General features: G+C 44.0%; 1 protein-coding gene and 1 long non-coding RNA gene across 2 annotated transcripts; one reads left to right on the top strand and one right to left on the bottom strand.

Moving 5' to 3' along the window:
* Window positions 1-419: 419 nt before the first annotated feature.
* On the bottom strand, window positions 420-53,619 carry LOC144685989 (microtubule-associated tumor suppressor 1 homolog). The gene is made up of 9 exons (XM_078551086.1): window positions 53,374-53,619; window positions 30,109-30,175; window positions 20,323-20,534; window positions 17,966-18,065; window positions 15,965-16,038; window positions 13,942-14,043; window positions 12,464-12,583; window positions 12,253-12,350; window positions 420-2,550 (listed from the first exon to the last, which is right to left on the bottom strand). Exons 1-9 carry the CDS (start codon window positions 53,419-53,421, stop codon window positions 2,367-2,369), a joined length of 1,005 nt encoding a protein of 334 aa, XP_078407212.1. The 5' UTR covers window positions 53,422-53,619; the 3' UTR covers window positions 420-2,366.
* Window positions 42,220-57,712, top strand: LOC144685990 (uncharacterized). Its single transcript, XR_013577830.1, has 3 exons — window positions 42,220-42,320; window positions 46,656-46,827; window positions 56,652-57,712. It is a non-coding gene; the product is annotated as an uncharacterized LOC144685990 (long non-coding RNA).
* Window positions 57,713-121,896: the final 64,184 nt, after the last annotated feature.

Below are 121,896 nucleotides of genomic sequence, written 5' to 3'. Positions count from 1 at the left end.
ATAGAAGAGGAGGCCATTCAGCCTCTCGAACCTGTTCCAGCACTCATTTAGATCTTGGCTGCTCTGTATCTTCACTCCAACTACTCATCTTAGAAAATAGGAATCGCTAGATGAAAAAAGACAGAAATAGTTTGTCTTCTACCACCTTGGTAGTCGCACGAGACAAGATAAAGAAGCTGTTGATTAATCATAACAATCAATCTCTATCAATTAGTCGACAACAAACCCCAAGTAATTTTTTTTGGAAAACTGGGTCTATGGATCAGTTACAAGTGTATCATTGTAAAGCTAGAAGTCTGCTCATTTGCACTGGCACTGCTGACTTTTTCCATATCTAGCCATCGTACAATTTCTGGCTTCAAGAGTTTTAAAATATAACTTTTCATTTTAAAGTGCCCGAGAAAATGAGACACATCAACTTTAAAAAAATGTTTATTTGTGTGCTGTTACCAAAATTCAGATCAGTAAATATTCCCACTGTCACACCTGCCCAGTGTGTTCCCAGGGGATGATACTGATTGCACCACTGTTACTGTGGGGGGTAGAGGAGGAAGCTTCTATACAAAACATACACCGAATACATTTCCCTCTTTCTGCTAATCTGCCAAGTAAACTGATCTCTGGTCATTCCCAAGATCTCTGAGTTCCCACAACTAACTTTGGTATGAGTGGCATTACGCATGGCTAGAAAAAATGGGGTTTAAGGGCTTAAATGCTGCACTAACCTAAAGGAAATAGAACTGCAGCAGCCAATTTATCATTGAACTTTATCATTGAATCTTTTGGCATTCATTTATTTTAAATACAAATCGCTGGCAATCAAAATCCAACACAATATTCTCTATAAGGCAATAAAGTGCTTAATTTACATAGTTACCTGCATCATATAACTTTTACTATTTTTCTGATTGCCTGTCTTTTTTTTAAACACTCTGTTCATTTATCTTACTGAATGGCACTATGTACATTACAATTCAGAGGATTGCATGATCTTATTCTAATCCTGTTTGAGTAGTATTGTGTGTGTAATTTACAGAACCATTTGCACTATCCTGAGTTTGTTTATCGTAAAGCTCCTTTGGAAGTTTTTTATGCTAAATTGTGCAATAGCCAATGGAAATATGGACTTCACGGTTTGCATGGAGGTTACAGGCTGTCTAGAGTTTCATTGGGGATTGAAAGCTTCCCTCTGAAGTTCCCACAGAGACTATGAGGATGTCTGTAATTTCCATAAATATCACAGGCTGTCTTCTACAGTTCCCAGGGATAATGCAGGCAGTCTAACACATGTGAGGCTGTGGGCTGTCCTCTGTAATACCCATGCACGGTGCAGGCTCTCAATGATTATTGTGGACCCGATGAACTCCAACAGTTTAACTGAAGATACTCTTTGTGGAAAATCTGAAGACTACAGATGGCATTTTGCAGTAGCAATGGGATGCTTCTTGAGATTCAAAACTAACTGATCAAACTGTTCATGGTAAATGCAATTGTAATTGTTTTTTTGAGATATAAGTAGAAGTTGTAATCTGTAGCTAATGCATCAAGCTTTGGTACAATGGCTTATTCTGTATATTTACAAGCCCTGATTTACTTACAAATAAAATCTTGAGATTAATTCCTAATTTTATTTGTGCATAATGCCAGTTTCCATTTTATAATTAAGAAATTCACATATGGCTATCATATTTCTTGCCTTATAGATAATTAAACAACCTTTCTCCTATTTAAGCTGACTAGGTTTTCTAATGGTCATTGCTTTCAGACTCTACTTGGGTGAATTGCATAACTAGGGTCATGGTCTACATGACTGCTGTTGATTGCAGGGCTTAATTGTAACATACTTAAAATAAACTCAGGTTTGTTTTTCTTAAATGGAAGGAAGAGTTTGTGTCAAGGAAAACTAATTTCACTAAGCAGCACACAATGGTGCCATTTTGATAAAGTCAAGAACACTTTTACATATCTGAAATTGTGAAGAAACAAAACAAACAATAAATGCCCTTTAATAAAGTGTCTCAGAGCTAAGCTCTGTACTGCTTTCACTTCACAAACACGGTTTCATAAATGTACAGGATGGACCCTATAAAACCAAGTTCAATTATCCTTTCATCCAAGTTGTCGTTGGTTCTACTGACGTTTCATTTGGACAATGGTAACATTGCAGTGACGCACCCTTTAAAAATGCAATGCAGCTTTACTTTTAAAAATCAGCTGATGTCCCGAATCAGCTCAGGGCCCAAATCCATTGAGACAACCAAAACCAAGCATGCTGAGGTAGATGCTTCCCACTTGTCTCAGAGGAGGACAATATCAAGGTTGTTGATCTTTTATTGTGAAATTCCTGTTCTTCCAATACTTTACTGTCACCTTAATGATAATTCTAATGACTCTGAGTGAAGTGGTTTCCATGAAGTCTCTACAGTAGGTGACACATTTCCATTTTGCAGTTTCCAGATCAATTCGTCTTTCTCCTGACAAAGTCTCTCTTTGACCATAGCTTCTTTCTCCAAAGCCTGTTGCAGGACCTCGTGCTCTATGGATAATTGTCTGAAATAAAATGATATACAATAAGTTTAGCACTGGTGCATATTTTTAAATGTGCGTTCCAAATACTTATTGGGCAGAATTTTTCCGTCAGCGGGCTGGGGGCGGGGCCCGCTCGCCGACGCGAAAATGATGTGGGATGACATCGGGAGGAACCCCCGACATCATCCCGCCCCATTTAAATCTTCAGGAAGGCGGGGGGGACAGCGCAATCAGCTGTCTGCCCGCTGACCTGTCAATGGCCAATTGAGGCCATTGACAGGGTAGTTAAATCAATTAAAGGCCCTGCCCATCCAACCTTAAGGTTGGTGGGCAGGCCAGGAGCCCCAGCGGGCTTCTGATAATACAAGAAACCTCATCCACTGGCGGGATGAGGTTTCATGTCGGTTTTAAAAAACTTCAATAAAGTTTCTGTGAAATTTATTAGCATGTCCCATCTTGTGTGACAGTGTCACCTGAGGGGGACATGTTAATAATTTTTTTATTTTTCTGTTTTTAAACTTTCAAAAACTTTCAGTGCTCTTCCTGAGGCAGCACTTAGCCTCAGGAGATGTGTGCTCTTTCACGTGCATGCGCGAAAGAGTGCACTCTGGCAGTTGGGGAATCACCTCCTGCCCGCACAGGAAGCGCATAGCTCTTCCCATCGGGTGGCCCGCCCACTCAAAAGGGCGGTGGGGCCGTTTCGGTGGTGGCGATCGGCTGCCCACCCTCCGCCGAGTTGGTGGGGCCCACCCGCCCATCAAGGGCAAAATTCTGCCCAATGTGTCTGTACTTCTTTCCATCTGCAAATTAAACACCTTATTGTTCCTTTATTCTTTAGCTTCTCCTCTTTCCTCCTTACCTTCCCTGAATACAGTTCTATTAGTGCCAGCAGTTGTCCAGTACCTCAAATAACCAATCTTTATATTTGATCCTGGACACTGAATATTGACAGGCTATCAATCGAGAAGGGAAGAAAAGAAGAAGAAAGTTCCATCCTACCCTCATCTGATGTCCACACATTAATGGGCTCAATTTAAACTCACTCAAAACCCATTCGCTTAAAATCAGGCCCAATATTTACTTTGTAACTAGAGTAAATGGAATGCAATTAAGAGAGGGGAATTCTTCTCTCTTGGGAACCAATGCCCATCCTGCAACACTATCTGTGACCAGTTAATTCAAGCCTGTGACTGTCTTCCCAATAGCAGTGTCCTGCTTCCACCCACTCCTCCATTACCAGCAGAAGCTCAAACCATTTTCCCAGGCCCAGGTTCCCTATGTATGCTGAGCTTCTAGCAAAATTCCCACAAGTAAGAATGAGCCCTCTAGAATCTGGTCAAGAAACCCTGGATGCTGCAATACCCACAAGAAGTGATTAGACAATGGTGGCTAAAGACAATTCATAGAATTACATAGAAATCTAAAGCACAGAAAGAGGCCATTTGGTCCAACAGATCCATGTTGGGTTTTAAGCTCCGCACTCTTACCTTCAACTCAGTTTATCAACATATCCTTCTATCCCACTATACCTCATGTACACATCTAGCTTTCCCTTAAATGCATCTATTTGAATTGCTTCAACCACTCCATGTGGCAGTGAGTTCCACATTCTCGCCACTCATTAAGTAGAGAAATTTCTCCTCAGCTTTTGTTAGATGTTTTTGTGATTATATTGGCCTAAATCTTCTCGTCTCTGGATCTTCAGAGGCCAGACGAATGACCCAAGATACGCGTCAGGACCCCATGGAAGTCCTGATGTGTTGACCTGCATGGGAATATTCCGAGAAGTTTGAAAGTCTGATGGGTAATTCCCTGCTGTCTGGGACCATCCAATAAAGTCTCCAACTCTGAGCGAGAGTTAGAGACTTTGGACAGTTCCATTATACTTACCTGGATTAGCTACCCAGGAAATGTTAGACTGATGGTATGGTTGCTAAATTTGCTGATGGCACAAAGATAGGTGGGAAAGTAAGTTGTGAAGAGGACATAAGGAGACGGCAAAAGGATATAGATATCTAGGTGAGTGGGCAAAGATCTGGAAAGCAGAGTATAATGAGGGAAATGACCCCCCTGACAACCCCACATGACAACCTGACTACCCCCCTCCCCCTGACCCCCTTACTAATCCCCTAGCTGCCTGATTACCCCCTGGACACCCCTCCTGATGATCCGACAGCCCTGAACCCCTGACTACCCCTCTGACCAATTACATGCTCACCCCACCACCCTGGACCACCCCTCCTGACCTCCTGACTATCCCTCTGACATCTGACTACCCCTAACCCAAGCACCCTATCCCCCCAACCATCCAACTACCCCTCTGGCAGGATGAATAAAAAAGAGGCATATTATCTAAATGGTGCGAGATTGCAAAGCCCTGAGATACAGAAGGATCTGGGTGTCCTAGTGCGTGAATTGCAAAACGTGAGTATGCTAATAGAATGTTATCGTTTATTGCGAGGGGAATTGAATACAAAAGTAGGGAGATTATGCTTCAGTTATACAGGGCATTGGTAAGACCATATCTAGGCCGGGATTTTGCGACCCCATCGTGGGCGGGACCCAGAGTGAGGCAGCACCCCAGCCAGAGATCCATTGACTTGCAGCCGGACCGGAAGATTCCGGTGGTGGGCGGGTGTGGAAAATCCCACTTGTAAGAGTACGATGTACAGTATTGGCCTCCTTATTTAAGGGAAGATGTAAATGTGCTGGAAGCAGTTCAGAGAAGGTTTACTAGACTAATACCTTGAATGGGTGGATTGTCTTATGAGGAAAGGTTGGACAGGCTGGCCTTGTATCCACTGGAGTTTAGAAGAGTAAGAGGTGACTTGATTGAAACATATAGGATCCTGAGGGAACTTGACAGGATCGGTGTGGAAAGGATATTTCCTCTTGTGGGAGAATCTAGAACTTGGGGTCATTGTCTCAAAATAAGGGGTCACCCATTTAGGAACATTTTTCTCTTAGGGTTGAGAGACTTTGGAATTCCCTTCCACAAAACGTGGTTGAAGCAGAGTCCTTGAACATCTTTAAGGCAGAGATAGATTCTTGATAAGCAAGGGAGTGAAAGGTTATCGAGGGTAGGCAGCAATGTGAAGTTAAGGTTAAAATCAGATCAGCCATGATCTTATTGAATGGTGGAGCAGGCTGGAAGGGCAGAGTGGCCTACTCCTGCTCCTAATTCGTATATTTGTTTCTATGTACAGAAAAAGCTTACTCTAAGTCCTGGGTAACTCCACTGCTGACCCTCCCCTCTCATCATTCACACTGATCCCCCCTCTCCTGACCACTCCCCTGACCCCCTAGCAACGCCTCCTGACAATCCGACTACCCCCGACCCCCTTGTTAATCCCTTGACTGCCTGACTACCCCATGAACACCCCTCCTGATGACACAACACCCCCGACCCCTAACCACCCCATGACCTCCCAATTACAGCCTGACCGACCTCCACTGACCATCCCTCCTGACCTCTTGACTACCCCTCTGACATCCTAACTACCCCTTACCCAAGCACCCTATCCCCCCAACCATCCAACTACTCCTCTAATGAACCTGGCTAACCCTGACCTGACTACCCCTCCTGACCTGGCCCGACAATCCCCCAACTCACCTGCCAATTCACCTACCAGATGTCACCCACCTACCACCTTGTCCACCTACTACCTCACCAGCCTGCCACCCTATTGATTCACTCATTCACCCCTCACCAATTCACCATTTACTAACATTCACCCATTCACTAACATTTAGACTTGGACCTTTAAACTTACCATATGGCAGCTAGTGATGTAAAAATAGGTGTTTCTTGTCTCCCTGCCCACCTCCCCCCGCCCACCCCCAGCGCCTGACTCTACAGAACTGCGATGGAGTTCTTCAAGGGACGCCGTGCTCCGTATTTCTGGGAAAGCCGAGCTCAGAAGACCTGGCAGGAAATGTGGAGCAGTGTCAAGCCAGGGGATGTTCAAGTGGAGCGGCGATCTGACGATGATCGCCGCTCCTCAGAAGATCCAGGCCATTATATTTATGACGTCAAGTTTTGGACTCTGGACAAGTGGAAATATCTTCTCTATGTCTGTCAAAAAAAATCCCTTCAAGGTTTTAAATGGCTCCATCAGGTCACCTTTCAATCTTTTCTCAGGGGAAAAGAGCCCCAGCCTGTTCAAACATTCCAGACAGTTGTACCCTCTCAGTACTGGTATCATCCATCTAAATCTTTTATGCATTTGTTGTTTTGCACAATTCTAGCAAAATATTTCTGTATTTTTCTTTGTTCTTTCCTGGGATGTGGGCATCTAGCCAGCAATTGGTGCCCATCCCTAATTGCCCTTGAGAGTTGTGAGCTGTGGTGAGTTGTCTTCTTGAACCGCTACAGTCCATGTGTTGTAGGAACACCCACAATGCTGTTAGGGAGGGAGTTCCAGGTTCTGGCCCTGCAACAATGGAGGAACAGCGATATATTTGGTGTGTGGCTTAAAGGGGAACTTGCAGGTAGAGGTGTTCCCATGCGTTTTGAGCCCTAGTTCTTCCCATGGCAAAGGTCAGGGGTTTGGAAGATGCTGTTGAGATATTTGGAGAATTGCTGAAGTGCATCTTGTACACATTGTAGCCACTGTGTGTCGGTGGAGGAGAAAGTGAATAGTTAAGATGTTGCGTGCGGTGCCAAGCTATTTGTCCTGCATGATGTTGAGCTTCTTGAGTGTTGCTGGAGCTGCACACATCCAGGCAATTGGAGAGTATTTCATCACACTCCTGACTTAAGCCTTGTAGATGATGGACAGGCTTTGAGGAGTCAGGAGTTGAGTTACTCATTGCAGTATTTCCAGCCTCTGACCTGCTCATAGTATTATATAGCTGCTCTGGTCAATGGTAATCTCCAGGATGTTTGTGGGGAGGATCCAGCAATGGTAACACCATTGAATGTCAGTGGTTAGATTCTCCCTTGTTGTATTACTTGGCACTTGTGCAATGTGAATGTTACTTGCCTCTGGTGAGAGGAGGACTCTGGGACATGTGGTCAGCAGCACCTAGAGGAGAGTGCAAGAGGAGAACCCTGGGACAGGCAATCAGCAACACCTAGAAAAGAGTGCAAGAGGAGGGCCCTGGGACAGGTGGTCAGCAGCACCTAGCACCTAACATTACAGTAGAAACATAAATTCATTGGTTGGTAAGAAAATGCTTTTAGGGAGTCATCAAGTAGCTGAGAATTGGGAAAACATTCTTTTTAAAAGAAGGAGCCACTTACATTTAAGTAAGAAACGCAAGCAATAGGGAAATAAAGTTGAGTCGAGGCCAGGTAAAATAAAGTTGCATAACTAAACCAAAGTAAAATAACGTTAACGCAAAGGAAGTAAATTGAAGCCATGGCAAGACAGCTCGGTCGTGTGGAATGCGTGTCTTGTAATATGTTGGAAGTTGTGATGCTGCCAGTGCCTTAGGGGACCATGTGTGCAGGAAGTGCCACCAGCTGCAGAACCTTGAGCTCTGGGTTTCGGAGCTCAGACGGTGGCTGGAGTCACTGTGGTGCATCCATGAGGCTGGGGTCTATGTGGATAACACATTCAGAGAGGTGGTCACACTGCAGCTTAGAAGCCTAGAGCCTGGAGGCAGTAAGGGAATGGGTGACCACCAGGCAGTCAAAGAAAATTAGACAGGTAGTGCAGGAGTCCCCTGGGGTCCTGATCACCAATTGGTTTTCCATTTTGGATACCGGTGAGAGCGTTGGTTCCTCAGAGGTGTACAGTCAGAGCCAAGTTTGTGACACCACAAGCAGCTCTGCTGTACAGGAGGGAAGAAAGAAGAGGGGAAGAGCAGTAGTAATAGGGGATTTGTTAGTTAGGGGAACAGACAGGTGTTTCTGTGGCCTAGACGTGATGATATGTTGCCTCCCTGGTGCCAGGGTCAAGGATGTCACAGATATGCAGGATATTCTTCTGGGAGAGTGTTATCAGCAGAGGTAGTGGTTCACAATAGTACCAATGACTTAGGTAGGAAAGGGCCCTGAAAGCAGACTTTGATAAAGTGCCACATCAAAGGTTATTGCAGAAAATAAAAGCTCATGGGGTAGGGGGTAACATATTGGCATGGATAGGAGATTGGCTGGCTAACAGGAAGCAGAGAGTAGGCATACAGTAGGTTGGCAAGATGTAATGAGTGGTGTGCCACAGGGATCAGTGCTGGGACCTCAACTGTTTACAATTTATATAAATGACTTGGACAAAGAGATAGATGGGATGGCTGCCAAATTTGCTGATGACACAAAGATAGGTAAGAAAATAAGTTGTGAAGAGGACATGAGGAGGCTACAAAAAGATATAGTTAGGTTAAGTGAGTGGGCAAAGATCTGGCAAATGGAGCATAATGTCGGAAAATGTGAAATTGTCCATTTGGGCAGGAAGAATAAAAGCGAGGCCTATTGTCTAAATGGTGAGGGATTGCAGAGTTCTGAGATGCAGAGGGATCTGGATGTCTTAGTGCATGAATCACAAAAGGCTAGTATGCAGGTAGAGCAAGTAATTAGGAAATCTAATAGAATATTGTCATTTATTGCGAGGGGAATTGAATACAAAATTGGGAGTTTATGCTTCAGTTATACAGAGGATTGTGAGACCATGCCTGGAGTACTGTGTACAGTATTGGTTACTTTATTTAAGGAAGGATGTAAATGCATTGGAAGCAGTTCAGAAAAGGTTTACCAGGCTAATACTTGGAATGGGCAGGTTGTCTTATGAGGAAAAGTTGGACAGGCTAGGCTTGTATCCGCTGGAGTTTAGAAGATTAAGAGGCAACTTGATTGAAACATACAATATCCTGAGGGGTGTTGACAGACTGGATGTGAAGAGGATGTTTCCTGTTGTGAGAGAATCTAGAACTGTTTAAAAATAAGCTGTCACCCATTTAAAATGGAGATATGGAGAAATATTTTCTCTCAGAGGGTTGTGAGTCTTTGCAACTGTCTTCATGAAAAGGCAGTGGAAGCAGAGTCTGAATATTTTTAAGGCAGAGGTGGATAGATTCTTGGTAAGCAAGGGGGTGATAGGTTATCGGGGGTAGGTGGGATGCAGATTTGAGGTTACTATCAGACCATGATCTTATTAAATGGTGGTGCAGGCTCGAGGGGCCAAATGGCCTACTCTTGCTCCTCGTTCGTTCGTATGTTCATATGACTTTAGGGAGCTAGGAAGATGATTGAAAAGCAGGACCTCTAAAGCAGTAACCTCAGGATTACTTCCAATCCCATGTGCAAGTGAGCATAGAAATAGGAGAATTGAGCGAATAAACACGTGGCTGGAAAGCTGGTGTGGGAGGGAGGGCATCAGATTTATGAGGCATTGGGACTGGTTTTGGGGAAAGTGGGACCTTGTACAAGCTGGACGGTCTACACCTGAACAGGACTGGAAGACAAATATCCTCGCAGGGAGATTTGCTAGTGCTGTTGGGAGGTTTAAACTAGATTGGCAAGGGGATGGGAACCTGAGGGCAAATTCAGCGCAGGGAACGGGAGATGGAAAATTAGTGAGTGACTCTGAAAGACAGAAGCAGCACAGGTTAAAAAGTGTACAGGAATTTGGCCAATGAGCTGAGGGCACAGATAGACACATGGTAGTATGATATCATCGCTATAATGGAAACTTAGCTTGAGGAGGGGCAAAAATGGCAGCTCAACATCCCTGGATATAGAGTTCTCAGGCAGGATAGGGAGGGGGCTAAAAAAGGTGGGGGTGTAGCATTATTGGTTAAAGAATCGATTACAGTTCTGAGGAGAGATGATATACTAAATGAAGCATCACATGAGGCCAAATGAGGTTGAGCTCAGAAATAAAAAAGGGGCATCCACACTGCTAGAAGTGTACTATAGAACCCTAAATAGTGAAAGGGAGTTAGAAGAGCAAATATGTAGGAAGATTTCTGAGTGGAAAAACAGTAATCGTTGAGGGCTTCAACTATCCTAATATTAATCGGGGTACGAACAATGTGAAGGGTACAGAGGGTGCAAAATTCTGGCATTCAAGGGAAATTTTTTAGCCAGCATGTAACAAGCCCAATCAGAGGGGATGCAATTATAGATTTCGTTTTAGGAAATGAAGCTAGGCCAGTGGGTGAAGTAGTAGTGGAGTCCATTTTGGAAATAGTGACCATAATATAGTTTGATTTAACATCATTATGGAAAAGGACAAAAATAGAACAGGAGTTAAAGTTCTAAATTGGGGGAAGATAAATTTTATGAAGGTCCGAGGTGAGCTGGCGAGAGTGGGCTGGATACAGCTATTAGAAGGAAAAACTGTGTCAAATCAGTGAGAGGCATTCGAAGGCGAGATTCCACGGGCATAGTGTAGACATGTCACTACAAAGAAAAAGGTTGGTACTGCCAAATCTAGAGCCCCCTGGTTATCCAGAAGCATACAGATCAAGATAAAATGGAAAAACTTATGACAGTCACAAAAGACTTAATACTGAAGAAAGCAAGAGGAATATAGATAGTACAAGGGTGAAATAAAAATGGAAATTAGGAAAGCAAAGAGAGGATACAAAAAAATATTGGCAGGTAAAATCAAAGAAAATCCTAAGATGTTTCACCAGTAAATTAAGAGCAAGGGTAGGGCCTATCAGAGATGTACATGGTCATTTGTGGGTTGATGCAGAAGGTATGGAAAGGGTTCTCAATGAATACTTTGTCTCTGTTTTCACTAAGGAACTACAGTTCTGGTCACTACATTATAGGTAGGACATAATTGCTCTGGAGAGAGTGCAGAGGAGATTTACAAGAATGTTGTCAGAGCTCGAAAATTGCAGGAGAGATTGGACAGGCTAGGGTTGTTTTCCTTAGAACAGAGGAAGCTAAGGGGTGGCCTAATTGAGGTGCACGAAATTATGAGGGGCCTAGATAGGGTAGACAGAAAAGACTTGTTTCCCTTAGCTGAGGGGTCAATTAGCAGGGGGCATAGATTTAAGGTGGAAGGACTAGAAGGGACATGAGGAAAAACTTTTTCATTTAGAAGGTGTTGGGCATCTGGAATTCACTACCTAAGCTGGTGCTTGAGGCTGAAACACTCAACTCCTTTAAAAGGTATCTGGATCTGCATCTGAGGTGCTGTAACTTCAAGGCTGTGGGCCTGGTGCTGGAAAGCAGAATTAAAATGAACAGCTAGTTTCTTTCTTTTCTTTTTGGCTGGCGCAGACATGATGGGCTGAATGGCCTCTTTCTGCACCGTAACGTTTCTATGGTTCTATGGTTTGACTCCAACCAGCAGAGAGTTTTCCCCCTGATTCCCATCAACTTGATACCACAGTTGGTCAAATGCTGTTTTGATGTCAAGGGCAGTCACTCTCACCTTGCCTCTGGCATTCTGCTTGCCATGGAACCCAAACTGAGTATTGGTGAGCAGTTTATTGCTCGATAAGTGCCATTTGATAGCACTGTCAATGACACCTTTCATCATTTTGCTAATGATTGACAGTAAACTGATGGGGCAGATTGGATTTTTCTTGCTTTTTTGGACAGGACATACCTGAGCAATTTTCAGGTAGATGTCAGTGTTGTAGCTGCTTCCTAGTCACCAAACAGAATCAAATGTGATCCAAACACATTCTTTGCCATTGCAAATTTACTAATGTCCTGAGTAATGTCAACAGCATCAAGATAAATATTCCTGGGTATCATCTGAGAATTCACATGCCAACTACAACAGGTACATTATAACACTATTGGATGTATGGAAATACCTTGCAAAGGCCTGTTGATTTGTCAGACGAACCTTCAAGTCCTCATTTTCTTGCTGAAGGAGTTTAACTTTCTCCTCAAGTATGTTACTTATTTCAATCTGATGGCAATAAAATCTTTGCGTTAATAACAAAACCAAACCATAACTGCAACAAAAATCACCCCTTATCTCAAACTGTAGTTATTTCTGTACTGCCAAACAAATAAATGTACCATATTCTTCATCCGTAACACTTCCTTATCCAACTGATGGATTCGTTCGTTCTTCATCTCCACCACAAAATGTAAACTCTCCAGTTCCTGTTCCCAGAATAAGGTTGGTGGACGTGAGTCCTGCAGTTTAAAGTACAGAGTTCTAAAGAGTTAGGTCATCATTTTACGGTTATAAGGAAACATATAGTGAAGTTTTGCTTATTTTAATTTATTCCGAGAAAATTGCAAAGTGGAATTGTTTTTTTGATGCACGTTTTTAGTAAAGTCTAAAAGATCTTAACTGCTCCTATCTGCCTACACCTCCCTGTGCCTGTAGCACTGAGCCTCTGCTCATTTGTCAGTCTGCATATGACTGATATGATATAAGGGCAAATTCACCAAGACTATTGCTGACTTATCACCAAAACCATACTTCCTTAGAGTGGGACTCCTAAGGGACATCATGAGATTGATAAATTTACTAATGCATTTGCAACAGTGATAGGTACATAGATTATATAGGAATTGCTAGATTGAAAAGGAGCAAAATCCACCTGGTTCATCTTCTATCAGACTGATAGTCGCATAGTACAATGATAATGTAGTCATTGACTAACCATGGCAATCAGACTCTTATCAATTAGTCCACAACAGACCCAGGCATGAAGCAAGGAGAACCTGCGGTGTGACATATTTTTGGACTATAGATACCTGTTTCTCCCAAGCATGCTACATTTAGCACATGCCATGCTAGAAGGACAAGGGCAGCAGATAGGTGGGAACACCACCACCTGGAAGTTCCCCTTCAAGTCACTCACCATCCTGACTTGGAAATATATTGCCGTTCCTTCACTGTAGCTGGGTCAAAATTCTGGAACTCCCCTCCTAATAGCACTGTGGGTGTACCTACACCACATGGACTGGAGCGGTTCATGAAGGCAGCTGACCACCACCTTCTCAAGGGACTAATGTTGACCATGACAGTTTATTTCCCTTTGTCCAGAACTGTAGAACTAGAGGTAAAAACAAAAAAATGCTGGACAGCACATGTGGAGAGAGAAACAGAGTTAACGTTTCGAGTCCATATGGCTCTTTTTCAGCTCTGAAGAAGAGTCATACATACTCATAATGCTAACCCTTTGTTCCACAAATGCTGCCAAACCTGCTGACTTTTTCCAGCATTTTTTGTTTTTACCTCTAGTTCTACAGTTCTGGACAAAGGGAAATAAATTGTCATGGTCAACATTAGTCCCTTTAGAATTCTAAAAACAGTGACCAACCTTCTATTTTCCATTGAGAACATGCTAAAGAAGTATCCTCAAAGTGTGGCAGACATACAATAAAATAAACAGATATGCCAGCCAAAATTACTACACAAAGGAAGATAATTTATTGTTAAGTGTTTGTGCAAGAAGTTTGCTGATCAGAAATTATACCCTGTGATGTGTGACTAGATCTTGTCAGATTTGTTGAATTCTCATGGCTAAAGCTGTAAATACCTGATTGTCTTTGCTGAGATCTCTTCTTAATATTGCATCCTCGATTTTCTTTGTCTTCTTTTGAAATGAGTTGATTTGGGCTGTAAGCTCTTGTATTCTTTCCTTTATTGGAACATCAATAGTGAACTGGATCAGAATTATGTCGTTATTGAGACCAAATAATCAGCATACGAATATTTAAGAAGTTCAGGTTAGAATGAACGGGATACTTTGGGCTGAATTGTCCCGGGTTTGCTGTAGCGGGTGGGTAAAGCAGCATTTTACCTGCTGGCCGCGATGGCGGGTTTTCACGCCGTTTCATCCCAAACCCGTCACATTATTTATGCATTCCCAGGATACACGCCATTTCCATGGTGGGCGGGCTCTGATTCGTCTGCCACGCAGTCACCTCGCCGCTTCACCACGCCAGGCACCACATTTAAAGTTAAGCCGCACTCAGTGCTTCCAGCCCAGGACTGCAGCAAACAAGACATGGCCCTGAAAGGCAAGAAGACTGCAGCCCTTGAGCATCCTTTGGCTGCCATGGAGGCCCGCTGTGATGTCCTCTACCCCTCCTCTGGCTGCAGGAGCGGCAGCTACATTACCACTATGGCTTGATAGGTGATGGCAGTGATCAGTGCCAATGTTGCACAGAAGAGGTTGGCCATCCAATGCAGATAGAGGATGAATGATCTCATCTGTGCAGCCATGGTACGGCAACAATCTCATCACTCTAAACTCACACTCAAGCCCATCACACATTCACTGGCATCTCACTCACTGCCAGCCTAAGGGACATCACTACCCATTCTCAACGCATACCCTCACATGTCCATCTGGCCTCATCTCCTCTGGAGACTGCCTCCTCAGCCCTCACCATCTTGAGCCCCACGCACAGATCAACATTTGCCCCCACACACACCGTGAGTTACCCTCCTTCCCCAATAGCCCTCGTCCTGCAGCCTCTTCCCCTGCCTGAGGCCACTTCTCCCCTTTCCCAAAGCCAGTCCTAGCCCTGCAGCCGTTGAAAAGCCACCCCCATTTGGCTGCTCTGGTAGGTGGGGACCTGCCCTAAGCCCCCCTAAAAGTGATGTTGTGCTGTCTGTGAAGCCTGGCGCTGATGACTGCGAGTGCTGCCTGAAGCAAGGGAGGCAAACAAACCTTGAAGTCCCGAAAGAAGTGCAGCCTGCCAAGTGTATGTCGCTTATGTGCTGTTGTGAAACACGTCAGCGTGTTTTCCCACTGACGCGGACAAATGATCCAGTTGGGGTGGGGTGGGGGGGATGATTCCGGTGGGCTGGCCTAATAATGATATGTTGGTGTATTACAATGAATTCCTGACGTCCAACGGCAGAGAATGCAGCCTGCCATTGGCGGGCTGAGCGGACAATCACGAACTGGTTTCACGCCATTGTGAAACCGATCGCCCCATATTGTCCGCTTACGCCACTGAACACGCCCGACGCTGGTGGGCACGGAGAATCCCGGCCTTTGTGTATTCTTTTCTGATTTGAAATAAATCAGAAATATTTCCCGATTTGACTGCTTGTTTTTTCTCTACCAATGGGGAACCAAACTGAGACACCCACCACTATCTCTCCCAACAATGCAGCAAATTCCCACACTGATTAAGTGAGCCATACAAATTAGGGAGGTTCCTGCTTTGATCCCCTTTTGTTCCGAATTAGCCGATTTCTTCTGGTCAGTGGTAGGGATATTATAATTGGGCTTAATGTCCTTATATTGAGGAGGGAATATCATCCAGGGTTTTCACATCTGATCATTACCTTCAATCCCTGTCAATAGTGTGTATGCATGCATACATAGTGAGTGTGGACAGGATCTTGATTTTGATTCCTGCATAAACGCATTAACTTCCAGCATTCACTCTCTAAACTCACGTGTAAAGAATGGGAAATTGGACAAGGTTCATGACGGCATCCTGGACTCATGGAATGGTAATCTAGCAAGAAACCAGCTTCTCCAGGAGAGGAGGGCAGAGCAGAAAAATGGTGAGAAAATAGATAAATTTTAAAAAACTAACCTGAAGGCATGCGTTAGTTTTCGTAAAGGATTCGCTCAATGATTTCTGCTCCTGTTTATGTAGTTTGATGAGCCCTAGTAAAAGCAAGGATAGTTGCTCAGATTATAGGACTGCAGCATTGCAAATAAAATATTTAATTTTAACCATAATGATTCAATCTATTAAATTATTGCCTAATATAAACAACATTTTTGATCAAGTTCTGAATCAAACAATTTGTGGATGGGACTACAAGTTACAATGCCGAGTTTATGGTTCAATCTCCGCTCAAACAGGGGAATGCCAACTAGCTCCCCCTTCTCTTCTGTATGGTTTAAAATTGAACCCGCATGTCCCAGACCTAGCAGGTCAGTGTTGAGCTCACTTTATTCTCCAATTTCCAAAGGAGGATGAAGAGCTTTGTCTCATTTAGGTGCAGATTTAGAGCTGGCAGGTTAAAACTGAGGACAAAACTAAGTCCCATTACAGGGAAGTGACATTCATCCCTTCCATCTGGGATAAATTGTCATCCATGTTCAAGAGTGAGATGCAAGACAAGAATCAGTCCTTTTGAATATTATTCATATTACCCCGCAGCAGGTTTAGTTAAACGCTACGTCCCCATCTTTAAATTACCACAAGTGTTTAATAGCACACCAACCTCTTGCTGAGAAGGCAAATCAATAACTCCATCAGATACTAGGGGGCAGTAATCAACGTGTTGCTAAGGTATTCTAATTGATCAGAAGGGGCAGTCTGTAACATTGGAATTTTCATCTGTTGAGTTCAGCTCTGCATTCAAATGACCCTTAGGTGATTATCCACACTTATTTGGTAAAGAAACAAGCCACCAAGTTGTAAAACTGACATAACAGAAACTGCCCTATTTTCACTTCCGTTATTGGGCAGTTCCTATAACAAGTGGCCAAGATCACAAAGTTTACGGTTCACAAAAACCAGTATAAGATCACAGAAGCTTGTCGTTGTCAGAAGATGCAAATTGGGAAAATATTTCCTTTTGGGGGATCCTGGTGTTTTTATGTGGGATGCGGAGGGTAATGGTCGAGATAGGGTTGGGGTGTCAGCACAATATGTGGCCTCAATGCACTATTAGTGATCGCCTTTTAGAAAAGGGAAAATAATCACCAAAATAGTATGGCTTTTTCTGAAGTATTAGAATCAGTAATCATAAAGTTAAGTACCACTTTTGGTTCTATTAAAATGAAATCTAATACACCATAGTTTCTAGACTCGAACAGCTTCTGTTATGAAGACAGACTTGGAAAGCAAATTCAATTATGTTAAAGGGAATGCTAACAGGGAAGATTAATGGTAGTTCGATCACAAAGAGGGTTGATAATGTTGAGAGGTATATTCCTTTACTTTAACTCTAGAAACATGAAAGAGTGCCAGAATATTTAAAAGCGATGCAGGGATAAGAAGGGTTCCTTTATACCTCAGCCATGGAAGGGGACTGGTGTGACAGGATCCACGTGGCAAGGAATCTGGGTGAAAGACAATGAGTGAAGGACTGCCAGTGAGTACAACTGGTGCAGGCAATCAAGGCAGTAAATATAAATGTGCCAACTTAGCCCAGGGCAATAAGCTTCCTTAAAAAAAACTGTGACCTGTTTCAGGTAAGTGTAGGGTAAACTCATATTGTGAACCGACAGATTGCTATTGCTATGGAAACTGTTGCCAAAGCAGCTTTTATTAGTCAGGATTACATAAATAGGCTTTTCGCTTTCCAAAGCTAGTAGTCAGATCGCTTTTCAGTTTATTCCGCAAGCAACGTGCATTTTGTTCTTCTTTTTAAACAGACGTTAGGTATATTTTTCTTATCTTTTGTGTTTGTCTTAGTTTGAATTATCTGTGATCAAAAGTGCAAATACTTACTTTGGATTGCAAAGTTATTCTTTTTGATTAGTTAGAAACCAACTAAGAGTATCATTCCTATGCAGAATAAACCTCACCTTGCCCTCATTCAGAGGAGCATGAATGCACTTCTGATAGAATCATTACCTGCTATTGCAGCCTCACATTCCTCCCTGAGGACCTTGACATATTCAGAATGACTGGTTTTCAGTTCCTCTATTCTGGAGTCTGACTGCGCTGCTTCTTTCTAAAGAATATACAAAACAAGTTGTTAATCATTAACTTTTAAATAAATACTGCCCCGTTGCCAAGGTACAAATAGGACATAAGTGCTATCCAAATCACCGGCTGACAGATCAGAACTTGGATTTCTCAAGTGAGACGAGTTTTGGACACCTGTTGTTTAAATCCTTGAACAATGGAAGACAGCATGAAATGGTAATCGCTTTCTCCAAGAATTTTAGCATTGGTGAAACCCTGCGATTAAAGGATTTATACCTAAAGCATTTTTTGATGGATCTGTGCACTTCTAGCATTTATTATTTCAAGCTCCTGCTGTGGAGTTTTTAAAAATTTGTTCATGTGATGCGGGCATTGCTGTTAAATTCAGCATTTGTTGCCCATCCTTAATTGCCCTTGAGAAGGTGGTGGTGAATAAAGTTCAGCCCAACAAATCAGTAAAGCTCAACATTTGGGGCAGAATTTTACATCCCGCGGGTGGGCGCATGCCTGACCCGAACGGGCGTAAAATCGCCCGAGAAGGTGCTGGGTGAGCGTCCTGATGTCATCCTGCGCTCGGGCGATATTTCGCTTGGCGGGCGCATGCAAAAGTCGGAAGCGCCCCCACCGACAATTAAAAATGCAATTAAGCCCATTAACATCGCAACTGTCTCTGATTTTCTGTGGTCCGCCCAACCTTACCGTTCGTGGATGGGCGAATCGGCCAGGCGGACTTTGCATTTTTCATCAAACCTCATCCAAGAGCGAGATGAGGTTTCCGTTATTAAATAAAATAAAAATAATAAAAACAAAAGTCTGTGGACAGCATTTTTAGCATCTATATGTTCAGGTGCTTGATTGTGATGCTTGGACATTTTTTTCCTGATTTTCAAAACTTTACTTCACGGTTTTTGGGTCTGCAGCTCCCTGAGGCAACTCTCTGCCTTCAGGGAGCTTTCTTTCAGTGCTCGCCCGCACCTGTGGAAACACCATCACCCGCCCTCCTCCCACTCCCACCCTGGCAGCGCTGAGCTTTTCAGCGGTGTTTCATGCTGGCTGGCCGTTAATTGGCCAGCCCAGGCGTGAAATCGCGGTCAGGGCCCAATCGCGGTCGGCAGTCCATTTCCCGACTGTTCCCAGGCCCGCCCGCCGAGCTGAAAATTCAGCCCTGGAGCTGCACTGAGAATTGATATATAGAACACATGGATTCATGATAAATATTAATGTAACCGTGACCATGGCACATTACTTTTCCTTGGTCCTCCTCAACTTCATTGCAGCCTTTGACATGGTCAACTATATCACCCTCCTCCAATGCCTTTCTTCCATTGTTCAGGTAACTGTGCTATTGGCTTCTCTTTCTTCTTCCCTGAGCTATCTGATCATCGCCAGTGGCATCTCTATCTCCAAGTCCCCGTTGGATCTGAACCATTGATCTGATTTACAGCAATGTTAAACAGAGAACTTGTCTGCCTTCTTAGTTGGATATAAAAGATCCCAAGGCATTATTTTGAAGAATCAGAGATTGCACTGGTGTCCTGGCCAACTTTCACCTCTAAGGTTATCCTCAGGTTGTGAAAGGCACTATATAAATGCAAGTTTTATTCTTGCCTGGTGGTACAGCTTTCACATGCATCCTGTCAACACCTAGCTCTACCCCTAAACCTCCTCCCTCTCCAACTCTGTATTGTCAAATCACTTGCCTGACATCCAGTTTTGGATAAGTCATTATTTCCTCCAGCTAAACATTTGGGAAAACTGAGTATAAGAAGTCAGCAAGCTCAGTTGGCATGGCACCAAAATTCCTGCTCATGACAAAACAACGAACAACAGTTTATATTTATATAGTGCTTTTAACGTAATAAAATCTCCCAAGGTGCTTCACAGGAGCATTATAAACAAAGTGTGATATTGGCCACATAAGGAGACATTAGGTCAGCATGGCCAAAAGCTTGGTCAAAGAGGAAGATTTAAGGAATGTCTTAAAGGAGGAAAATGAGATAGAGAGGCAGGGGTGTGTAGGGAGGATATCCCAGAGCTTGGGGCCTAGGCAACTGAATATACTACCACCAATGATGGAACAATTAAAATTGGGGATGCACAAAAGGCCAGATTTAGAGGAGCACAGATACATTAATTAAAATTTACCTCTTAGAAGTTATACAGTTGGGCAGAAGCTACAAACTTGCATGTGCCCCATAAGCGATTTGCATGTCAAATATAATCTACTGGTAAAATAAACTGAAACTATTCACCAGTGTTTGGCTTTTATTTATAACTCAAACCTTTTGCAGTTCCTGTTTCAGTCTTTGGATGTCCTCTGCATGTATCTGCTGAAGTTGTTTTTTCTCTGCGCTATGAGTTGAACATAGATCTTCCCTAAATCGCTCAAGCTCCCTCTCGTGCTCCTCTTTGATCCCTTGAAGCTCTTTTGCGTGCCTTCCAAGAAGGAGAGCTTCTGTCTTCTGCAGCTGATCAGAAACATTTCCAGGTATATCTGAAGAGGGAGAAAAATATAAAACAAGCTGATTATTGAATGTTAAAGCTGCTGGAGAAGAGATTTTAATGGATGACAAATCATGGGCTGTGTCTTTTCACAATATGCACTCCAAGCATAAAATTTCCCCTTGCATCTCAAGTGATAACAGTAAGGTTGCAGACCTTTCTGTTAGACGGGAGAAGATGGAAAATTAATCAGTAATAATAATCAATTGCTAAATATTCAGCACAGTTTCCCTGGTACTACAGTCAGAGCTAAATGGTTGAGGATATTTGGATTATGTGAACACTACATTGTTATCTGAGAAATTTAATGCCAGTCATTTCCTTCTTTCTGTGGGATTAGGGAGGTGTCATTTTAACCAATTATTTATGAAGAAACTGACAGGGTCGGTTGCAGAGCTGGTTTTACACCTCGTCTGTTTCTAATCTCCATTGAAGTTCATGGGGTCAAGGGGAGGGATGGGACTTAAAGCTGGCATTCCATCCAAACAAGCTAGGCTAAAATTACCCTCGATCTCAGTTACTGTTGGGCAAAAATGACTCCTATTTTGATCAGGCTTTCTAAAGCATTTTCATTAGGCTACATTCTCTGCTCAGCATGAAATGGCTGATGCTCTTCCTAGGACTGGAGCATAGAATCATGAGTGCAAATAAGGAATTTGAGCCTCCACACCACATGATGCTGCTGTACTGAACTGGCTGTGTTAAATGCAGCAGAGTTTTACTGTAAGGTCAGGGGAGATTCCTATATCTTGAGTACTTTTGCCTTTACTAGAAGTACTGCTCATTACTTGTAGGGCAGAAATTTCTGCTTTCTGGGTGGGCGGGCCTGACCCAATCTCCAGCGGGCGGGGAGCCAATCCCCGCCGGATAAGCGGGCCCCGCCGCCATTTTACGTGGGTGGGCCAATTAAGGCTCGCCCAGTGTGACGTCTGGCGGGAATGCGCTTCCTGTGCGGGCGGGGGAGGATTCCCCAAAAGCGAGAGTGTGCTCTTTCGTACATGCGCACAAAAGAGCGCACATCTCCCTGAGGCTGCACTTACCCTCAGGGAGATCGCTGACACTTTTAAAAATAGAAAAAAATAGAAAAAAAAATTCCTTAACATGTCCCCCTCATGTGACAATGTCCGCCAGGGCTCCTGGCCTGCCCGCCAACCTTAAGGTTGGACGAGCAGGTCCTTTAATTGTTTTAATGATCCTGTCAATGGCCTCAGTTGGCCATTGACAGGTCGGCGGGCCCACAGCTGATTTTGCTGCGCCCCCGCCTTCCTGAAAATTTAAATGGGGCGGGATGACATCGGGGGTTCCGCCCGATGTCATCCCGCGTCATTTTACGCATTGGCGAGTGGGCCCGCCCCCTGCTTGCCAACGGCAAAATTCAGCCCATAGTCTTGATGTGGTTTAACATCATTTCAATTAGATTGTTAAACACCATTCAGCATTAAACTTTGTCATTCTACCCTGTCCTTTCAAAACATGTCAATAATCTAAGTGGAGAACAGAAGTTCAGATAAAAGCAAAATACTGGGGATGCTCGAAATCTTAAAACAAAAACAGGAAATTCTGGAAAACCTCAGCAGGTCAAACAGCATCTGTGGAGAGAAAAACAGAGTTAACGTTTCGAGTCCGTATGACTCTCTTCTTCAGAGCTAAAGAGAAGTAAAAATGTGATGAAATATATACTGTGGGGTGGAGCAGGTGAAGTTTAGATGTTGATTGATGATAAACTGGATCTGTTAGCAACTGAGGAATAAGCTCTAAGCATGTTGATAGGTGCATTTTGTAATAATTAAAAACAGCATCAATCATGTGCCAATATGTCAAGGATTGATCGTTACACATGGACTTAAATATTTCCACTAAAGAACATGCTCACAATCAACATTAAGATTACAAAGGATGCTTTGCTGCAGAAAATGCATGTGGGGTGTGCTCAATGCTCCAGATGTCTCCATTCTTCAGCTCCCAAACTATGGCTATAATTTTACCTCATTCACAGTGGTTCTCGCTGTACTGCTCCACAAAGAACTGCATTATGTAAATGGTTTCCCCACTTTTGTTAGCAGCCCCTATCTAATTGGCCCTAGGCCTGCTAAATGTGTTTGGATTACCCAGGCACAAAAAGAGAACTGAGTCTCCAGTTGTTGTGATAAAGCTGGTCCAAATGTAAACATGTGTCAGCTGGCCCAGAAAGCAGGCTGCACATGACCTCTGTACGCATTTTCAGAATTTTGGCATTGTTTCAATTTTGGTGTTTTTCAATACGGTGCAAGTAGTCTGAAAATATAGAATATAGTGTAGAATAGAAGTAATTTGTGTAAGGTGGATATATTGGCTATTTCTCAAGGGACGAATCTTGTGCAAGGCAATGGGGACTCGGCTGCTGGCTCTCCAGTCAATGGCCAAGACCCCCGTGTCGCCTCTTTTCAGGAAGGTTTGCTGCATCTTCTGCCACTCAGGCACTTGACAGGCCAGCTGCAGGCATTGACCAGGGATGAAGGACCTGGGGGCGTAGAAGACTCACCCGCCAAGAGCTGCTGGCCAATCAGAGGCAGGCAGCTCTTCTGTAGCTGCACCACCTGGGAGGCCTTTGCCGCTGCTGGTACTACACTCGCCCAAGATCTCAGATCAAAGAGGGACCCAGGCACAGGCGAGTGATGGGATTTAGCAGGGTGGGGTGGGTGGGGTGGGTGGGGTGGGGGGGTGGTCACGGGCAGGGTGACCAGCCATCCTGGATTTTCAGGGACCGTCCTGTAATTTGGCCTTTCATCCTATGCCCCCCTCGGTGGAGGGTGTTTTGTCCTGGATTCCTGTTGTCTCAGCAGGCACTTTGTTTTTTGCTCATGTGTCAGACGAGGTAGGTTCCCACCTTGTGCCTGGGGATGCCACGCGGGTGTCCTGGGCGGGGGTCAATCTGGCTGGTGTCTGCATCAGAACACAGGCAGGGGGAGGTGCCTCTCAGTGGGCCCCCCCCTTCCTGATACTGGATCCCTCGAGCAGACATTGAGTGCCTTTGAACAAAACCACAGAATTTTAACAGTACAGAAGGAGGCCATTCGGCCCACTGTGTCTGCACCGGCTCTCCAAATGAGCATTATGACCTAGTGCCATTGCCCTGCCTTTCCCCCGTACCCCTGCACATTGTTTCTATTCAAATAATCATCTAATGCCCTCCTGAATGTCTCGATTGAACTTGCTTCCACCACACTTCCAGGCAACGCATTCCAGACCTGAACCACTCGTCAAGTGAAAATGTCTTTCCTCACGTCACACTTGCTTCTTTTGCAAACCATTTTAAATCTGTGCCCTCTCATTCTTGATTCTTTTACGAGCGGGAACAGCTTCTCCCTATCTACTCTGTTCAGCCCCCGCATTATTTTGAACATCTCTATCAAATCTCCTCTCAGCCTTTTTCTCTCCAAGGAGAACAGTCCCAACCCCCTCTCCAATCTACCCTCTTGGCTGAAGTTTCTCATCCCTGGAACCATTCTTGTGAATGAAGAACCACCACCGCACCCCCACCACACCTCCCCCCCCCACCCCCACCCCTGCTCCCACCCCCGCAGGAGCCTACAAGAAAACTCGATAGGGTTATATGGTGAACCACTCCCCCCAGTCTGGGTTAATATGAGCGGAGGGATGGGGATCTTAAGTGGCCAATGCCCACTTAAGGGCCTCAGTTGGCAGCAGGGCAAGAAGTCCATCCTCGCATCTTCCCATACAGGCTTAATCGCGGACAGGAAGGCGGTGGGTCCCGAACCGCCACCCTCCCATCAATTAAATGCCCCCGCCATCAAAGTCACCATGGGGGAGGGCATTGAATACTGCCCTAACTCTGACAGCTGTGGAGTTGAAGTGAGAGGCTAGAGCAGAAAGCTGAGGAAGTGAAGACAAGCCTTTAGGAGTGAAGGATCAAGCAGCAGAAGAATAATAATAAGGAAATAGAAAGAAGCTTCAGCACTAGAAAATTGTGAAAGGCAAAATGAGTGAATACAGCCATGAAATAGGAACTTGAAGCAGCACTTAAGCAGAAAAGTGAACTATTACTCAGAAAACGAGTAAATTCTCTTGTGCAAGAGTATCAGGGGCAATAAAGGAACTGTATGTTACAAGCGCAATCATTAAAACTGATACTTTGCTTTAACAGACTATGCTAAAAAAGAGTTTGACCTACAGTGCTTTTATTTTATTGACTGACCTTTTTCTGGAATTTCGGGATTCCAACCAACTAGATTGCCAGGTCATGCATTTAATACAGAGCTATAGATTTTAAGCTTGCCTTCTATAATAGGGTAAGCATTCACATGGTTCAAATAAGAACCTTAGTTGAGTTAAGGGATGGCTTGTGGTTCAGTGGTAGTGTCCCTACCTCTAGGCCAGAAGTTCTGGGTTCAAGTTCCACTTCAAAACTTGATGGCCATGGAAGATGCATTCATAATGTGACCAAACAGGTTCATTATTAGCCTGTAAATCTTTCTAATATGCCTGATGGCAGGTGGTAAGAGAGTTTCCTGGTCAGCCAGACTACAGAAGGCAACAGCAAACCACTGTAGCCTAACCAAGCATAATCATGGGCCAATCCAATGAAAGTCCATGTGGTCACCAACACCCTCTCAAGGCATGGTACCAAAGGAGGAATTGGGTCAAAACTTAGGCTTATGCTTTCTTGACCCAGCAAACAATTTTACTTAGGCTAATGCAGAAGGAGAAAAAATTGGGACAGTAGATGACAAAAAGAATAAGCTGAAGCAAACTGATAATTAAAGGAATAATCTGTTATGCACCCAAGAGATAATGAGAACTAACATTGAAAACTGCAGTCTCTCCTTTGTGACTAATCAAGGCAATTTAGTAAACAGTTTTTTCAGCAATGTTGTAACACTATTGCTTGTGAATATTCTCATCAATGTGACCAAGTCAAATCAGAAAGTGAGAATGAAGAATGTCTAAGATGCTAATTGTGAATGCAGTCAGCTTAAGTTTAATTTTGCTTGTTTATATAGTTTATTGGTGCAAAAATCATAAGAAACACCTGCTAAACCCAACTGAAAGCAAACTGCGAGCATATGTTTTGAATGCTACATCTTGGAAGCACCATTCCCTTCCAGCTGCTGTCATGAGGAAGCTCTCAATGACTACTTCCTTTCCCTGCTGGCACACTTAACATGACCTGTCAGTCCAAATGCAAATGCTGCCAAGTTCCAACATTTCATCAAGCAATATATTAGTTTTACGCTTTCTTTTAGTGCTCACAGTTCACGGATTTGTGAGGAGACAGAGATATCAGTCTATTTAATTGATTGATGCTTTAAAACACTGGCGCAAAACCAATAAATGAATTTGTAAGCTTTGCCGTTTGGCTAATCTAAGGCAGTAAGAGGGGTGGGGGAGTGGGAAGCTGCTCTGGTCACCATCTGCACTCATTTTGAATGCATTTATGATTTTTGCTAGCCATGTTGATCTGAGTAATTTTTCTATTAAATGTTAATTCCTGTACAGGCATGGGTTGATTGACTTAAAGTTGGCCGTCAGCCAATTTCACACCTATAATTCCTGTACTTACTTAATTCAAAGTATGATAGGCGCGGTGTTGATATCTTTCTTAACATTGAATATTGAGCATTGCTGAAAAAAGAGACATGCTGTCAAAGCTTTTCATCTTGCACTCACAAGGACAGATGCAAGAATCCCAAATCTCAAAGGGAGCAACAAGTTATGCTGCATGGGAAGGGGGTGCTGATTGGTTGGCAAGTGGATGCTGATTGGTAGAGATGTTTCTATGGAGAATGCACCAGGGAACAGTTAACTGCCAAGCTTTTATTTAAATTCAAACCAGCCAAGTTGACTCTGAATGGTTAAGGCATTGCCATGGGGAATGAACCAGTGAATGGCTGTCTCCCAAGCTTTTGTTTAGTTCAGAAAGGTGCAATAGCAGACATGTTCGTATTATTTGCAAAGGACAGTGCCCTATGTGTAAATATAAGTAGCTTCTAGCATGCATAAGTGAGCCACACTGTGAACCTGAATGATAATCTTAAATTGGCTGTTAGTATAATTCTTAGCACAATCCAGATTGTATAATAAATGTTGTCCAATCACAGAATCACATGTTCTGAGCTTTTCAGGTACAGACTGTTTGAGTATGATCAGTACTTTTCCTGATGCGAACAGCTGAAGGGATGTGCTATTTGATAACACCCGTCAGTCATTGGGACATACAGTCTACGTAGCTGGTGTCACACCGGCACTAATGGCAATTTTTGAACTCTCCAATAATTCACTACTTGAAGCAATAAACCTCCACAGCCAGGATTTTACCAGTCCTTTGGAGACCGGCTAGGAGGTGGGAGGGGTGGTAAAATGGAGGGCATTGAGAGAGAAGCCTGATGTGTTTTCACCTACATGGAATGTTACTAAAGGCAGGAATAGCAATGACCCTCTGATTGGACCACTAGTTTTGAAAGAGAGGGCACCACCCTTAATAGGACAGTGGTCCCAGCAGCAGCCTGTTAATTGGCTGCCATCAGTAGAATCCCCTGGCTCCATGGGTTTGGAACCTGCATTTGATCCTGGTGGTGCAACCAACAGCATTCTCGTGAAATTTTGGCCGACACTTTTAATTGTTCACTTCCTGGGCCCGAGTGCTTGATTAACAACAATTAATGATGTTGTGAAAAGGGTAATTAATAACAGACTTCATTTTCGGTGGTGAGTTTATGAGTAATTATAGTGCAAATGCATCTACTTGACAATTAGTATAACAGCAGTAAACCAAGGGCATGAGCCCGAAGATGGAATATACACAGTTAGTTCACAAAGACCAAATAAAAACTTGCATCCTGTCACACAATAGTATAGACTACTCAAATACTAAAGCACTTTTACAAAGAAACAGAGCCATATAGCTTTGCTGTTCCATCAGAGTTGATTATTTTTCTCTGCTACCACACACCTCTTCCTACATTTTCTCACTTCACTTGTTTCTATTGCTGTGCACTTACTGAATCTAAGATCTTGGAGACAGTGACCTACCCCACTGGCACCACAAATGCCATTCTTGGCCAACAGGGGGAGTGGTGTGGTGAAAATTTTCCATTCCAACCTGCTTACCCTTCACTCTCCTCTTACTATCAAAACTGTCAAGATTACCTTCAGTATCACTTTCAAATGTTCAAACTTTCATCCATCCATTTATTCCACTTGCTACCACTTGCCATCAAATCTCCTAACATTCACTCGTGTGATGGGTCTCATGCCAAGTCATGTCATGTCATAACAGCCATGATTTTTCCTAATGTTCATTCAAGTGCACATTTAAAAGTAAATTTAAGCTGATCGCTGCACGTTGTTCCATGGCCATTTTGCCACTTTATTGAAATGACCGCTTAGGGAGTTAATAACTGGAAGCATTAAAGTAGCATAATTTACACATGCTGTGGATATAGTGAGATGTAACTGTCCTCTGTGGTAGGAAGAAGACAAATAAACAAATTACACTGTTACACGAAATATTAAATTTCCCTTTGTATGTGCGCGACTGCAGGTTCAATGTTAACCTTCTGTACGTAAGAATTACTTGTTGCTGCAATCATTTAACCGTTGAACATTTCAGTTTAACTAGGTCAATGAGTGATTTGCCAATAATCTCACCTGCTTTGTTTATCTGTGAATAATTATTCCCTTGAAGAAATCTGATGCTCTTTTCCCTATGCTGTCATTTTATACGTTATTTTGTGCAGATAATCCATCTTCACAAAATGATTTTTGTACAGCTCCTGCATTGGTCTCCTATTCTGCCCCAAGGAGGACTCCATGCGCCTGTATTGTAACAATGGTTGGCCAGGCTCTTAGTCAATAAGGTGGAATGGCCAGAGCCCCTGTTACTAGAAAAAGGAATACCGTGTGCTTCTTTTTTTATTATTCTTTCAAGAGATGAGAGCATTGCTGGCATTGTTGCCCATCTCTAATTGCCCTTGAGAACGTGGTGGTGTGCTTGCTTCCTTGAACTGCTGCAGTCCATCTGGTGTAAGTGCACCCAAAATGTGGAAGGGAGGTAGGAAGGGAGTTCCAGGTTTTTGCCCCAGTGACAGTGAAGGAACAGTAATGTATTTCCAAGTCAGGCTGGTGTATGAATTGAATGGGAACTTGCAGGTGATGGTGTTCCCATGCATTTTCTGCCCATGTCCTTCTAGGTGGCAGAGATCGCAGGTTTGGAAGGTGCTATCGAAGGAACATTGGTTAATTGCTGCAGTCATCTTCTATATGGTATACACTGCTGCCACTGAGTGCTGGTGGTGGAGCAAATGAATGTTTAAGGTGGTGGATGGGATGCCAATCAAATGGGCCGCTTTATCCTGGATGGTGTTGAGCTTCTTGAATGTTGTTGGAGCTGCACTCATCCAGGCAAGTGGAGAGCATTCCATCACAATCCTGATTTGTGTCTTGTAGATAGTTATCATGCTTTGGGGAGTGAGGAGGTAAATTACTCACCACACAATTCTTAGCCTGTGACCTGCTCTTGTAGCCACAGTATTTATATGGTTGCTCCAGTTAAGGTTCTGGTCAATGGTAATCCCCAGGATGTTAATGGTGAGTTGATTCAGTGATGCTAATACCATTGAACGTCAAGGAGAGACGGTTAGATTCTCTTGTTGGAGATGTTCGTTGCCTGGCATTTGTGTGATGCAAGTGCCCTGCAGCCATACAATCCAAAATTACGGAGAAAACGCCTGTAATCCAGCACTGTGGGCGAATGCGAAGAGAAACACGTGGACAAAGTATGTAGGATGAAGGGCGACCATCTTGGTATCATCCATGAGTGTGGGAGGTAACATTATTCAACAGCTTTGGAAGGGGGCAAATATAATACAGTATAATATATCAAAGTTCAATCACAATCCAACCGTACTGGGATGAGCAAATGGAATGCAACAATTGAAGGCCAGTTCTATCCAATGCAGACCGGTCCGATTCCATTACAGTGAGTAATATTTACAATATACAACATCACAATCTCTTGGAAATATCACAATTGAATCAGTTTTAAGCAGAAATTGGAAGATGGAACAAAGTACAAGGTTATTATCAAAAGACAATTTGAAAGAATCTGAGCAAATTAACCTCAAATCTACTTAAATTCCCGGTGGTGCCTTTTCAATAAGTATTAAAACATAAGCTTTTTCATCATCAGAGGGAGGCCACAGCCTATCTATTATATTCAAGACAGAGGGTGATAGATTTTTGGGTACTAAAGGATTAAAGGAGATGGGGATAGTCTGGGAAGGTAGGTTGAGGTACAATATCAGCCATGATCTTGTTGAATGGCACAGCAGACACGAAGGGCCAAATGGCCTACTCCTGCTCCTATTTCTTATGCTTTTAAGTTTAAACCTATCTCTCCATATTACAGCAACATAGACCCAAGTTAAATTATGTGCTCTAAAGTTTAAACCTATCCCTCCATATTAAAGCAATATAGCCCCAAGTTAAATTATGTGCTCTTAAGTTTAAACCTATCCCTCCATATTACAGCAATATAGCCCCAAGTTAAATTACTGGCAGTATCTTACCACCATCTCCGTGAAGTGCTGCTAATTCTTGAGAAAATTCCTTGTGTTGTTTTGATGGAGTTTCTTTCTGTTTAAATCAAAAATGAGTTATTTACTCATTCCATCTACTTTGCAAGTTATAAGCAGAATACTGACTGCAATTCATTCAGAATTATTCAAAATGGGCTGCAAGATTCAGCAATGAACAACAATCAGATATGGTTATCTGTCCTTGAAATTACTGTTCTACTATCCTATATACATTTTAACTTGCCACACTCTCACTGTCTTCTGATTTAATATGCACCATCCCTCTGCCTGTCTGCCTGGGCAGAATTCAGCAGCAGTGCGCAGGTGTCAAAGAGGCGTTAGCAGGGAGGGTGCCAAAAAGCCTAACCTTACTACCAGAAAATGCAGTGTGACAGCCAAAATACACATCAACCATCAGACTCAGCACCATCTTCTGAGTCTTTCCCATGGACCCCAATATAGATATTTCCAATGGTTAAGTCAAGTGAAATGCTTTGAAATTTGAACCTGTTTCTTGGTGCGTTGCCAAAGGACTGCAGCCCCTATGTACCGTACAACTGCAGCATGCTTCATCTAACATGACAAGGATAACTGCCAAGCCCATGGTAGTCAACTTCAGATACGGACACTGTGATCAAGCCTAATATTGCCATGACTGGCAAACTGTCCCCGTAGTCATTCACAATCCCAGCCACTCAGTAAAATTCACTCACTATTACATTGTACCAAACAAATCCATTATGAATGCTTCGTATTCAATTTTAACACCTATCACCCAGCAGAAACCAAGAAGGGCGACAATGAAAAATGGGCATCTTTCTTGCCAATTTGAAACTTGATCCTTTCCCATCTTTCCGATATTGATCAGCAGGGTGGATGAGGCACCTCCTGCAGCAGACGGGATGCAAATGAATTTATGCACCTCAGGGTCTTATTACATCAACAGGATCCCAATGGTATTTTCAGGAAGGCCTGAGGGGGCAGCAGCTGTGGTTTTCCTGCCAGGCTGACAGCTGGTGGGTAGTTTGAAGTGGCCCTCCATGCAATTCAGGTTTTTAAAAAGCCTTTATGGGGTCAGGAAGAGCAAGTATGCTCCTATGGACCCCAAAAGGAAAGTTGAGGCATCCTTTGTTATTGTTCACACCATCCCCACCCCCACCCACCCCCCCACTTTGTTCTTGGACTCTGCACCCTTTTCCCACCCATTCAATCTGTTTTTGGTAATGTTGGTTAAGGGATAAATGTTGGCCAGGACACGAGGGACAATTTCCCTATACTATTTTTGAACAGTGCCATGGCAGCTTTTACATCCATCTGAGAGGACAGGCGTCTGAAAAAGGCACCTCTGACACTGCAGCACTCTCTCAGTACTGCACTGAAGTGGCAACTAGATTATGTGCTCAAGTTCCTTGAGTAGGAATTGAACCAACAACCTTTGGGCCCAAAAGAAAACCTGATACTTCCATCCAAATTCTGTCCTATAAATTCTCTGAAATATGATATATCGAAATAACAATAATGGCTTGTGTTCATATGGTGTCTTTTTAACAGAATGAAATGTCCCAAGGCGCTTCACAGGGGCATTATAAAACAAAGTATGACACTAAGCTGCACGTGGAGATGTTAGGGCAGATGACCAATAGCTTGGTCAAAGAGGTAGATGTTGTTACGAGGATGCACTTTTTTTAAAAAAAAAGGGACTATTTCTGATTTTTCTTTTCCTGGCTGGATTTTTAAAAATAATCTGAAATCCTCTTAAGACAATGGAGGATTACCAGTCAGCTACAATATACAAGCTTGCATTCCACCAAGTGGGATGCAACAGGACAGACACTCAGTTCCCTGGGGAGCGTGAAAGATTCCCGTCTCCTGTTGGCTTTTACGTGATCCTGAAACTTTTCAAGTTTCTGAGATGAGACATGAAAATTCAATTACCTGTCCAAAAAAAAAATTAACTGAATTCTTCTGGAATATACAGCCAGCAGCGCACTTTAAGAGAAAAGCAAAATACTGTAGATGCTGGAAGAAGGGTCATAACGGAGTCGAAACGTTAACTCTGTTTCTCTCTCCACAAATGCCGCTAGACCTGCTGAGTTTTCCCAGCATTTTCTGTTTTTGTTAAACAGATTGTGTTACCAAACAAGAGTAGAATTCTGTATTGAAACAGGCTGCATAAAGCTGTTAGCTCTCTCTCTCTCTCTCTCAAAAGTATTGTGCCTGGATTTGCAAATAAGCCATTCTAAGAAGAGATATCTACAGCAAATTGAGATATTTTGGCAGTAAAATATGGAAATATGCTCCATACAACTACACCCAGGAAGACAACTAAACAAACAGCTGCAACTTGGAAACACTACATCGAGACCAGCCAAAGAACAGCTAACTGTATACTCCTTTGTTTTAGCTTTTTCACGAACTGTAAAAACATTCCTGACTATCCTCTTTTTATGCCATCTGTACTGGTGTGTGTGTGCGAGCCCAGGGAGTGTGTGAGACATATGAATGGTGGTTGCGATTTACCTAGTCTAGCTTCAATAGATTTATCTTGTTCTTTGTTTAGCCTAAGAAACCCCATCTGACTAATTCTTTAAAATCTGTAAGTGTAGATAGTGGGACTCCTGCATTATTGGCAAAGCATATCCTCTCTAAATTCACAAAAACAAACCATGTTACAGTCAAACCTGGAATGGTCGAATGGGGGTGTCATTTTACCCCTCCTCACATGTTCTGTAACGCAGTAACAGAAATTTGGGGGCTAACCCAGGATAGATCCCATAGACATATGAGTGAATTGGAGTGGGGAAAGTAAATTGTTCCCTAGAAGCACTTTAGAAAGTAAACTGCTATACAGGTTTTCTTGGGGTTTACGATGCTGAAGTATAAAAATGTCCACATTCGAAGCCAGTGTTTTTCTAGGACAGATGGAAATTATTTCAGATAATTTAAAGATTCTGTCCCTCAAGAAGTTAAGAAGTGTGGCTAAGGAGTTGGAATTAGAGTTTTGCCCAAAAGCCAGGAACCCTGAACTGATAAAACTCGTGGCCAGACAATTGGATTGAGAACCTGGAGAAATTGTAACACCCTAGGTTTAGTGTAATTACAGCTAGAACAAGGGAGGTTGGAGCTACAATTCCAAAGGAAGAGAGGGAGAGAGGGGTGAGAAGAGGGAGAGAGAAGGAGAGGGAGAGAGGGGAGAGAGAGAGAGGGGAAAGGGAGAAAGGGAGAGAGGAAGAGAGGGGAGAGGGAGAGAGAGGGGAGAGGGAGAGAGGGTAAGGGAGAAAGGGAGAGAGGGAGAGAGAGGGGAGAGGGAGAGAGGGTAAGGGAGAGAGGGAGAGAGAGGGGAGAGGGAGAGAGGGTAAGGGAGAGAGGGAGAGAGAGGGGAGAGGGAGAGAGGGCAAGCTTTCCAAAGGGGGATGAGAATGCTCAAGCTGGATAGGGGCAGTTCCCCTGTGCCCACTGAAGGCACCCTTAGCTCAGATCCGAGCATCAAGCTATTCAAGTTTGCCCATTTAATCCCTAAGTTTGATGAAAAAGAGGTAGAAGCCTTCTTCATCTCTTTTGAGAGGGAGGCTCAGCAAGTAAGCTGGCCAGTGGAATGTTGGACCCTGCTGTTGCAGACCAAGCTATCAGGCAAGGTCCATGAAGGTCGCCCTGTTGCCTAATGAGAGTGCGGCAGATTATGAGGTGGCAAAGGATGATATTTTAAGTGCGTACGAACTGGTGCCAGGGGCATACTGTCAGAAATTCCCTGCCCTCTGAAAATGGCAGGACCAAACTTACATTGAACTTCAAAGGCTTAGGCAGCTCGCGTTTGGTGGATGGAGAAGAGGGCTTAAGGTCAAGGCCACGTATGAAAACTTTCGAGAAATAATGCTCCTCGAACAGTTCAAAAACTCACTCCGTCTCTCTATAAAAACGCACATAGAGGCACAGAAAGTGTCAGCGGACTGGCAGACAGTAACTCTGGCTGACAATTATGAGCTTGTCCACAAGTCCTCATCCCATCCTCATCCTCTTCCCCAAACACCCCTAGCAACCTGAAAAGGATAGGAGGTGAGAAAGTGATAGGAAACCAAGCACCCATGGGGGAGAAGAGGTGGCTGGAAACACAGGGACCCAAGCTGAGACCAGAATGGATGGTGCTGAGTAAAGGTGTGAGCCTCGGAGGCCTGAGTGGTTCAATTGCCATAAGGCCAGACAGCTTGGCGCCGCTTGCTGAAGGTTATGGGGAAAGCTCGTAGGATTTATTGGGGCATGTAGGCCCTGTGCAGAGAAAGGGAGACAGGCAGAAAGCATAGCAGACCAGGCTTGGGTTCTGGCCACAGCAGCAAGTCCATGTAAGCACATCCCTGAGAGTCTGGGTGAGAATAACAAGGTCCCTGAAATTTACAAGGATTTTGTGTCAGAAGGAAAGGTGTCCCCATTTTCCCAGAGGTGAGTAAGCCCATAGTCATAGTGAGGGATACTGGGTTCAGCCAATCTGTACTGCTGGGAAGAGGCATGACCTTTCCCCCTGAGAGCGCAGTATAGGCCAAAGTGCTAGTAAAGGATATCAAGGGAGAGTACATGCTCATAACTTTATACAGGGTGCACCTGGACTGTGGCCTTAGTTCTGGACCAGTGGCCATGAGAGTCGTTCAAAGTTTATCTGTGGACCGGGTCGACTTGCTCCTCGGCAATGGCCTGGTGGGGTCAAAGGTGGTGGCATCCCGATAGTTTTAGGGAAGCCAAGTGAGGTCAGGGAGACAGAGCAGCTGGAGGAGAAAGTCCCTGCCATTTTTCCTGACTGTATAGCAACCTGGTCAATGGCCAAAAGGTCAGGGGAGGCCAAACCGGCACTGCAGAAAGATGCCCCGGCCATCTGGTTATCTTTATCAGGGGTTTAGAGGACTCCAAGGGTGTAATGAGTAAGTCTTCCTCAGTTGTGGCTCAGCAAGCCTGATAGCTTGGTCTGCAACAGCAGGGTCCACTTTCCACTGGCCAGCTTACTTGCTGAGCCTCCCTCAGCAAGTGCTAGGGAAGTTAACATGGACTGTCCAAACCAAAGCTGAAGCAGATGGAGTTGGGGAGTGCTATTGTTTTAAAAATGAGGTGCGGATGAGGAAGTGGAGACCCCCCACAGACCCGTAGATGAGGAGCAGAAATTAATCCACCGGATAGCGGTGCTGCCAAGGTACTGAGGGGAAATAATGAGGCTAGCCCACAAAATCCTGACGGCTGGACATGAAAAACCCAAGCCCACATAAGCCAGCATTTTTACTGGCCTCACCCCCACAAAGAGGTGGTGTAGTTCTGTAAAACCTGGCACAACTGTTAGGTAGTGGGGAAAACCGCAGCCCGCAATTAAACCTGCGCCTGTGATTTTCACGCCTACCTTTGGAGAAACCTTCAGCAAGGTGCTCGTGGATTGTGTGGGGCCCCTGCCGAAAACAAAAGTATATTCTTACTGATATAGATGTGGCTACCCAATTCCCAGAGGCCATTCTCCTGAGAACTATCTCTGCCAAGGCAGCGGTGGAGGGATTAACACAATTCTTTACTCAGTGTGGGCTGCCCACTGAGATCCAGTCGGATCAGGGCTCAAATTTCATGTCCAAAATATCCCAGGAAGTCATGAGTGTAATCCAGCTAAAGTCTTCAGCATATCACCCACAATCACAAGGAGCTTGGGAATGGTACCGCAAGACCCTAAAAGCAATGACCAGGGTATACTGTCACGGATATTCCCATGACTGGGGCGAAAGACTGGGTTTTCTTTGGTTCACTACCAGGGACTGACCCAATGAATCCACCGCGATTATACCTTTTGAATTATTTTACGGACACCAAGTGAGGGGGTGCCCTGAAACTAATCAGGGGGCAGTTTTTAGAACAGTAGGGAGAGGTCTCCATGTTAGATTATATACCTGTGTTTCGTGAATGGCTCAAGAAAGCCTATGACGTAGACCAGAAGCACTTAAAAACTTCCCAGACAGCTATGATAAAGCAGGCAGACAAACATGCCAAGGCCTGAACCTTTCTGCCAGGAGACTATGTGCTAGTGCTCCTACTGATGCAGGGTGAACGCCTGAAAGCCTGGTTCAGTGGACCATACAGGGGAGCAAAGAGAATTGGAAAAGTAAACTATTTAATCCACACCCCAGACCATAGGAAAAAACAGAGGCCATGTCATACCAACATGAGAAAACAGTACCACAGCCAGGAAAGGGGCAAACAGGTAACAGTCTGTCAGATAGCAAAAGAACTGGAGGATGAAAGGGACAGTGAGGACGAATTAGAGAGAGGCCTGGGCGAGGCCCAAATTGAACCCCCTACCATCCGGTTAGCAAACACTGAACTTTTAGAGAAATTCGACACCGTGTTCACCCGTTTAAATGCGGGACAAAGAGGCGATCTGGCAAGGCAGCTCATCGCATTTAACAGCATCTGTAGAGGTGAGCCAGGTTGCACTACTTTATCTCTAAACCATGTGGATGTGCAGTAGATACCTCCCATTAAACAGAATCCATGCCACCTAGGCCCAGAGAAACTGACCCAGATCCAGGAGATCAAATATATGACCTTCCTTCCATCATAAAGTCAATAGTGGGGATGTTCGCTGATGATTGCACAATGTTCAGCACCATTCATGACTCCTCAGATACTGAAGCAGTCCATGTCCAAATGCAGCAAGGCCCGGACAATATTCAGGCTTGAGCTCACAAGTGGCAAGAAACATTTGTGCCATGCAAGTGCCAGGCAATGACCATCTCCAACAAGAGAGAATCTAACTATCGCCCTTTGACATTCCATGGCATTATCATTGCAGAGCCCCCCAGTATAAACATCCTGGGGGTTACCATTGACCAGAAACTGAACTGGACCAGCATATAAGTAATTTGTCTAGAACAGCAGGTTAGAGACTAAGATTCCTGCAGCGAGTAACCTAACCTCCTGACTCCCCAAAACCTGTCCACCAATACAAGGCACAAGTCAGGAGTGTGATGGAATACTCCCCGCTTGCCTGGATGAGTGCAGCTCCCACAACACTCAAGAAGCTCGACACCATCCAGGACAAAGCAGCTGCTTGATCGGCATCCCATCCACAAACATTTGCTCCCTCCACCATCGATGTACAGTGGCAGCAGTGTGTGCCATCTTTAAGATGCACTGCAGCAACTCACCAAGCCTCCTTAGATAGCACCTTACAAACCCATGACTGCTACTATCTAGAAGGACAAGGGCACCAGGCACATAGGGACACCACCACCTGTAAGTTCCCCTCCAAGCCACACAACATCCTGTCTTGAAAATTTCTCACTATTCCTTCAGTGTTGCTGGATCAAAATCCTGGAACTCCCTCCCTAACAGGTGGGTGTACCTACACCAAATGGACTGCAGCAGTTCAAGAAGGCAGCTCACCACCACCTTCTCAAGGGCAATAAATGCTGGCCTAGCCAGCGACACCCACATCCCATGAATGAGTAATGAAAAAAAATACATGCTGGAGCACAAACTAATCAAGCCCAGTGACAGCAGCTAGAGTTCCCCAGTTGTGCTGGTGCCTAAGCTGGATGTCTGCATAAGGCATTGATTATTGAAAGATTAATGCAGCATCCAAAGCCGACTCCTGCCTTAGGAGATTTACCAGGATGTTGCCTGGGCTGGAGAGTTTTAGTTATGAAGAGAGGTTGGATAGACTGGGGTTATTTTCCGTGCAGCAGAGACGATTGAGGGGGGGACATGATTGAGGTGTATAAAATTAAGAGGGGCATAGCTAGGGTAGACAGGAAGGAACTTTTCCCCTTGGTGGAGGGATCAATAACCAGGGGGCATAGATTTAAGATAAGGGGGCAGGAGGCTTAGAGGGGATTTGAGGAAGAATTTTTTCACCCAGAGGGTGGTGGGAATCTGGAACTCACTGACTGAAAGGGTGGGAGAGGCAAAAACCCTCATAACATTTAAGAAGTATTTGGATGTGCACTTGCGATGCCATGGCATACAAGGCTATGGGCCTAGTGCTGGAAAATGGGATTGTTTGACTGGCACAGGATCGATGGGCTGAAGGGCCTTTTTCTGTGCTGTAGACCTCTATTACTCTGTGACTGATCCCCTGCCTGGAAGGCTGTATAGACAGAGTAAGTAACGCAGCCTACATCACTAATATAGATTTATTAAAGGGATCCTGGCCTTTGAATACTCAAGTGAAGGAGATCTCTGCCTTCGTAATTCCAGGTGGGTTATACAAGTGTCGGGTCATGCCCATTGAACTCAGGAGTGTCCAACCACCTTCCAAAGGCTGATAAACCAGGTAGTGATGGGCCTACCTAACTGTGTAGTGTACCTAGATGACATATAGTGTACAGTGACACCTAGGAAAACCACCTAGAACCATTGGGAGCCCTCTTCGAAAGGTTACAGTCAGCTGACCTAGTCATGAATCTCGCAACAAGCGAGTTCGTTAAGGCTGAGGTAGCTTACCTAGGACATGTGGTGGGTTGAGGGCAAGTGCTGTCCAGAGTTGCGAAGGCACAGACAGTCGCAAATTTTCCCATCCCCAAAACAGAACATGAAATAATAAGATCCCTAGCCATGTGCGGTGTCTACTACAATTTCATCCCTAACTTCAGTATCATATCTGCTCCACTAACAGACCTATTATAGATAAAAGCAAAGGTAGCGTGGAAAGAAAGATGCCAAACAGCTTTTGAGAAGCTGAAAACTGTTCTAGTAAGCAAACCGGGTCTTAGCAGCTCCAGGCTTCATTTAAAGTAGCCATTGATGCAAATGACCTTGGGTAGGGGCTGTCTGACTCCAGGGGGGATGAATCAGGCATAGAGAAACCAATTGGGTATTTTTCCAAGAAAATGAACAGACACCAGAAATGCTATTCCACTGTGAAGAAAGGAACCTTAGGATTATTATTAGCTCTCAAACACTTTGAGATATTTGTGCGAAATGGCTACATTTGACCTTTGTGGAAAAATTCAGAAACAAAAATGGGAGATTAATTCATTGGAGTTTGCTCTTTCAACCATATCACTTAAACATTACCCACGTTGCAAGAAAAATAATGTGTTTGAGGGTACTGTGTCCAGAGTTTAAAATCTGCATAACAACCACCTGAACCTCAACAGAGCAGAACCAACAGAATAAAAGGGAATATGTGAGAGTGTGGATGAATGTATATGTATGGGCTTTTTAAAATTATTTGTGTTTTTCCCAGTCTTGTAATGAAACGAGAGTGAATCTCATTTTATCCTATGTGGTGCGGAGGTGTTACGAGGATGTGCTTTTTGAAAAAAGTTACAATTTCTAATTTTTCTTTTGCTGGCTGGATTTTAAAAATAAACTGAAATCCCCTTAAGACAATGGAGAACTGCCATTTGGCTACAATATACAAGCATGCCCCCAAGTAGGATGAAACAGAACAGACACTTAATCCCCTGGGGAGCATGAAAGACCCCATCTCCTGTTGGCTTTACACTAACCTGAAACTTTTCGAAATTTTCTGAGATGAGATATCAAAATGCCTTTTCTAAAAGCAATTACTGCAGCAGACATGGATTAACCAAATTCCTCTGGAATATACAGCCAGCAGGGATCGTTACCAAGCAAGAGAGATCAGAGATCAGAATGCTGTACTGAAACAGGCTACAAAAAACCGTTTGCTCTCTCTCTCTCTCTCTCTCGAAAGTATTGTGCCCGGATTTGCAAAGTAACGATCCTGAGAAGAGAAATCCACTGCAGACCGAGATCTTTTGGGAACAAAACATGGAAATCTGCTCCATACAACTACACCCAGGAAGACAATTGAACAATATGGCTGCAACATGGAATTATCGCATTGAGAGCAGCTAAAGAGCAGCTAACCAGATACTCCTTTGTTTTATCTCTTTCACGAACTATAAAAGCTCCTGAAGCCTATCCTCTTATTCTGCCATCCGTACTAGTGTGTGTGTGTGTGTGTGTGTGTGGCCCAGGAGAGTGTATGTGATGCATGAATGGTGGTTGCAATTTAACAAGTTTTTTTAAATTCAGGAAATAGATTCAATAAACTTATCTTGTTCTTTGTTGTCTGACTAATTCTTTACAACCTGAAAACCCGAGTTTAAAATCTGCATAAGATCTACTCCGAAAGCATAGATAGTGGTACTCCTGCAGTGTTGCCAAAGCACAGCCTCTCTGAATTTACAAATAAAGCCCTGTTGCAGTCAGAACAGAGGAGTCATTTTACCCCTCCTCACGTGGTCGTAACAATATTAAGGAATGCCTTAAGAGAGTAAGAGAGGTGGAAAGGTTTAGGGAGGGAATTCCAGAGCCTAGAGACAGGGCAGCCGAAGACATGGCCACCAATGGTGGGATGATAAAAATTGGGCATGCTCTCAAGAGATAAAGGAAGCCTGTACATAAACTCCAAAATGCCCAAATCCTCACTACAACCTTTGTAAAATATTCAGAGCTCTCCTATAAACTCAGATATGATTACACATTTACCACAATCCATTTTACTCCACAGAATTAATTTGCACGAACATATTTAATTCACCTGGGCTCCAAAGAAATTTCAGCGAATTCGATGATAATTGGCTTGATTCGGAAGACAGGTGGGTTTCTGACATTTGGCCCTGCTCACCTTCCATTACACTGGAACCTGACATAATGGCTCTGGGGACCTGACCTGAGGTCATCACGCCCAATCTTACATCCGATCAGGAGGGACATCAGCCCGCTATGTAAACATAAACTTCTGTCACTGAGCCATTTAGCTAACATTTGTGGCCCCGTATAGTTCAGTCAATTTTGCTATGGAACACGATAGATGAAATGAGTGTGCCACCTAAAACTTGGGTGCATTTGGACCAGTGTTAAAGTGGTAATGTAAACTTGCCCTTTGCCTGATTACAGTCAGTAGAAACCCAGATGCCACTTTAACGTTACACCGCCTCCTCCTCCACTGTGCCCTATAAACTTCACGTCCCTCAAACTTCATGCCATAAAAATCTGCTGCACCATAGAATAAGCGGCAAATGGCTCAGGGCAAAGAAGATAGAACTTTTCCCCTCGTCTAGCAACAGCTGCATGCACAGGTGCAACCTACTTTGGAGGCAAGATATTATATCCAAGGTTTTATTTGCATGCAACATCTACTTTTGCACAAGGAGCTATAAGTTCTTATACGTTAACCATCTATAAAAGATGCTTATTTAGATGGTGGATGATCAGGAGGCTTCCAGCAAAAAAATTCAGTTGCTTCTGGACTGTTTGAAAATCAAAGCAACAGCATTGCAACTCGAGTCAGCAATTTATCAGTGTCGCATTGTCCCAGTCATCCTTTATAGGCAGTGACGCACAAGCATTAAAAGTGGAACGCAGACAAAAGATGCTCAGTCTCGTGATTTTCTGCTTCTGGAAGATATTAGCCTTGATTTTCCGATTCCCAACAACATCTGCATTATCAATAACATGCAGCCAGTTCAGTTGTTGTGAGCTGGCAAACCAGCTCATAACGCTGGGAGCTGATTGCGCACAATTCTAGGTGATCGGGTTATTTGGATTATTTGTTTAAGCTTTTTTGGCCTTGTGTCAGTGGTTAGTTCACTGGGGTAGGCAAATATCACTATCAGCTTGAATTTAAAGGGATATGGCTGCCTGTGTGGACACATATTAAGGTCAATGTTGCACCACATGACTAAGGTTAAGATTAGGCTGTTTATCCAATTTCTGGCACAAAGCTAGCCAATGGCCAAAAGCATGCAATTTTACCTCCTCATTAGAATAATTATTCGAAGCTGGCTGCATGCCTTTGACCACGTGCAGGGAGCTAGCTAGCTTAGGTGCAAAAGAATCTGGCCAACAGTTTTGATTTAAAGGGGTGTGCACACTTAAAGGTAAGTGGCAATATATGGGACAACTATTGTCAGCATTGTCAAATGTTTCAGCATTTACAAAGGTGTGCACCAAGCTTTACCAAAACAAAAATCAGCCCCAAAAAGACAAAAAATAATTCATCAATAAAAATGTAGGTAAAACAATGTAGTCAAAAAGAAAAACTCTCCTGCCAAGCAAAATCTAAATCACTTTTAACAAGCCTACTCCTGCAGACCAGGCCGTCCACATACGGCTGAACAAGTTTAAAATGGAATTGTTGCTCTGGTGAGATCGTGTGAGAAAGCTACAAGATCCAGAAAAGGATCAATTGACATTAAGCCTACAGGTATAAAGTAAGCACCTGTTTTTACGTTTTGAGTGACTGATGCAGACACCAAAATCCAGGCATTCTTCTTCATAATGAAACATGGCATGTTGATCATGCCACGATCTCATTGAATGGTTCAAAGGACTGAATGGCCTACCCCTGCTCCTATTTCTTACGCTCTTCTGTTGTAAACCTCTGACCATTTTGTGGCCCAGGTTTGGCTCAGTGCGCCTGATTTGCAAACTGTAATTGTTCCAGAATGTCCATATATTTTGTGAACTGTTACTTGTGCCCATCAAGGCTCTGCACTGCCAGCTGTAGTCTCGCAATGTCAGTTGTGTGTAAGCCAGCTGCAACAATAGTGGAATGAGGAGATCAGATGACAAAAATATATATAGAAACTAGGCTGGTTGACAGAACAGAGACGAGATATCTACAATGCTTTAGCCACATTCAGCAAATGGCCATAGGTAGATTGTATATACACCCAATGGTAAATTACATCAATGGCATCAAAAGAGAAAATCAATTTATTGCTTGTTTCATCAAAGAAACAGTCAGCGGGAGACAGCTGAGACTGCAGATCATATAGGAGGGAGATAAGTGGTATGGGCTATCTTGAGACTTCCAGGTCAATGGCCTTAGACCAAAGATAGAAAGAGATGCTGACATCAATTACACATTTGCACAATTTGCCATGGGCATAGTTTCACACATATACAAGATGATATATGTAGGGCTATTACATGCCTTGCATGCTGTGTGCGGTTGAGTGCATGTATAGGAGTTATGAGCATGTGCTAGATTTTATGCTCCCCCCTGTCCTGGTGGAGGGTTTGCATGCCATTGGCACTATGCCCACCACCTGCACATGAGCCTCTGCTTCTGCCACAAATTTAACAGCAGTGGGGAAGGCTTTGGGCTGTCCACCGGCCCATGGGCCACGCCAATTGAGGCCCTTAAGTAGCCAATTTATGCCCACTTAAGGGCCTCCTCCCACTAGAGCTGGGATTTAACTCATGGTGGGAGAGGCCCACCTCAAGCATCCAACCCTGAAGCTTTCACTATGTGGGCTAGTGGCAGGCGAGGGAGCTGCCTTCTTAATAGCACCCACCCACCGGTCTGTCCACCCCAGCCCTCCGCCATCTCACTCCCTTTGCTGGAGCCTGCCAGTCTGACCCTGGAAATACACTCTGCATTTAACTTTCACTTCAGTACTTCATGGTTGGAAACTAGTAGCAATCCTGCTACTGCTCCTGGTGGCGCTGCTGGGACCAGAGAGTTGCCAGCCTCTGATTAGCTGGCAGCTCTCTGAGGTCATTATGAAGACAAATTGCCACTGGGTGAGATCTACCTATAACTTCACCAGCTTCCCAAAAGCACATTGAATTGTTTAAGAAGTACCCGTTTTTAAAAAAATACAAGAAAAGACACTGACCAAAAATGAGTCACCTGCTGTCAGGGATTGTAAGTTAACATTTTCCGGAAAGTTATTATGTGGGTTGCACTGCAGAGCTGCTGACATGTTGCTAATAGAATTCCACACCTCGGGGTATCAAAATCCACTTCAAAAAGCGACTCTTGAAAGGAAGGCATTAAAAATGCAAAGTACTGGACTTTAATCAATTGTAATTCCATCAAGTCAATGGGAACTGCTAATGAGCCAGATACCCAACAGACATTCAAAACTCTCTGTGGAGGACAAAATAACCCCATCTCTTGTTGGTTTCTACTATCTTGAAATGTGTCAAAAGTTTGAGATAAAAGACCAAAAATGTGTTACTTGTTCTGCAACAATGATTGCAAGGCATGTTAATTGAATTCCTCCTTGGAATATACGGACAGGAGGTTTGAAAATGCTTTTGCCAAGTCAGAAACAGAGAAAGTTATCTGGAAAAACTGCTGAACAGAGCAGTAAAGAATCTTTCTCTCCATCTCTTCTCCCTGAAGCTAAGGTTGACTCCAGCAAGATGCAGTTACCTGAACTTTAATTCAACTCCAGGATTTTAAAGGAAACCAGCTAACTTCAAACAGCCACAACGATCAACAATCTTCGCTTCAAGGACAAGCAAAAAACTTAATTGTATATTTTTTTAACTGTTATTTGGAACCTAACTTTTATTACTTCTGAGACCGGTGTGTGTGTGTCATTGAGTCTTTTATTATTTTTTCTCAGGTTTAGTAACTAAAAAACTTACTCTTTCTTTGACTCAAGAAAACCTGGTTTGATTGGCTCCTTATTAAAAAGTAAAGACTTTTGGATTGGAAAAGACATTTACAGGGAAAATAAATTTTAAAAATCCTTTGTGGCGACTAACTGAGGGAGCTGAATAAAGGAGAACCAGTTCACTCCTCCTCACTTGGTCACAGCAGTTGGGACTTCCTCCGAGCTGGAGGCATAAATCTCAACTTAAAGCAATCAATGCCCCTCCAAGTGTTAAGTGCCTATGGGGTGAGTCGACAGAGCAGGGGTGAGCTTGTCCCTGACTTTTTCACAAGTGGGGAGGGAGTGAGGGCCCTGTCACCCCATTAAATGCAGCCACTTATTTGTATGAGTTTATAAGCTTGTTACATGGGTGCACAAGATGCTATATGCCTGTTTTTAAGGACATATAAGGCACTGTGCACATGGTAGCATAGGTGTATATGAGCATTGATTTAGCATTCTGGGAAAGATTGGGCTACATATGGCCTTGTTGTGAATGCAATCATAATAGTAGAATTGGGGAGAAGACTAGAATATGGTGAATTTTACTATCTAGAATCCACCCCTTTTTTGCCTAGGCTGTCAAATATTCAGCCCTGCTGGTTGAAGATGCTGGATGATATTTCCAAAATTGCCCAACTCCTCATTGAAGCCGAGCTGACAGTCTTCTGGACCCCACGAGAGCTGAACCAAAACAAAAGTTCTTCAAAATCTACCACAATTTTTGATCTGTTGCCAGTAGCTAGCCGGCCAGTCTTAAGTAGCTGACATGGAAGTTGTCATAGTGCTCTTGGAGCGTGAGCCATGCCACCCGCTCAGCCTAACTGACCCCTTGTGGCCCAACTGAAATCCACCAGGCACTGATACTGCGGACAAGCACAACACTACCACTACTTAGAAACAAGGCCCAAGTCTGTCCCCAGTCACCCAAACAAGCTAATTTACTACCACAATCTATCATATATTGGATGCTATACTTTGCCTGCAATGTATATCAAGATTTGAAATCAAAGTCTGCCTAAGCTAGAGGTACCCATCCCTTCCAGTTGGTGTCTTCTTTTAACTGGAAATTGATAGAGAATTAGTCATTTTCTTTATGCAGGAAGGAACTGCAGCTGTCCCTTGAAATGACCCGAGGGGTATGTTTGCACTGAAGCTTAGTGACCTTGACAACATGGAAGAACTGTCCCCGTTCTTGACATGTTTTGCAGTCAGGCTGCAACAGGTTGCATAGTTTGTGAGATCTGATTGCACCAATTTACTTATGGTAGCAAAGACCAAAAGGTCCATCATGCCCAAGTTCCAGCACCAGAGTTTAATGATCCATACCCATCGCCTCTGAGGCCACAAAATATCAGCCTGCTGGTATATAAAGTGCTTGTTTGTATGATGTAGGTAATTACGTGTGTATGTTAGTATGGGTATATAAGATGGCATGTGCTTGTCTGCATGGGACATCTGCAGTTCATCCCTACAAAAAAACCAATGCTCTATTTGTAAGGGGAAGACTTCTCACTTTGAAGAAGAGAAGAGATGCCGTGTACACAGGTTAGCCTGAAATGGGACAGTATAACTGAAGAAAAGTGAAGTAAAACTTGGGAGTTCAAGAGGAATGTGGGATGGGACAGCCAGGAAAGAGGAGGTTGAGGTTAAAGAGCAAATGGTAGCCCAAAGATCAGAAAACTTAGCTGAGGCACTAACCTTTTTGGGTCTGAAGAGAGGGATCATTGGCCACTGTGTCCCTCTAAAAGGGACATTATTGGTCTGCATCCTTATCCCAACCTAGATTTTCATCCATACATTCCAACAGGGGAGGACATCGGTCTTACCTTCACCCACTGCCCCACACCTTGCAAATGATAGCAAGGAGATGGAGATTGCAACCTGCATGATTTCCTGGCCTTCCACTTTGGATACTGCTGACCCCAGGGACTGCGAGAATAGAGGTGGCAGTATTCATTGAGGCAGTGGTGAAGGGCCCAAGGCTGCTCTTTTTGGAGGGGTACAGTAAAGTAATAGCCACCTCTTCCTCTGCTTAGGCCCCACATGGATACCATGGGCCTCAACTCAGATATCTGATTTTTTGAGCACTTCTTTCACTTTAACTGACATTCTCGCTTCTGGTATCTTGCATATCCACAATTTTTTCTTCAGCTCTCTCTTGGTGTTGGAGGTTCTGCTGAGAGCCTTCTCTATATGGATGATTACCTCTGACCCAGGAAAATAGACCAAGGTCTCAACGGAGTCAAGTCAGCAGAGAGAAGCACTGCTCTGTCCTTCGGACGGAGGGAAATCCAGGCAGTATGAAAATGCAATTTTCCAACATGTAAGACCATTTTCTCTCCGGGTCTCCAAATGTAATTCCATTGCGGTGACACAATTGCATAAAAGTGCATAAACATGCTTTCAACTCAATAGAAGCAATTGAAAAGTCATTGCTTGGAAACAAAAAAATATTTACATTTGTGGTTACTTGGAGTGTGGTGCTGCTTCATATGCATTTTTAGCGCAACTCTAGATTTAAAACAAGTGTGGCACAAAATTATTCGCTGTGCTTTCCAATCTTCACCACAGTTGCTGTAATATGTGCATTGTACCCTTTTTAGTTATTTCCACAATGTGATGCCTGAGGTAATGCTGCTGTAAACTAGCTTTCCTACACTTCCTGCATCATTCCTTTAACATTGCTGCAAGTTGGTTAGGTAATGGTTTGTTTGTTACATATCTTTACACATACTTTCTACTCTTTTGAGGAATAGTGGGGAAGTGTTGGAAGGATTAGCAGGCTGATTATCAACTTAGTGAACTGCCTCATGAGCTCTCCCTCCGTGGCCAACAAGTCCTGGAATGGATTTTGAACCCAGAGCTTCTGCCTTGGAGGCAGAGACGCTACTTACTGAGCCACAAGCCCTCCAGCTCAGTCAAGTAATGAGGGAACATTGACAGGACTGTCTCATTCCTTTGTGCCACACAAGTATTGGGCAACGACCATCTCCAACAATGCTAGGGAACACCATCGCCAGCAAGTTCCCCTCCAAGCCACACAGATCATCCTGACTTGGAAATATAATGCTGTTCATTCACTGTCACCGGGTCAATATCTTGGAACTCAATCTCTAACAGCACTGTAGGTGTGCCCACAACACATGGACTACAACTGTTGAAGAAGTTGACTCGCCACCACTTTCTTGAGGACAAGTAAGGATGGGCAATAAACGCTAGCATTGCCAGCGACGCTCACATCTGACAACAAATTGGAAAAAAAATCAGCTCTTGAATGTGTATGTCTTTCTTTGATGCGACAATAGATTGTACAATCCTTCATTGAGATCAATGGCCCAGTGTATGGCCCTTCTGGTTTTCCGGTTTCCTAAATTTGATCACGGAAGAATTGCAAAGGAATCGACTGACCTACATTCCTGATTAGACAACTGATTATAAATCAGCCATGATCTAATTGAATGGCAGAACAGACTTAAGGGGCTGAATGGCCTACTGTTCCTATAACTGAGCATGGCCTGGACTAATGAGTTTACCATGCCAGCTGGGGGAATCTAATTTCAATTAATAAACCTGGAATAAAAAATGACCATGAAACTATCGGATTGTTGTAAAATAAACCATCTTATTCAGTAATATCCTTTAGGGAAGGAAATAGGCTGCCTTTAACTGGTCTGACTAACTTATGACTCTGGAACCACAATGTGGCTGACTCTTAACTGCCCTCTGAAATAGTCTAGCAAGCTACTCTGCTGCATCAAACTGCTAGAGAAAACATGAATAAGAATAAAACTGGACTGACAACCTTAGATGGATCTAGGCACTGGAAACAACAAAGGTACACCTGCCCAGTGGACCCTGCAAAGTCCTCATCAACAACATATGTGGATGTGAGCCAAAATTGAGAGAGTCCCACAGGCCAGCCAAGCAGCAGCCAGACATACTCATACCCACCGAATTGTACCTTATGTACTCAGCAGAAGTGATGGCAAAGTTATACACAGTCAGGAGGGAGTGGCCCTGGGAGTCCACAACATTGACCCCAGATCCCATGAAGGCTCAAGGCACTAGGTCATACAAACATATAAATTAGGAGGAGCAGGCCGCTCGGCCCTTCGAGCCTGCTCCGCCATTCAATAAGATCATGGCTGATCTGAATGTAACCTCAACCCCACATTCCTGCCTACCCCCAATAGCCTTTCAACCCCTTGTTAATCAAGAATCTATCTAGCTTTGCTTTAAAGACTCTGCTTCCACCACCTTTTGAGGAAGAGAGTTCCAAAGACTCATGATACTCTGAGAGAAAAAAATTCTCCTCATCTCTGTATTAAATGAGCAATCCCTTATTTTTAAACAGTGACCCCCTAGTTCTAGATTTTCCTGCAAGAGGAAACATCCCCTCCACATCCAGCCTGTTAAGAACCCCTCAGGATCTTAAAGTTGCCTCTTACTCTTCTAAACTGCAGGTCAAAAATGAGCAAGATATCCTCCTGCTGAATACCATCTACTGCCCTCCCTCAACCAATGAATCAGTACTCCTCCATGTTGAATACCACATGGAAGGGGCAATGAGGGTATCAAGGACACAGGGTGTAGACTGGGTGAGAGACTTCAATGTCCATCGGAAGGGTGGTTCAGCAGCACCACTGCTGACAGAGCTGGCTGAGTTCTGAAGGACATATCTGCCAATGGGTCCTGGGCAAGTAGTGAGGGAACCTAGTACCTCTTGTTAACTTACCTGTCGCAAATGCCTCCGTCCATGACAGTGTTGATAGGTGTGACTACTGCACAGTCCCTGTGGAGACCGAGTTTCCACCCTCCATCATGTAGTGAGGCACTACCGCCATGATAAATGGGTTAGATTCAGAGCAGATCTAGCATCTCAAATCTGGGCCTCATCAGCAGCAGAACTGCATTTAACAACAATCTGTAACCACATGGCCTGGCAGATCCTGCAGACTATCATTCCCATCACAATGGGAGACCAACACTGGTTCAATGAAGAACGCAGGAGGGCCACCAAAAGCAGCACCAGGTGTGCCTAAAAATTAGGTGCCAACCTGTTGAAGCTACAACACGGGATCACATGTATGTCAAACAATGGAAATGGCATGTGATAGATGGAGCTAAGCAATCCCACAACCAATGGATCAGATCAAAGCTCTGCTGTTCTGCTGCATCCAGTTGTGAATGGTGGTGGACAATTAAACAGCCAACTGCAGGGTGAGACTTCACAAACATTCCCATCCTCAATAATGGGGGACCCCATCATATCAAGGCTGAAGTATTTGCAACCACCTTCAGCCAGACATGCCAAGTGGATGATCCCTTTCGGCCTCCTCCTAAGTCCCCCAGCATCATGAATGCCAGCATTTAGCCATTTGATTCACTTCACATAATATTAAGAAATGGCTGAAAGTATTGGATTTGAAAGGCTACTGGCTCTGATAACATCCCATCTGTAGTGCTGTAGACTTGTGCTCCAGAACTAGCCATGCCACTAGCCAAGCTGTTCCAGTACAGATACAACACTAGCATCTATCCGACAACGTGGAAAATTACTCAGGTATGTCCTGTCTACAAAAAGCAGGACACCAAACCATCCCCCCACCTCTCCTTGCACCCCCCCACCACCACCTCAGTCTACTCTCAATGATCAACAAAGTGATGGAAGGTGTCGTTGATCATGCACTTACTCAGCAATACCCTGCTTAATGATGCTCAGTTTGGGTTCTGCCAGTGTCACTCAGCTCCAGACCTCATTACATTCTTGGGCCAAATATGGATGAAAGAGCTAAATTCCTGAGAGTAACTGCCCTTCACATCAGGGCATCATTCGACCGAATGTGGCATCAAGGAGCCCCAGCAAAATTAAAGTCAATGGGAATTGGGAGAAAGCTCTCCAAAGGTCAGAGTCATGCTTAGCACAAAGGAAGATGGTTGTGGCTGTTGGAAGCCAATCATTTCAATCCCAGGACATCACTGCAGGAGTTTCTCATGGTAGCGTCCCAGAGCTTTCCTTTAACATAATGTCAGAAGTGGGGATATTCACTGATGGGTGCACAGTGTTCAGTTCCATTCACACTTCACAACTCCACAGATGTTGAAGCAGCCTGGGCCCACATGCAGCCAGACCCAGACAAAATCCAGAATTGGGCTGATAAGTGGCAAGTAACATTCATGCCATAAAAATGGCTATCTCCAAAAATAGAGAATCTAACCATCTCCCCTTGATGTTCAAGAGCATTACCATCGCTGAATCCCCCGCGATCAACATCCTTGGGATTACCATTGACCAGAAACTGAACTGGACTAGCCATGTAAATACTGTAGCTACAAGAGCAGGTCAAAGGCTGGGAAGTCTGCAGCGTGTAACTCACCTCCTGACTCCTCAAAGTCTGTTTACCACCTACAAGTCTTAAGTCAGGGTTGTGATGGAATATTCTCCACTTGTCCGAATGATTGCAGCTCCAACAACACTCAGGAACTTCAACATCATCCAAGCTGAAGCAGCCCACTTAATTGGGACCCCCATCCACCACTTTAAACATTCCCTTTCTCCAGGACTGATGCTCTGTGGCAGCAGTGTGTACCATCTACAAGGTGCACTGCAACTTGCCAAGGCTTCTTCAACAACACATTCCAAACCCGCTGCCTCTACCACCTAGAAGGACAAGGGCAGAGGAACACCATCACTTGCAATTTTCCCTCCAAGTCACACACTATCCTGGCTTGGAACTAACTCACCATTCCTTCACCGTCGCTGGATCAAAATCCTGGACTTCCCTCCATAACAGCGCTGTAGATGTATCTGCACCACATGGACTGCAGAGGTTCAAGAAGTTGGCTCACCACCACCATCTCAAGGGCAATTAGGGATGGGCAATGAATGCTGGTCTCGCCAGCGATGCTCGCATCCCAAGAGCAAATAAAAATAACTCAGGCAGCTGAGTGTCTAATGCAAAGTTGTTAACACTAAAATGGACCCGTCATTTGGTTGCCAGCGAGTGGTACTGTCTGCAAGCAGGTTCCTCATCAATGGTCACAAGCCACTACTTGCAGTACAATCATGCTCTTGGATAAGGGTGTCTTGTTTCTTATGGCCACATTTATTCTTCTCTCAGCTTAAGAAAGTCACATTATTCAGCTACCATCTGTGCACACAATTATTAGGAAGGGTGTAGTGCCAAGCTTATCAGTATCAAAACAGTTTCCATTTAAAACTGCATTCTATTTTTTAGTCACAGCCTACTTCTTTATTAATAGAATAGCTAGATTGTTACAAACATCACGGGGTTACCAAGACATTGGTTGAGGCCAATAGGTGAATATATTTAAGGGTAAGACAGTGAAAGGAATAGAAGGATATATCAATAGGAAGGGATGAAGTAAATAGAGCCTTGAACTAATAATCTAAAAGAAAAATTACGCGAGCATTATCAAAGAAATCTTTAGGCCAAACCATATAAGGAGATATTAGCACAAAAATAAAATATTGCAGATGCTGGAAATCTGAGATAAAAACAGAAATGCTAGAAATATCAACAGGACAGGCAGCATCTGACCTGAAGGGTCATCGACCAGAAACATTAACTTTGTTTCTCTCCACAGGTGCTTCCTCACCTGTTGAGCATTTCCAGCATTTTCCATTTTAATTAAAGAGATATTCAGACAGGTGACCAAAGGGCTAGATTTTAAAGTGTTTTTTTTTAAAGAAGGAGAGGAAGTAGAGAAGTTTAGGTAGGAAATTACAGAGCTTAGGGCCTCAGCAGTTGAAGGTATGGCTGCCAATGGTGGAGCAAAGAAAATCAGGGGTGAGCAAAAGGATAGAATTGGAGGAACACAGAGATCTCGGAGCATACGGATGGAGGAGATTAGAGATTGGGGGCTGAAATTGGGTTCTGCATCTCCCATTTTCTGGGCCCAATGAGGCCTCCGTGTTGCATGTACGTATTGTTGACAAGAAGTTACTGGCTACCATATTTACAAAGGGGTATGCGTGAGCACCTAGCCTGTAGAGCAGCCAGATCATTTCTCCAATCAGCATGTAATGTTGATTTAATAGCAGCACTTCCAGTTTGAAAGTCCATGGCTTCACTTAAGCTCACACAGCTGAACACAGTTCAATGGCATGAGGGACATACCTGCCCATGAGCCTCCCTAGTGATTGTGGGGCTGTTTGTGAAGCCTGGCACTGATAACCACGAGTGCTGCCCGAAGCAAGGTAGATAAACAAACCTCGAAGTCTCAAGCGAAGTGCATGTCACTTATTTACAGTTGTGAAACACGATGGCGTGATGCCTGGATGATCCAGCGTGGGGAGATGATTCTGGTGAGCAAGGCTTATATTGAGATGGTAAAGTATTGAAATTAGGCTCCTGACACGCAGCGATGAGAAACGCGTCCCGGCATTGACGAGTCGAGCAGATGATGGCAAACTGGTTTCACAACGGCACGAAACATATTTTTTGACCTTCTCACAATATTGTTCCAGCAGCCCCCCACCCCCCGCCTGCCAACAGGGCCGGAAAATTCCGGCTTTAATGTAATTGAAAATCATTTGTCAGGTTACTACCTTTTAGTACACCTTGTGGTGTTCAACTTGCTGCCTAGTAAGAAAAAGCTAGCATGTTCCTTCCTATCGTATATGGCTCTCAAAGTACTACATAGGGTCTATTTACATAGGCAAACAGATAACAGCCAGACAGATGCGTGAACATTTAACACAACGCTGGTCATAGATTTTCCACTCATTGGTAACTGAAATCAGAGAAGTGTAACGGGACGCGTTCAACTGATCAGCAGCACATGCTTTGCTTGCTCTGCTTCCTCAATTGACAAAGTTCCCGGAATAAAGGAATCTGAGGCTTACCTTCTTTCTAGATTTACAGCAGCACAACTTGCTGCTGCTGCTGCCCATTCTCCAGACCTACTGCCTGTGAAAAGCCTGCTGTCTGTAACACTGGCGGCGAAACATTAAACCTCCAGCACTTTGTAACCCAATTGGTTTGAACTGAGCCCGGGTCTGCTTTTGGAACTTGTGGTGAGCAGTTAAGAGTTACCGTATTTCCTGTAGTGAACACGCCTTCAGAAAGGTATAAAATTACTGAACTCCCATCTCTCCAGCCTTTAACAGACATGCAGCTTTAAACAAAACAATTAAGAGTCACGGAAGTGAAATGTTATTTTCATCCTTTTGGGAGCAGAAATGTTTTTGAATAAATGTTAAAACTGTGGTTTATTTATTATACGACTCCAATTACAGGAAATGATAGTGGGGCGTGTCCTTTAGACCTCAGAAGGTGTCTGTGGCTGAAGATTAAGTCTGATGAACAATATGAAGGGTGTAGGGGATGTACTTCACTTTTACTGTTAAGAGCATGTGGTCAACGTCAATGCATACAGATCCAAAGGCTTAGTAAGGATTAGGAATTTATGGGTTAATATCAGATCAACAATGATGTAACATTTAGAATAATGCAAATTGTCCTCTTACTGGAAAAGTACATAATCCAACAGTGGCCATGGAAAGGTTAAAGTTCAAATGATCTGGAATAAGGTCAGAAGTGGAGATGTTTGCTGATGATTGCACAATGTTCAGCACCATTTGCGACTCCTCAGGTAGTGAAGCAGTCCATGTCCAAATGCAGCAAGACCTGGACAATATCCAGGCTTGGGCTCACAAGTGGCAAGTAACATTCGCGCCACACAAGTGCCAGGCAATGACCATATCCAACAAGAGTGAGAATCTAACCATCACTCCTTGGCATTCAATGGCATTACCATCGCTGAATCCTCCACTCTCAACATCCAGGGGGTTAGCATGGATAGAAGATTGGCTGTCTGGCTGGAGGCAGAGAGTGGGGATAAGGGGGTCCTTCTCAGGATGGCGGCCGGTGACTAGTGGAGTTCCGCAGGGGTCAGTGTTGGGACCACAACTTTTCACTTTATACATTAATGATCTAGATGAATGAACTGAGGGCATCCTGGCTAAGTTTGCAGATGATACAAAGATAGATGGAGGGACAGGTAGTATTGAGGAGGCGGGGAGGCTGCAGAAGGATTTGGACAGGTTAGGAGAATGGGCAAAGAAGTGGCAGATGGAATACAACGTGGGGAAGTGTGAGGTCATGCACTTTGGTAGGAAGAATAGAGGCATAGACTATTTTCTAAATGGGGAGAGAATTCAGAAATCTGGAGTGCAAAGGGACTTGGGAGCCCTAGTCTAGGATTCTCTTAAGGTTAACTTGCAGGTTGAGTCGGTAGTTAGGAAGGCAAATGCAATGTTGGCATTTATTTCGAGAGGACTGGAATATAAAAGCAGGGATGTGCTGCTGAGGCTTTATAAGGCTCTGGTCAGACCACATTTAGAATATTGTGAGCAATTTTGGGCCCCATATCTCAGGAAGGATGTGCTAGCCCTGGAGAGGATCCAGAGGAGGTTCACGAGAATGATCCCAGGAATGAAAGGCTTAACATATGAGGAACGTTTGAGGACTCTGGGTCTATACTCGATGTAGTTTAGAAGGATGAGAGGGGATCTGATTGAAACTTACAGAATACTGAAAGGCCTGGATAGAGTGGACGTGGGGAAGATGTTTCCATTAGTAGGAGAGACTAGGACCCGAGGGCACAGCCTCAGAGTAAAGGGAAGACCTTTTAGAACAGAGATGAGAAGAAACTTCTTTAGCCAGAGAGTGGTGAATCTATGGAATTCATTGCCACAGAAGGCTGTGGAGGCCAGGTCATTGAGTGTATTTAAGACCGAGATAGATAGGTTCTTGATTGGTAAGGGGATCAAAGGTTACGGGTAGAAGGCGGGAGAATGGGGTTGAGAAACTTATCAGCCATGATTGAATGGCAGAGCAGACTCGATGGGCCAAATGGCCTAATTTCTGCTCCTTATGGTCTTATGGTTACCATTGACCAGAAACTGAACTGGGCTAGCCATATAATTACTGGCCCGTAACATCCGAGCTCCCTAGCATCGGATTTGGAGGGTACCCCAAAGATGTGCTGGGGAATCCCTCTGGGAAGTTCCCAGGTAAGGGTTTGCACGGCAATTGCCCAGAAGCGCACACTTCCTCTGGACAATTGCACTGCGCTGGGAACCCTCCGAAAATATGGTTTAAATGGCTAACTTCGGATGATTCCGCTGGGGTTATGCCAATAGTTACTCACAAAGTTAGAAGAATTAAAACCTCTTCTCGCTTCTGAGCAACTATTGTAAAGACCCAGACCGACCCCACAGGACTCCCCCACACCCCCGACAGCCCCCCCCCACATGGTATTCTCCCCACCCCCACCGACCTCTGACGCCCCCAACCCCCACCCCCCTAACCTCTAACACCCCCCAACCCCCCCCGACCTCTGACATCCCCCCACCCCTCACCCCCCTCCGACCTCTGCCCGATTCGTCCCAACCTCCTCCCCGCCACAGACCTCCAACCAACCCCCTCCCTGACCACCTCGGTTTTCAGGTAGGACGATGCTGTTGGAATTGGACTCCCAGGAGCTACAGTGAAGGTGCATGGAGTGGTGGTGGGTGAGAGGTTGGTAGAGCGGGTGGTGGTGAGCGGAACGGGGGGGTGAATGGGCGTGGTGATAAAAACACAGCAGCCTGAAAAGAGATCTCTGGGAACAAATACCACTGCAAGTAAGAAGGGAGTGAGCCTGAAAGAGAAGCTGCAGGTGAAGGGGAAATGGTGCAAGAAATTTACAGGAAGTTGGAGGTGAACGGAAGAAAAGAGACTTCCTGTGGTATGAAGTTGATATGTGAGTTGGGTTGGGGGGAGGGGCAGTTGCCATCAGAATATCGTGGAAAGTGAAGGAATTTGAAAAAGATATAAGAAATAACTGAAGAAAGTTGAAAACATATAAAATGTTAGCTACTAATAAGGAAAGGGATCCAAGCATTTACCTCCTCAGGCCACTAGAGTGGCAGGTTGTTAATGCAGCGATGATTCCATGGTATTGTTGGACTCTTCCATGTTCTTGGAGTGGAGAGATAAACTCATTTTAAATGAAAATACACAGGCACAGTTCTGCCCTCCATACAAAAGATACCATTATTTCAATACGCAGCTAGTTTAAAGTGTCAAATATGAACTCCAGCATGTGACTGCGATTTTGTCTTTCTGTGATCCACAGATGATTGGTTTTATGAAAGCTCTTTTGACTAAAGAGACTGCATGAATAAAACACTTCTTTGGGAGGCAATGGCTACATCTGAGGAAACACAAGAATAAAAAGGCACATTGAGCAAAGTGAAAAACATTCTGAAGAAAAGTTCCACGATTTTAATCACTCTGATGGTGATCTCCTTCATGCATCTCAAAAGTTGTGTAAAATATTTATAATGCTTAGAATACTCTAAATGCTAGCCCCGCAAAAGCCATACAAATATTTTGAAGGAGAATTTTTTTTTTTATGTTTTGGCATCTTGGCCCATTGTGCAGCAACATAGAACTTGAGGCAAATTAGAGAATGCTGTTGAAGTATTATCAAACTTGGCTTTTAAAGAGGAAAGATCCCGAGCAATTGAAGTTCTGCAGTTTTGATCAATGAGCAATACATTTTGATTTCAATGCAATGAAAATGTTGGGAGAAGGAAGAGCATTCCCAAAGTTTTCAGCTAGTCCATTAAAGGCCTATCCTTAATTATAAGATCAGAATTGGGGCTGCCTGATGATGATTCTACAGTGTCCTGCGCCATTCCCAATTCCTCTAGTTGTGAAACATCCCATGTCAGCTGTCAGCAAGACCTGGCCAACATTCATGCTTGGGGTGAAAAGCAGCAAGTATCATTTGAGCCACAGAAGTGACAGGTAATGAACATAACCTACAAGAATAGCCCCAACCACCTCCCTCTGACCTTCAACAACAACACCTATGCTGTGTAACTGCCATTAACATTCTTGAGGAAGGGAGTTTGGGGGGGTGGGTGTAATGGGGTCACTATTGACTAGAAGATTAACCAGCTATGTCAGCAACAAATCTACTTAATCAGGGAAGAGGAATGAGTGACTCACCTCCTGACCCCTCAAGGTCTTTCCATCATCTACAAGGATCAAGTTAGAACTGCAAATGGAACAAGAGAAGAGAGCACTCAATAGAATGCATATATCTGCCACACTGTGTTAACTCAATGTTATTACAATTATGCATTTCTTCCTTGATCTTTTACCTGCCTAGGTGATGCTCTATAACCACAAAGCTGAAGAAAGAAATATTTTTATTAAGGGCTTCCAGCTCAGTGAGGAGGCTTCAGACAAATCCATGTGCAACAACCTGCTCTGAAAGCTCTGCTCACATACTGACAGCTATGAAAATTCACCACAGCAGCTGAGACAATTCAAAATATTCTAAAATAATCAACAACATTCTAAATAAAACAACCCACAACATTCTTTAAAAAAAAATCCATCAATGCACCCTATCTCCCAATGCTAACGGATCCTTTATAATATTCCGGATCCAGATTCATACCTTCGCCAATAGCTTGTCAGTTCTACCTTGTGCCATACCCTATCGATTTACCGAGTTTCAGTAGAAATTCGTTCATTAGTTTTTGAGATATATTGTTAACAAACATACAAACAAACTAACAAACAGTGGCGAAAATATTACCTCTGCCCATCTTCAGCGGCAGAGGTAATAATCACCAAATATTTGATTGGATGCAACTGAAACAACACACAAGAAGCTTAACCCCATCTAGGACAAAGCGGTGTCCCTAACTGGCTCTCCTGCCACTGGACTCAATATTCAATTTCTTCATCAATGGTGTACTGTGGCTGCAGTGTGTATTAACTCGAGTATTACAATGAATTTGCAGCACAGAAACAGGCCATTCAGCTCAACAGGACCATGCAGTGCTTCTGCTCCACATGAACCTTTATGGCAACCAGAGACCTTGTCCCTTCTTTGTGGCCAATCTGCCCGGTATCAGTGCTGAACACCCTTCTGTTCCAATTTGAGCCATCTCTAAACAAGATGTATATTCTGTAAGTAGGCCCTTTCCCCCTTTAACTTACTGTACGTAGTGAGAAATATGGAGTATGCATCAGGTCTGAAAATCCATTATGTGCAGTTGGGTTGCACTAGAAGTATCTCCACATATCTCTCTGTGGTAGGTGGAGGAACACCACACTGATTGATTTTGGGCGGAATTTTATGCCTGTGGGATTTTACAGTCCCGTCGGAGTCAATTGGACTTTTGAATAGCTCGCTACATTTTATGGCTCCACCACCACTGTGACAGCACCATAAATTTCCGCCCTATGTATTTCAGAATAGGTTATATATTGTTTGTTATCAAAAAGAAATTTACACAGAAGCCAAATAAACTAGCAGATACTGTAAGAAAATCATGTTTTTATTTTCACTTTATTTGTTTCCAGACAATATAAGTTACGAAGATTTAACATTAACTTATGAACATGAGACTGTCTTAAAAGGTTTTATTTGATGGGCCAAATGGCTTGCTTTTATGCCCTGTATCTTTCTATGATTCTCATGGGGCTGAATTTCACAGATGGAGGGTGTGTATTGCTCAGCCCCACACAACCCCCATTACAAGAAACGGCTGGTAACCAACGGATCAAAAAAAAAGCCCACCTCACAGTGATAATACGCTGCTGGCAAGCCAAGCAGGCTGAGGGTGGGGCTTCCACCGCTCAGTGGGAGGAGGTCCCGCCCTCAAGGGCTGCCAGCCAATCAGATTGGTCAGCAGCTCTAGCAGTCCCAGTATTGCCAAAACCAAGTAGTGGGCACTGCTGGGCATGCAAGAATCTCCACAAAGAAGAGAGGACAGTCACTGGAGCCAGTTATGCCAGGCTTTTTCAAGCAGGAAGGGTTCAGGCATCCTAAGGAGGCGTGTGGGGTGTGTGGGAAGCATGTTTTGCAGGCAAGGCGGAATAAAAGTAGGGTGGGGGGTAACATCTTGGCGGGGGGGGGTGTGTACAGATGTCAACCTCAGAATGCTGTGACCCCCCCCCCCACCCCACTTCCTTTCCACCATTACAAAAATTATTTTCAAAAGCGGGCTCCTCACTCCCACCTGCCTGTCCATGCCAACCACTTTATGGCATGGGCAGCATGAAATATGAGCCAATTGGCTTGCTACCAAGCTCAGTTTCCCGTTAATTAGTTATTTAAAATGGTGGGTGGGCTGCCGATTTCAGCGCCTGCCCACCCACTGTATTCTGGAGATTGGGTTGGGGGTGGGCGAGAAATGGGCTAATGGGCTTGGCACCCTTCATATTTTATGTGCCCCCTGCCAAAAGCACGCCCGACAGTGGGCCATAAAATCCACCCCCCTGTGCATACTAACCCCACTATGTATTGAACATTACAAAATAGGAAGCTGAAGAATATTCAGTGCCTTCAGCTCTGAAGAAGAGCCATATGGACTCGAAACGTTAATTGTTTCTCTCTCCACAGATGCTGCCAGGTCAGCAGAGTTTTTCCAGCATTTTCTGTTTTTATTTCAGTGCCTGTCTAGATTATTTGCCTTTCTTTTCCTTGACGTCCAAGCTGACATAATGGAAGATAATATTAATCAAAACTGCCCGACCTTGAATGACTTCCTGCAGCAATAGATCAGAGACAAAAGGAACTTGCAGATCTCAATAACTTCAACAAAACAATGATCCTAGCCAAATAACACTTGATATAATTAGATTCAGATCCCAGACAGTTTTTTTTCTATTCTCCCCATTTCATTCAGAAACCAACTACTTCTCTTTTTAAAAACACACTAATTAGCTGATATATAGCCTGATTTTAAATCCTAATGCCCTAGCCTGACTTAAAACAATATGAGAAGGCAAAGCACAGCAATATTTTATGATCTGATTCAGGTCAGAGTCTTCTATCTGTCACTGCCTCAAGTTTCCATAAAAACATCAGCTGATCGATGTGGATGACATCCTTATTTTCCAAAGAGGATCCATCTGGAGTACAGAGCACAATCTTTGTTTCCTGTTTTCTATGCCTGTGTGCTGAGCTTATCAGAGTCTGTCGCTGGCAAACACATTGAGACAATTTCGCCCTCCAGCTCCAATTCATGGAGAATTACGCATCAACGCAGTCCGCAAACCCTTACCTAAAATCTCTGAGGACGAGATTATAATTTCATAATGAACTGTTCAAGCGGGGCTGATCTTCTTAAAGGAGGAAAGGTGGAGAGGAGATTTGGTAGATGTGTTCAAAATCCTGAGGAGTCTAGGCAGAGTAGATAAGGAGTACCTGTCCCCATTGGTGGAAGGTTCAAGAATCAGTCGACGCCAATTTAAGGTTAATGGCAAAAGAATCAAAGCGGCAACATGAGGAAACAAGTTTTCATGCAGTATAATGGCCAGCATTCGGAGTGCTCAGCCTGAGATTGTGATGGAAGCTGATTCAGTTCTGACTTTCAAAAGGGAATTGGATAGTTTTCTGAAGAGAAAACAATTGCAGGCTGTGGGGAAAGGGCAGGGGAGTGAGGCTAACTGAGTTGTTCTTGCAGAGAGCTGGAATGAACATGATGGAGCAAATGGCCTATTTCTGCACTGTAACCATTCCATGATTCTAAACATGATCTTCATTAGACTGTACTTTCTGCACACATTTTGATCCATTGTAAGATTTGTATACCTGCACCATGTCATCTCCTGGTGCTCTGCATCCTTTGTAAAAGTGTGGCACTATTCTCTTTCTGTGCATCACTCATTCTCAATTAACATCCTGTACCTCTTCATCCTTTATTTGAGGTTCAACGTCTTCAGTGAATTGAGAATGCTCATAATGTGATGGTAAAGATGTTGTTGGTTGACCTGATGCACACTTTACTAGTGACGACTATATTGACATGACATTTTACAGTGTCTTGCAACTCCAGGACTAGAGGATGACATACTACTGGAAACAGTAACTTACAGCTCTGTGAAGAAAGATTATGAGATTTTCAGGCCATGTGAGCAGGCATATTACTGCCACATGAAAATTGAAATTACTTTTTCAGCAAAAATCAATATGAACCATTCAATGTTTTCTGGTAAATTAAAGGGAAACAACAGGATAACTGAGAAGGTCAATGATTTGGGTAATGATAACGAGAGTGTAGCAGGAAGGGGCAGAGTGCACTAGCAGATAAGGCTAGGATCAGAAAGATGTTGTAAAGGTAGAGTTAAAGACACTGTACCTGAATGCGCACAGCATACATAACAAAATGGATGAATTGCTAGCACAAATGGAAATAAGTATGTATGACCTGATAGTCATCACGGAGACATGGCTGCAAGGTGACCAAGGCTGGGACCTGAGTATTGAGGGGTATTTGACATTTTGGAGAGGCAGGAAGCAAGGAAAAGGCTCTGGAAAAGGGTCATACGGACTCGAAACGTTAACTCTGTTTCTCTCTCCACAGATGCTGCTAGACCTGCTGAGTTTTTCCAGCATTTTCTGTTTTTGTTTCAGATTTCCAGCATCCGCAGTATTTTGCTTTTAGCTAGGAAAAGGTGGTGGGGTAGCTCTGTTAATTAAAGATGTCATTTGTACACTAGTGAGAGATGACTTTAGCTCGGAAGAGCAAGATATAGAATTATTTTGGGTAAGAGATAAGAAACAGGAAAGGTAAGAGTTCACTTGTGGGACTAACAGTAGTTCCTAACAGTAGTTACACTGTATGGCAGAGGATATAGGAATAAATGAATGTGATGTGTAAGAAAGGAGCTGCAATAATCATGGGTGATTTTAATCTACATGCAGATTGGGTGAATAAAATTGGCAAAAATAGCCTGGAAACTGAGTTCATAGGGTGTATTTAGGACAATTTTTTAGGGCAGTATGTTCTAGCACCAATCAGGGAACAGCTATTCTAGACCTGGTAATGTGCATTGAAACAGGATAATCAATAACCTCTTGGTAAAGTAGCCTCAAGGTGACAACGATCATAACATGATAGAATTTCACATTCAGCTTGAAGGTGAGAAATGCTGGTCTGAGACTAGTGTTTAAACTTAGATAAATGTAATTATAAGGGTGTGAAGGCAGAGTTGGCTAAAGTGAACTAGGAAGCTAGGCTAACAGGCAATACAGTAGAGATGCAGTGGAAAACTTTTAATGAGATAATTAATAACTCTCAGCAAAGATTTATCCTAGCGAGAAAGAAAGTCTCTTTGAGAAGGATCCATCACCCTTGGCTAAATAAGAAAGTTAAGGATAGTATCAAATTAAAGGGAACACTGAGCAATTCTGTGAAGGTTAGTGGTTGGTCAGAAGATTGGACAGGTTCTAAGACCCAGTAGAGAATGATTTTAAAAAATGATAAAGAGGGAGTAAGTAGAGTATGAGAGAAAGCTAGCGCAAAACATAAAAACAGTAAGTGTTTCTACAAGTATTTAAAAAGGAAAAGATTAACTAAAGTGAGTATTGATCCTCTAGAGAGTGAGTCTAAGGAATTAACAGTGGAACACAAGGAGATGGCAGAAGTGTTGAACAGGTATTTTGTGTCTGTCTTCACTGTAGAAGACTTAGAAAACTCAAGAGGTGAACAGAAGGGTGGAGCTTAAGGCAATCACCATCACCAGGGAAAAGGTATGGGAAAACTAGTAGACCTAAAGGCTGACAAGTCCCCAGGACCTGATGGCCTGCATCCTAGGGTCTTTAAAGAAGAGAGTAGGTGCATTGATTATAATCTTCCAAAATTCCTTAGATTCTGCAAGAGCCCCAGCAGATTGAAAAATAGCACACAAACATATGAACAAGGAACAGGAGTGGGCCATTTGGACCATTGAGCCTGCTCCGCCATTTAATAAGGTCATGCTGACCTGATAGTAGCCACAAATCTGCATTCCTGCCTACCCCCAATAACATTTCACTCCCTTATTAATCAAAAATCTATCCAGCTCTGCCTTAAAAATGTTCAAAGGCTCTGCTTCCACCACCTTTTGAGGAAGAGAGTTCCAAAGACTCACGACCCTCTGGGAGAAAAAGATTTACCTCACCTCCATTTTAAATGGGCAACCCCTTATATTTAAACAGTGACCCCTAGTTCTAGATTCTCCCACAAGAGGAAACACCCTCTCCACATCCACCCTGTAAAGACCCATCAGGATCTTATGGGCAGGATTTTCCCCGTTGGCGAGCAGGGGGCGGGGCCCACTCGCCGACACGTAAAATGACACGCGGTGACGTGAGGCGGAACTCCCGACGTCACCGTGCCTCATTTAAATTTTCCAGTAGGTGGGGACGCGGCAAAATCAGCTGTGTGCCCGCCGACCTGTCAATGGCCAATTGAGGCCATTAACAGAGTAGTTAAACTAAACAATGGACCTGTTGGTCCAACCTTAAGGTTGGCAGGCAGGCCAGGAGCCCCGGCGGGAATTAGAAAAAGCATGAAACCTCATCCACGGGCGGGATGAGGTTTCATGTAGGTTTTTAAAAAATTTTAATAAAGTTTTTGTAAAAATTATGGACATGTCCCAACTCATGTGACAGTGTCACATGAGGGGACAGGTCAGGGGAATTTTATTTTCCTGTTTTTAGCTACAGAGAACTTCGCCTATCCCCCTGACTATACTGTCCCCTACGACCACCATATTGCTATTTACTGCCACCCTATTGAATGACTTCCTGTATCAAGGTGCCATGGTCAGTTTGCTCAGCCACCTTGTAGCCCCAGCTCTCATCCATGTAAGCTGCAAGAGCCTCGAACCTGTTGGACAATTGTAAGAGCTGAGGCTCCACCATTTCTACCTTCTTGACCCCCTTACCTGTCTCACTCATTGTCACACCTTTCCGTCTCTGACCAAATCAGAGGGGTGTATCCTAAGGGGTCTGACTGTCTTTTGAGACAAAGTTTCCAGGTAACTTTCTCCTTCCCTGATGTATCACAGTGTCTGAAGCTCGGCCTCCAGCTCATTGACTCTGAGCTGAAGCTACTCGAGCCACAAACACTTACTGCATATGTGGTTGCCATGGATCACACTGCAATCCACCGGATCTCACATAGTGCAGCCGCAACACTTCACCTGCCCTGCCATCCTTATTATATGTTAACTAATTTATTTTTTGTTAGTTAATTTATAATTAATAAACCCTACCATTACTAATACACTTTACCACTGCTAGTAAACCCTATTACTAATAATAAAACCTTATTAATAAATTCAATTGTTCAGGTTGAAATTCTTCATGTGTGAACCCAGATAATGTGTTGGCGGACTAATTTTACTGCTGAAGGCATCTTGGTCAAATCCAATGTTGTTTTCAGGAAATTCCATCTGTAAGCTGTCAGGTAAACGCCTTAAAATGTATAAGTAGATTAAAAAAACTCAAAGCAAATAGCTGGTGAGAATTTGCAGACTTTGAAAGCAGAAATTTGCCAAATGTATGCGTCACTGGAAAGGGATCAAGAAGGATGACTGAACAATCCTTTGTTCTACTGCTCTTCGGTCCCTGCAGTTATCAGCTAAGTCAGCAGAAATCAGGGTTCAACCTGCAGCTTTCCTGTTATACATGGCTCAATGCTCCAGTTAGCTGACAAATTACTGAGGAGTGTTAGAAAACCTTCAATGCTTTCTATAAAGTATATCAGAAATATGTGCTATCCTTGCATTCGCAGAATTCCAGGGGAGAAGATCTCTGCCACACCTCCTTCTGAGGTGTTCACTTTTCTTGTGTCCCAGGTTTCTGATGTGGGATGCTCTCTTTTCCTTCAATTTTTCACATCGTTGAATGTCCTGCAGCTATTCTTTCAACCCTAGACATAGTACTCAATCTCCTTGCAAAGTTCAATAACCAAGAAAATTGTAAGCGCTGCTATTTGTAAGTAAGAATGAAAAATTGCTGAGAATACAAAGTAGTCAGTGTCTGTAAAGGGAAAGGAAGAACTTTGTAATACTGACTCGATAATCTGTTTTTGTGATGTTGGTTGAGGGATAATCTTTGACCAGGATGCTGCAGTGGTTCAAAATATTAGCATGGGATCTTTTACATCCACTTGCAAGGATAGACAGGGCGTCGGTTCAACATCGCAACTGAAAAATGGCACCTCTGACAGTGCAGCACTCCCTCGGTACTGTACGTGAGTGCTGGCCGTCAATGTGTGCTCACGTCTCTGCAATACTGCAATGGGACTCCTGTACCAGAGGCAGGAATGCTACCACTGAACCATGGCTGACACTGTGAAAGAGAAAGACAGATGCTGGTGTTTGTACCCTTTGACATAATCTGAAAAAGGCCCAGAAGTACAAACTAGCAAAAGACAAACTTAAGACTTAGTTTGGCTTCACCCAGAGTCACCTCAGATGGACTGAACCCCCCTGGTAAAGTAGTGGTGAGGGATGACATGTTCCATTTTAAACTTAAATATATACAGGACAAAAATTTCCATAGTTGTGATAAGCATCAACCTTGCTTTAGTTCAGCAACCACCATAATTGCAATGGATTTAATCTACTTTCTAAGCCAAGTGAAGTCTAAACCATTCAGACTCCTATCTCATGATGAAATCCAATCGACAGCTGGATTTTGAAGAGCCAACCCTTTTAACTCAATTTTTGCTGGACTCTCTTAGTATTGCATATCTTTTATATTTCTCTTTCCCTTCTACATTCCTTAAGGCTGCGCAAGAAAGAGTTAAATATCACATCCACTGTTAGCTGGCTGCAGTATTATGGAGAATATGGGAGTTAGCAATGCATCCTTATTGATAACAGGGTGCAGAGCCAGTATGCCCTGAACTTTAGTTTGTCTTAGTTACCAGGCCTCAAGACAAGTGATGGTTTCTATTACAGAAATCAAGTTTTTGAAACCATGTGAATTGTTTAGTATAACATTACAACCTGGCAAAGTTGAGTAACTCCATGTGCAGGAGACTATTCAAAATAAGTTTATTTGACCTATGCTCTTGTAGAGTGATAATAAAGATAATTACCATTAAGAGGTTGGCATTACCAGAAACATAACTGTAGCTCCCTTGATTAACACAAAATCATAAGGAATAGGAGCAAAAGTGGGCCATTCAGCACCTCGAGCCTGCTCCAGAATTCAGTAAGATAATTATTCAGCAAGTTCATGTAAATGTGGAACAGAAAGATTCCAGGCTTGATTCTCAGTCAATGATGAAATGATCTGATCTCAGTCAGGCCACAGTTGGAGTGACATAATATGGCCGTAACATCATCTTTAGGGTGTTGCTAATGCATTGTGATCAAGCGGCTGCCCTACAGTGCTTCCTTTATTATTTTTCTTGGATTCCTTGCTAGTTTCAAAGGAAATGTTTCTATGTGCAATACTAGTGTGCATCAGTTTTTTTTTGATTGAAGGCCAGAACCATCCACGATGATTCCGGTAATGATGTACTAAGATGATGTCACCTGCTGGAATAACAAGGATAACATTCCCATTTATGGTGGTTGCTGTGATGACACCAGTGCTTAGCGATTCCGTCCTATTTGTAAGTGTATGACATGGGTCTTCCATGGTGAAGTCAATGAAAAGAAAGATCAGACACTGTGTGTAACACACAACTGTTTTGCTACTGCCCATTTTGCACGACTGTCAAGGGTGAATTTCAGTCCCTTATGTCTTTTTAAGGCATCTCACCTCTTAATTGAGGTTGAAAGATGCCTACCAAAATGTTAGGTAACCATCCAAATAGATTGGTTGAAAATTGGTTCCAGGTTGATGAGGTGAAGAAAACTATTTGGCCTATTTCAATTCATCTACCCCAGTGAGACCCAAATATTCCCTCATGTGTCATCCAATTGGTTTGAAAATGATTCCAGGATTTTTACCTCCATTACTGTACCTGAAAGGTTATTCCAAATGTTGCTTACTCTATGTGAAAAAAACTTCCTGACGTTAATCCTAAAATTACCTTTTGCTAAACCTCTGCGCTCATGTTCAAAACCTGCAATTTAATTAGAAGTAATAGTTGGAACTTATGTTTTCATTCCCATGAGAATTGTACATACGACTAGAAGGTTACTTCTCTAATACTTCATTTCCAGGCTGAAAAGCTCAGCTTCTCCAATCTTTCCTCATCACTCAAACACTTGAGATTAGAAACCTGTCTCATGGCTCTTCTCCGCACTGCCTCCAGCACTTTAGGATTTTCCCTATTGCGGGCAGGCTGGGCAGGAGCAGGTGGGGGTGGGCGCGCAGCCAACTCCGGCGTGAGCCAGCCAAGTGAAATATCGCGATGGCACGCGATGATGAGGGGCGCATGCCCACCATCATCGCACGTCATTTTATGCATCAGTGTGTTGAGCCCGCTCCCGGAAAATTCTTTCCCAGAACTTGTACTTAAGATGTGGTCTGAAAAGAACACTATACTATTCAATCATGATATCATATGGCTTTCCATCATGACTTCCTCTAATTTTATATGAAAATAAACAAGTAACCTATGATCATCCATTTCCGGATATTTGCCTTTCTTTCCTTTTCTCTCTCCTCACATTTTAACCAATATATTCTATTTTTCTCTTTTTTCAATGTATTACCTTTTTCTATGAACATGTTCCCACTAACCAATGTGAATAGGACCAACTTTACAAGATTTGCATTTTACCTGGACAATGATATAGAGTCACCTAGATGTGTCATAACTAAGAAAATGGTTGACAAAGATTGCATTGATAGATGGGTCTCACTACCTGGTAATGCCCATCTACATTTTCCACATTTTTTAAGGGCACTTAAAATAAAACCAAAATATGGCCTGGTCTTGACTGGAGTTAGATTCTCAGAAAGAGATATGCTTTTGGAACAAGTGTCTGAAGCTTTAAGACAAATTCTGGGGAAATATTCATTTCCAGCCACTTTCAAGGCACCAATGGGACATTCAGCGGGAACACAGAAGATGGAGGATTCAATGTTGGCAGCATTTCGAGACCATTTAGATATGGGCGCGAGCATCAATACGAAAGAAGAACCATGGACAAAAAAGAAATGAGGATTTTGGTAGCTCTAACAGACGACAGGAATTGGGTAACTATGGCAGGAGAATGAACCCAGGAATAACCAAGGAATAGTAAACAGATGTTTCAGATGTGGCTCAAAATATCACTATGCTATGAAGTATAATGTGGATAAGTGTGAAGTTATCCACTTTGGTAAAAAAAACAGGACGGCAGAGTATTATTTAAATGGTGTTAGGTTGGGAAATGTTGATATACAAAGGGACCTGGGTGTCCTTGTACACCAATCACTGAAAGCAAGCATGCAGGTGCAGCAAGGAGTTGAGAAGGCAAATGGTATGTTGGCCTTCATTACGCGAGGACTTGAGTACAGGAGCAAGGATGTCTTACTGCAGCTGTACAGGGCTTTGGTGAGACCATGCCTGGAGTATTGTGTGCAGCTTTTGGTCTCCTTACCTAAGAAATGATATACTTGCCAAAGAGGGAGTGCAGCAAAGGTTCGCCAGACTGATTCCTGGGATGGCAGGATTATCGTATAAGGAGAGATTGGGCCTACTAGGCCTGTATTCACTGGAGTTTAGAAAACTAAGAGAAGATCTCGTTGAAAAGTATAAAATTCTGACTGGGATGGACAGACTGGATACAGGGATGACGTTTCCTCTTGCTGGAGGAGGGGTGGGGGTGGGGTGGGGGGGTGCCTAGAACAAGGAGCATTTAGGACTGAGATGAGGAGAAACTTCTTCACTCAGAACGTGGTGAACCTATGGAATTCTCTACCACAGAAGGCTGTGGAGGCCGAGTCACTGAATATATTTAAGAAGGAAATATATAGATTTCTGGACTCTAAAGCTATCAAGGGGTATGGGGATAGAGTGGGAGTATGGCATTGAGATAGAGGATCAGCCATGATCATATTGAATGGTGGAGCAGGCTTGAAGGGCTGAATGACCTACTCCTGCTCCTATTTTCTATTTTTCCATGTCCGAAACAGAATAACAGGGCTTTTGAATTGACACATGGCAAGGAAGGATTGGAAGGGGATGATGACGATACTGATCAATCAGAAGGAATTGTACTGGTCACCAGAAGCTTTAGTCCAGTGATGGGTGTTCTAGTTGTGGACTCGTTTAATTGTGCTGTGCTAGACAAGTAGGTGCACATCCACAATATGTGGACTGGATTGGTTACCTAGATTTTATAAATAGTAAAGCCCAAAGAAAGGTTAAGGAATTTGAAAGTTCTACTTACTTCAGGTTTCAGGGACAATAACATGTTAAAATCACTAAAGAGAGTGGTGATTCTGTGTAAGATAGCCAGGGTAAACCATTTTATCAGCATAAATGTAGTATCCAGTGAAATACCCTTACTGTTAAGTAAGCTGTCTATGAAATTAGATAAGGAACAGGATAAGGCTACTGTTTTTGGGAAATCCATAGATTTACAGTTTACACAGTTGAGACATTCTTGTATCCCCTTAACAAGACCTAGCATCTCTAATCACAATGTCAAAGACGTGTTGATGACATCAGGGAGTAGGAGTTTAAAGGAAAAAAGGCAAATTGCTTTCAAACTACATTGGCAGTTTACCCATCCATCTTGTCACAGGTTAAAATTCTCCTAAAGGATGCAGGGGTAATGGATCATGAATATACTAAACTTATAGAAGAGATCAGTTAAAAATGTAATAAATGTAGAAAATATAAGAGGGCACCATCATGGCCTGTAGTGAGTCTCCCATTAGCAAGAGATATTAATGCAATTGTAACACTGGACTCGAAGGTATGGAATAAGGACAAAAACATTTTTCTCTTACACTTCATAGACGTGGCAACTAAATTTAGCCTGTCAACAGTAATATATAGGAAAGACAAAAAGGTAATTGTGGACAGGATATTGGAAAAATGGATAGGAACTGGACTAGGAGCACCAGCTAAATTCCTAACTGACAATCAGAGGTAATTTGCCAACAATGAATTAAAAGCATGTGTGAAAATATGAACATCATAGTAATGAACGCAGTAGCAGAAAGTCCCTTTAGTAATGGGATTTGCAAAAGAAGTCACACACTAATTGATGAGATGCTTCACAAAATCTTAGCTGACCAACCCCGAGCTGTAAACTGAGATCTGCCCTGTCCATGTGAAGAATTCACTTCAAATGGTTGGGGGCCACAGTCCCCATGAATTAGTTTATGGGAGAAATCCAAAAATGCCTTTGGTGATGTGGGATCATTCCCCAGCCTTGGAAGGAGCTATGATTAGTTAAATTTTTTCTAAGCACTTGAATGGCTTGCACACAGGGAGAAAGGCATTTCACAGAATCACAGAATCTTTACAGTGCAGAAGGAGGCCATTCAGCCCATCAAGCCTGCACTGGCTCTCTGAAAGAGCATTCCACCCAGCCCCACTCCCCTGCCTTATCCCAGTAACCTTGCACATTCTCTCTTTTCGGGTAGAAATCCAATTCGCTTCTGAATACCTCAATCGAGCCTGCCTCCATTACCCTTTCAGGAAGTTCGTTCTGACTCCAACCACCCTCTGGGTGAAAGAATTTTTCCTCACATCACATTTACTCCTTTTGCCAATTATTTTGAATCTGTGCCCTCTATCAAGGCTGAAGTTTCAGAGAAAATTCAATGAACCTTATGACACTGCATAAGGCCATCAGAAATACATTTTAATCCAGAGGACATGGTATATTACAGAAAAGAAGGGCAGAAAGAATGGAAAGGCCCCAGTAAGGTTATAGGCAGTGATGGGAAAAACAGTAATTTTACAACATGGCAATCAAACTGTTAGGGTACATTCCTCAAGGCTAATGGCACTGCTTATACATTTACAGAATTTGAACACGGAATAGAAAGTATAGTGGCGCCATGCACTTCACATATGCATATGTTGGACAATTAAGAGGAAAAGATTATGGCAGATAAAGGCCTGACTGAATATGAACAAAGTGATACTGAAGCGCAAGAAGGCTATTTATCCCAAGAGACAACTACCCAAGTTGGCACGAGAGTAACATATATGCCAGTAGGGGCCAGTGAATGGAGTGATGCCACCATTATAGGGAGAGCAGGAAATGGCACTGGCAAATACAGAGATTGGTTGAATGTGCAAGATGAGGGACAGAAGGTAAGGCCCATGGATTGGTAAAATGAGGTAAAGATGCGGAAGGCCAGGAAGTGCAGTGTGAGTTCTGAAAGTGGACCTGGAAGTGATCACAGCCCTAGCAAAAGATTACGAACTTGCACAAGAGGCTCTGATCATAGGAGGGAGAGATCGTGTAGTCCAGAAAGAGGTAGAAGGGTGAGTAGAGGTTGCAGTTTGACAAGAACAAGGACCATAGAACACACTAGGAATGCCACTAGAAGTTGAAGCCCTTACGATCGAGAATTTTTGTGGCTAATAACAAATTAGAAAATGGGTTGATAGAGGATGTCAAACAAAAGGAGTTGGAAGGGATTTAGTGTATAGACTGAAATACCAGACAGGGTTTAGCCAGCCTTATCACACAGGTGGATATGCACAGGAAAAGTACTTCCTGATGGCATGTATAAGGCTAAAGCTAGACTGCTGGCTCAGGGTTTCAAGGAAAGACTTGGGGCAGAAAATTACACTCGGCGGGCGTGCACATGTACGACCCGGCCGAGCATAAAATGACGTGTGATGATGTCGGGTGAGCATCCCGACGTCATCGTGCAGTCCCACGATATTTCATTCGGCAGGCGCGCTGCCAACTACGACGATTAAAAGGCCTATTAAGGCCATTAAAAAGTTAATTAATTAAAAATTTAAAGTTAATTAAATTCAAATTTACTCTGTCTGCCCAACCTAATGGTTGGCGGGCAGGCGAAAAGGCCACACGGCCTTTACATTTTTTAGGAAACCTCATCCACGGGTGGGATGAGGTTTCCTAAAGCAAATAAAAATCACATTAAAATTTTACACTTGAATTAAAAACATATCCTTGCTCATGTGACAGAGTCACATGAGGGGACATGTTTGATGACATTTTATTTTGTGCATTAAGTTTTTCCAAAGAATGCTTCATCTCCCTGAGGCTCTGTGCCTCAGGGAGATTGAAGCGCTCTTACATGCGCATGCACGAAGTTCGCGCTAGGTCCGCCTGCCCTCTGTCCCCCACCCGCACAGGCAATCTTCCAGATGGATATTCTAGCACGACAGGGTTTAACATATTCTTGATGTGGAAGAACAATAAATGTTCACTGGCTTGGGAAAAGGAGAAAATAAAAAGGTTAGTTAAAAATACTTTAGCTGCTGAAACACTGGCATTAGTAGAAACAATTGATATGGGGGTGTACTTATCTAATATACTAAAGGAAATCTTATACAAGGGCAACCTGAGAAATATTTGCCCACAGAATGCTATGTGGATAACCATTCTCTTTGGGACAAATTTCATTCAACAAAGTGTGTCACTGAAAAAAGGTTGAGAATTGATCTTGCTGGCATTATGGACATGTTGGAAAGAAGAGAGATTTCCAAAGTAAAATGGGTGGATGCAAGTCACCAACTGATAGACTGTTTTACGAAGAGAGGTGCTTACTCCAAGGAATTATTAGATGTACTGGGAGAGGGATGCCTTTTGTGACAATGAGAGTATGGAAAACCAGATTCGTTCTGATTGCTTTGTAATTATTTATACATGGTAAAAAAAGAAAAAAAATGGTTTAAAGAAGGGTGGATATGGGGTTTATTAAGTTATTGTACTATAATGTGAGACATAGAAGATAAAAAAATATAGAATTTTGTTTCTTTTTGATTAGTTTTAAAAATTGTTCTTGTGTTTTCAAAAGTTTGATATGAAGATTGGAATCTGTCAATGGCTGCTGGATATGCGGCAGGCTAGCCAAAAGTCCATTGACTTTCAGCAGGACTGGATAATCCCAACAGTGGGTGGGGCTGGAAAACGCTGCCCAATGTCTTGTCAATTACATTATTAAGGTTTGTTAATGCCAATTACATTGTTAAGGGAAACAGATGATTGGTATTTGAACACTTGGAAAGAGTGGATACCTGGGGCACTGGGTGTGTGTGAGGAGTGTTGATGCTGAACAAGTTAATAAACTCTCTCAGCAAGAAAAGGCTCTGTGTCTTAGTTTTGACATCACCAACAGGCATGGATCCTGTTAATAACCTTCCTCAAAGTTCTCACCACCCTGAACCTGCCACATTCTTACTTTCTCTCCTGTCTCTACATACACCTTCTTAAAGCTCTTCTTGTCTCTGAGGCCCACTTCCTGCTCTCTTGACCTCATTTACACTAAATTGATGACTGTCGTGTTTTTCTTCTGGGGCTTCATGCTAATTGTCATGGGAAATTGCTTCTCCCACCACTTCAAAATAATGTTCCCACATTCTGAAAAAAAAAACACCCTTGAGACCCCTATCCTTGTAAACCTCTGCTCCATCCACCTTTCTTCTCAAAAATCCCTAAGCAATTATTGGATCCTAAACCTATGCCCACCTTTCTACAACTCCATGGTTGAATCCCTCCAATCGGGATTTTGCTCCTGCTACAGCATTGAAACAATCCTAATCAAAGTCACAAATTACATCGTCTGCAACTGTGATTGTGCTAGCACTACAACCCATGCTTTTCAATATCTCTGCAGCTTCTGACATAGTCAAGTAGACCATCATTCACACCACAACACCCCTCCTCAATTAATCATCATCATTGCACTCGCCAGAAGATCCAGACCCTCATCACCAATTCCATTCCTCTCCCTGGCTACTGTTTCAGGTAGAGCCAGATGGTTTGCAAGCTAGGCTTCCTGTTTGACCCCAAGATGAGCTTCTGACCCCCAAGTATCCTCCATCATAAAGATCTTGCACCTCTGTAACATCACCGATCCCCACTCTTGCCTTAATGTATTTGCTATTGAAACCCTCAGCTTGAAATAATTGGAAATAAAAATCACAAGGGATGTAATTGTGAGGATTTTGGAGTTGCCACATCTGTTTTACATGATGTACAAGTCAAAATCTACTCCAATAGTCTGAATGTTATAGTTGTAAAGAGTCTTTAGATACTCATAAGGAACAATAACAAACTATAGATATTTTTAAATTAAACACACTTAGGCATTTCAAGGAAAATGTTTTGAGGTTTGCTACAAGTACAGATCACAGAAACCATTCACAATTTTGTTCACAGTGCCACTACTGATACTGAGAAGAGGAATTCTTGCCCCATGATGTCTGTCGTACTCCTACAAACCCAGTTGTTGCTGTCTGTCAGTTTCAGCTCCTGTCTCATTCCCTCCCCATCTGCCTGACATCTGTCTAAAATCTCAGCCACCCCTATCGAGGCCTCAGTCTTTTCTCCTGCACATTTGATGGCTGCTCCTGCCTTTATTTTCAGGCCTTATATGCTACCATTTTCTGTTAGTTTCTCCATTGCTCCTCCTTTTGCTGCAATGAGAGAAAAGTTGGGAGGATGTACCAGCCTGCAGAATGGCTACGTAGGCAGCCAACCACTTTCATTCTCATTCAGAATTCTGCAAATGGTCTAATTAAAATAATGGGTGTTATTGTAAGAATGAGCAGAAGAGGACCTTTAAGCTGCAGTGAAAGGTGGAGCTGGTAATGAAACAGGCAGGAAGGTGTTCCAATGGCTCAGAGGTAAAGAGATGAAATTGGCTGCCTCTATTTTACACTATGCCTGATTATTTTTATCATTGACTTTGGCATATAACAAGCTGCTGATTCGCTGTAAAACAAAAGCAAAAACTTGCATTTATGTATCATTTTTCACAACCTCAAGATGTTCGCAAATTGTTTTACAGTCATTGAAGTAATCTTGCAGTCACTGTTGTTATGTGGAAATGCGGCAGCCAATTTGCACACAGCAAGTTGCCACAAACAGCAATGTAACAATGTTCAGATAATCTATTTTTTTAGCAATGATGATTAAGGGATAAATATTGGTTGGGATACTACGGATAACTGACATGCTCTTCTTCAAAATAGAGCCATTGGTACTTTTACATTCGCCTGTAGCTCAATGTCTCATCCAAAAGATGGTTTTCTGACTGTGTAGCACTGTAGTACTGTACTGACATGTCAGCCTGGATTTTGTGCTTATGGCTATGAACCAGTATCATGTTACTGGCATAGATCAATTTCACCCTCATAGTCTTCCCTTGTGAGCTATAGGAAGGTCCCATGAAGATCCCTAGCCTGTGCTAAGTTAGCTATCTAAGCTAGGTCAAGGCAGCAATAAGGCTACTACAATTTGCAGTGCCCCTGTGATAGAGAAGAGGAAATCATGCTGGATTCCTACTTCTGATCATTATACAGTGGCCACACTACCCCTCCAACTCCAACACTGGAAGTCGGCATATGGGGTGCCGGGTGAAGATAAGATTGTTTTCTTCTCACAATTGGATAATTTCGCACCACTCACTGTCAAGGTTTGCACCCATTTTTGTGAAGTACGAGAGACCTTCATGGAACGGTACCTCAACAAGGGATCGACTTCTTCAGAGAGGAGGTGGGGGGGGGCGGTTGGGGGAGGGTGTGGGGGGGACGGGACCAAAAAAAGTGGTTGGAAGGTTTGAAGCTGAATTACTCAAGTGGAGAGATAGGGTTGCCATTCCATCTATTATCCTGGAATTTCCAGGAATTAAAGGTTAACCCCCTGGACACTGCTGGGAGACACTCAGGAGAAAGATCATTGGGGGGAATGGGGGTGGTGGGGGGGGGGGTGGAATTAAAAGTATAATGGTGGTTTTCCTTGTTTTTTTCAGAGAACATTCATTTATTCAAGGTGATGGGGCAAAAAAGTTGCTTGACTGGATGGGATGATTAGAGGTGGGATGTCATGGAATGTAACCTCCAGGGATACATATGAACATATGAACTAGGAACAGGAGTAGGCCACTCAGCCCTTCAAGCCTGCTCTGCCATTCAATAAGATCATGGCTGATCAGATTGTAACCTCCTGTCTACCCCCCATAACCTTTCACCACCTTATTACTTAAGAATCTACCTAGCTCTGCCTTAAAATTATTCAATGATCATGTTTCTACTGCCTTCTGAGGAAGAGTTCCAAAGACTCACTACCCTCTTTGAGAAAATATTTCTCCTCATCTCTGTCTTAAATGAGCAACCTCTTATTTTGAAACCGTGACCCCTAGTTCCAGGTTCTCCCACAAGAGGAAACTCCCTCTCCACATCCACCCTGTCAAGAACCCTCAGGGCCTTAAAGGTTTTGGTCAAGTCACCTCTTACTCTTCTGACTTCCAGCAGATACAAGCCTAGCCTGTCCAACCTTTCCACATAAGACAACCTGCCCATTTAGTGTCTGGGCAAAATACATGTTTGTTTTTTTCCCTTCCAGGAATACACAAGGAAAGGAGTTAAAAACCAGCTGTCAACTTGATATGTTCCAGTTCTGGTGTGCTAGTGTATGCTGTGTGGGTCACAGCATAAGAACATCAACTAGGCATCTCTGAATCTTTCAGGTAAAAGGCTCTATCTCTCTCTCTTTCTCTCTCTCTCTCTCTGGCTGGAGGCAAGTCAGCAAAGCTACAGTCAAAAAGGGAATAGGACAGATCCTTCAGCTAACCTGAGGAACCAAATGTCTCCAAATCAACTGCTCAGCTGCCAAAGCCAGCTCTACCTGAATCACCCAACATAACAGCCACAATGTTTCACCATCTACTCCTCACAGGCAAGCCAAAGACTGATTCGTAAATCTTTTCTAACTTTTAATTTTGGACTCAACTTCTCATTTCTGATCTGTGTGTATGTGTGTTGTGTTAGCTTTTCTTGGGTTTTTAGTAACTAACAAACTTACTGGTTAAATTGGCTCCTTCTAAAACATAAATATATTTAGAATGAGAAAAGGTATCCACGAGGGAAGGGATCCTTTTTAAATTAACCTTGTTGTGAACAGCCAAAGGGGTTGAATAAAGAAGGGGAGCCAGCTCATTCCTCCTCACCTGGGAGCATAACAAATTTGGGGTCCCATTCAGGAAGTTAACAATTTGGGGTATCTCGTCCTGGATCATAACAAATTGGGGGACCTTGCCCAGGGACTGGTCATAATAGAGGGAGGATACTGAGTCAAAGGGCAAAAGGGAACTTGGACAGATGGGGACAGGGTATAAGACACATGAAGCATCAGGAGATGACCTTGGAAATGTAGGAAAGGCAAATGTAAACCTTGGAACATGGGGCAGATAGGAAAGGGAATTTATGGAGTGAGTGAGGAGGAGGGAAAAATGATTTGTCCCAGTGAATCTTCATGACGTTGAAACCCGTGAAGAATAGATAACTTTCATGCACAACCCATTGAGGAATGTGTGATGATGCTCACACTAAATACTGAGATATGTAAGTGGCATCCTTCTCAAAGCCCTTTTCATTTCAGTTTGTCCCTTACTGAAAAGCCCAACCTGATTGTGCTGGGTGTACAGTGGAGGTACACTGTGTGATTCTATTTTCAGAAAATATCCAATATGTCAACCTATTTGAGTTCAGACTGTTGCCATTAACAACCCTTCTTTGTTTGTTGCAAACTCACTTGTTCCCACGGTCATTGCTATTTCTGCCAACTTGGGTCGGATGCAATGAGCCACAAAGTGAAAGTTATTTTTAGCACAATACCGTGGGGACGTTTAAAAAAAGGATGAAAAAGCCAAAGTATTTGATAATTCTAATTGTTATTTCCAAGCTCCACATTTCCCTATACATCATTAGCTATGGCCGCATCCCCTCAAAGCAACTCTCTGAGAAAGTGCCAGTCATTGCTACCTCAGTCTTATCAAACTTAGGATAGTACAACCTGTTAGATCCTATCCACACCAAACCAACAGCCTAACTATTCAGAAGCTCTCCTCATCCCGATAAATTTTTCAAACAAGTGGTACTACACAAAAAAAAAGTCCATTAGGTCCACAAGATTTTGGCCGTGCAGTTGTGACTATGCTCAGTTTTTCTAGTACCCAAAGCTTGCCTCCATATCAGTACCACACAGCTGTGTTACAGCCTCTGTAATACTGCACCATGGAGCATGCCTCCGAAGTGTACACCCTTCTAGCTAAGCTTGCCTGACAGCTTAGCAGAGCATTACATATACAGGGAAGTCATTCCCTCCCCTGGAAATATACCTCAGGATGACAGATGAAATTCAGGTGCCAGAAACCAAGAGGTAGTCTTTACTGGACAGCTCTTTTGTAATCTGGAGCGCTGCAGTGTTGAGGGCAGGGTTGCGGGGGTGCGGTGCATGGGCTAGGAGGGGGCAGGGTGGGGATGCATGAATGGAGGAAAAATAAAAGCAGTAGAGAAAAAAAACAGAACTTTCCTGCAAGTCTACCACTAACGGGAGCAGACACAAGCAACAGCAACAGCCTGTATTTATATAGCATCTTAAGTGTAGTAAAACCGTCCCAAAATGTTTCACAGGAGTGTTCGTAAACGAAATTTGACACCAAACCACATAAAGAGACACTAGGACTGGCAAACAATAGCTTCACCAAAGAGGTAGGTTTTGAAAAGCATCTTAAAGGAGGAGAGAGAGCTTTAGGGTCCCGAGTTTAAGGTCTACGCAGCTGAAGACATGGTTGCCAATGGTGGAATGATGAAAATCGGGAATGCTATAATTTTATTTTTAGTTCTCGGTATTGTATCATTTTGTCAATAATCTTTACATGTTATTAACTGAAGGTAAGGAAATGCAGCAATAACTAAGGGAGGCCATGTCACTGGCAAGATGGCCACAGGCTAATGTCACTTTCATCTACCACACAGGGGTATCAATTGTTGTCTATTCAGCACAGCTCTTAGCTGCTGGAGCCACTCCAATGTCTCCCCACATTCCAGCCTGCTTTGGGTGTGGCCTCACACACAGGCTGTAAAAGGTAGCAGATCTGCTAATGGCTGTGACTAAGTGACTAATGGCAGACAACATTTACCCTGACTGACTGCAAGGGAGTCTTAGGGCATCTGCTTCCTTTTATCTTAAGTAGGTGGAGCAAAATTGATAGCACAACTGTATCTTAGTCCCTCAGGGAGACAGGCATAAGATTAAATTCTTTCCATAACACTAATAGTAACACAGGACTGTTAGCTCCTTAAACAGAGTCACTGGTCTATTAATGGTCACCCTGCAGACTCATGTGGCCAATAAGTACTGTCTCCACTAACAGGCAGGAGAAACCTTTAATATTTTCCATATGTTACTGATGACAGTTCAAATAGCTGTTATTTAGAAAAAGATTATGAGTCTCTTTAGCACTCAGGATGTTTAACTTTTTGAATGATTTCATAGTCAAATTTATTATCCTGTAAGATTAGAACAATCCATCCTGCAGATTACATTAATACAGCTTTAGTTTAGAATTATTAACTAACAGGTCAAATGTAATGAAACTGCAAGTAGAAATGTCCGTTTTTGGAGTAGAAGATTTATTCAAAGCAAGTTTTTCTATATTCCTGTCTGTAACATCAGTAAATGAATTATTAACACTGAATTGTGAGAAAGCCGCCAAATATTAGCAGTGTTATTTTCCCCAAATTCTCCCCCTCCTCTTGAAGGCATTGCCTTATATTCAGGTACAAAGAGAAAAGAAAGACTTGCATTTATATAACACCTTTCATGGCCACAGGATTTTCCAAAGCGCGTTGCAGCCAATGAGCATTTTTGATGTGTAGTGTGTTGTAATGTAGGAAATGCGGCAGTCAATTTGTGCACAGCAAGATCACACACACAGCAATGTGACATTGACCAGATAACCTGTTTTAGTGATCTTTATTAGGGATAAATATTTCTCAGGATATGGGGGAGAATACCCCTGCTCCTCTTCATATAGTGTCATGGGATCTTGCTTTTCAAAATGCTGACCCTTTATTTTTTTGCTAGCTTTCTCATTTAACTCTTATTGTTATGTAATTGTATTTACACAAAAACCTTCAATCCTCCCTGGATGTGGTTTCATGAACATGATGACAACATTAATTCTGCTGTTCTTACATACCAACAGACATACGAATTGGCACGAGTAGACCACTCGGCCCTTCAAGCGTGCTCTGCCATTCAGTAAGATCATGGCTGATTTGATTTTAACCTCAACCCCACATTTCTGCCAACCCCTGATAATCTTTCACCCCCTTGCTTATCAAGAATCTATCTACTTCTGCTTTAAAATATTCAAAGATTCTGCCTCCACCACTATTTGAGGAAGAGAGTTCCAAAGGCTCACCACCTTCCGACAGAATTTTTTTTTCCTCATCTCTGTCTTAAATGTTATTTTTAAAGATCCCTAATTCTAGATTCTACTGCAAGAGGAAGCATCCTTTCCACATCCACCCTGTCAAGTCCCCTCAGGACCTTACATGTTTCAATCAAGTCACCTCTTACTCTTCTAAACTCCAGCGGATACAAACCTAGCCTGTCTAACTTTTCCTCATAAGACAACCCGCCCATTCCAGGTATTAGTTTAGTGAACCTTCTATGAACTGTTTCCAATGCATTTAAACCCTTCATTAAGTAAGGAGGCCAACACTGTACACAGTACTCTAGATGTAGTCTCACCAATGTCCTGGTCTTGTATTCAATCCCCATTGCAATAAATGATAACATCCTATTTCTTTCCCTAATTTCCTGATGTACCTGCATACAAACATTTTGTGATTCATGCACTAGGACACCCAGATCCCTCTGCAATCCCTCACCATTTGGATAATATGGTTCTGTTTTATTCGTCCTGCCAAAGTGGACAACCTCACATTTTCCCATATTATACTCCATTTGCCAGATCTTTGCCCACTTCCTTAACCTATCTATATCCTTTTGTAATCTCCTTATGTCCTCTTCGTGACTTACTTTCCTACCTATCTTTATGCCAGCAGCAAATTTGGCAACCATACCTTCTGTCCCTTCATCCAAATCATTTTTATAAAGAGTTGAGGCACCAGCACTGATCCATGTGGCACACCACTCATTACATCTTGCCCAGGAAATAACCCATTTATGCCTACTCTCTATTTCCTGTTAGCTTGCAAACCTTCTATCTATGTTAATAAGTTACTCCCTACACCATGAGCTTTCATTTCCACAATAACCTTTGATGTGGCACCTTATCAAATACCTTCTGAAAACCTAAGTAGAGTACATCTACTGGTTCCCCTTTATCCACAGCACATATTACTTCTTCAAAGAACTCCAATGAATTGGTTAAAAATTATTTCTCTTTCACAAAACCATGTTGACTCTGCTTGATTATCTTGAATTTATCTAAGTGTCCTGTTATAACGTCTTTAATAATAGCTTCTGATATTTTCCTTATGACAGATGTTAAGCTAACTGGCCTATAGTTTCCTGCTTTCTGTCTCCTTCCCTTTTTGAATAAAGGAGTTAAATTAGTTACTTCCCAGTCTAATGGAACCTTTCCCAAATCCAGTGAATTTTGGAAGATTAAAACCAATGCATCAACCATCTGACTAACCACTTATTTCAAGACCCTAGGATAAAATTCATCAGGACCCAGGGACTTGTCAACCTGCAACAGTTCCAACAGTTTGCTAAATTCCACTTCCCTGGTGATTGTCATTTTCTTGAGTTCCTCCCTCTCTTCCAATTCCTGATTTGCAGCTATTCCTGGGATGTTATGAGTATTCTCTATAGTGAAGACCATTGCAAAATACCTGTTCAATTCATCTGCCATCTCCTTATTTTCCATTATTAATTCCCCAGATGCACTTTCTATAGCTCACTTTGTTAACTCTCTTCTTTTTTAAATATTTATAGAAACACTTACTATTTGCCTTTATATTTCTAGCTAGCTTTCTCCCATACTGTAATTTTTCCCTCCTTATTAATCTTTTAGTCATTCTTTGCAGCTTTATACTCTATCCAATCTTCTGACCTGCACCTTTGCACAATTGCACACTTTTTCTTTAAGTTTGATACTGTCTTTAACAGAGGCATTGACTAATTTTAAGTACACAGGTAAGACATATGGTTAAAAGCAAACAAAATAATTTTTGAGTAATTAATTCAGCAGTTATGTCCTTTTATCACACACTGCTGTCCCTCAGCTAAAGATACTAAAGCTACAAAATTGCATTACGTTCCTGGCGCAGAATCACGTTCAACTGGAACAAAGATTGGAGAACAGGATACTGAGGTCAGGGCCCCTGGTTTGCACCACTTTCAATTTTCTGGACTGGAGTTTCATAACTTCAGAAAGTAAATAGTAGGTGAATGTTTTAATGTGTTCATAAGATGTACTTCTGTTAAAGTCATGAGCAGAGGAATGCAATTAAATGCACTATTATCAGAAAAAAAAATCATTGTTAGCCTCTAATCACTTAGCAAATTTGGTGAAAGCCAAAAGTCACTGTATTGTTTGAGAAGCTATTGATTACCACCAATTCATAGTGGTTCCAAAACTTTGTTGTATAAATACCTTTTGTTTCAAGACTAATTCAATAAGTAAAACTAATGGTCATATATTGCAGTGCACTCCCCAAGGTTACAATGACCCTTAGCTATTGGGAACTTAATTTGCTATTTGGGAATTGAATGCTCCCAATGTTTAATCAGATTGACAGGACACAGGCTTGCCCCGAGTCATTTAGTAGCTTGGAGAGCTGACACATTTCTTTCAGCTGTAGAATCAAATTGCATATTTAGAATTGCAGTGCACACAGACATGCACTATTTTTCTATAATCCTTCGAAAGAACAAACTGATTCAAAACAACTGCAGATGCTGGCTCTAAACTCTTTACTTGGAACAGATCTTTAAGGAATTCCTTACAGCAGAATGTTCGCACATTACTGGGAAGACTCCTCCAGCCCTTCTCTTAGACATCACACAAGAAAAGGCTTGTCCTTCGATAGGCAAACCTGCCTTCACCTCTGACCTTCAACCTTTCTCTCTCTTATTATCAATGCTATGATAGTCATTAGTCTTTTGAACTATCCTCGTGTGTTCCCCCCAACACACTCTTGATCCTTTCTGTATTGAAATTAAGGCTCATTGCACCATTCCCTACCGTAACTCATCCATTTCCAGGCCTCATCATGAAAGAATTCTTCACATCCCTCAGCCTTTTCTTCATCCTATAATCCACAGCTTTTAAAAGATGAAGCATGGAATAATCTATGGCATATTGACAGTGTCCAACCAAGGTCCAGTACAGCTGTGTTGTTGTTAGCCATGTGTGCAATTGTCTCAGAGATCAGCGAAGTTCAAAAGAGGACAGGGAAATCGATGTTTGACCCGCTATTGGCAATGGTGGCCTTTTGCTGCCATTTCGTGTGCCATTTTGTTGAAAAGATTGAGAAGCACGGGTTTCACATCGGATTGCTGGTGGGTCGGCCTCAAATTCGCCTGCCCTGCTGTCACCTTAGGCCTTCTGTAGTCCTGATGCCATATTTAAAGGTCACCCCTGCACAGCATTCTCTAAGGAATTGAAAGCTGGTAGAAAGTCATGGCTTTCAAATGGAGGAAACATGCTGCCCCCAAATTCAGTTACACCCCTCTCGAGCGCCTACTAGAAAATCCCTTACCCCTGCTGTGGGCGAAGAGCCTCATTCAAGGTGAGAAATCCAGCATGGGAGGCGGTGGCAGCCGTAGTGAGCGCCAATGCCCTACAAAAGAGGACAGCCACCTAGTGCAGGAAGAGGATGAATGATCTCCTCCATTCCGCCAGGGTAAGTTGCTCTTCTCATCGCTCTCAACTCACACTCAGAAACCCATCACACATCCGCAGGGATCTCTCTTACTGCCAGCCCAAAGTACACCACCACTCGCTCTCTCACAGACACCAGCATCTTCTCTGTGGATCATGTCCTCATCCTGTCCATGGCACCACTCACTACTTGCACATGCCAGGCATTTTTCTCATCTGGCCTGGATGGCGTCCTGCTTACATTCTCTCCATCTGTCTTCATGCAGGACAAGCTGGCTCATGATAAAAGGGAGAGGTCCCAGACCAGGGATGCAATGCCTCAACTGAAGGTCCTGACTGACTTTGAGAATAGAGCCATCCACCTTTTCCTGTGCTGATGGTAAGGTCGGTGGTTCTCAACCAAGTGAGAATCCTGCACTACAACATCCATCAGACAACCATATTGTGAGTGAGTTCCCCTGTTCTGCAGTCCCCTGCAATGCATTAATTACATTTTATTTCTTTCACAGGCAAATCTGGAAAGCATCCGAGGGTATCCATGAGTCAGGCCCTTGACTCAAGCCCCGAAGACACCTCGGAAGAGGAATCTGATGATGTCCTAATTAAAGACCCATCACAGCGCTGACCCTCACCCTCCACCTTGGTCCAGGACATCGGTCCTGCACAGCTGCAGGAGCTGCACTCATTCGCTGAGGCACTTGCTGGCAATGTGAGAGGAGGGAAGGGCATCTCAAGCTCACTCCAGCTGCCCGTTCCTCTCAAGGAGTCAGCCAGGGGCCCTTGGGTACCCATAGGGAGGAGGATCAGCAGCTGCACGCCCCAGGGCCATCCACCCAAGTGACACCGGGAGTGACCAGCCCATTCCGAGTCCCATCTTCCTGTGACCCCAGCAGCTCCAGCAGAGAAGTATGGCACTGTCACACAGCGGGACCCTGAAAGCAGGCTGGGGCCATCCAGGTCTCAGCCTCCAGAGGAGGCCCGCCAAGATCACCACAGAGAACAGGGTGTAGCAGTTAGCAGGCCACCTCCACCTCTGCTCTGGATGTTGGGGATGCCAAGACATAACAGCAGGGTTAGGGAAGTCAAGAAGATGTAGTTGCACAACGTGGGCATGGGTGTTAATCACTTGTATATAATGTTCACCAATGTAAATACACTTATAGTCATGTCGAGTTCATCATTGGTGTGGCAGTGGCATTGTGGTATTGTCACTGGGCTGGTATTACAGAGAGCCAGGGTAAGATACTAAGGACCCAGGTTTGAATCCCACCATGGCAAGATGGTGAAATTTGAATTCATTTAAAATCTGGGATTAAAAGTTTGATGACCATGAAACCATTCTCGATTGTTGTAATAACCCATCTGGTTCACTAATGTCCTTTAGGGAAGGAACTCTGCCGTCCTTGCCTGAGACTCCAAACACTACAGCAATACGATTGACTCTTAAATGTCCTTTGAACAAGGGCAATTAGGGATTGGCAATTAATGCTGGTTTAGCCAGTGATGCCCACATCCTGTGAATGAATAAAAAATGGCTCCTTGTTATGAGGTGTGTTTGTGTCATTCAGAAGTGAAACCTTGGTCCCTGCACAAAACGAAGTCACGAGCCGCAGTCCAGGGCTTCTCCTCTGACTACAAGTGATTTTCCCGTCCCAAAATCACAGCCCACCTCAGAGATTCCTGCACCTTGATGCTGATTGTGTTTACTGCAAGAATTTCGCACCCTTGCGTTGTTGGGTCATGTGATGATATGTGTGCTCTGAGGACCTTTGAGGTGGGGCTGTCCGCCTGAGGCAAAAGATTGGAAATTACAGGCCGATTAGCCTTACCTCGGTTGTTGGTAAGATTTTAGAGTCCATTATTAAGGATGAGATTTCAGAATTCTTGGAAGTGCATGGTAAAATCGGGCAAAGTCAGCATGGTTTCATCAAGGGGAGGTCATGCCTGACAAATCTGTTAGAATTCTTTGAGGAGGTAACGAGTAGGTTAGACAAAGGAGAGCCAATGGATGTTATCTACTTGGACTTCCAGAAGGCCTTTGACAAAGTGCCGCACAGGAGGCTGCTCAGTAAGATAAGAGCCCATGGTGTTAGAGGCAAGATATTAGCATGGATAGAAGATTGGCTGTCTGGCAGGAGACAGAGAGTGGGGATAAGGGGGTCCTTCTCAGGATGGCGGCTGGTGACTAGTGGAGTTCCGCAGGGGTCAGTGTTGGGACCACAACTTTTCACTTTATACATTAATGATCTAGATGAAGGAACTGAGGGCATCCTGGCTAAGTTTGCAGATGATACAAAGATAGGTGGAGGGACAGGTAGTATTGAGGAGGCGGGGAGGCTGCAGAAGGATTTGGACAGGTTAGGAGAATGGGCAAAGAAGTGGCAGATGGAATACAACGTGGGGAAGTGTGAGGTCATGCACTTTGGTAGGAAGAATAGAGGCATAGACTATTTTCTAAATGGGGAGAGAATTCAGAAATCTGGAGTGCAAAGGGACTTAGGAGTCCTAGTCCAGGATTCTCTTAAGTTTAACTTGCAGGTTGAGTCGGTAGTTAGGAAGGCAAATGCAATGTTGGCATTTATTTCGAGAGGACTGGAATATAAAAGTAGAGATGTGCTGCTGAGGCTTTATAAGGCTCTGGTCAGACCACATTTAGAATATCGTGAGCAATTTTGGGCCCCGTATCTCAGGAAGGTTGTGCTGGCCCAGGAGAGGATCCAGAGGAGGTTCACGAGAATGATCCCAGGAATGAAAGGCTTAACATATGAGGAATGTTTGAGGACTCTGGGTCTATACTCGATGTAGTTTAGAAGGATGAGGGGGGATCTGATTGAAACTTACAGAATACTGAAAGGCCTGGATAGAGTGGACGTGGGGAAGATGTTTCCATTTGTAGGAGAGACTAGGATCCAAGGGCACAGCCTCAGAGTAAAGGGAAGACATTTTAGAACAGAGATGAGGAGAAACTTCTTCAGCCAGAGAGTGGTGAATCTATGGAATTCATTGCCACAGAAGGCTGTGGAGGCCAGGTCATGGAGTGTATTTAATACCGAGATAGATAGGTTCTTGATTGGTAAGGGGATCAAAGGTTACGGGGAGAAGGTGGGAGAATGGGGTTGAGAAACTTATCATCCATGATTGAATGGTGGAGCAGATTCAATGGGCCGAATGGCCTAATTTCTGCTCCTATGTCTTATGGTCTTATGGTCCCCCTCATCTCGTCTGCATTCTGGACAAATGAAGGTGTCATGCAGAAGGGGACAGGTGATTATGCATGCAAAAGGATCAAATACTTTCAAAGACCATGTTCCACCTGTACTCCAGCAAGGTGTGTATGAGATGAGACTCTACACAGAACGTGAATGCGATCATCTCTGCCAGACTGGTGCCAGATGCTTCCAGTTGCTATCTTGTGCTCTCAGGAGAGTCCTCACTGTCTCTCATCATCCTCCTCATGAATCTTGCAGCTATTAGGGTCTCACGAGCATGCCTGCCTCATCGCCTGTATCCTGGGCTTCCAGGACTTCATCGTCCTCCTCCACTAACACTTCCTCCTAATCAGAGGAGAAGTGCAGATCTTCCATCTCCTCATCATTCTCTACCCTTTGCATTGCCAGCTGTGCAGCACCCAACAAGCCATGACAGTGCAAGACGCCCCCTGGGAGGGCAGTGCACTGAAGTGCTCCACCAGATCTGATGAGGCACCGGAACCTCATTTTCAGGATCCCAATCGTCTGCTCCACCAAAGTCCAGGTTATGGCATGACCCTCATTATAATGACACTTTGCTGCTGTCTGAGGCTATTGCATGGGCATCGTCAGCCACGTCTACTGAGAGTAGCCCTTGTCCCCGAGGAGTGAACCCTGCAGCCCCTGTGGACCCTGAAAAATATCAGGGACCTGAGACCTGCTGTGGATGTATGAGTCGTGGGCAATCCTTGGGTATCGTGCGCAGAACTGAATGATCCGTTTGTTATGGTCTCAGACCAGCTGTACATTGAGCTAGTGGAAGCCCTTGCAGTTCACATACTGGACTGCTTGTTGTCACAGAGATCTTAGAGCCACATAAGTGCGGTCAAAGGCACCCTGCACCTGTGGGAAACCGCAAATCTCAGCGAATCCCAGCACTCTTGGGTCGCCTGATGTCAGTCAAAATTGCCAAACTTGTGTGCCTTGGCAAAGATGGCATCCATGACTTCCTGGATATATTTGAGGGTGGAGGCTTGCAAGATCCTTCACCAGTGGAGCCCTGGAAGGAGCTGCTGCTGTAGAAATTGAGCGCGGTGATCACGTTCAATGCCAGTGGCAGTGGATTCCCTCCTAGTCCCCAAGCATCAAATCCTGCAGAAGGTGGCATATGTGAATAACTGGTTCCCTTGACAATCGCAGCCTTTGGCAACACTGGTTCTCCCTCAACTGCAGGTAGAGCAAGAGCTATCTATATACCCTGTGCTTAGCGAGGGGCCTACGAAGGATGGCTCTCCGTTGATTTTCCTCTGCAGAAGAGGCCCTGCTGCCCCTGATCTTGAGGGTTGTGCTCCTCCCTTCACTGAGCCAAGCCTCTCCGTTGCATTCCTCTCCTTCTTCTACCCTGCCTACAAACCAGGAGCCAGAGAGCGAGATCACCAGGCGCCGTGCTTCTGATGGTCTCCTTACTGCACCACCAAAGAGAGGGATGCGACCTTCAGCATATGTCTCCTGAGGACCTCCCTTGGTTAAGCGTCCGGCTCTGGCTCTGGCTCCGTCTGTGTCTCAAGGCCCTTTCACACATACCACAGAGTCCTGGCCGCCACTTGGATGGCTAGTGCTTAGTTCGCCTGATGCCTGACCAAAACCCCACCCACCTCCACTCCACACCGCGTGACCGAGTAGTGACAGCTTCGGCCACTCGAGTGCATCCTGCTGTGCTGACAGCTCAGGCGCAGGTATTATCCCAACCTGCACTCTAAGGCTGCGTGGTTAGCTTGGACCATGAGGGTTAATGCTCAAAGCCTGAATAACTACAAAGCAAGGGGTTCTGAGTGCCTCCCTCAGTGACTGTCCCATGCCCACCTCCCAGAAGGGGACCCTCTAATACGCCCAGTCACCCAATTGTTCTGCAGCCCCATAAAACTCAAATTATTTTGCAGTCTGCGCTCGAGGGGTTAAAAGTTCAGGAGCAATCAGTGACACTATCAGGAATTTGTGTTGCTTGAGTGGGTTTCAGACCCCAAGCATTTCAATGGAGCTGATACTAAACGGCCTCAGCTGCAGAAGAATGCTCAATCTCGAAATGTTTTTCCAATTGCCTTCAATCTGTGCTGCCTTGCCCCCTGCCCCAAGACCGCCCCAGATCTTACCCACGCTGTAGTCCTTGACCCGAGGCTTCCCTCGGTGCTGCCTAGCACCCCTACACTGCAGCCCGTGCCTGGGCACTGCACTGAAAGCCAGCCGGGAACAAGCTGCTTTGGAGACTTGTCTGTGACCCCTCCCTGAATCTGCGGCGCTGCTTCCTTGAAATCCTATGAGGGGTCTTCGCGCACGCTGCACTAAGTCGCGTGCACTCACCTCTGAGCTTTCCTCGATGTTCAGGCCGCCAGGTGCACGCCTTGTAAAGGCAGTTTTAAATCACACCATTCTGAAGTCACATCGACGTGGGATTTAAATTTGATGTTGTGGTTGGGGGGGGGTGGTGGGGTGCGGGGGAGGGGTGATTCCAGCGTGCGGCCACAATAATGAGATGCAAATTTATTGAAATTAAGTTCCCGATGTTCGACGGCGGGAAACGCGGCCTGCATTGACGGGGGAGGGGAACAATCACACCCTGGATTTACATCGCCGGGAAACACAACTAGGGCCTCCTCGAGAGGTTTTTCCAATCACGCCGCCAAACACGCCCGCCCCAATCGGGTGTGGAAAATCCCAGCCCATGAGAAAGCATTGTTGACTTTTCAACCCTGAAAAGAGTTCAGGTGTATTCCTGCTAGCTTTCCTGGTGCTCTTCGTTTTGCCTCAGCCTAGTTCAGGCGTAATTTTGAAGACACGAAGTTAAACAGTTGTTACTCCAGAATCTTAATATTTTTTACAGAGGAGCGGTGAAAGGCCAAATATATAATCCAGCTTCCTTGTCAAATCTTATTGTTCCATTGCAGAAGATAACATCCTATCTCCCAGCTCCCTGAAGTGAGCGGGATGCTGCTTTCACTCTGCTGGCCTGAAATCACTTTCCTGCAGATTGGTAAGTGTTTCAAACTGATCTCTGTCTTGTCCCAGTAGCCAGTATTTGAATAATCATTACCCCCACATCTACACTTCAAATATGGTTTGGTGCCACCAATACATGTAATAGAAGCACTCACCTTGGGCAGGATGATTGCCACCCTGACAGTAATTACACTCCTGAATCCCTGGGTGAACTCATCGATAGATTAACTGTCAATAAGAGGGAAACCCAATGAAAAGTATTCCAATTTAAAAAATATGCACCTGGAACAGAGTTTTTATTTGGGTCTTCATAGCTGCACAATATCTGGGATTGACATCAGAGCTTAAGCCATAAAGCAAATACAGCAAGTCATTCTACAGAGCTTAGTGATAAAATGTACTAGAACTAGATCCATAACATATTGCTCTTCAACACACAAGGAGGCAGTGACTTGATTAATATGTTCAGCGTTTCCACTTGCTATACCCAATGGAGAAAACATTTCAAACCATATACATCTGTCCCCATTGTATGTTACTCTTCTTAGGCAGTTCTTCGGGGTTGAGGATGACTTGCTTCCACACTAAAAATGAGTTCTCAGGTGACTGAAGAATCCAATGCGTGACCCACAGTCTGTCACAGGTGGGGCAGATGGTGGTAGGGGGAATGCACTCCTCCTGCTGTCGACGCTTGGCTTCAGCTAGCCCTTAGTGGTGAGATTCGAGGTGTTCAGTTCCTTCCCGGATGCTTTCCCTCCACTTCGGGCGGTCTTGGGCCAGGGATTCCCAGATGTTGGTGGGGATGTTGCACTTTTTCAGGGAGGCTTGAATATAACTGCATTTATTACAGCCAGTAATAAACAACAAATATGAACAGTTCAAGTGAATCTTTCTAGGACATAAAACTAAGTTGGGACAAATTCTAATCATTTGACAATATCATTTTAAAGGATCTTAGCCAACAATGATAACTTGAATTTAGGCAGAATTTTAGGATGCAAAAATAGATACTGATCCAACAAAAAGAGATATCGGGAGAGACGGCCAAAATTTGGTCAGAGGTGAGTTTTAAGCAGGATCTTCAAAGAAGGTACACATGAGCATACAAACACATGAATTAGGAGCAGGAGTAGGGCATTTGGCCTCTCAAGCCTGTTCCACCATTCATAAGATCATGGCTGATCTGATTGTGGCCTCAACTCCACATTCCCACCCACCCCTGATGACTTTTGATTCCCTTGTTAGTCAAGAATCTACCTACCTCTGCCTTCAAAATAATCAATGACCCTGCCTCCACCATTCTCTGGAAAAAAGAGTTCCGAAGACTCACAACCCTCTGAGAGAAAAAAAAATTCTTCTCACCTCCATCTTGAATAGGATAACCCTTATTTTTAAACCACAGTTTAACCCCTAGTCCTAGTCATTCCCACAGGGGGAAACATCCTTTCAACATCCACCCTGTCAAGCCCCCTCAGGCTCTTATATGTTTCAATAAGATCACCTCTCATTCTTCTAAACGCCAATGGACACAGCCTGACCAACCTTTCCTCATAAGAAAACCTCCCCAACCCAGGATTCAGTTGAGTGAACCTGCTTGACTGAATAGTTGGAGGAAGGTATTCCAGAAAGTGAGACCCAGGCAGCATGAGGCACAATTGCTAATGGTGAGCTGAAAAGAACAAGTTAAGCTTCCAAGAACTCCACGTTCCTCCAACACTAGCCTGATTGTGCATCCCCAATTTCCTTCAACCCTCCACTGGTAGCCATGCCATCAGCCATCTAAGACCTAGGCTAGAATTTATAGGATGGTGGGGTCTTGGCCCTGCCAACTCCAAGAGCCCCAATGCTATTTTACAATCCAATGAGCCTTGATTGGCAGTAGGCAGGACTTCTGCCCCTCTCTTGAAAGGAAGACCCACCTTGGAGAGCTGCTGGCCAATGAGAGATTGGCTGGCAGCTCTCCAGCCCTCCAGGAACAGTGCTGCAGTGGCTGGAAGAGGCACTGCAAGAAGCTTCTGGAGCCTAAATCCAAGGGAACCGGAGGAAAAGGTAAGTGTGAGGCATCCGGTCAAGGGAGGGCAGGGAAGGCCGAGGGAGTTGGGAGGGATGAACGGTGTCTCGGGGGAGAGGCTGGAGGTGGGGGGGAGAGAGGTTCACAGGTCACTGGGCCTTCAGGGGAGGGCGTCCCAGGCAGAAGGAACCTTCTGATGGAGGCACCTGCCTTGCCCTTCCCGCTCAAGACCTAACTCCCTCCATTTCTGGCCTTCTCCCCTGCTGACCAGCCATCCACCTGCCAGCCTAAAAGTTGAGGCTGTGCAGGAAATGGCGGCCACTTAAGGGCCTTTACTGGGACAAGGGTGGACTTCCCGCCTCAGGCCCTGCCCGCCCCAACGTGAAATCGCTCCAAGGTCGGGGCAGGTGGGAACCTGGAGGGAATCCTATCCGTGCAATTTCACGCTCCCCGCGTCACAGGGCCCGCTGGGGGTAGGGGGGGAGGTGTTAAATTTTGGCACTAAACTGTGAATGTCTCTATCTGCCTTTAAGAGGCTCATTAAAAACTATTTCCTTGACCAAGCTTTCGGCTAATGTCTCAATATCTCCTTATGTGGTTCAGCATCAAATTTTCTTCATTAACATTCCTGTGAAGCCCCTTCCGAAGTTTTATTGCATTAAAGGTGCTATATAAATGCAAGTTCTTGGCGTCACTGAAACTTAAGGGGCCAAAGTCAGAGGAGTAGAAAGTGCAAGGAGAGGGGGAATTGTAGAGCTGGAGGTGGTTGGAGATAGGTAAGAGCTAAGCAAGGAAGGGGTTCGAATGAAAACCTTAAATGTTAAATGTTGGGGAGTCGGGAGCCAATACAGATGAATGACTGGTAAACAGATCATCGCTGGAGTTTGGGAGGTGGCCATGTGTTGAATGAGCTGGTATGTAATGAAAGAATGGGGGTCGGCCAGCTCAGGAACAACTGTGTCACGCTAAACCGATTATTGTAAAGGGTACAGGATGACAAGCAGCGATTTCAGGTCAATATCTTTCTATCTCTTGTACTACAACAATAGCTTGTGCTTATATAGCACCTTTAATGTACGTCCCAAGGCACTTTGCAGGAGCAAAATCAGACCAAGGTTAGCATCGAGCCAAAGAAAGAGACATTAGGACAGGTGGCAAAATGCTTTGCCAAACAGGTAGGTTTTTAAGGAGAGTTTTGAACGAAGAGAATGAGGCAGCAAGGCGAAGGGACTTAGAGATTGAATTCCAGAGCTTCAGGTCTAAGCAGCAGAAGGCACAAGTGTCAATGGCTAATTACTAATACTGATTATGTTTCAACATCGAAGTACAACTCAAGGCAGCCGACATTCACTTCGTTACTCTTCAGATGAATTGTGGCACTGTATTTGCCAGCTGCCCAAAACGACCAGAGAAAGTTTTGTGGAATATTGAACGTTGTTGGTGGGAAAATCAAATATCCCTGAAATGTAAGAGACCGTATGAGCAAAATTCCTGCTTTATAAATCCCGACAGTGAGCTAATGCAGAATAAGTGATCATATTAACATTTCATATCTCAGAAGGCTAGCAATAAGTAACTATGCTAATGTTACATAATATAAAACAAATTAATGGGTCTCTAAACCACAGAAACAGGATTTTAGTCAATGTTGTCTTATTCTGTATTTCATTAAGGGGGAGTCAGAAGGTTTCATGAAATATGCTAGAAAGATTTCTTAACGAAGTTGTTTCAAGGTCCTGCATAGAGGAGGCTATATGCACTCTGATCTGAAAGTCAGTTCTGCTTGGATCCATTTACTGTCTCAGATTAGATGGAAGCATGTTTATAAATGATTCTGCCTCCTTTGAATACTACAGTATATTTGTACAGGGCAGATTGGCAAGGGAGTTGGTCAAGTTGCAGCGCAGATGTTGACATCACTACACGGAGATTAGAATATAAGAAATAGGGGCAGGAGTAGGCCATATGGCCCCTCGAGCTTGCTCCGCTATTCAACATGATCATGATCTTGGCCTCAACTCTACTTTCCTGCCTGTTCCCCATAACTCTTGACTCCCCGATAGTTCAAGAATATATCTACCTCAGTCTTGAATTTTTCAATGATTCAGCTGTTTCAGCTCTCTGAGAAAGAGAATTACAAAGATTCATAGCCCTTAGAGAGAAGAACTTCCTCCTCATCTCCATCTTGGCCCCAGCACTGATCCCTGTGGCATTCCATAGTTTGCCAACCTGAAAATGACCTATTTATCCTGACTCTCTGTTTCCTGTTAGTTAACCGATCCTTTATCAATGCTAATATATTACCCCCAACACCATGAGCTCTTATTGATGAAGTTTCATTCCTCTAGGCACTGTGCTATAAGGTTCTATACTCATTTTAGTAGATTTGTCACAAGGCTATAATGGATGCAATATTTAAAAGGAACTGTTGAAGGGTCGTGAGGACTCGAAACGTCAACTCTTTTCTTCTCCGCCGATGCTGCCAGACCTGCTGAGTTTTTCCAGGTAATTTTTTTTTTGTTTTGGATTTCCAGCATCCGCAGTAGTTTTTTGTTGTTGCCATCTACTGGAACTGATTGAAATTGGACATAGATCAAGCAATTAATAGGGCAATTTACTCCAGTTCAACTAGCATTCACATTAAAGTCCAACGTAGAGGTGTCAGCTGTGGCTCAATTCATAGCACCCTCGCCTTTGAATCAGAGGGTTGTGGGTTCATGTCCCACTCCCGGAAACCAAGAACTGTGATTGTACTCGAAAGAGTTGCAATCTGTGACTGTTGATAACTCGAAAGAGTTTAAAGTCCAACGTACAGAATAACACTATTCCAGTCAGTGATGCTATTGGTGCTTTATCCTCATTGTTGTCTGTTACATTTAAGTGGATTTCTTCCAGTTGCCACTGTTAACTGTGTGTTAATGTATAGTTCCAATAACCAGTAGTGGAGAATTCAGTGGATTACTCATTGGGTGGAATCATCCCAGATTTGCACTAAGTGCGGGAGCAGGCGAGAGAAAGAAGGTTTTACCCGCCAGCCGCAATGGCGGTTTTTCACGCCATATCGTCCCAACCCCACCTCGTTAATCATGCATTAATGGGAAACATGCCATTTTGCTGGCAGGCAGTCTCTGATTCACCCGCCATGTCATCTCCTCCCGCCCCTTCATCACGCCGGGCACCATATTTAAAGTGCAGCCACACGCAAACCTCTCAGTGCTTCCAGCTCACCACTGCTGCACAGCAGACATGGCCCCGAAAGGCAAGAAGTCTATAGCCCCCCAATTTAGTATCCCATCCCTGGAATGCCTTTTGGATGCCATGGAGGCCCGCCATGAGGTCCTCTACCCCCGGTCTAGGAGAAGGCCAGCAAGCAAGGTCACCAATCCAGCATTGGAGGTGGTGGCAGTGGTGGTCAGTGCCAACGCCCTGCAAAAGAGGACAGCCACTCAGTGACACAAGAGGATGAATGATCTCTTCCATTCCGCCAGGGTAAGTCACTCTTCTCATCTCTCTCAACTCATACACTCACAAGCCCATCATAAATCCACAGGGATCTCACACCTCAAGGGACAATGCCACTAACTCTCACACACACCTTCACAGCTCCATCAGGCTCATTTCCTCTGGAGCTCACATCCTCATCCCGTCCATGGTTCTGCTCACTATACAAACATTCCACGCAGTATCATGTGTCCTGCTCACACTCTCTCCATCTGTTTTCTTGCAGGAGAAGCTGGCTCACAACAGCAGGGAGAGGTCCCAGACAGGGGGTGATGGCCCACATTAGGCCCCTCACTCACTTTGAGGAGTGTGCCATCACGCTAACTGGTGATGACATGGACCCTGCCTGTGGCAACAGTGAGGTCGGCGGCGAGCACCCACGTGAGGATCCTGCACCACATCATCCCTCTCTCAACGCAACTGTGAGTTCTCTCTCTCCTGCTTTTGACTCTGCTGCCATGCACTCATTATCTCTGCTTTGTTCACAGGGAGCTCTGCCAAGCTACCGATACTTTCAATCAGACAGTCCCTCAGCTCCATCCGGGTCCTCACCTCCAGCCAAGAGGACACCTCCTCCATTGAAGTGCTGGAAATAAGCAGCCTGGAAGACCCATCACAGTGCTTACCCACACCCTCCACAGCACAGACACACACACCTCGGTGGGAACCAGGTCTAGGGCTGGCTCGGGTTCACAATCTGGTGGTCACTGCACAGACATGTGTCTGCAGCAGCAGGAGGAGACAGGTTCCTACCAGCCTATGTCGCCTACTAGCCAGAACCCTTTTATCTCCAGGATGTCCAGGTGAACGTGCACGTTCCCTATCTTCCCCAAAATCCCACCCCAATCCACATTGACCACCCGACCTCCTCCTTCCCACCCCCAGGGCTCGCATCTGCCTCTGAGTCCCACCAACCACCCTCACTGTCCCTTCTACTGACACCGTTGCACCCTAACCCTCCCACCCTACCAGCTCACTCTGCCCTCTCTCATTCTCACCATTCCCTCCTACCACCCCCACCCCCATTTCACTCCCCAGGAGGCAGTGACCGACTCCACAGACCCCTCCTATGCATGTTCATCTGAGCATCTCCCCCCACCTCCCTTACTCCTTCCTCCCACTGGATTCCATCCTCACCCCCAGACACCTTCCCTCCTCTGAACACCTCCCCTTATCACTACCTCCCCTCTTACACCTACCTTCCCAGTTGCCGTATTCTCCCTTGTTACACCCTCCTCCCCCATTCTCCCTCCCACCTCCCAACCTCACCTCCCTGACATCTTTGTTTCCCCCTCCCAACCTCACCCCCCCAACACCTTTGTTCCCCCCCAACAACTTCGCCCCTCCGACACCTTCATTTCCACCCCCCCCAACCAACCTCACTGCCCCGAATCACCTTCCTCGCCCAGTCAAACCTACATCTTCCTCTCCACTCCCTCAACGATCATCCATTGCAGACCATTGCCAAGATACTGAAGTCCCAAAGCAGACCCTCAGTGGTGGTCTTCCACCTTCTGTGAGCTGCTTCTCAGCAGAACCATGTCCATGAGAATCCACCCAGCATGCGGTGCACATGTTGCTCCAGGGTCCCGCTGCTGTTGGGCTCCAGCATCTTCTGCTCCTCAGAAGTCCACGATGTGAGCAAGGCCCTGACGGTAAGTCCTGGCTTCTGAACGTCACACTTGTCAAGGTGTGTACTGCATCAGCATTTACTGCTGCCGACGTGGGCGGTAAATTTCACGTGGGGGGGATGATTCCGGTGAGCTGGGCTTATTATGATATGCAGGTGTATTACAATGAAATTCCTAATGTGCAGCGGCGGGGAGCGTAGTCCGCCATTGATGGGCAAAGGAGACAATTGCAAACTGGTTTCATGAAGGAGTGAAACCGATCTTTGGCCTTCCCATCATATTGTCCACTCAAGCCCACCATGATGCCTGACACCTGCGGGCAGGGAAAATTCCATCCATCACCTCTGTGTGTTATTACTGAACACTGTGATATCACTGGGAACTTTGTTATTAGGAGGGTTACTATTATTATTGGCTTGAACATTATCTAAAGATTAATGATGAGCAATTTTAGGAGTACAGTATTTCTCAACACAAGTTGCTGCTGAGAGATGGCTTCTGTGCATTCTAGCACTGGTGACCTGCAATAGGCAACATTATATGCTATTATAGGTACTTCAGGGAAAAGCCCACTGTATTTCAAGTGTCTTATATTGCATGCGTGTTACAGCTTGGAAGTATAAGGCTTGCTTTAATGATGGGGAACTGCTGCATGGGCTGTTTCCATATCTTTCCAATCTTCCCTTGGAGAATAGTGTGAGTAGGGGAAGGATATGCTAATTCCAACAACAGTAACAACGGCAACCTGCATTTATATAGCACCTTTAACATAGCTAAACACCCAAGGAGCTTCCCAGGAGCATTATCCAACAAAATCTGACATGCAGCCACGTAAGGAGGTATTAGGACAGGTGACCAAAAGCTTAGTTAAATAGGTAGATTTTAATTAGGGCCTTAAAAGGAGGAAAGAAAGAGTTGCAGAAGTTTCAGAAGAGAATTCTAGAGCTTAAGGCCTCAGCAGCTGAAGGCACTACCACCAATGATGGAGTCATCAAAAATGGGGATGGAGATGGAGGAATGCAGATTAGCTTGGAGGGTTGTAGGGCTGGACAAAATTGCAGCGTAGACTGGAGGCCATGGAGGGCTTTGAAAACAAGGATGACAATTTTCCATGCAAGCGCAGGAGTAACACCTGTACTTTTACCTTCTCTTTTCCCACTATCCAAGGATGCAGGTGAAACAGTGACTCAGGTGTACTTTTTCCAATTGTGTGTGCTGTATTTGCTGCTCACTGTGTGCTTGTTTGTGGCTTGTTTTGTGCTTGTTTCATGCTCAGATAATGGGCCTGTGATGTGCATCTTTAGCCACTTCCTATTCTAACCCTGTGTAATTGAATGGGTTTTGAGTGAATTAAAATTCCACGCTTAGAATGAATATTGGTTCTAAATAGATAGATCAGCTTTTTATGCAGCAGGCCACACTAAGCAGCCTCAGTTATATACTATCCTGAAAGGGTTGTTGACCGAGGTTTGAATGAATGTTTGTAGTTAGATTTTGCACTATATTTCCACAAATCAGAAACAGATGATAATATATGCATTAACGTAACTGGGCAGATGCAACTTACAGTGCTGAGGGAACAAGATGATTCACGATGAAGCGGCTTACATAAATCATAAATACAGTTAGAGTTGATACAGGGAAGTTTCCACCAAAATAGAAGCTTCTTGTGCACTGCTACTTCAGCCTAAGTCAATTAAAAGATAAAGTACCAATGGTTACTTCACTTTGCAGTAAGAAACGAAAGACTTACATTTATAATATAGTGTTTATCACAACCGCAAGCGCTTTACGGCCTTTTGAAGTGGGGTCACTGTTGCAACATATGAATTGTAGCAATCAGCTTGCACACGGCAAGATCTCACCAACAGCAGTGCAATGTTGTTCAGGCATTCTGCTTCTAGTGATAAAAACAGAAAATGCTGGGAATGCTTCGCATGTCAGGAGGCATTTGTGGAGGGAGGTACAGAGTTAGTGTTTCAGGTCGATGACCTTTCATCAGGAGAACCAGGAATGGGGAGAAAGCTGGGGATATAACAGATTTTAAGCAAGTACAGAGACAGGGAAACTGGGGAGGAAGAACAAAGGAGAAGGTCTGTGATAGGGTGGAAGGCAGGAGTGTTTAAATGACAAAAGTAATGACAGTGATTACCATCTCCCTTTGCCTTGCACCATCTTTCCCTTTTATTCACAAACCTCTTCTTCCTTTCATCCTGTCACGGATCTTCCCTTCTGTTCTTCTCTCTCCCCACTTTCCCTGCTTCTGCACTTGTTTAAAACCTATTACATCTCTAACTTTTTCCAGTTCTGACAAAAGGTCATCAACCTGAAACAGTTTTTATTTCAGATTTCCAGCATTTGCACTATTTTGCTTTTGTTTTTAGTCATGTTGGCGGAGGGATAAATACCAGCCAGGATATTGAGGAAAACTTTCCTGCTTTTCTTCTAAATAACATCATGGGATCTTTTACATGTCGTTGAAAGGGCAGCTGGGGCCTTCGTCAATGACTTACCAGGAAAACAACACCTCTGACAATGCAGCACTCTCTCAATATTGCACTGGATTGTCAGCCGAGATTTGTGCTCAAGTCTCTGGAGTTTGATGTGAACCCACAATCTTCTGCCTCAGATTAGAGCGTTACTAACTGTTCCACCGTTGACACTATAGTGGTAGTAATATACGTGCATTCATGTAGCGTGTTAAAGTGAAACATTTTAATGCACATCACACAGTAAGTTACTTTCCTTTTCATGTGCAGTGACTGTTAGTATGTTAGTCATGTGTGATGCAAATCATTCCATAACTATATCTGCCAGCACACTGTATAGGGGAAGACTGGGGGCAGGTCACTCGACCATTCTTTCAGGCAGAGAATGGTACGGTTCAGAAGGAAACTGAAAGCAGAAGAGAAAATAATGGATTCACAAATAACATAAAATATCAATAAACGGTGTTACATCAAAAAGGTAACCACGTTTAGAGAGTATCTGTGTATTAGACATTGGAAGAAAATGTTAAGTCTAAATATGGTGGGACCAAAGACAAATGGGTAGGGTATTTCTTGAAAGAATGCAATGTTTTTTGAGTGCTAAAGCTAACAGCATGAAGGAAAGGACAGACTCACAAGACTGAACTGGGTGAAAGATGGCTTGGAATACCAGAATCGCCCAAAGATATAACATAGTTCGGTGTGTTCTGTTCTTGGAACAGAATTGTAGACACTCTCTCCTTTATCATCAAGGTTTTGTTTTATGAGCTTTTAAAAGTAAATCTCATTTCCACATGGTTGGTTGTCGGACTCTGAAGGTGCAAGAATAATTAACAACTGGGAGAAAATTAAAAGCCAAAAGCAACCAGTTGGAATAGTTCCCGACTGGCTTGACTGTTTAAGATTGTTGGTTTGAAGAAATAGTTGTATTGTTAATCCATATCTACTATCTTTATAACTATGAAAGCAATGGACTCAATTGATAATGTATTCTTTTAGCTGAGATGTATTAAAACAGCTATCTACACTTTTCAATAATCGTCAGCAGTAGTTTCTCCAATACAGTAATGACTACACATCAAAAGTACATCATTGTACAGCACTTTGGGACTGCCTGAAGGCACTCTATAACTTCAAGTTCTTTCTTTCTTTATCTGATAACCAGCATAGAACAGAAACCCTTTTTGACTGATCCGCTTGTAATGGTATCGGATGTGTCAATATTTATACAATGAATTATCACTTACCTTCGGTAATGAAATTGACTTATTTATATAAATGGAGCCAGAAATTGAGATTTTTCCTGGTATTTTAACCGGATCTGGTTGTATGGAGAAGTTCTTTAAGGTAATGTACTGCTCATTGCCATTGCAGACTTTCCAGCTAAGGCTGTTTGACTGATATGAAAAATAAATGGATTACAAATTCATACAGCAAAGCAGTCTCTCGTTAGTTACTTTTTCATAGCCAATGAGACAGGATCTTATACTAAAGACATTTTCCACTATCTTCTAGATACCACTATGGTTCCCCACTCAAAGAACAACAACATATAGGCAACCCACTGACTTCATGCAGCCATTCTCCATGCGTGAATCTTCACAGATGTCAGCAGGCCATTTGAGTTTGGAAGGCATCAGATCCAATCCCCACACGTAGACACTCGGCAGATAGCATGTCAGTAAAGGGACTCAGATCTTCCTCTTCCCAGTCAAAGGGCACAGAGGTTCATGCTGGTCTCTAAGTGCTGATCTGACTGAGGTCAGTGGTCTCAACATGAACTGGAAATAAATTTTGGAATAGGCATAAAGCCTAGGCTTTCCATCAATTGACTATGACTGAACAGAATCTAGTGTAACAGATACCTGTTTAAGTTAAGGCAAGTTACACACTTTAACTGTACCTATTGAACATTGCATTTATTCAAATGAGGTAAAACTATATAAAGGACAGAATTTTCACCTCGGCAGGTGGGCGTGCGCCCAACCCACTCGAGCATGAAATGACGCATGTTGATGTCAGGCGAGCGTCCCGACGTCAATGCGCAGTCGTGCAATAGTTCGGTCGGCGGGCACGGTCGGGAATCGGCAGCGCGCCTGCTGACAATTAAAAGGCCTGTTAAGGCCATTAAAGTATCAGTTAAGGTAAATTTTTCATTGTCCGTCCAACCTTACGGTCAGTGGGCAGGCAAAAAGGCCAAGCGGCCTTTGCATTTTTTTAGAAACCTCATCCATGGGCGGGATGAGGTTTCCAACGTCAAAAATAAAAAGCAAATAAAATTTTTAAGATTTCACTTATAATATGTCCCTCCTAATGGGACAGAGTCACATGAGGGGACAGGTTTCATAACATTTTTCACATTTTAATTTTTTTTAAAAAAAACCTCTTCATCTCCCTGAGGCAACTCGGGTGCCCAGGGAGATTCTCAAGTGTGCGCTGGCCCCACTCGCCCTCCCCCCCTCGCCCACACAGGCAGCACTGAGCACTACCCCTCGTGTTTTACACTGGGCGGCCCTCAATTGGCGCGCCAGCATGAAATCGCCTTCCAGCCTCGACTGTGGGCAACGGTCGGCTTCCTGACCGCCCCCACCAAGCCTGCCCGACAAGGGCTAAATTCTGCCCAAAGTGTCCATTTCCAGTGAAGGAACATAAAGCAGGTTTCCAGCCCCTCCTCCTTAGCCACCATGTTTTCAGGTAGAATCAGAGCTTTCTGGGGGCCTGGATGGTTTGTTGGCGTGGGTGAGGGTGGGGGTGGGAGGGGGGCGGGTGGTGGTGGGGGTGGGGGTTGCAGCTGGTAAGAAAGAGGAGGTAGAAAATTTATTATCAATGACCTCAGTCAATGCTTGAGTGTTAAGAGTAGTTAAACATTCTTTTCAAAATGTTTTCAATCTCCAGCTGGCACTGCCAGCCAGGCTCATGTTAATTTCCCAAGCCAGACCCTCAGGCAGGGGCTCCAGCAATGCCTCAAATGCCACCCCGGCACCCAACTTTCATCTGTAAATTACCCTGACAATTGGGTCTGGGCTTGGGTCCGGGAGTGGGTAGGAGTCACAAAGTTGTTGAAGATCTGCCGCCAGGGTACCCTTGCAAAGTGTCACTGACCACATCATAGAAATCTATGGCACAGAAGGAGGGCATTTGGCCCAAAAAAGAGCTAACCAGCTCAGCCCCACTTTCCAGTTCTTGGTCTGTAGCCCTGTAGATCAGGGCATGTCAATTGCATATCCAAGTACTTTTAAAGGTGATGAGGGTTTCTGCATCTACCACCCTTTTAGGCAGTGATTTCCAGACCCCCACCACCCTCTGGTGCCTCAAAGGCACATGCCCTGCTATAAACTGTCTCCAAAGACCCAAAATATTTGTTTCAAAATCAATTGGGAAATTAGGCTCAAGCGTAAAAATTTAAATTGGTTAAAAATTGAATTGAAAGGGGATATTAATGTAGGATTTATGACTTAGCATTCATGCTGCACAGCTTTGCCTGATGGGAGCGACTGTGGAGAATTTTATTTTATTATTCATTCATGGGGTGCAAATGTCACTGGCTAGGCCAGCATTTATTTCCCATCCCTAACTGCCCTTATTCAGAGGGCATTTAAGAGTCAACCACATTGCTGTGGGTCTGTAATCATATGTGGGCCAGACCAGGTAAAGGCAGCAGATTTCCTTCCCAAAAGGACATTAGTGAACCAGGTGGGCTTTCACGACAATCAGCAATAGTTTTGTGGTCATCGTCAGACTTTTAATTCGAGATTTTTATTGAATTCAAATTTCACCATCTGCCGTAATTGGATTCAAACCCGGATCCCTAGAACATTACCCTGGGTCCCTGGAATACTAGTCCAGTGACACAGCCTGCCCTGAAGGACTCAGTGTGGTTAGCAACATTTTACATCCATCCAGTTTAATGGACAAAAAAATCATTTAGAGCGCCCTGTCCTCTGTAATTACACTTCCAGCACTCATGCTGTGTGAAGCTGTGAGCCAGGAGTATTACTTCATAAAATCGAGGAAGAATTTGTTCCCTCAGAGGGATAGCCCTTGACCTTTGGACAACTGACTGGCCGAGTGAATTTTCATCCTGCCATTTCCCCGGCAAAGACGTTCTCTTGGCTTTGAGGCTACAGCCTTACTCCAGGGAGCTAAACAGGTGCCCTGGCATAGCTTGCCAGGTTGAAGGCTGAAAATCAGGCCAGAGTTGTTGCCAGCAGAAGGTCAGAGTGGAGTTGAGATCACAGAGGGCAGGGGTCATGAGGTGATGCTCTCATTCCTCCAGGATTTACAAAAATAATTCAAGACTTATTCTTAGGAGGCCACTTCACTTCCGCTGCTCATGGGATTGCACTGCCCCCTGAAAAAACAGTTCCCACCTTATGGGGATCCTGTTTACATCATAGGACCCAAATTTCCATTAAAAAGGGGCCTAATCGCCTGAGATTATGGGCATCTTGGTGGAAGCGCCCTTTTAAAATGGAACTGCCACCTTCGCTACGAGACCTATTTTGAAGCCTTTAACTTTGAGGCACTCAAAGCCTACCCCAAAGAGTGATAAATGCTTGAAATAGTCCGGCAGACAGGGCAGCAGCAAGAAAAAAATTAGACCCCTTTAAAACGTAGCTTGTTGGCACAATGGGCTGAGTTCGATCACTAGAAAAATGAGTTTTAATGAACAAATGGCCTTTCCTCATCCTTGGCTGTTCTCTTTGTCACAGTGCAAATTTCCAAGTACATTCCTTAGATAGATTGTTGCTGACTGAACACATACAGTTTGTTTAATTGCATACTTACTGTTCTTATTTGGTAGAACAAGCAAATAACCAGCAAAATGACACTGAGAGAAAGAACCATCTTCTGTTCAGCTCAGAGCTGCAAGCGGAGAGCGTAAAGCCTTGGCTTGTACATGTTGGTTTTATACTCGACACTGAATGGACGAAACCATTTCTCTTAGTTTAGAGCCAATAGCAGTCAAGTTGCTTTACACACTTTGACCAGTTTGGTAATACCCTGTTATTGCTGGAGTAGAAAGTTTTTCTTGAATAGTATTAAATTCACTAGTAGCCAAAAGTTCAATTCTGCGTCCAACGGTTTTGAAGCTTTACCATTTCTTTTCTTTTGAGCAGTTTTATGTGAAATTTGAAGATTACTGTGGTAAGAAGTTCAGCCACAATAGCTTGTAGTTTTATAGTGCCTCTAATGTAGAAAATATTCCCCAGGTGAAATTGACCAAAGACGGAAATTTTAAGCTTGGACAAAGCGGTGACCAAGAAAAACAAAGAATGCGAAGTGTCCGGGGAATTCAAATGAGTGGGACCTGGCTGGCTAAAGGATTGGTCACCTGCAGAGGGCTGAAGGGAAGGGGGTGCACAAGAAGCTGAAGTCAGGGGAGTAAAAGGAATGTTTAGGGCTGGTGGAGGTTGCAAAAATAGGGATGAGAGGCCAGAAAGAGATTTAAACATAAGGACGAACATTTTAAATTTGGACTGGGCGTCAATGTATGCTGATGAGGATGGGAGTGATGGGCAGCCAGGACTTGGTATGCGATAGAATATCGGCAGAAGAGTTTTGGATGGGCTGAAAGTTAAGGAGGGTGGGGGATGGGAGGCAATTAAGGAGAGCAATATGGTGTATCTAATCTACAGATGGTAAAGGCGTGAATGATAGATTTCAGTGTTTGATGTAGGGAATATTTATGGAAGTGGAAGTAAACAGTCTTTTTGATGGACAGAATATGGGCTCAGAAAGCTAGATTGTGGCAAAACAGGGTACTAAGGCAGTAAATAGTCTGATTCAGCCTGGTTCAGGTAGTGGCCAAATCAGTTTGAGGGCTGAAGACAAGGTTTTTAGTGTCAGCTGTGGCTCAATCGGCAAGTCCACTCTAGGGCTTGAGCACAAAAATCAAGGCTGTCACTCTAGTGCAGTATTGAGGGAGTGCTGCACTGTCACGTGTCATCTTTTGGATGAGACATTAAAATGAGGCCCCATCTGGCTGCTCAGTAAAAGAATGGCATTATTTTGAAGAAGAGCAGGGTAATTATTCCTTTTGTCCTGGCCAATATTTATCCTGGCCAATATTTACCCTGCAATTAACATTGCAAACACAGACGCTGTGGTCATTATTGCATTGCTGTTTGTGGGAGTTTGCTGTGTGTAAAAGTGACGGCAACATTTCCTACAATACAACAGTGGCTACACTTCAAAAAGTATTTAGTCGACTGTAAAGCACTTTGAGACGTCCGTTGGTGGTGAAAAGTGCTATATGAATGCAATTCTTTTTCTTTTTTCTCAATGTTTGGCTAGAGGAAGTTACAACTCATCTAAGACTGGACACTGTACAAGAAGCCAAATAGCACAGGTGCAATGGAGGGCCAGGGAGGGTTAGGGGTTAAAGGTTGGTGGCATCAGCATAAATTTGGAAAATGATTCCATGGCTTCAGATGATGATAGCAGAATATAGTTCAGTAAGAACTAGTAAGCCAGTTAAGGAAAACATTAATGTGATGATTTTTTTTTTTGTCCACATTAAGATGTTAGGACTTGGAAAATAGAACACTTTTTTTGTAACACCTTTATTAAGCAGTCTCAGATTAGGTATAGTGTGATTATGTGCACTGTGAACCTCCCTCTACAGTGTGTTTCAGCTGCAACCTTAGAAGAACACTTTCTACTGTACCAACGTGGGGAATTTCACACAACCATCCTGCGGTCTTCCTGAATGAGATTGTCAATTTATAACAACTACTAATGATGTCATTTTCACAAGCTTCTCCCGATTGCTGTTATAACATTGGTGGAAGATCAGTGGAAACCAAAGAGAAACTACATAAATTCAATTTCTGCCAGTTCCCAGGAGCTTCTGTCGATGGGAAACCAAAGTTCGGGCTGAATATCGAGGGTTCTAACCTACAATGTTATTTAAAAGAGACAAATGTCCCAGCCAAGCTGAAGAAGGATATATGTGAAGCTTGACCAAAAACTTAATCAAATAATTTAACCTAGTGCAGTTTGGGACAGATTAGTGGTGAAGGCTCCTGGCTACTAGAGGTTGGAATGAAAAAATTCAAGCTCATTTTATGTAGAATACTGAATGGAGAAACTACTTTAAGGAGGAAGTTCTAATGTAGAAACAGGCCACTCAGCCCTACCAGTCCATGTCAGTGTTTTCCTGCATGTAAGCAAATAGTTTTTGAAGCCTAAGAGAAGACTCATGTCGTATCCAGTAACAAGGGCATTTGCTCCACCCCCCTCAGCAATGTTCTCAGGATAATAACGATACCGGATATTGGGCGGAATATAATGGCCTTCCCTGAGGTGGGTTTTGAGACATTAGCGGCAATTAATCAGAGGGAGTGTGGCAGGCGGGGACCTTTCTGCCTTCCCACCTCTGCACCGATTAAGTCCGGGGAAGGCTTGTGAATGGCCTTCCTGCCCCACCGCCAATTGAGGACCTTAAGTGAGTACAGTAATTACTGCCCACGTCAATCCACTGCTGCTGGTATTCAACCAGTGGCAGGTGGAGGAGAAGCCAAGTGGAGAGCCCAAAATGTTTGCTTGTGGGGCCCCGAGTTGGGGGGCTCCATGGTTGTCAGGCACTCTGCACCTGATCGAGACACTCTGCATTGGGAATGGGGTAAGGCATGATGAAAGCCATCCCCTGACTTATTGCCAGCCGCTCCCTCCTGTGACCCCCATCCTGCCCTCTCTCAGCTGTGGCCTGGCATCCCTCGCTAATCCTGGGCCTCTGGTGGGTACATTACCAATTGCTGCCGCTGCTTCCAAGGCATGCCTGGCAATAGGCAGCTGCCGGTCTCTGATTGGCCAGCAGCCCTAGGTGGGCAGGATTTCTGGCCCTGGGGTCCTTAATCCTGGGGAATGCCCGCTACGGTCCACTTAAAACATTTAATGCTGCAGGCCTTCCACAAAGGAGTGACACGGGTTCCTGCCAGCTCACCAGCTGGTAGGTGAGACCTCCCCCATTGCCTCTATTAAATACCACCCATCACGTTTGGGAGCAAGGCTTTAGTTAATTGCGTGGTTGTTGATGTTAAGCATAAGAGAGATAGTTAAAGATATAACAGTGCTGTTTACCATTTTTCTGATTCCAGTGTTTCTGTCATGATTCCTTATTAGTGCCAATGGTTTGGATTCCTTGCTGCATGACCTTTCTTTTTGATGGCATAATTGTTTGAAATAGGCCAAAGAAAGACATCTCATGAAAATTTCCTCAGCCTTTCATTCCAAATGCACACAGCACGGATACTATACAATTTTTAATAATTAATTTATTTATTAACTATTAATAAGAATCTATTTTTCATGAGATATGGGCGCCACTGGCATTTATTGGTCATCCTCAACTGCCTCTAGACAATGGCAGTGAGGCGCCTTCTTGAACAGCTGCAGACCAATGTGTTGAAAGTGTTGTTAGGTAGAGAGTTCCAGGATTTTGATTCAGCAATGATGAAAAATGGTGCTAAATTTCCACACTTGCAACTTAGAGGGGACTTTGCACCTGCTGCTGTTGTTCTACTGGTGGTAGCGGTCGTGAGTTTGGGAGGTGCTATCGAAGAAGCCTTGACAAGTTGCTGCTATGCATCTTATAGATGGAACACACAGCAATCATGACAGCATCTATGTTGTGCCAGTGGAAGAGGAAGTGACTATTTAACATGATAAATAGAGTGTTAAATAAGTGCGCTGCTTTGTCTGGATAGTGTCGAGCAATCATCCAGGTTAGGTGACAGTAATGCATTGCATCCTACTTTGTGCCTTGTAGGTGGTGAAAAGGCTTTCGGATCTCAGGAGGTGACTGACTCACTGTAGAATACCCAACCCCTGACCTGTTCTTGTAACCACAGTATTTATGTGAATGGTTCAGTTAAGCTTCTGGTCAATAGTTGCCCCCATTTTGATGGTGGGGGATTCAATAATGGGAAGGTCAAGGGAATATCAAGGGAAGTGGTTAAACTCGCCCTTGTTGGAGATGGTCATGCCTGGCACTTGTGAGGCAGGAATATTACTTGCCACTTATCAGTCAAAGCCTGGATGTTATCCAAGTTGTCACCACGATGTGACTTGAGCATGAGCGATATTATTTTGTTATTTTACCAGCCAACTGAACATATACTGAGCTGTTTAAAAAGGACTAAAAGGTGACCTAGCTGTGTGCCTCATGGTTTCCAAGGAGTAAAGACGAAGGAGAAGAGAGTGACCGAGGTGCCTGGCTGGACAGAGGGAGGAGCAGCACCCACAAGAAGAAGGAGCAGCTGGGGTTGTCACGCATGCATCTGAAGAGCCAAAGAGAGCCATCTCTGGTCAGGGCCTAGTTAGACCCAGGGTCTATAGATGGCATTTGTCATTCCTGCAGATGACCAAGAACCAGTGTTGCTGAAGATAGCGCGTGTTCAGGGAACTGGTCGGTCACATCTGCCAGCTGCTGCAGGATTTGGCGCCACGGGGACATGGAGGGCATCCACTGCCAGTGGCCGTGAAAGTGAATGTGAGCACTCATTTTGTTTGCCAGTGGCTCCTTTCATGGCCCCACAGGTGACCTCTGTGGGATATCGCAAGCCTTGACAGACAAATGCATCCGTGAGGTCACAGATGCCATATTTGCAAAGGCACACAACTCTTTGCATTTCGCCCTGGATCAGGAAAGTAATGAAGTGAGAGCAGCTGGATTTGCCCAGATCTCAGGTTTCCCACAGGTGCAGGGTGCCATCAAATGCACTCACGTGGCACTCAGATCTCCATGGCAACTATCGGTCAACTACGTCAACTGCAAGGGCTTCCACTCGCTGTATGTTCAGCTGGTGTGCGACCACCACAAGCACATCCTACAGGTCTGCGCACGATTCCCAGGGAGTGTCCACGACTCCTACATTCTCAGTAGGTCCCAGATCCCTGGTGTCTTCCAGGATCCACAGAGGCTTCAGGGTTGGCTCCTTGGGAACAAGAACTACCCACAGAGGACGTGGCTGATGATGCCTGTGCAGCAGCCTCAGACTGCAGCAGAGCGAAGGTACAATGAGGCTCATGTTGCAACTTGCACTTTGGTGGAGCAGACCATCAGAATGTTGAAAATAAGGTTGTGGTGCCTGGACCGGTCTTCTGCAGCCCTGCAATACAATCCACAGAGGGTGTTACGCATCGATGTCACCTGCTGCACCCTTCACAACCTGTCACTGCAATGGGAAAGGAGCTGGCTGAGGAGAAGATGGAGTATGCCTCCTCCGATGAGGAGGATGTCAACGGGGATGAGGGTTAGCAGGTCCTTGAAGGCGAGAATGATGGTGATGAGGCCATTACACTGGCTAGACAAGGCAGGCGTGCTAGGGAGGCCCTCATAGCTGCTAGATTTATGGAGGATGATGATGATAAGCAGTGAGGAGACACCGTAGATCCTCACCTTGCATCTGTAAATGTTTGACTCCTGCCTGGCTGATGACAGCGCACATACCCTCTGTGATATGGCTCCTGTCATGGGGATGGAGCGGATGCCCATAGTCCCTACATTCCAGGAGGATGATGGTGGCACGTGGTCGACGCACTCCGTAGATCCTCACATAACTTATGTGAATGTCTGGCTGATGGCAGATTGTTTGTGCTCCGTGAACAGGGTCATATCATGGAAATGCAGCAGAGGAATTTTAACTTCTACTGATCCTATGGCATCCTGCATGAGCTGAACCCTTCAGGACTACACTGTCATCAGACATCGATGCTGATGAGATAGGGGGCCAGCTGCATCTCAAAGGTGCTGGGAGCACAAAGAGAGAATGATAGAACTCTGTGTCACCTGCCTAGGCCATTCTGGCAACAATCATAAGCCCCACTGAGGTGCAGGCGTGACTGATGTGTCCAGTGACTGTGAAGGCACCATCAGTATGCTGGGAAGGTTGCTTAAGGGCAGGGAAGATGCCTTGGACTGAGACACCTGTCTTTATCTTGTGCAGGAACCACAACTGAGTGACATGAACACAGCTCATCAGAACGAGGAGTCATAGACAAGGAGACATTCTTGGGAGTTTATTGACAATAGTGAATATTATGTACAAGTGGTTAACACTCGTGCCCAGGCTGTGCAACTACATCTTCTTTACCTTCCTAACTCTGCTGCTACGTCTTGGCGCTCCACCAACATCCACAGCAGTGGTGGTGGCAGCCTGCTGACTGCTACGCCTCGTCTGTGATGACCTTGATGGGCATCCTCTGGAGGGCCGAGACCTGGTTGGCCCCGGCCTGCTTCCAAGGTCCTGCTGTGTGGCAGTGATACCCTCCTCAGTCTGTGAAGCTGGAGCTGCTGGAGTCACAGGTAAAGGGGATACGGATGGTGCAGCCATTCCCGGAGTCACCTGTGTGGGTGGCCTTGAGGTGTGCACCCACTGATTCCCCTCCCTATGGGTGCCCGAGGGAACCGGCTGACTCCTTAAGGAGAAGGGGTAGCTGGAGTGAGATTGAGCTGACCCACACCCCTCTCGCATTAACACTGTTGGAGGCCAACAATGGTGTTACTGATGGAGTTTGGCCTGCGCAACAGAGCAGGACTGAAGTCCTGGACCAAGATCTCCATAGCGGCCGCCATCCTACCAGTGTTGACCTCGGTGTGTTGGCATGCCGGCGCTATCACCTCAGACTGAAGGTAGAAGTCCTCCTCAATCATACCTTGCAAGGCGTGCAGCAGATATCCCTTCCTACTGATCCCAAGCTTGCCTTTGCAGCTCCAGCAACTGAGGTATGACTGAGTCCAGAGGCTTGTCATCTGACTCGGACTCAGCAGATTTCTGGCGTCCAGCAGTCCTCCGAGTGCCGGACACCTGGGAAGTCCCTGTCACCACCTGCTGTGGATCAGACAGTGCAATGTGCTCACCAGATTGTGATCCCAAGGCCAATATAAAGCTAGGTCCCACCAGGGTGTGTGTCTCTGCACTGGTGCAGGGTATGGGTGAGCCCTGTGACGGTTCTTCAAATAGGGTGTCATTAGATTCCTCTTCTGAGATGTCTTCAAAGCTTGAGTCAAGGACCTAGGTCATAGACCCCCTTGGCTGTTTCCCAGATGTGCCTGGGAAAGCAGGGAGAGATAATTAATGCATGGCAGGGGACTACCGAACAGGGGACCTGACTCACAGCAAGGCTCTCTGATGGCTGTTGCAGTCCTTACTTGGTTGAGTACTGCCGACCTCACCGCCAGCATGCAATGGACCAGGCCTTCGCCAGCCAAATGGATGACTGTATTTTCAAAGTCCGTGAGGACCTTGATTTCAGGCGTTTCTCCACCAGTCTGCTACCTCTCCCTTTTGTTCTGTGCCAGCTTGTCTTGCATGAATATAGATGGAGAGAGTGTAAGCAGGATGCCCACCAGGCCAGATGATAAGGATGCCTGGCACGTGTGGGTGGCGAGTGATGCCATGGATGGGAAGAGGCTCGATCCACAGGGCAGATGAAGGTTTGTGTGAGAGAGTGAATGGTGATGTCTCTTGAAGTGGCAGTGAGTGACACCCCTGTGGATGTGTGATGAGTTTGTGAGTGTGTAAGTTGAGAGTAATGACAAGAGTGACTTACCCTGACAGAATGGAGGAGATCGTTCATCCTGGGTGGCTGTCCCCTTTTGCAGGGTATTGGTGCTGACCACCGCTGCCACCACCTCCCATGCAAGATTGATGACATTGCTTGCTGGCTTCTGCCCAGAGCTGGGGTAGAGGACATCGTGGCGAGCCTCCACTGATTCCATTTGGTGCCCAAGGGAGGCATCGCTAAATCTGGGGGCAGCATGTTTCCCCCCTTTGGCAGCCATCACTTTGCAGCAGCTTCCTATCCCTTGAAGAGTGCTAGCTTTGTGCTGGGGCGGCCTTTAAATATGGTGCCTGGTTTACTGAAGGCCTGAGATGACAGCGGGGCGAGCGAATCAGAGGACGCCCGGCCAGTGACCTGGTGTGTTTCCTCGGAATGTATGATTACTGAGGGGGGAATGGAATGACATGATTGAAAGGCCTCAATTGCAGCCAGCGGGTAAAATGTCCTTTTTCCCACCCACTACTGCACTTAGCGCAAATCTGGGATGATTCTGCCCTGCATCTTTGTTTTCTCTTTTCATGCTAGACTACTAAAATAAAAGTTGTCTTTTGTTTATCAGAATCGCTTTTTCTAACAGCATTCGATGACCCTTGAATGACAAGCCTGGACAATGAATAGCCTTAGACGTGGGGTGGTCAACTATGGTGTGGAATCAGGAGATGGTGTTTGATTGATGGACATGTAACCTGATTGATGGCAGATGGGAGACCCCATCAAAAGATGCATAAACAAATTGATTATGGCAAAGTCTACAAAACCATGCAGTGCCTGGGAGGAGAATTGATAAGGACTCATGTTTTCCAGGCTCTTGTTTTGAGAACGCCTGAATAAAGCCTCAAAAGGCTGGAATGCATCCAGAAATTTGACTTAAAGAGACACTGCTTCCAGGATCCTATGCTGCAGCCAGATTGGAATAGTCAACCACTCAAGACTACGGAAGGAAGGGTCGTGAACGGAATGACTAACCAAAGTGCCTACCTGCGTAAGGTAATTCGGAGACTTGGTGATGCATGAACAAAGGGGAATTTTACCATGTTGGGGAGCTGTCGTGAACAGGCCAATTTGGGGTTAACATTTGTAATATAGTATGTATGTGTAATATAGCATGTATATTATGTATGTAGAGTTGTCTTTCTTCCTTTATATATATTTATTTTTATATAAATATCTATAGATAGATAGATACAACAACAATAAAGACTGTTGTTTTCATGCATTGCTTGGTGCTGAGTTCTTGAGTTACCCATTCTGCAAACATGAACATGGAAGTCTTAATCAACTGATTGGTAAGTCTAAATTATTGCACCCTTTAAAGGAAAACATTTCAGGGTTATAGGGAAAGAGCAGGGATTGGTACTAATTGGATAACCCTTTCAAAGATCTGGCACAGGGTTGATGGGCCGAATGCCCTTCTTCATACAGTATGATTTAATGTGTGACTATATATTGTCACTAAGGGGGAAGTGAGATATTAACAGAAATGTTTTTTCTTTGCAAAATGCTTTTGGAGCATGGGTTGTGTTACCACAGCAGACACAGAAATCATTGCTTTCTTTAAGCAAAAGAATAAAAAAAATTGAATCAGAAGATGAAACTGGACTCTTTTAAGGAAGAAGGACACCAGAATTCATTTAATTTGTTCAAGTAAAGAGCTGGCCTAGAAACAGTGGCTCAATGGCCTTTATCTCTACTGTAAAGGTCTTTGATTCTCTATGACCAAATCATTGCACAGAGCATCATGTTGCAGCATGTCTGGTATTGAGTTCCAATACAGAGCGTTTCAATACACAAAGAGCTGGAAACTCAGTTTACCCATAGAGTATTTCAACTTTAATAAGATTATTGGTAGATTGATGAAGAAAATTGCATCCAATCTATAAAGAGTCATTTTACATGTAACATACAATCGTTAAAATGTAAATCGTTAAAATGCATTATTCAGTCCAGGATACATCAGTAAATTAAGAGAAAATTATGATTTTACAGCAACAGTTTAAAGCATCCTTAACTAAACCAAGATTATGACAAGAACCATTGCCCGTAAGAAGGGAGCATTTAGTGTTCAAGCCATTGTTTTTATTTGCTACTTCTTATGAAAACGATTAAGCATCAATGGTAAAGTAGACATCAGCACAACTGACTTGTGTTCCATGGCCCTTCAAAATAATTCTTGTGGAGTAATAGCCTCTTAAAAAAAAGGACGGGATGGATGGACGTGGAAGGTTCGATTCTCCTGAGGAATTGATTAACCCCTGAAATGTAAAAGTTTAGTGTGAACACAAATTAATCCTTTTTTGTCTAGCAGTGCAGGCAGGTACAAATTTCAGTGTTGGAATGGACCATATAGTGGTATGATGGATTGGGAAATATTACTTAAATGGATGATGGTGGATAGGCAATGGCAAACATTCAAAGAGAGCATGGGTGAACTGCAACAATTGTTTATTCCTGTCTGGTGCAAAAGTAATACAGGAAAGGTGGCCAAACCATGGCTTACAAGGGAAATTAGAGATAGTATTAGAAGCAAGAAAGAGGCATACAAATTGGCCAGATAAAACAACAGACCTGAGGATTGGGAGCAGTTTAGAATTCAGCAAAGGAGGACCAAGGGGTTGATTAAGAAGGGGAAAATAGAGTACGAGAGTAAGCTTGCAGGGAACATAAAAACTGATTGTAAAAGTTTCTATAGGTATGTGAAGAGAAAAAGATTGGTGAAGACAAATGTAGGTCCCTTACAGTCAGAAACAGGGGAATTTATAATGGGGAACAAAGAAATGGCTGACCAACTAAATACATACTTTGGTTCTGTCTTCACAAAGGAGGACACAAATAACATACCAGAAATGTTGGTGAACACAGGGTTTAGTGAGAGGGAGGAACTGAAAGAAATCGGTATTAGTAGGGAAATGGTGTTGGGGAAATTGATGGGATTGAAGGCCGATAAATCCCCAGGGCCTGATAATCTATATCCCAGAGTACTTAAGGAAGTGGTCCTAGAAATAGTGATGCATTGGTGGTCATCTTCCGAGATTCTATAGACTCTGGAACAGTTCCTACAGATTGGAGGGTAGCTAATGTAACCCCACTATTTAAAAAGGGAGGTAGAGAGAAAACAAGGAATTATAGACCAGTCAGCCTGACATCGGTAGTGGGGAAAATTCTAGAGCCCATTATAAAAGATTTAATAGCTGAGCACATGGAAAACAGTAGCAGAATCGAACAGAGTCAGCATGGATTTATGAAAGGGAAATCATGCTTGACAAATCTACTGGAATTTTTTGGGAATGTAACTAGTAGAGTTAATGAGGGGGAGCCAGTGGATGTGGTTTATTTGGACTTTCAGAAGGCTTTCGACAAAGTCCCACATAAGAGATTGGCGTGTAAAATTAAAGCGCATGGGATTGGGGGTAGTGTATTGAGATGGATAGAAAACTGGTTGGCAGACAGGAAACAAAGAGTAGGAATAAATGGGTCTTTTTCCGAATGGCAGGCAGTGACTAGTGGGGTACTGCAGGGATCGGTGCTGGGACCCCAGTTATTCACAATATATATTAATGATTTAGATGAGGGAATTAAATGTAATATCTCCAAATTTGCAGATGACACAAAGCTGGGTGGGAGGGTGAGCTGTGAGAAGGTGTAGAGATGCTTCAGTGTGATTTGGACATGCTGAGTGAGTAGGCAAATGCATGGCAGATGCAGTATAATGTGGATAAATGTGAGGTTATCCATTTTGGTAGCAAAAACAGGAAGGCAGATTATTATCTGAATGGCTATAAATTGAGAGAGGGGAATGTGCAACGAGACTTGGGTGTCCTTGTACATCAATCGCTGAAAGTAAGCATGCAGGTGCAGCAGGCGGTTAAGAAGGCAAATGGTATGTTGGCCTTCATAGCCAGAGGATTCAAGTACAGGAACAGGGATGTCTTGCTGCAATTGTACAGGGCCTTGGTGAGACCACACCTGGAATATTGTGTGCAGTTTTGGTCTCCTTATCTGAGGAAGGATGTACTTGCTATACAGGAAGTGCAGCGAAGGTTTACCCGACTGACATATGAGGAGAGATTGAGTCAATTAGGATTATATTCGCTGGAGTTCAGAGGAATGAGGGGGGATCTCATAGAAACCTATAAAATTCTAACAGGACTAGACAGGGTAAATGCAGGAAGGATGTTCTCGATGGTGGGGGAGTCCAGAACCAGGGGTCACAGTCTGAGGATATGTGAGATGAGGAGAAATTTCTTCACCCAGAGAGCCTGTGGAATTCGTTACCACAAAATGTAGTTGAGACCAAAACATTGTATGTTTTCAAGAAGGAGTTAGATATAACTCTTGGGGCGAAAGGGATCAAAGGGTATTGGGGGAAAGCAGGAGCAGGCTATTGAGTTGGATGATCAGCCATCATCATAATGAATGGCGGAGCAGGCTCGAAGGGCCGAATGGCCTACTCCTGCTCCTAGTTTATATGTTTCTGTAACTTTCATTTTAATTCATTTTAGCTATCCATGATATAAATACTATACCTATATTTTCAGCACTTTAAACCCTATAATAAGAAACACGTATTATGTCCACTCAAATTTAGCATTTATGTTTACATTCACATGATGTTTCTATTATATGCTTTGTTATGTAGAAGATTCCATGTATATTTGATATTTGAGAAGCTTTGACAAGTTGTGTATCTGCACTGAAAATAAAGACTTGCATTTATATAGCACCTTTCATAGCATCAGGATGTCCCAATGTACTTTACAGTCCGTGAAACGCTTTTCAAGTATAGTTAGTGTTCTAATGTAAGAAACACAGCATGCAAATTATGCACAGCAAACTCTCACAAACAGCAATGTGTTAAGAACCAGTTAATCTGTTTTAGTGATGGTGCTTAAGGGAAAAATATTGACCTGAGTGGGCAGACAATTTAACATCACATCTGGAAGACTACACTTCCAACAGTGCAGCATTCCCTCAGTACTGTCAACCTAGATAAGTCTTTGGTGTGAATCCTCAACTTTCTGACTGAGCTGAGTGTGCTGGCTCTGAGCCACAGCTGACATGTGTACATTAAGCAGAAAGACCAAGTTGTAAATGCAGACTGAGTTGTGAAATGTCAATGCAGGAATCTCTCTTGTCCTGTTTAGAATTTGTACAAGGAATGTTGTAGTGTGGGTGATTCACGGTCACAGCACATTTATGTTGAGATCTGAAACTGTAACACATTCAAATATTTGCCGAGATTCAGTGGAACTGTTGCTGGTCCTGACAACTTGAACTAAAGCTTGTGTCTTAGGGAGTGTGTGGATTCTTGTTGTGTACAAATGTTTAGAAGCAGCTTTACATGATATTCCGATTGTTTAGCATTATGGGAGAGAGCTAGCAGATGAGATGATCATGTGGGGCAAAGCAGTAAGAGTAAGTTAGAGGAATGTTTTTGATTTTATTCTGCAGTTCAACTGGGAAACATACATTTGAACATTCACTGATGTGAGAAAAACCCAAATTACCCTTTTGTATTCACCGTGTAGCACGGATTCTGGGGCAATATTCAACTCAGGTCATTCCACCTAACCTGTGCCAGCCAGCTGCATATATTCCCTACACTGTAGTAATTCTGGGTTAAAATCTTTACTACTGCTTTTAGGGGTCACGTGACTGTACAGATGAATCGGCCCTAAGTGTGGGTAATCTTAGGGATGGAGCTTTCTAGTCGTGGACTTGGTTCAAACACGTAGCTCCTGTAAAAGAGCTCTGTAAATAAAGTTATCTGTTTCAAGTAAGAAACCCGTCCAGTACATCCAAGTTTATTACGACCGGCGATGGGGATAAATAGCTCCAACGCCGCACCTCGCCTTGTGAATGTGAGTACATCATTTCTTAAGGGAAGAAATAGAAGTATACTCACCAGTCATGCCACACTTCAGCAGAATCGACACTTACGACTCACCCATGGAAGACTAGATCCAGTACATAGAGCGCCTAGGCTTTTATTTCATGGCGAATAAAATGACAGCGGAGGAGAAGCAGAAAGCAATTCTTTTAAGCTTCATGCAGGAGCAAGACATGTAACCTCATCCGTAGTCTGCCAGCCCTGAACACGCCGAATTCGAAATCTTTTAACGAGCTGGTAGACCTCGTGAAGCCATCGGCAACTATGCAAAGATTTAAGTTCAACTCCAGAGCTGGGGCCCCAGCTGAGTCAATCGCAACTTATATCATGAAGTTGAGGCAGTTGACTGAGCACTGTGACTCCGGATACACACTCAATGGCATGTTGAGGGGTCGGTTGGTTTGTGGCATTTGCGATGACGCCATTCAGTGCCGTTTATTTGCGGAAGTTAATGTTGATTTTAAGTGCACCATGGAAATAGCACTAGCGATGGAGAGTGCTGTGAGGGATTTGCAGGCTTTGCAGAGTGTGCAAGATGGTGCCATTATTCAGTTGGGGTGGGAACCTACCGCCAGGTGTGGTGCGAAAACCAGAGAGACAGCTGCGAAGCAGGAGGCAGTCTCTGCTGCTCAAGAAACGAAAAGCCATAGTGGATGCATTGCAGCAGACATTCAGAAATTGATCTGTTAGAGATGTGGGGGTAACCGTGTATCAGAAACCTGAAGATTTAAAGAGGCAGGATGCTACTACTGTCACAAAAAGGGCATGTAATAAAGAAATGCAGGGCAAAATCGAGACAGCCAATCAGACAGCAGACCAAGATGATTGAAGTGCGCAATATAACTGAACCAGAAGATGCTGTTACTGATATCTAAAACCTAAACGATGTTAAAGCAATAAAAACTGAACCAATCACCGCCACCCTCCAAGTGAATGGGAAGCCTCCAGTCACGGAGGTAGACACAGGAGCATCGACCATAGGGGTGGGCCAATATACATTTAAATACCTAAATGAAGGTGCCCAGCCACTAAACCTGGAGTAAACCATGGCTCAGCTGAAGACATACACCGGAGAGTCAATACAGGTAAAAGACATCACCACAGTACCTGTGTCCTATAGGCAACATACAGCCCAACTTCCAATGATCGTTGTAACAGGTGAAGGACCTAGTCTCCTGAGCCATGATTGGTTAAAAGAAATTAAGCTCAACTGGCCCGAAATCTTTCAAGTGAGGACAGGAGGAATTCCTGAGCTGTAAAGGAAGTATGACAGCATATTCTGTGATGAATTGGGAAAGATAAAAGGCTTGCAAAGCAAAAATATGTAGACTCGGAGGCAACATCCTGGTTTTTTAAGGCCAGACCTGAGCCTTACACCCTGAAGGAGAAGTTGGATGCAGAATTGAGCTTAGAGAAGTCAGGCATAATCCAGCCAGTCCAATTTTTGGAATGAGCAGCGCCCATAGTCCCTGTGATGAAATCAAATCAACTTTTCACATCTGTGGAGACTGAAAACTAACAAGGCTTCTAAATTAGGTAAAAATCCTATCTCAAGGATTGAAGATTTGTACACTAAGCTAGCTGGAGGAAAATCCTACACCAAACTGGACATGAGCTATGCCTAGCAACAGCTAGAACTGTACAGCATCTCTAGAGGGTATGTAACAATTAACACGCACAAGGGCCTGTACCAATATACATGCCTACCCTTTGGTGTATCATCTGCCTGTGCAATCTTCCAAAGGACCATGGAAAGCATATCGCAAGGACTTACCCAAGTAGTAATGTACCTGGTAACGTCCTAATCACAGGTTCAATGGAAGCCAAACATTTGGCCAACCTAGAAGAGGTTTTAAGAAGATTTTTGGAGGCTGGCATACGATTGAAGAAAGAGGAGTATACTTTTCAAGTGATTGAAGTCACATGGCTGGGTCACCGAGTGGATGCCAAGGAGTTGCATCCAGTAGAGAAGAAAATCAGGACAATCAAGGAGGAGCCCTCTCCTACCAGGGTCACTGAACTCAAATCTTTTTTGAGCATGATAAATTATTACAGTCGCTTCTTGCCAAACTTGTCAACAGTGTTAGCCCTTTTACACTTATCACTGAAAAAGAACCATTGATGGTCATGGAAGGTGCAACAAGAAGAAGCCTTCGTAAAGTCAAAAAGCTTTTACACTCCTCATGTCTACTGATACATTATGACCCATCAAAGGAATTAATATTAACCTGTGACGCATCTCCCTACGGAGTGGGAGTGGTGTTGTCATGCAGGATGGAAGATGGTTCCAAAAGCTACGTCTCCAGAACTCGCTCTGCAGCTGAGAAAGGTTATTCACTCCTTGAGAAGGAAGGTTTATCCGTAATATTTGGAGGAAAGAAATTCCATCAATACCTGTATGGTCGACATTTCACCATAGCGGTCCGATGTAAATCACTAACGGTTTATTTAGTGAAGATAAAGCAATTCCACCGATAGCCTCAGCCAGAATTCAACGGTGGGATTTGATTTTGTCGGCATATGAGTACACCTTTATGCACCATCCGGGTGTGCATATTGCAAATGCAAATGCATTCAGTCACCTTCCGTTGCCAGATAGTGTTGCACATGCTCCTGTGCCACAAGAAGTTGTGCTTGTGCACAATTTCCTGGACTCCTCGCCAGTCTGTGCAAAGCAAATAAAGAATCGGACAAACCGGGATCCAATTTTGTCATAAGTCCAAGACCAGGTATTGCAAGGATGTTCGAATGCAACAGTCTCTGAAGAGATAAAACCATTCCATGCCTGTAAAATTAAGTTAAGTTGTCAAGATGAAATCTTGCTGTGGGGATATAGAGGTTCACAGTGCGCATCCAGGCATTTTAAAGATTAAGATGCTTGTGCGAAGCTATGACTGGTGGCCAGGTGTAGACAGTGATATAGAAAAAAATGGTTAAACACTGTGTCCAGTGTCAGCAACAACAGAAGTTGCCCGTTTCAGCCCCACTGTATCCGTGGGAGTGACCTGGTCAACCCTGAGTTAGACTACATATAAACTATGTAGGTACATTTTGAGGTACCATGTTTTTAGTGATCGTTGATGCACATTCTAAGTGGAAGGACATGTATGAAGTGAGGCCACTGACACAGTGTGCAACTATTGAAAAGCTGCTCCAATGCTTTAGTAAACATGGCCTATCGGAAGCCATTGTTTTGGATAATGGTACTGCCTTCACTAGTATGGAATTCCAGAGATTCATGAGTTTAAACGGAATTAAACATATTAAAACAGCACCCTAGCATCCCTCATCCAATGGGTGAACAGAAATTGCAGTGCAAACCTTCAAATCAGGAATGAAGAAGTTATCCAAAGGAACGTTAGGAACTTGAATTTCACGTTTTCTTCTGAACTATTGAACGATTCCTCATGCAACTACGGGTTCAACACCGTCTGAATTACTGATGAAACGCTGCCTTCGTACAAGGTTAAGTCTGGTGTTTCCAAACTTAGATGGGAAGGTAGAGAAGAACCAGAGTAGTCAGAAAGTGAAGCATGATA

Source organism: Cetorhinus maximus, chromosome 10 (assembly GCF_964194155.1).
Source record: "Cetorhinus maximus chromosome 10, sCetMax3.hap1.1, whole genome shotgun sequence".
Lineage (NCBI taxonomy): Eukaryota > Metazoa > Chordata > Chondrichthyes > Lamniformes > Cetorhinidae > Cetorhinus > Cetorhinus maximus.
Note: the sequence above shows the minus strand (reverse complement) of the source record. Positions and strands in the feature narration are given on the sequence as shown.

What these genes read in the sequence shown, in the direction of transcription:
- LOC144685989 (XM_078551086.1), bottom strand. Translation starts at nt 53,421, where the DNA reads ATGGGCAGCAGCAGCAGCAAGTTGTGCTGCTGTAAATCTAGAAAGAAG. An exon ending in ATGTGAGGCTGCAATAGCAG is followed by an intron (nt 16,039 to 17,965) that starts GTAATGATTCTA and finishes TGCTTTTACTAG; the next exon opens with GGCTCATCAAACTACATAAA. An exon ending in AAACTAACGCATGCCTTCAG is followed by an intron (nt 14,044 to 15,964) that starts GTTAGTTTTTTA and finishes GTTCCAATAAAG; the next exon opens with GAAAGAATACAAGAGCTTAC.